The sequence below is a fragment of the Maylandia zebra genome, linkage group LG7, assembly GCF_041146795.1.
Source record: "Maylandia zebra isolate NMK-2024a linkage group LG7, Mzebra_GT3a, whole genome shotgun sequence".
Classification (NCBI taxonomy): Eukaryota; Metazoa; Chordata; class Actinopteri; order Cichliformes; family Cichlidae; genus Maylandia; species Maylandia zebra.
Genome location: NC_135173.1, coordinates 68,386,379 through 68,495,250, shown reverse-complemented (window position 1 = coordinate 68,495,250; position 108,872 = coordinate 68,386,379). Strand labels below are relative to the sequence as shown.

At 46.4% G+C, this 108,872-nt stretch overlaps 10 protein-coding genes and 1 long non-coding RNA gene across 22 annotated transcripts in view; 4 read left to right on the top strand and 7 right to left on the bottom strand.

Moving 5' to 3' along the window:
- Nucleotides 1-1,008, top strand: part of actr6 (actin related protein 6) — a 5,976-nt gene extending 4,968 nt beyond the window's left edge. The window contains exons 10-11 of the mRNA XM_004571471.5: nt 71-209; nt 346-1,008. Of these exons, the coding sequence (XP_004571528.3) occupies nt 71-209; nt 346-475 (269 nt within the window). The 3' untranslated portion in view covers nt 476-1,008. The remainder of the gene's footprint in view (nt 1-70; nt 210-345) is intronic.
- Nucleotides 1,009-1,250: 242 nt separating this feature from the next.
- Nucleotides 1,251-13,940, top strand: fcsk (fucose kinase). Its single transcript, XM_004571472.4, has 23 exons — nt 1,251-1,652; nt 4,891-5,042; nt 5,308-5,358; nt 5,426-5,551; nt 5,668-5,740; nt 5,898-5,995; nt 6,079-6,159; nt 6,409-6,528; nt 7,348-7,519; nt 7,594-7,700; nt 8,470-8,571; nt 8,739-8,912; nt 9,010-9,083; nt 9,857-10,212; nt 10,352-10,586; nt 10,667-10,833; nt 10,909-11,136; nt 11,212-11,355; nt 11,426-11,545; nt 11,616-11,803; nt 12,610-12,709; nt 12,808-13,031; nt 13,691-13,940. Exons 1-23 carry the CDS (start codon nt 1,568-1,570, stop codon nt 13,763-13,765), a joined length of 3,252 nt encoding a protein of 1,083 aa, XP_004571529.3. The 5' UTR covers nt 1,251-1,567; the 3' UTR covers nt 13,766-13,940.
- Nucleotides 13,941-13,988: 48 nt separating this feature from the next.
- Nucleotides 13,989-16,563, bottom strand: pclaf (PCNA clamp associated factor). Its single transcript, XM_004571473.5, has 4 exons — nt 16,405-16,563; nt 15,441-15,521; nt 15,177-15,357; nt 13,989-14,178 (listed from the first exon to the last, which is right to left on the bottom strand). Exons 1-4 carry the CDS (start codon nt 16,448-16,450, stop codon nt 14,139-14,141), a joined length of 348 nt encoding a protein of 115 aa, XP_004571530.2. The 5' UTR covers nt 16,451-16,563; the 3' UTR covers nt 13,989-14,138.
- Nucleotides 16,564-19,576: 3,013 nt separating this feature from the next.
- nedd1 (NEDD1 gamma-tubulin ring complex targeting factor) lies at nt 19,577-25,351 on the top strand. 3 transcript variants are annotated; one of them, XM_012924763.3, is made up of 16 exons: nt 19,577-19,699; nt 20,455-20,598; nt 20,964-21,058; nt 21,358-21,474; nt 21,545-21,685; nt 22,021-22,250; nt 22,602-22,803; nt 22,905-23,028; nt 23,192-23,305; nt 23,617-23,667; nt 23,748-23,837; nt 23,928-24,094; nt 24,170-24,368; nt 24,578-24,678; nt 24,813-24,879; nt 24,961-25,351. In XM_012924763.3, the coding sequence occupies exons 2-16, from the start codon at nt 20,463-20,465 to the stop codon at nt 24,963-24,965; spliced, it is 1,839 nt and encodes a 612-aa protein (XP_012780217.2). In that variant the 5' UTR covers nt 19,577-19,699; nt 20,455-20,462; the 3' UTR covers nt 24,966-25,351. The 3 variants fall into 3 exon arrangements, with proteins under 3 accessions (XP_012780217.2, XP_004571531.2, XP_014266181.2); XM_004571474.4 differs by having other exon boundaries at nt 23,195-23,305; nt 24,537-24,678; nt 24,961-25,350; XM_014410695.3 differs by having other exon boundaries at nt 24,537-24,678; nt 24,961-25,350.
- Nucleotides 25,352-25,550: 199 nt separating this feature from the next.
- On the top strand, nt 25,551-30,182 carry lyrm5b (LYR motif containing 5b). 3 transcript variants are annotated; one of them, XM_004571475.5, is made up of 3 exons: nt 25,551-25,736; nt 26,858-26,923; nt 29,870-30,182. In XM_004571475.5, the coding sequence occupies exons 2-3, from the start codon at nt 26,879-26,881 to the stop codon at nt 30,074-30,076; spliced, it is 252 nt and encodes an 83-aa protein (XP_004571532.1). In that variant the 5' UTR covers nt 25,551-25,736; nt 26,858-26,878; the 3' UTR covers nt 30,077-30,182. The 3 variants fall into 3 exon arrangements, with proteins under 3 accessions (XP_004571532.1, XP_012780220.1, XP_012780221.1); XM_012924766.4 differs by having other exon boundaries at nt 25,551-25,907; XM_012924767.5 differs by lacking the exon at nt 25,551-25,736 and adding an exon at nt 26,241-26,491.
- Nucleotides 28,819-36,805, bottom strand: LOC105941436 (uncharacterized). The gene is made up of 14 exons (XM_024803132.2): nt 36,186-36,805; nt 35,412-35,493; nt 35,189-35,300; nt 33,878-33,994; nt 33,003-33,119; nt 32,489-32,587; nt 31,957-32,082; nt 31,728-31,825; nt 31,562-31,651; nt 31,393-31,441; nt 31,062-31,126; nt 30,628-30,749; nt 30,438-30,537; nt 28,819-30,364 (listed from the first exon to the last, which is right to left on the bottom strand). Exons 3-14 carry the CDS (start codon nt 35,262-35,264, stop codon nt 30,287-30,289), a joined length of 1,137 nt encoding a protein of 378 aa, XP_024658900.2. The 5' UTR covers nt 35,265-35,300; nt 35,412-35,493; nt 36,186-36,805; the 3' UTR covers nt 28,819-30,286.
- Nucleotides 36,806-37,197: 392 nt separating this feature from the next.
- Nucleotides 37,198-42,081, bottom strand: si:ch211-59o9.10 (uncharacterized). Its single transcript, XM_014410693.4, has 11 exons — nt 41,921-42,081; nt 41,625-41,828; nt 40,184-40,241; nt 39,723-40,098; nt 39,243-39,337; nt 39,079-39,165; nt 38,930-39,005; nt 38,630-38,721; nt 37,701-37,822; nt 37,511-37,610; nt 37,198-37,419 (listed from the first exon to the last, which is right to left on the bottom strand). Exons 2-11 carry the CDS (start codon nt 41,756-41,758, stop codon nt 37,342-37,344), a joined length of 1,218 nt encoding a protein of 405 aa, XP_014266179.1. The 5' UTR covers nt 41,759-41,828; nt 41,921-42,081; the 3' UTR covers nt 37,198-37,341.
- Nucleotides 42,082-43,081: 1,000 nt separating this feature from the next.
- On the bottom strand, nt 43,082-46,874 carry sycp3 (synaptonemal complex protein 3). 3 transcript variants are annotated; one of them, XM_004571477.3, is made up of 9 exons: nt 46,759-46,874; nt 46,394-46,537; nt 46,233-46,311; nt 45,942-45,976; nt 45,612-45,729; nt 44,402-44,501; nt 44,177-44,275; nt 43,787-43,891; nt 43,082-43,354 (listed from the first exon to the last, which is right to left on the bottom strand). In XM_004571477.3, exons 2-9 carry the CDS (start codon nt 46,518-46,520, stop codon nt 43,301-43,303), a joined length of 717 nt encoding a protein of 238 aa, XP_004571534.2. In that variant the 5' UTR covers nt 46,521-46,537; nt 46,759-46,874; the 3' UTR covers nt 43,082-43,300. The 3 variants fall into 3 exon arrangements, with proteins under 3 accessions (XP_004571534.2, XP_004571535.2, XP_014266180.2); XM_004571478.3 differs by having other exon boundaries at nt 46,394-46,567; nt 46,759-46,869; XM_014410694.3 differs by having other exon boundaries at nt 46,394-46,534; nt 46,759-46,864.
- Nucleotides 46,875-47,646: 772 nt separating this feature from the next.
- Nucleotides 47,647-67,366, bottom strand: gramd2ab (GRAM domain containing 2Ab). Of its 2 annotated transcripts, none has more exons than XM_004571480.4 (12): nt 66,888-67,366; nt 60,009-60,121; nt 52,885-52,942; nt 51,507-51,579; nt 51,008-51,111; nt 50,716-50,814; nt 49,927-49,998; nt 49,794-49,853; nt 49,588-49,723; nt 49,418-49,511; nt 49,179-49,280; nt 47,647-49,004 (listed from the first exon to the last, which is right to left on the bottom strand). In XM_004571480.4, exons 2-12 carry the CDS (start codon nt 60,110-60,112, stop codon nt 48,956-48,958), a joined length of 951 nt encoding a protein of 316 aa, XP_004571537.1. In that variant the 5' UTR covers nt 60,113-60,121; nt 66,888-67,366; the 3' UTR covers nt 47,647-48,955. The 2 variants fall into 2 exon arrangements, with proteins under 2 accessions (XP_004571537.1, XP_004571536.1); XM_004571479.4 differs by having other exon boundaries at nt 66,882-67,364.
- Nucleotides 67,367-68,235: 869 nt separating this feature from the next.
- Nucleotides 68,236-69,860, bottom strand: LOC143419594 (uncharacterized). The gene is made up of 3 exons (XR_013099614.1): nt 69,151-69,860; nt 68,523-68,566; nt 68,236-68,409 (listed from the first exon to the last, which is right to left on the bottom strand). It is a non-coding gene; the product is annotated as an uncharacterized LOC143419594 (long non-coding RNA).
- A 1,256-nt stretch (nt 69,861-71,116) lies between these two features.
- znf609a (zinc finger protein 609a) lies at nt 71,117-102,641 on the bottom strand. 5 transcript variants are annotated; one of them, XM_024803068.2, is made up of 10 exons: nt 102,256-102,641; nt 90,753-90,885; nt 86,685-87,515; nt 81,469-81,697; nt 76,871-76,958; nt 74,296-76,450; nt 73,821-74,193; nt 72,430-72,744; nt 72,124-72,202; nt 71,117-71,788 (listed from the first exon to the last, which is right to left on the bottom strand). In XM_024803068.2, the coding sequence occupies exons 3-9, from the start codon at nt 87,393-87,395 to the stop codon at nt 72,129-72,131; spliced, it is 3,945 nt and encodes a 1,314-aa protein (XP_024658836.1). In that variant the 5' UTR covers nt 87,396-87,515; nt 90,753-90,885; nt 102,256-102,641; the 3' UTR covers nt 71,117-71,788; nt 72,124-72,128. The 5 variants fall into 5 exon arrangements, with proteins under 5 accessions (XP_024658836.1, XP_024658833.1, XP_024658835.1 ...); XM_024803065.2 differs by having other exon boundaries at nt 72,133-72,202; XM_024803067.2 differs by lacking the exon at nt 90,753-90,885 and having other exon boundaries at nt 72,133-72,202.
- Nucleotides 102,642-108,872: the final 6,231 nt, after the last annotated feature.

The window sequence follows — 108,872 nt, the reverse complement described above, 5'->3', positions numbered from 1 at the left end:
GACGGCCTGCGGGTGGCGCTGTGAGGAACAGCAGCTCAGCGTTTTGGTAAACGTGTGAATCTGTCCTCAGAGATGCAGCCGCACTTCTACCGGAACGTCGTGCTGACCGGAGGGAACACGCTGTTTCCCGGCTTCAGAGAGCGGCTGGAGGCGGAGCTGCGGGCGCTGGTCCCCGCCCACCTGCCCGTGTCTGTCGTGTTTCCTGCAAAGTAAGTGCTCCTCATCCTCACAGCCTCAAAATCTTCACCAAGTGGCGTTAGAGATGAGTAAACGTGGTTGGTTAGCTGACCTGCGGATGCTGCTGTCCGATGACGGAGACTTTAACGCTGTGTTTGTGTCTCGCAGTCCCGTCTGTTACGCCTGGGAGGGCGGGAAGCTGCTGGCTCATAACCCCGACTATGACGAGATGGTGGTGATGCGGGAGGACTACGAGGAGAACGGGCACTGCATCTGCGAGGAGAAGTTCGACATTTAGGAGTTCAAACTGAGCAGAAACATCGATAGTGATGATTTGACTTATTCCACTTTCACACGTGTCCTGCTACCACGGCAACAGTGTGTGTAAAGTGTGGAGTCTGGGTGGGGCAGGTTTACAGGTGGGTGGAGACTGAGGGTCCCCAAACCTGCAGGTCTGGATGCTCCTTGGACGGCGTGCTCGGGGCATTCAAACCACTGCTGCTGTTTCTGACGTTTATCCCCGAGAACCTGCAGCAGCCGCCTGCCTCCACCTCTGCTGGCTCAGTGGAGACGGAGGTGTGCCCGCCGCCGGGAGATCAAAGGCCCAGGGTCGAAGTCATGGCTCATAAATGTGATGTTTCAGCTCTTTATTTAAAATAAAAGGGAGTGAGCAGTCCCAGATAATCGCTGAATGAATAAACTGTAAGTGGTCAGAAGACTGTTTTTGTTTGTTTTTACAGTATTTTTAATGTTTGTGTTCTTTGTATGTAAATCTTAATTTGCATTTATTAAATACAATAATAAAAAAACTCCAGTGTTCATTTTTGAGTGGTTTTTTTGATATCTTTTGATATCTTGAATTGTTTAGAGGGTTTGGATTGAAACGGGTGCTTGGTTTTTACTCTGGGGTGTCCCGCGGTTTAAAGTGTTTCCTTTACTCCAAGTTTTACTTTTTTTTTTCTTTGAAATATTATACACTAGTGGGGTTTTTGTTTTTTTCTTTCAACTTCTATTGCCTGTATCCTTAAAAGTAACCGCCGCACCGGGAGGTTCCAGTGTTGAAACCAAGCGCTACAGGTTGCTGCCTACGGAAGCCCGGGCGGTCAAACAGCGCAGAATTGCAGATGGCGGTCACAGAGAGGAAACGGGTGTTTTAGTGAGACCAACTCCTCAGACGGGTTGGACCGGATACTCTCGCAGGGCTGACCTGTGCCTGTACCATAAAAGCCACTTCAGACGTTTCAGCCTGAAGGTTTCAGCCTCAGGTGATCCTTCACGGACACCTGTTTAACCGGAACAGGTCTGGCTAGCCCCGCCCCTCCGGCGGCAGTGAGCCGTGCAGTAGCTGCTGTGGTAGCCTGGGTTAGCCCAGGTTAGCTGTGACCGTGTGATGATGTCGGAGAGCTGCGGGTTCCGATGGACCGTGGTGGTGCTGACGTGCCAGCATAAAGACAGCGTTTACGCGTTCCAGAGAGGTGAGGCGCATGCGCGCAGTACATGCTCTTTGAGCTTGAGTTACACCGAGCGGCCTGAGGGGGCGCTGGTGGACACTGATGAGGCCAGTTTATTAGGACTAATTTTAGAGATGTTGCACAAATGGAAGAAAGCAGTCTTACATATTTGTTTAATATGTGCATTGAAGGACATGTCCTGGTCAAAAAAGACTCCAAGGTTCCTCACAGCGTTACTGGAGGCCAAGGTAATGCCATCCAGAGTAAGAATATGCTTAGAGGACTCTCCATTTACATGAACAAACTGGAGTCTATTAGATAGATATGATACAAACCACTGCAGTGCAGTACCTGTAATACCTACAGCATGTTCTAATCGCTCTAATAGGATATTATGATCAACAGTATCGAATGCTGCACTGAGGTCTAGCAGGACAAGCACAGAGATGAGTCCACTGTCAGAGGCCATAAGAAGATCATTTGTAACCTTCACTAAAGCTGTTTCTGTGCTGTGATGAGCTCTGAAACCTGACTGAAACTCTTCAAATAAACCTCTGCAGATGATCTGTTAGCTGTTTGACAACTACTCTTTCAAGGATGTTTGATATAAAGGAAGGTTGGAGATTGGCCTATAATTAGCTAAGACTGCTGGGTCTAGAGATGCTTTTTGAGTAAAGGTTTAACTACAGCCAGCTTGAAGGCCTGTGGTACATAGCCGATCATTAGAGATAGGTTGATCATATTTAAGATCGAAGAATTAATTAATGGCAGGATTTCTTTGAGCAGTTTTGTAGGAATGGGGTCTAAAAGACAGGTTGATGGTTTGGAGGAAGTAATTATTGAAGTTAACTCAGAAAGATCAATTGGAGAAAAAGAGTCTAACTTAACATCAATGGTACTAAGAGTAGCTGTAGATAATATTACATCTGTGGGATGATTACTGGTAATTTTTTCTCTAATGATAAAAATTTTATTTGTGAAGAAGTTCATGAAGTCATTACTAGTTAAGGTTAAAGGGATGGTTGGCTCAACAGAGCTCTGACTGTTTGTCAGCCTGGCTACAGTGCTGAAGAGAAACCTGGGGTTGTTCTTATTTTCTTCAATCAGTGATGAATAGTAAGATGTTCTGGCTTTGCGGAGGGCTTTCTTATAAAGCAGCAAACTATTTCTCCAGGCTAAATGATGATCCTCTAAATTTGTGACACGCCATTTCCTCTCCAGATTACGAGTCATCTGCTTTAGGCTACGTGTTTGAGAATTATACCACGGAGTCAGGTACTTCTGATTAGAGACCTTAGTTTTCACAGGAGCTACAGTATCCAGAGTCGTACGTAGGTAGGAGGTGAAATTATTAACAAGATAATCGACCTCTGTTGGAGCAGCGTTCAGATAGCTGCTCTGCTCTATGTTGGTACAGGGCATTGGAGATGATAACAGTGGGTGGATTATATTCTTAAACTTAGTTACAGCGCTTTCAGAAAGACATCTACTGTGATAAAGTCTACTCTCCACCGCTGTGTAATCAATTATTGTAAATGTAAATGTTATCAGGAAATGATCAGACAGGAGAGGGTTTTCAGGAAACACTGTTAAATGTTCAGTTTCTATGCCATATGTTAAAACAAGATCTAGAGTGTGATTAAAGTGGTGGGTTGGTTCTTTTACATTTTGAGAGAAACCAATTGAGTCTAATAACAGATTAAATGCCATGTTGAGGCTGTCATTTTTAGCATCTACATGGATGTTAAAATCACCCACAATAATTATTTTATCTGAGCTCAGAACTAAATTAGATATAAAGTCTGAGAAATCAGACAGAAACTCTGTGTAAGGCCCAGGTGGACGATAGATGATAACAAGTAAGACTGGTTTCTGAGTTTTCAGCTGGGGTGGACAATGTTAAGCATCAGGCTTTCAAATGAACTAAAAGTCTGTCTTGGTCTTTCATTAATTAATAGGCTGGTGTGAGAAATTGCTGCCACACCTCCCCCTTGGCCTGTGCTTCGAGGTTTCTGATAGTTAGAATGACTCGGGGGTGTTGATTCATTTAAACTAACATAATCATCCTGCTGCAACCAGGTTTCTGTAAGGCAGAGTAAATCGATTTGTTGATCAATTATTAAGTCATGTACTAACAGAGACTTGGAGGAGAGAGACCTAATATTTAATAATCCACATTTCACTGTTTTACTCTTTGGTTCAGATGTGGATACTGTATTGTTCTTTCTTTGTGATTGTTTATGTTTAAGTTGTTTGTTGCTGGTTTTTAGTTTGTTTTTGTCTGTTTGGGAGCTGACACAGTCTCTATGGAGATGGGTTTTTGGGGGGGTAGCAGGAGGAGAGAAGCTGCAGAGAGGCGTGTAAGACTGCAACTCTGCTTCCTGGTCCCAACTCTGGATAGTCATATTTTGGGGGGTTTAATAAATTTGTCCATATTTCTAGAAATGAGAGCTGCTCCATCCAAAGTGGGATGGATGCCGTCTCTCCTAACAAGACCAGGTTTCCTCCAGAAGGTTTGCCAATTATCTATGAAGCCCACATCGTTTCTGGGACACCACTCAGACAGCCAGCGATTTAAGGAGAACATGCGGCTAAACATGTCACTCCTGGTCTGATTGGGGAGGGGACCAGAGAAAACTACAGAGTCTGACATTGTTTTGGCAAAGTTGCACACCGATTCAATATTGATTTTAGTGACCTCCGATTGGTGTAACCAGGTGTCATTACTGCCGACGTGAATTATGATCTTACTGAATTTACGTTTACCCTTAGCCAGCAGTTTTAAATTTCCTTCAATCCGAATCAAAATCAGAAATACTTTATCCCGAAGGAAATGTCGCCTGCTCTGGCCCCTGTTAGTCAGTGCTGGTGGACACTGATAGTGTCTTGGGTGCCTTGAAAAGCGCTATATAAATCCATTATTATTATTATTATTATTATTATGTCGCTGATCATTTATTGCCATACATAAAATGTCATTTTTTGCCTGTTGCCAAATATCCTAAAATTAGCTTGGTCATAGTTCAACGATAGTGTATTGATCTCAGTCAGCTGATCTAAACCTTTGCTGTTGCGTCCGAGCTGTGTTGGATAAATCTGAGCTGCAGTAGAGCCACTGAGGTGCAGCTGTTTGCTCTAAAATCATGCAACACCCACTCAGTTTATAGACTCCTTCTAAAGAGGTTTCTTTTGGAAATGTTCCTGCTTGCAGTGAGAGTTTGGCGTTGTTATGATCTCACTTCTACTTTTGTGTGTCCATCAGAGCTGGAGCTGAGGCAGCAGCGGGGTGTCCTCTCTGCGGGTGCGTTGGTTTTGACCGTCAGGGACCGCCAGGAGCCGCTGGGCAGCGGCGGGGCAACGCTGAACGCTCTGCTGGTGGCCGCGGAGCACCTGAGCAGCAGAGCCGGGCACACAGTGAGTCCTCAGCCGCTCTCCTTCACCTGATCCTTAGTGACCATGACCCTGCAAAAACCAGAGAACCCAAAGATGTGCCCGTTGTTTTGATCTAGAAAGCACATGATCTCCTCGGATTGTTTCTCTCTGCGTGATTCTCGGTTTAGAATAATCCTCCTTCGTCTTAGCTGTGTCTCAGTCTGAAACATGCTGCTTTAGCTCCTCCCACTGCAACAGGAGACAAACTGTCACACGTCCTTTATGCGATCACCTGTTTTTCTCTCAGGTGGTGACTGCCGACGTCCTGGATGACGCTTACATCCTCATCCTCCACACGGTGAGTCACACAGCAGCGCCTCTCTGATGTTTTTGTGCCGCGGCTGATTTTTCCGATCGGTCCTCAGGGTCGGGACTTTCCCTGGAGCTCCTGCAGCCGAGCGTTCTGCTGGCTTCCCGAAGAGAAGCCCAATCAGAAGGTCCAGGCTCCAGTCTGCTGTCTGGATCTGCTGCTGGACCGCCTCAGCAACCAGGTGAGCTTCCACACCGTCCCCAGAAAGACCCTTTAAACGTGGGATGCTGCAGGGTTGAGTGTCGGGGCCACTTCAGTTTGCCTTGAATCGCTGAACACTGTTGTGTTTTCGTTCAGATCTGTCCCGGTTCTCCTCCCGGTGTTTGGGTCTGCAGCACCGACATGATCCTCGCCGTCCCTCCTGACTTTGGTAAGTGTGCCACACACAGTACTCTCAGTGCACACATACAGTACTACTGCATGCTGGTAGAGCACAGTGAGAGGGTCGAAGCCCCGGTGATCCTGGAAACGTCATGAATTTAATCGAACCATCCCCCTCCTCCTCGTCACGCTTTCGTGTTGGTCAGGTTTGTCCTGGGACGGATTCTCAGGTGTTCGGGTTTTGGCGTTACCTGGTGACGTCACCTATGCAGCCAATCATGGGGTCTACCTGTCCGACTCACAGGTGCTCACTTAGTTCATTCACACCTTTTTTCCATGTGCTCTCCTCTTTTCTCTTTTGAATATTTAAATGTTGTTTTCCGTCAGGGACGAGTCAGAGACATCATCTATCGAGGCACCAAAGAGCAGATCCAGCGCGCTGCAATGCCTGATGGGAAAGTGCCACTGGTGCGTCTTCTAGCTCAAATCAAACACACCTTTTAATTCTCCAGGAGAAGCCATTTAGGCTCAAACTGAAACACATCACAAAGTCACTGACAGATTCTCCACGGCCGAATACTTTAAGACTGATCATTTTATACTTTTAATCATTTTAATATAATTGTGATTTTTTTTTTAATGTCATTTTGAGCCTTTGTGTTTAATAATCACTCTGCACATGTTGGTTTATGCTCATGGTGAGGTGTGTGTCTGCAGGTGTCGGGTCCGGTCTTCTTCAGCAGGTCCGTGTCCGAGAAGTTACTGCAGACTCACGTCACGCCGCCTCTGGACGGCTGCACTTACCTGGGGCTGGACTCTGGAGCTCCGCCCCTCCAGGTACGTGTATTTGTCATCCAGGGAAGTTAGTCTGGAAGAGAACTAAGACTTGGAGATGTCATGATGAAGGATGAGAGTTTCAAGTGGAAAAAAAAGATAAATACGAGAAAGTTGCTGAAGTTGTGTAATGGAAAGAAAAAATGTTTTTTGGATTAAAATAAATTAAATATATGAAATTAAACACCAAATATATGATACATGAAACTATGAAAGTCCATAACCCGAGCATTGATCTACAAAAAATAGATCAAAATATTATATATGATATTATATGTGTGTAAAAATGAAGTGAAATGATTTGTAATTAAAAATAAAAAGTCAAAACAATCCTTTCACTAAATCGAGAAATATGAGTTTTAACAAAACAACTAAAGTTTGAGTTACGATGCTGATTTTATAAAGTGTGTGACTGTGAGTCCCGCCCACAGGACTAACATGACCTCTGACCTGTACTCGTTTACCCGAGATCATAATCCCGGTTTGAAACATCGACACTGAGCGGCGTGAATCACCGTGGAGACGATGTTGGGCTTTTTGTAACGACTTTTGTTTGTCGGGCGAGTCGCAGTCATCGTCATGGCTACTAGACATCTAACCGTAGAAAGTTCAGATCCATCACGCGTGACGATGAGGCCCTCACACGACGAGATGTGCTGCGTTCAAGGCGCTACAGAGTTACCTGCTCCGACAGATGGCCGGCTGTAATTTAACGTCCTGTCGTCCATATTTAAAAGCAGCAGCACGAGCTGGAGCGATAAAGATTCCCAAGTTGTTTCCTGGTGGATGCTGATGTGACTCCTCGCTGTGGTTCCTCCTCAGGTGTCTCTCTTCCTGGACGTGTTAAAGTGTCTCTGCTCGGATCTGACTCGGGATCAGTTTGTGAGCGAGGAGCGAGCCGGCTGCAGTTCAGCGGTCGGGCCGCAGGGGGCGGTGGTGAGGAGCGGCAGGGCAGAGCTGTGGAGGATCCTGAGAGGAGCTCCGCTGAGTCTGGGTCAGTTTCTCCACCTCCTCCGTTCGCTCTTTCTTTATGCCGCCGTTGCCTGCTGACATGTCCTCGTTTCACAGTGTACGTCCCCGGCGGTCGCTACGACTACCTGACTCTGTCTGGGAAGGCGCACGTCGACCGACTGAGCCGCGATTGGACGGGGAGAAACACTCTCTCGCATATCCAGGTGATTGTTCCTGCCTCCATCCTTTATGTACAGTTTATGAATAATTGTGTAATTGGTGCTTGTTTTTGTGGGCATGTGAGAAACTAAGCGCTTCCCTGACTCCAGCTTCCCCATGTTGTCAAAATGAAATAAATACATCAGAAAATGACAAGTGAATTCATTCAAACTGGAAATACATGTTAAACACATTAAAATATTTTTATATGTTAATTCCTTAAATGTGTCGTTAATTAATTAAACTACATTACGAAGTTTTGTAAAAACATGTAGTTGTTTTACAGTTTGATGAATTATGTCACGTTCTCTGTCCTGCACTGTGTCTCGAGCGTCTTTCAAAGCTTTTCTTTTAATGTTTTTATTTAAAGGGACAGTACATATGCACCTGTGACTTAATTTGAAATGCATTCTGGGATACCCGGTGTCCAAGGACTTCCCAGCAGAGGCTCTGCCACTCCATCAGGATATTATCTAGGATCTCTCTGAACTGCAAAATAATAATAAGTTTTCAAAATAAAACGACTTCATATTTTGAATTGTTTATTCTCTCGACCCTCCATACGTGATGTGGGATGATTTCTGACTGAAGGACGACAGCTTACTTCCACAGATTTGATCATCAGCGGAAAATTCACGGAGGGTTCATTTAGTGAGACAAATGTCACGCAAGCTCAGCGATGACTGCAGTTCATGTTGTGTCCACCAGAGGTCAGGCCTCCATTATTGATCAATCAACAAGCGTTTAACTCTGCTCCACTTCCTGTTTCATCAGAACGAGGACGTGTTGAGCGAAGGAGGTCGGGTGATCAATAGCGTTTTGGAGGGAGCCGTTTCCGTGGCTGCAGGAGCAGTGGTGCAACACTGCCACCTACAGGTGGGGAGGAGTTTCAGACCCAGACTGTATTCTGACTGCACGCTCCTGAGAGCAGAGTCTAGTATTTCCACACTGCATGTTTCTCCAGACATGATGTTAGATCAGAAGCAGGAAGTCAGTGTTTTTATGGAGACAACGTGTCAACATTTCCACCGTCTGACCGTCAGGGTCCTCTGGACGTCCCAACAGGCTGTCTGCTGTCAGGTCTCGAGCTGTCGACCTCACCAAGTCTCCGGCTCCTGCCTCTCAGCAGTGACATCATCATCCAGGGACATCGGATTGAGCTGGGGGAGCTGCAGCTGTACGTCTACACGGTGATGGGAGCGCACGACGACCTGGAGGTAAAACACAGGAGATCTTTATATTCTCCTGGGCCGCCGCCTCCTCAGGGCATATGTGGCGTTCCAGTGTTATCTGATGTCTCCTCCTCTTCCTCAGATCTCCTCTGACGACAGCAACGCTTCCTTCCTCAACCAGACGTGGAACAACTTCTACAGCAGGACGGGAACACAGTAAGACTCAGCACCTCTCACCCACAGCCGGTCCCTTAAACGGCTGCCCCCCCCCCCCCGAGCCGTTCTTTATCTTAAAATGTGGGGGCGATCGTGGCTCAAGAGTTGGGAATTCGTCTTTTAATCGGAAGGTTGCCGGTTCGAACCCCGGCTTGGACAGTCTCGGCCGTTGTGTCCTTGGGCAAGACACTTCCCCCCGCTGCCTACTGGTGGCGCCAGTGTCCGGCAGCCTCGCCTCTGTCAGTTACAATGTAGCTGCCATCACCATCATTTACATTTTATGTAAATGAAACTGAATTTAAGTGAAATAAAAAGTTCTCCTGAATATGAAGAACTTCACAATAAAAGCCTCATTAAAAAATTCATAATTTATGCCTGTTCAACGCTGGAAATTAATTGGAAATACATACAGGAAATGCTGAGATTTATAAAAAAAAAAAAAAAAGAATTAAAAAATACAAAAATATGATTGATTAGTCTAATCAAGAAAGAACTACAACTGTGGAGGTAAAAGAATTCCCACCTGACCAGATGTGCTTCATCTTTCCCTCCTCCTCCTCCCAACACTCACGTCGTGTCCTCGGCTGCACAGCTTCAGGTTTTAGTTCAGAAACAGTTAAACTTCCATCTGTTTGATGTAGTTTGAGCTGAGACTTCTGGATGGAAAACTTTTGTTTTTATGTCAGTATGTTAGTCATATTAATGACATCGTTGACCTCCTGACCTCCACAAATGTCACATGTGTGTGGTTGTGTCTCTGTGCGTGTCCTCAGGTCGGAGGAGCTGTGGGTTCGAGGAGAACGGCGCTCCCTCCTGGAAGCTCGCCTCTTCCCAGTCCTCCACCCCAGAGGAGGTGCTGTGGGTCTAGAGGGAGGCGTGGCCTGGCTGCTGGGGGGGGGCGGCTGCCTGGGAGGGTGGAGGGAGGCGTGGAGGCTTTCTTTGAAGGAGGTGCTGTTGCTCACCCACCAGGAGACGGAGCTACAGCGAAGGGAGGAGCTGCTGTTCCTGGTGGGAAGGCGGCGTGTGGCCGACGCCCTGAGGAGGCGCTCGGACGTCTGCCTGCTGCCTTGCGTCAGGGCCGCTGTGCTGGGAGGCCAGCAGGGGGCGCTGCTGGAAGCTCTGGACAGCAGTGAGTGTCCGCTCCTCTATGATGGGCCCATAGAAACAGCCAGTTTTGGCTCCTCCTTCTGTGTATCAAATAAGTTTTCTGATTGGCCAGTTTCAGGAAACTTGCTGAGGTTCCTTTGGTAATTCTAGTTTGTTTTCAGTCGCTGCAGGGAGCAATGAGCAGGGGGTGGAGCTCGGAGCAGATCTGGGCGTGGCTGCCCGCTGTCTCTCCTGCATCGCGGACGTGTTGGTGTGCATGGCCAGCGGGCGGGGAGGTCTGAGGAGCGGGCCAGCGGCTAATGAAGCCTGGAGCTCCGCCTACGCCATGTTGGAGGAGGGTGACCTGAGGGGCGGAGTCCACGCACTCACCGTGCAGCGGCAGCACTGGCTCAGCAGGTGGGCGCTGCACTGTTTGTGTCACATGGTCTGGCTGATATAGCGATGGTAAACGCCTTGGGTGTTGCTGCCTCCTACAGGCCTGATCTGCTGGTGCGGGCGGCGCGGCACTACGAAGGCGCCGGACAGGTGCTGTTACGGAAGGCTGTGATGTCATCTCAAAGATTCATCTCCATTGGACAGGGCAAAGTCCAGCCCCTTGGACAGTGGCAGGAAGTGGAGTGTCCAGCTAGGCTGGATTTAGCAGGTCATTGGATAAAGGTTCATGGTGCATTCAGGGGCAGTTGGTCCTTTAGACGCTGACCCTGTGTCTGTGTTTCAGGCGGCTGGAGTGACACTCCACCAATCGCATTCGAGCACGGGGGCTCCGTCACAAACGTTGCGGTGAAGGTCGACGGGAAGCGTCCTATTGGTGCTAGAGCACGTCGCATCTCTGAGCCCCGCCTCCTGCTGGTCAGCTACACTGGAGGGCGGAGCAGTGGGATTTCCACGGAGACGGCGTGCGACAGCCTGGATGACCTGAAGGATTACAGTCAGCCTCACGCTCCCGGTACATCGTTTACCGGCTAAACTGGGACAACAGGAAGGAAGTGGGAAGCTGACTGTGTGTGTCTGTGTGTTACAGGAGCGCTGCTGAAGGCGGTGTGTGTCTGTAGTGGGCTGGTGTCCCTGACCTCCCAGCATCCTCTGGGGCATCAGCTGATGGAGCGGTGGGGAGGAGGGGTGGAGCTCCACAGCTGGTCGGAGCTGCCGACGGGATCGGGATTGGGTGAGAAACAGGAAACAGAGCTTGTAGGTGATGGAGGAGTTCAGCACTTTGATTGGTCCTCTTTCTGCAGGTACCAGCAGCATCCTGGCGGGGGCGCTGTTGGCCGCGGTGTACAGGTGTACCAGGCGAACCTATGACACGGACTCCCTGATCCACGCCGTTTTGTACCTGGAGCAGATTCTTACCACAGGTTTGTCACGCCCTTCATCACTAAACACCTTCTCCTGCTCCTTCTCATCTTCCTCCTCCTCCTCCTGCAGGTGGAGGCTGGCAGGATCAGGTGGGGGGTCTGGTAGGCGGAGTAAAGGTGGGTCGATCCAGAGCATCCCTCCCCCTGCAGGTGCAGGTGGAGCGTCTCAGTCTTCCTGAGGAGTTCTCGCTTGCTCTGGAGCAGCACCTCCTGCTGGTCTACACCGGGAAGACCCGGCTGGCCCGAAATCTGCTGCAGGTGGGTACTTTCAGGATCAACCAATGAGACGCTCTCTGTGTACGAGCACGCTCCTTAATTCTGCTGCTTAAAAAACACTGGCAGCACCACGACGTGCGGCTCCTCAGGAGTTTTAAAGACAGGTTAGGAGCACTCCTCCCCCTCCTCACCCACTGACGGGGGAGAGAGGGGGAAGGAGCCTGCTTCCTGAAGTCCAGCCGTAGGATGGTTAAGCTCACATCTGTCCTCCACCCTCCTGTAATCATCCTGCTGCATGTACCTGGAGGCTGGAAATCACCTGTGCTGCTCAGACTGCGGTCCACCTGTCGGGTTGTCTGGCTGCACGTCTTTGTTCCCAGGACTGATCAGACATCACAATAATGACGATGATGATGATGATGGTGGTGGTGGCATCCTCCACACTGATACAGGGCTGGTAGACGAACTGCAGCAGCTTCAGATGGCGGGTTGAGGTTTCCTGTCTCCAGAATCTCTGAAGGCGGAGCCATCAGGGGCAGCAGCTTGGCCTGGCCGGAGTCTGCACATCTCTCTCCTGAGGGGGATGGAGCTGCAGGCGAGGGTGGAGGTGGAGCTGTTGGAGTGGGCTCTCCTTTCTTTCCTGTCTGCTCCACTCTCAGCTCCTCTTTCATCTTAAAAAGTTAAAAACAAAAGTCGATTCATGAAGTCAAAGAGGAGAAAAGTGAAACTCGTCAAGGTAAAAACAAGCAGAGCGAATGTGACAAGACTCCGAGTAACAGAGAGCCGTCAGGGTTGGAATAAAGCTGCTGAGATGAAGCTGGTGATGATGATGTGTGTCCTGCATGCAGGATGTGGTCCGCAGCTGGTACAGCCGCCTGCCGTCGATGGTGCAGAACGCCCAGCAGCTGGTGTGTAATTCAGAGGAGTGCGCTCGGGCCTGCGTGGACGGTGAGACACTTCAGTGGGACATTTCCTACATTTCCCAGAATGCAGTGTGCCCAACGTCAGTGTGTTTCAGAAAGGCTAAATGACCACTTCCCCTACAGGTTCTCTGTCCAGGCTGGGGGAGTGTCTGGACCGCTCATGGCAGCAGAAGAAGCTGATGGCCCCGGGCTGCGAGCCAGCGTCAGTGCGCGCTATGATGGAGGCCCTGAGGCCGCTGGTCCTGGGCCAGAGTCTGGCCGGGGCCGGTGGCGGCGGCTTCCTTTATTTGCTGACTCGAGAGCCCCGACAGCGGGAGGCGGTGCTGCAGGTCCTCAACAACATGCCGGTAAGAATTGGTCAGGGTCAGAGGTCAAATTTATTCTATTCTATGAATAGAACAAACATAAATACAAGACCTGAGTCGGTGATACGCTGTACGTTCATGTAATACCACTTTGAACCACAGGGCGGAGCAGCGAGTCCAACGTGTCTACGTTTGATGTCGTTCAGCTTTAATAAACCCACACATTCACAGGTTCTCTTTACAGGAGACAGTACAGTTTGTTCAGCAAAGCTTTTACAACAGCAGTTGACCTTTGACCTTTAGTCAGGAAAGATGACTTCACAACCCACTGGGGCCTCAAATAAACCCTGTCATTAGTTTTAAAGCTTAACTCAGGTTTAAAATCTTTAGTTCAAAACATGTCAGAGCTGCTCCTGTAAAACAAAGTTTATAATGAGCTCAGTGTGGACTGATCTAGACAGTTTATTTTCTACTCTTGACTCTGGATGATGTCACAGAGAGGCGTCTGATCAGAAGAAGCAAGCTTTAAAAAAAAAAAAAAAAAGCCTAAGGTGGGAGGAGCTAAATTGTCTTGTTTTCTACGGGGCTGGCGTGTGATACAGGGGGATTATTCTGAACTGTGGATCATGCTAAGCTGCTCTGGCGGAGCAGAGTAATTCCTGACCATCTGTCCTGTGTTGATGGTTTCTGGTGTGTTTCAGGGTCTGGGAGACTTCAGTGTCCACTCTGTGGAGCTGGACATGGACGGACTCACAGTCCTTGCACCGTTAACCTGAGAACGCTCATCGTTCCTCGGCTTCAATCATGAACAGTGATGAAGAGGAGACAAAGAAGAGCTGTGTTCAAAGTTTGTGTTCTGGTTTTGTAGGAATCTGATTTTATTAATCAAACTGATTAATCAGGAGCATTGATCTGTATCTTGGCAGAATAAATAAAAGCTCAGTTTTGGACTGTTTGAGTCCGTGTCCTCATCCAAAGACGGCCATATTTGTTCTTCAGTTTGTTTTCAGTCAAGTTTTATTAGTAAAAAAGACAAAATCCAGATGATCTCAAACAGACATTCTGTAGGTAAAAAACATTGAACTATACAACGTGAATTGAGCAGAATTTATATACAGATGTACATCAGCAGTCGGACTGATCCAGGCTTCAGTCGTCGTCCTCATCCTCAGCGGGCAGCGGCCGGGCTCTGCGGACAAAAACCAAACTGATCAACATCAGCGTCAAACTTCCCACAGGGCGCTGGAACACAAACGCCACGTCCTGAATAAGTAAAATCTGTCATTCAGTCGAGCGGCGTCAGCGGCGAGTTTGAGGCCTCTCCTCAGATTTTAGCATCATCCATGCAGCAATCAGTTACTCACCCATGTTTGAACCAAACAGCTTTCTCACTTTTGATCGATTTAAAACTATTTAATATCAGTTTTTAACTTTTAATGACTTTCAAGACCTACAAGGAGCTGCAGATCAGTCCAGACAGGTGAGTCTGAAGCTATAAAAGCAACGATTTGAGAAAAAGAAATAATCAGATTATCGTCAGCTGCTGTATTTGAGGTGTTTTTGGGACAAAAATCAGCTGAGAAGCATGGCTACAGTGTTCCTAATAAACTGGACATTGAGTTTCCTGGTACCACTTGATGCCGTTTGCTTTAATTCAATGACCATGAGGGAATATAATTTTTAAAACAAACCTGCAGAGTTAAAATGCTTTCATTTTTCAAAATAAAAGCACTCCATCTCTGCGTTTTTACATTTGATCGCTGCAGACTCTGCTGAAGGTTTCCGGTGAACCCTCAGAAACCGGCCTCTGATGGGTGACTGAACAGAGAGGTTCCTGATCCATAAGTGACCATATAAAGTTTCATGCCGATCCAAACTCTGGATCACGCTCTTTGGGTACGGTAAAGCATCAGCTCCCGTTGACACCGGCCTCCGTTTCATACAGCATTCATTCAAATGTTGCATCTCACGCAGCACACAGCTGGTGTTTTAGCGAATCAAACTAGCCTGGCCCACGTATCACAGCAGCAGGTACAGCTCCACACTGAAATAATCTGAGGTGAAACTAATGGCTCATCACACAGCAGCAAACCTCGGCTGAGCTTCAGCTCTCATTTTGTGTGTGTTTTAAAAGGAGTTTGGGACACAAGTTCCCTGAAGAGGTTTCAAATAAAGCACAACACATACTTCCTGTTGGCTTTTGACATCCCGCTGCCTCCGGCCTCTTCATCATCCTCCACCTCCTGGGGCCGCCTGTTCTCCTTCTCCATCTTCCTGGGGGGACCGCCAAAAAAGTCCCCGATGCCCTTCTGCCAGGTCGGGGTGGGACGAGGACACACGGGGTTCCCACCAGTGTATTTGTTCTTTGCTGCAAGTTACAACAATTACAGCAGCCTCAGTACGTGAAGTGTGTGTGTGTGTGTGTGTGTGTGTGGTGAAACTAGGACTGACCAGGTGTGGGGGACTGGCTGCTGGAGGCAGCGTTGGATGAACTGGCACCCAGAGACTTCCGGGGGGCAGAAGCTGCAACAGCTGCAAATGAAATGCATGAAACCAGCTGATTATGAAGGATCCAGTAAGAAACCAGTAGAAGTTCACCGAGGACCAAAGCTGAGCCAAATGAACGTAAAGAGAGTAAAGTCTCATTTGCAGAATGTTAAATCAAAGTTCAAAGAAAGCTTGTTAAAAACCTAAAATAGCTGCAGAGTGAATGAGAGCAGTTCACTGCCATTTAAACTGGGTCTTTAAGGAAGCAGAGCAGGTCTAAATTTTAATTCTTATCCGTTGGGTGTTGGAAGAAATGCAAGCCAAATTCACCAGAAGGTCCCAGAACTTAATAAACATGCATGCATTATGGACGGTAACACGCGTGGCATCTATGGTAAAGAGAGACGCCTTAATTATTTAATATGCGAATGGACTTTTGTGAGGCGTGCGCACAAAGACGCACCGCGGCGCTCAAAACTGGCGCCAGTTTGCAGTAAACGTCGTACAAACTTTGGGAAAGGGTCATTAAAGATGACACCTCGTGAGATGAATGAGAACATTAAGCTAGAACCTTTGACTCCGATGATAAAAAGACAATTAAATGTTTTAATTTAAATATCTTCGCCTCTCCCGGAGAACCCGAGAGGGCAGCAGACCAGCCTCCGTGTTGGCGGGAGGCTGATTTTAGGAAGCCGTGCGGTGGATTTACACACAAACTTCATCTGACAGTCTTCTTTCAATTATTTTAGTGTAAAAAATAAATATAATACGTTAACTACTCTTCTTCGAGACTACATTTGTATGATTTTACCAGCTTTGGCTCAGCGCCGCCTGCCAGCCAGACTACCTTACAAAACAGACGTGTTCTTGTACAAACAAGCTTTAAAGACCTAAATTCTGATTGAATGCCTTTAACTTGTTGCCGTACCTTTTCTGTATGATCCGGGCACACTATCGGCTTTTGTCCTCACCATGTTGGCAGCGGGTTTTACAGTAAGCCGACACTCCTACCTGAAATCCGCGGACCGCAGTGAACCGAGCACCGTCCCGCCTCGGTTTAAAACCAACAGGCGGATGGGGCGGGAGACTTCTTCTTCTCTTGCTTCTATAGTGGTAGACTCCACGAATAGCTGGAATACAAGTTTGCCCCTCATAGGTGAATGTGTGTAACTGCAGCTCCCACCATTTTATTCTTCCACTGTATGGATGATTGTTTAAGCCACTGGCAGAAAAATAACGAAACAGAACATTTTCTTGGTAATCAGAAGTTTGAGTTATCAGGCTATTATCACAAAACTTCAAATTATGTATCTTCAAATTGCACCTTACTAACTCAAACTTCTGAGGAACTAGCGTTAACAACTTGACATTTTGAATGAAGTGAAAACTTGAACCTGAAATTTTATGAATGGCAATTTTTTTTAGTGGCGGAAACTTTGACATCAACATTGTTAAGACGAGTAGTAAATACTGCAATAAAAAATACTGTCGAAATTTCTGAAATACACTATAGTATGTTTAGTTTTTGTTCTGCTGTATTTATTTAATTTTCACTTCAATTAGTTGTTTTTTGGTCATATTGTATTTTTTATATAAATGAATGTTTTTTATAGGTTGTGTTTACACAATAAATTATAATGATTTTAGTAAATAAATTACAATGAAATACGTTAAAGATTTCATGATAGTAATACAATTATGGGGTATAATACTGCCGAAACGTCTTGAATACACTATTGTTTTTTCTTTGCTGAATTTGAAATATTTTGCATATGAAGCCAGTTTATCAAATTACATTTGTCGTTTGTTTTACTTTAATAATTTATTTTAGTATATAATTTTTTACTAATATTTTATCTTCATTTTTACTGTATTCCATTCAAATTTTTCTGTTTTTTCTGCTTTTTTTTTAAAATTCAATTTAAAATTTCTATATATCTTTAAAAAAAAAAAAGTCAAGCTCCTTTTTGTGTATTTTTTTTTTTTACATTTTCTATGGTTTGATCATATTGAATTTTATTTGAGCAATTTTTTTATTGGCCTTTTTTAAACAATAAATTATACAATATATACAATAAAAATACAATAAACTATAAGGGTATCAGTAATTAAGATAATTCCAAAACACTTTAAGAATTTCATACTAATACTATAATTATGCGGTAGAAACTTATATTTACTAGTGATGTGTCGTTGGCGAACGAAACGGCTCTTAGAGCCCGATCTTTGAAGTGAACGACGTGAGCCGTGGGTTTTTTTTCATTATCTCACCCTCTCTCTCGCACTTTTTCCCGCTTCACTCCGCACGCGAGCCTTGTGCTTGCGCTGAGGGGAGGGGTGGTAGTTACACTCGCAGTAGCACAGGAACAGAGCGGGAGGGAGGGAGAGAGAAAGAGAGGCAGGGACAACAACATTAGAAAGGTATAGTAATCATCCACAACTATTTTCAGTTGCAGATGATAAAGGATTCAGAAAGTTTATTCATGCAGGTCCATATGACAGAGAATATGCATGTTCTTTTAGTTTTCATATTTTAATTTATGTTTAATTGTGTTGTGGTTTGCAGTGTTTTGTGTTGTTCCACTTTAAATTTGTTTAAAAGGAAAAAGCTGAAATTTAAATAGTTAAAAGTTTAAAATGTAAATAGTTGTTTTTTGTATTATATGATTTATTTATTACATTTTATGTGGAGTGAATAAATAAAAATATATTTACGGTGGCCCCTACAGACACAACACGTATAAACTCCAAAACACATTTCTAGCGTTAACTGAACTTCCAAAACAGAGCTACCTAGATCACTTAAATTACACAATTGAAAGCATATGTGTATTGTTTGTGTATTTATACACAAGCACTCATATATATTCATATAAATTTTAAAAAAAAGTACATTTACCTGTTACTACCACACACCAAATCAGGTCGTTGGTACTTGCTGGCTTGTGTAGCCACTAAGTAACAAAAGCTCAACACTGCCACTAGCATCCTGGAGCACTTGTGTTGTGTTTTGTACGTGTTTTGGAGTTTGTACATGCTTCCGGGTTTGTATGTGCTATGGAGTTTTTACGTGTTTTGGAGTTTTTACGTTTATATATATTTATATATAAACATATATAAATAAAACAACATTTTTTTACATTAGTAATTCCTTTTGTGCATATATTCATATTGTTGTTAATAATAAATTAATTAAAGCAACAAAACAACCTGAAGATCCCATCCCAACAACAGACTGTTCTCTCTGCTGAGGTCAGGAAAGCGATTCCGCTCCCTGAAGACCAACACAGAGAGACTGAGGAGGAGCTTCTTCCCGCAGGCGATACGGTCTCTCAATCACACCACCACACAGTACTGACCCACACATACAGTTCTTACACACACACTGGACTTTCTGGACTTTGGTTTTGCACAACACTGGTCACTATATTCTTCATTTCCGGTTAATACTTGTACAGCTGCTGTTATTGTGTATATATTTATTTATATTTCTTCATACATTCTTATATAGTTCTATATTGTGTATTTTGTTGTACAGTTATTTTATTTTCAACTTTAATTTATATATTTTATCTTATTCTTCCCAGTTAAATTTACCCTTCATTCTAATTTGTGTTGTACAGTTATTTCATTTTTAACCTTAATTTATATTTTATTCCTTCCTAGTTAAATTTACCCTTTTTAATTTTTCATATTTATTTCCTATCTTATTCATAGCCTTTTCCTTTTTTGTTTTCTTTAGGTCACGAGCAGTTGTCCAAGCATTTCACTACATATCGTACTGTGTATGACTGTGTACGTGACAAATAAAAATTTGAATTTGATTTGAATTTGAGATCCGGTTGGGAGCCGAAAGAGCCGGCTCTTTTTAGTGAGTCGAGCCGGAAGAGTCGGTTCTCTAAAAGAGCCGGAAATCCCATCACTAATATTTACTAAACTTGTTTTTGTTTTATTTTTCTTCATAAAGCCACGTTTTTATATTCCTATTTTCTTCATATAAAATATAACAAAAATTAAATATTTTATTCTGTGTTTTTCTTTAATTGTTGCCTTGATACTGTATATTTAGTACATTTCGATTAGACTTTAACACAAACACAGGAAGTACGAGCCCGTTTCCACCGTTTGTCCCTCCTGGTGTTCCGTAGTGGCGGTTCATTGGCTGCGGGCGCCTCCAAAACAAACTCAGTTTCGACTTTTCGGTGATTAAAAACTCTTTCTGGGTAAGTATAGTTAATCTTAAGGACTCTGAGGGTCAGGCGAAAACATTCCCGGCAGTTTCCGCTCGCCTCGCGACTATTTGTTAACTTTAAAGCCGTCAAGCTGTTAGTCGGTTAGCATGAGCTACCTGTAGCTGCAGGTTCAAGTTAACGGAGCAAAGTCGATAAAATTTCTGTTTGATGGACCAAAAACAGCCTGCGAGCCGTTAAAAGTCCTCACAGGCGTCAGACTCAGCTTTACGTGTCCGTCTGCCTGCAGTTAACTGTGTAGAAAAACTACAACAGAGACCAAAAAACTACGAACATCCGATAGAAGGTTCCACAGAAATACTTCAGCACTGTGTACTTTTACTGCCTGATACTTGGAGTTACTGCACCAGCTTTTCAACTCTACCTTCCTATAAGACTTTTTAAAACCAGGTTTCAGAGCGCTGAACAGTAAAGGAAATAAACACAATCGAAAATAAATTAAATAGAATCTAGTTTTGAATTCAGTGGGAAAAGTAGACATGCACATTTTTGGCTTTGTCGGTTTCTAAAAGCCAAAAAGTAAAATGTAAATCCGATCCATCTTCCTGTGTTTATATCGCAGGTTTTTCCTTTCCCTTCTATAGTCATGTAGTTCTGATCATTGTTTAATGGAAAACTTTACAATTATGTTGTTTGTGCAAGTTTGACAAAACCAATGATGAGCTGTAAAACTAACAGTGACGGCCTGCGACGATACAACTCTCTGTGCATGTGTTTATTTTCTCCAGCTGTTACCATGGAGGAGGTGACACGGCTGGTGTCGACCGGAGACTGCGTGAAGATCTGGGATGCGGTTTCCATGGCGCCAGTGGAGCAGTTTAACCCACACAGCACAAGCCACCCTGTTGCTCAGGCCTGCTGGAGCTCCAACAGTATCCTGCTGTCACTAAGTCACCACAGCCGGGATATGAAAGATGGAAATCTGCTGTCTTTGTCATGTCCAGCAGGGGGCGACTCCTCTGTCTGATTGTATACACATCTTTGGTCACCCTGAGCTCAGTAAGCACTTCCTGATGAGTTTATGATCTCAGTTGGCGGTTTAATTTCAAGGGGCAGCCAATCACAATAAAATGTCTTAAAGGGGGAGGAGCTAAAGCAGCTTCTTTCAGACAGGTCATGAACAATATGAGACAAAGAAAGCTTATTTTAAACTATGAATCATGCAGAGCTGCCCTGTCAGAGTGAGCAGCATAAATCACCTTTAGATCTGTGAATCAGCCTTGACCAGTTCTCTCAGACCAGTACCTGGTCAGCGCCAGCAGCAGTGGGGACAAGCTGGTCGTTTCCAGCCTCAAGTCGACTCCTGTGCCGGTGGTGGAGCTGGCCGACGGGGTGAGTCTCAGCTCTTTAAAGACTGCAGAGGGGTAAAAGAAGAATAAAGCCTAAGACGTTATTGTTTGTCTCTGGGTCCAAATTCTCCTTCAGTTCCCAAAACACTGAGCTTTAGAAATATGATACCAGCTGTTCTCCCAGGTGTTTTAGTGAAGTTTAGGTTTCAGGGAAAAGAGGGAAACTAAAAATTTTAGTTACGCTGTGTAGTTTTAGAAAGCCGAGTCAGTCTGGTAAGTATCTCACTGAGAGCTCTTCGGCCTCTGTGAAGTGTAACGGTGCTGGTTTGTACCCGTGTTCAGAAAAAGCAGACCCGGGTGTGTCTCAGCTCCTCGTCTCAGTTTCTGGTCAGCGGAGGTCTCGATCACTGCGTGCACATCTGGGACCTGAAGACCAAGAGACTGCACCGCTCCCTCAAGGTAGGACCTCACGCCACCTCCGGGTTCCTTTACCTCTGAGCGGGATAAACATGGCCTCCTTTTCTCTCAGGACCATAAGGAGGAGGTGACTTGCGTGTCCTTTAATGCCAACGACAGCTATGTCGCCTCCGGCTCCACCAGCGGCGACCTAGTCCTCCATAGTCTGACCACCAACCTATCCAGCAGGCCGTTCGGCCACGGCAGCAACCAGGTCAGACCTCCACTTTCATATCGTTTTTCTTTTAAAGATTTTCTTTGAAGCTGCTCATGTGCAGCCGCTCAGGTGAGCTGTGAGTTGGTGATATGACTGTAGTGAGGGAGCAGCCAAAAGGTGGAGGTGTGCTTTCAGTTTATTTACCTCACCTCATCACGTTATATAAAGTCTTTAATAAAAGAAGAACTCTGCAGGCTCAGAGTTAACCGGAGAGTGGAGGAGGAGCTCCGTTTTTATGCTTCACTCTGTTCAGTCTGTGTATGTAAAGACTGTAACTAAAAGACAGCAGAGGAATGTTTGGTATTACTGCTTGATAATCTGTTGATCTCCAGCCCATCCACGACCTGAGGTTGTCCACGGTGAAGCGCTCCCTGCTGGGCAGCGTGTCTGACAGCGGAACGGTGGTGCTGTGGGACTCCAACACCCAGAAGGAGCTGCACGTGTTTGACGGCGCCCACAAGGCCCCAGGCTCCGGCCTGGCCTTCTCGCCCACCAGCGACCTGCTGGTCGTCAGCGTCGGCCTGGACAAGAAGATCGTCTGCTACGACACCGCCAGCAAGATGTGAGTCCGATCGCTCTGTTCTGCACGTCCCTGCTCGGTCACAAGGCTGTCACGCCCTCTGTGGAGCTCCTGTTCCATAGAGGGCGCTCTCGAGCTCATTGAGAATGAGCCGGGCTCTGAGGAGGTGTAGTTTTTCACCTGTCTTCCTTTCAGGAGACTGCAGAAGACTTCTAGACTTTAAAATGAGTCTCATCGTGTTTTATCCTATGTTAATATAAAACTTTCTGTCCAGCAGTCCAGAACCAAAGCAAAGCATCAATAAGAAGGCAGCATGAGCTGAAGCCCACTCTTTGTCTGTGGATAAAATCTGTTCCACTTTGTGTTTAACGGCGTGTTCGTCTGCATCTCCAGCGTCCTGAGGTCCATCCGCGTGGACAGTCCTCTGACAGCTGTGGACTTCACTCTGGACGGTACTGGGCTGGTGGTCGGGTCCACTCACGGGAAGATCTACCAGTACGACCTGAGAAACTCCAGTTCCCCCACCAGGATCACAGTGGCCCATAAAACCTCAGTGACCTGCCTGCGCTTCCAGAGCAACGCCAGCAAACACAAAGTACTATCCTCGGGACTCTCAGACGGAAGATGGGAATAATATCAATTTTTCCTTCAGTGTGTCCAAACCTGCAGGGTTATTTTCTCTCTTTCTTGTCTCAGTCCAGTAAAATTGGCTCCTCAAAAACTTCCAGCTCTAAGAGATCCTCCACCAAGCTCCCCAGCAGCCAACCAGATCCCACCGCCAGCACAGGCCCTGCCCCCAACAGACAGGTGACAAACACAGGTGGGTTTCACGCTGTAGGTCACTGTGAACGCGAGTGTGCGCGTTTTGTTTTTCCCACACAGATAAATAAGGCAACTGTGAGCTTGAAGCTCCTGTGGCAGTGTGGCCAATCACGGTTGTCCTGTCTGATGATGATAAAGCCATAATTACAGCACGTGTTCAGCAGGAGGCGCTGCTGTGGACGGGATGTGTCGGGAAGCTGAAGGCCAGCAGGGGGCGGAGCAGTTCAGTAGCGTGGGACGAAACAGTCTGGACATCTTCTCTCCCGCTCGCGAAGGTCAGAGGCAGCCTGTGATTGGCTGAAATCTGATGCTGCATTCACTAACGTTGCCTTGTTTTTGTAAATCGCAGCGTTCTCTGTAGTCAAAGGAGCTTTCAAAGAAAAGCGTCTGGACTTCTTTAAGCTGCTTGAAGACGTTTCAGCTCTCATCTGAGAAACGTCTTCAAGTAACTTAAAGAAGTCCAGACGCTTTTCTTTGCAAGCTCCTTTGACTGCGATGACCTGGATGACTGAGAACCTTCACAGCCGTTCTCTGTTATCACCTCTAACTGAATCCATTTCAGTCGTGCTTCTCCTTCTTCTTCCAGACCCGCTCACCCACGGGACCACCGCGAACACCCCATTTGGACGAGGACAGGGTACGAGAGGTGGTCACCAGATGCATTTGAAGCGACGCTGCCGTCGGACCAATCCTGACGCTGTGTTTCTTTTTCCTTAGTTACCACTTCGGAGGTGATGTCTAGAGATGGGGAGGGTCAGCAGCTAACAGGCCGGGCCAGCCTGGACATCTTCTCTCCAGTCAGAGAAGGTCAGAGTTCAAGTTCAACGCCCATTTAAAATGCCTAAAGGTCCAGGTGAGGTCACCTGGAGGTTAAAGAATGTCTGCACTGTGCTTCAGACTCTCACGCAGGTCCCAGCTCTCACAGGAAGACGCCACTGGGAACGCCGCTCGCAGCCTCGGCGGGGAGGTGCTACAGCCCGCTGTCAGTCTTCCAGACCCCTCCGGCTATCAAAGAGGAGGAGCCAAACACCGCTGTAGCTGGAGAACTGTGTGATGCCAGAAAGGTGATGACCTTTAACCTTTAACCTCTACACCTGTGACAACGCAGGTCCACCTAACTGAACTTTGATCTGTCTCAGTCTGACAAAGTCAGCTGTTCCAGTCTGGAGACACAGAGTCAGTCCACGCCCCCTATGTCACAGTCAGCCAATCACAGTCAGCTGGCCCCGCCCTTCTTCACGCCAGAGCCCAGCCTCCGGAGAGCCAATGGCATTCAGGCTCACCTGAGCTACGACTCACCTGTCCACGGAGCTCCACCCACCACATCTGCAGCAGCAGGTAGAGTCGGGCAGCAGCAGTTCTGAGGGTTCAATTCCCACTAAGGTCCGATATCACCGTGGTTAGTTCACTGTTTGTGGGACTCTGTAGGAATAGGCTTGTGAATTGGACGCTGAGTTCAGGGTCAGCTGCTTGTGTGGGAGATTCCGATGTTTCCTCTGCCTTCAGGTCCGGCTCTGTCGGCTGCCGTTTCCTCGTCTCTTTCTCAGAACATCGCCGACGTGGTTGGACAGGCCGGAGCTGCTCCCCTCACCTCCCTGCAGATCCACTTCATCCAGAACATGATCCACGAAACTCTGGAGGAGTTCAGGTCAGTCTGACCTCTGACCTCTCTTCAGAGAAAAATCAGCTAGCCTTTTTGTGGGGACTATTTTCAGAGGCGGGTTGATTTGGTGTTTTTGAGCTTTTATGGCAGCGGGACATGAACAAGCTTCTCCTCCTCAGGAACGCCTGTCACAAAGACATCATCAACCTCCAGGTGGAGATGATCCGACAGTTTTACATCCAGTTGGTACGACAGATTCGTCCGAGCTTTCCTCTGATGGTCAGATGTGACTTTCTGGTTTTTTATGATTCTGTGTTTGTGTTTCAGACTGAGATCCACAGTCTGATAGAGAAATACTCCGTCAACGAGTCTCTGGTGGAGGAGATCGAGAGGCTGAGGGAGGAGAACCGCCGGCTCAGGGCCAACTACTGACCGTCTGGAGCCTCGTTCTGGCTGCCTCCTCCCATCCTGACGTCAGATGGTCCAACATGAACGTGTGTGTGTGTGTGTGTGTGTGTGTGTGTGTGTGTGTGTGTGTGTGAACACTTATGTACCCTGTTTTGTTGTAATTTAATGAATTTTGATGTCAAAGCCTGGAAGAGTTTGAAAGGCGGTCGGTTCACATGTGCCTGCATCATGTTTTAGTAAGAAGCTTTTGTCTGAAGAAGAATAAAAAGAAAAAGTTTACAGCCAATAAAAAAATTACGTGTGTGTTTTCATGTACATCAACCCGAATCTTTCTAAAACCTTTGGTGTGTTTATCACAGTTTTAATGATCAGTAAGTAACACGGTGTGAGGCAGTATTTACGGTGATATGCGGTCGTAGTTTGTAGTGAAATGTGTGTTTGTTCTTTGGCTTTTCGCGGGCCGGCGGTTTGAGCGTGTCGGGGTGGGGTTACTCTCTGCGCGCTCACACTCTTTGGTTGTTTACCTGCTAGCCTGTGAGCGCGCAGCACGCTCACTAAGTTCAGACTTTTAGGTTTTCGTGCTCCGCGGCGATGAACCCGGAGCTCAGCGGGTTGTTTTAGACCAACAGCAGCGGGGGAAACAGATTCACCGCGGGAACTTTAACCCTGCGTGACCTTTGACCCGCTCAGGCTCGGTTAGTTTATTGTCGGGTTTTTCTCTTTCAGCCGCTCAGAGCAAAGTTGGCTTCCTGCTAGCGCTGCTCACCTGACGTGAATCACCTGAAGGTGACGTTTCATTTGATCCACTTCACGCAGGAATTCAAACCCTGCAGCAAAACTGAGACCAACGAGCCTCAAACGTTCCTGTAAGTGTTTATAGTATTTATGACGTCACGAGCTGAGCGTTAAACGTGTTTTCAGTCTAATCTAACGCGCACCTGGCAGACAGGTGTGCGTTACATGTACTGCGATACTGCGTGTACTTTCTAACGTTATAGACCTGCAGGCAGAGACACGCGGAAACACAGTGTTACCTGCAGCAGGTGCCGGCGGTCACGCCCACTACAGATCACGTGCTGGTGTGCCAATTTTTTGCACACCTGGATGAGCCGCTGTGGGTTATGTGCTAACCGCGAAGTGAACCGGGTCGCTCTCCACCAGACTCCATTCACAAAAGCTGGATTTTTACGTCACAGAAGGGCGGAGCTTTGCGTCTGCAGCGGCCTCGACTGGTCCGTTAGTTTGTGTTACGGAGCGACTCTGATGTTTTAGTGAGTTAGTTCGGATCACAAGAAAACACTGAAACAGTAAAGTCACGCAAAGTTGAATAGAAACTTCTTTTTTCTGTCAGGTGAAAATCTGCGTTTTTGTGAGTGGACTCTGGTGTAAGATCGGTTTCTTTGTTGGCCTCCCAAAAGCCATAAACGTCATGGGAACAATAGGTTAGCAGGTACATTCAAGATGTACTTTATTGTTATTATTAACATTTAATTATTAAACAGCTTTATTGTTGTTTATTTTTAAAGTGTTGCTGTTACACTGGCGCCTGTAGTGCTTCGGCTGTCACAGATAAATGACAGTCGGCCATCCGATCCGGAGCCGATGGCTTCAGATCTGACTGCGTCATTCAGCCTTAACGCTGTTTGTGATTCCTGTGAAGCGACTGATCTGGTTCGATGGTTCTCTTGTTGATTCGTCAGCAGAGCTGCAGTTTTCTTTGTGTTGCACATGGAATTGAATCCTCAGCAGTTACTGAGCGTGAGCAGCAGGTTAAACCTCTTTAATCTGAACTTTGCGTTTATTCTGCCTTTCTCAGCTCGGACTGTCCTCCAGGAAGATGGCCAACCCACTCAGGTCTGAAGTGTTTCGACTGTACAAGAACGTGAGTGTTGGGGAAATTCATTTTTAAAGAACTCGATGACCAAAGTTCCCTCTAATGTTCCACGTGTCTGAGCGAACACACAAACTCCCTGAGCGTCCCGTGGACCACTGTGAGCAGCAGCAGACGTGTGCACTGTGGTCACGCCAGCATCCAAGTTACATGTTTACTAAAGTAATCAAATTACAGCATTTACATTTATGTTAGACGACTTTTAACTGCTTTAGCCCACTGACAATGAAAACTTAAAACAATCTTGTTCATGTGCAGCATGTTAACACTATTGGAAGCAAAAATAACCTGAACTCCAATTTTGAAAACAACTTTATTTTTATTATTTTTTGCTCTGACTGTATTGTGAGTCTGTGGTCTGGGAGAGAGTCTGTAACTCTGTCTGCAAAATACAGTAAATAATGACCAGTGTTGGGTAATTAATTATTTAGTTACTTCTTCAAAAAAGTAACTGAGTTATGGAAACAAAGTTTTGCAGCTGTTTACCTAAAAATGCAGCCAAGGTGTTTTTAAACAAACATTTCAAACTATTTACAGAACAATCAGCTGTTCTGCATCAAATCTGATGCCACACAAATTATTTGTGCCGCTCCAAAAAATAATTTCTGTCCACTATGAGATGAAGGAGAACATCAGCCTGATACCTGCAGGCCTGACAGCAGCAGATGTGTCACTGCTGTAACACCTGTAACACTCAGCAGGCGCCTCATTGTCCTGACACACAACAACACTACTGACTACACTACACACTAACTACACACTAACTACACGCTAACTACACACTAACTACACTCTAACTACACACTAACTACACAAGATTTGTGCTAAACGTCTCAAATCTCTCACATCTCAAACACGCCGTCACTCCTAAAACTTCCCCCTCCCTAAACAATTAAAGGCCATGTTGCCATATCATTCTTTGATTGGTCCACATGGTACATTTTTCCACCAATAGGAAAGGCTGGGAGTTTTGTTTTTGTTCACAGGCTTTCGAGCGTTTTCCTTATAAAACGCAGTTTTTACCGTTTCTTCCTGCAGTAAATATAAACAACGACAGTATTCAGGAAGAAAAACAAACACTGCAGATATTTTATCATAACTCTGGTTTTACGTGGCCGATCAACACAATTTAAAAACTGGTATAAAGTCCACACTTTGTCCGTCAGTTGTTCCGTCTGTCCTGCTCACATCTCCAATGGTTGTACACGTTGTCATTAACGTGGCTTCACTCCACATCAGCCGCTTTGCTAAAACACCGCACATAAGGACGCGGTCAGAGCCTGTCAGCCACGTTGATCAGCTGCGTATATACGAATGTGAATCGCATCATTGGCTGGACTGTGGGATAAGGTGGCATCGTTCTGATCACATACGGGAGCAGCCAGTCACTGACTCACACTGCAGAACAGGATTGTTAAAGTTTAATTTTAATTTCAGTGCAGGTTAGATTTTTTTTGTGCGCAACGCAGATTTTCTGTGCCAGCAGTGGGCAGCTTAGAGGGAACATTGTCGGTGACACGTTGTCCTCCAGCGATTCTAGATTTTCTGTTTTCACAGCTGTAAACGTCAGAATCGGGAGTTTGGATGATGAGACTTCAGGCGGCGTCAGCAAAGACTCCATGATGATGTTGTTAACATTTATTGACAGTTAATTTACTTTTAAGATGATCCGTCGGTGCCACTGTGAGCCGTCGGAGGTGCGTAATGATGAGATGACCTCAAACAGATCTGAAGGCACAAAGCTGCCTCTCAAATCTCCCATCATGTAAAGCGGTGCTGAGCCCCACCAAAATGTTCAAGCTTCATGTTTATCTGTGAAGATGTCAGCAGTGTTTACAGAGGGCGCTGCAGCAAGTGTCGCCCCCTGCTGGGCATTAAAAGAATGCAACTGCGTGCACAACCTGTAGTGTCTGCACCAAAGCACTGAGGTCTTTATTCATCTGTCAGAATGACGCTGAAGTGGTGTTCTGATATATTTAAAGCTTATTTATCGGATCAGGCTGAGATTATCTGCTCAGAAACACTCTGACGACACTTCATCATGTTTAGGGTGAAAAAGTGGACGTTTCAGTGGCAGAGCCGTCGTTACGCCGCGAACAACATCAGCAGAGAAAACCAACAATCAAACTCACAGCCCACCATCACAATATTTTAATAACATTAAAGCCCAAAACCCAGAAATCTAACACGCCTCCCTCTGTAGCCCCGCCCCTTTAACGGGTTCTGAGTGAAACCAGCTGCACACGTGACATAAGATGTGCTGTGGCCTGAGATGGTCACCACATTTTTCTTTGGTGAAACTAACTCAGTGAGTTTAGACAAACAGGCAGCAGGCGGCGCTTTCTTATTTCATAAATGCAAAAAATAAGATGCCCGCACTCGTGATCCCTCATGGTGAAGGTTTAAAGACTTCCTGTGTCCACCTCACGCAGGAGCTCCGCCCTCCTGAGTGAATTAGAAAGTAAGGTGAGACACTGTAACAATCAGTGTTTTTAAAGATTTTATGCATGAGGAAGCGTGTAGGATGGAGATCAGCGGCGCCTTTATGACCGCAGAGCTATCTGCAGATAAACCTTTGACCCTCTTTAGGAAAACACTTTCTGTTATCAGCTTTAGACTAAGATAAGGTCTCTGCAGGGAGCGCCGCTGAAGGAATTACAAAGCAAGACTATGTGACAAGATTTCAGATTCACCTTTTGTAAAGTGAATCACTAAAAGCGCTCGTGGATCCTCGGAGCGTTCCCGCTGCTCGTCCTGATAAAACACATTGGCCTCTGGAGGTGTGTCAGTCTAAGATCATCGTCCAGAGTGATTTTAAGACCTGTGCTGATTTTGAGATCATGTGATCATCATGTGCCGTCATACATCGGCCACCTTTTTGCCCTTTAGTAAAAATAAAGACATATTTTTGCTAACACATCCTCTTCCTCCTTGCAGCTCCTCTACCTCGGCAGGGAGTACCCCAAAGGTGGTGACTACTTCCGCGACCGTCTGAGAGCGGCGTTTGCCAGGAACAAGGCGGTGGAGGACCCCGAGCAAATAAAGGCCCTGATTGCTCGTGGCGAGTACGTGGCCCGGGAGCTGGAGGCGCTTTACTACCTGAGGAAGTACAGAGCGATGAAGAAGCGCTACTACGAGGACTAAACGGCGACCGAACGGTGACGACACGAACAGCTCTGAGGTTTACGGATCCAATCCTGAGGTCACATGACCACCGAGTGAAGCCTTTAAATTAAAGTATTCAAAACAAAAACAAGCGTGAGTCCTCCTTCCTTCCTTCCTTCCTTCCTTCCTTCCTTCCTTCCTTCCTTCCTTCCTGTCTGTCTGTTCCCATAGGAAACAGTAGAAGCAATGTCAGAGGTCAGAGGTCGGGGGGGCGATGGCGTCTTTGTCGGCCAGGTTGACTCTGCAGATGGGACAGGTGGGGTTATCCTGGGGGGGAGGAGACAGAGTCAGGTGGCGTTCCAAGTTTATGTCATCTCCGTATAACCAAGCACGGCGTTACCTTCAGCCACTGGTCGATACAGTGAACGTGGTAGTCATGGAAACACGGCAGAATCCTCAGCTTCTCGCCGTCGCTGTAGTCGCAGACACAGATCTGACACCTGCCAGCCAATCAGCACAGAGACGTGTTAGCGTGCAGGTTTGGGGTTTGTTTGTTTTCAGCGTTACAAATGGCGAGCTCGGAGACTCACTGCGTGTTCCCGCCGCTGCCGCCGCATCCCTGGAACACCTTGGTGGGAAACCTCTGGATGTCCGTCGCGCTCAGCTGATTGGTCCTCACGGCGCCCTGACGCTCCTCAAGCTCCAGCAGAGACTGAAAGACGAGCAAAGGCGTCAACACTCTGACATCTGGGCCCTGATTGGTCCACGTTGAATACCTGCAGCGTCTAACTGTAAGAGCTTAACTGTAACACGAAGGAGGAACGTAAAGAAGAGATCACAAACCAAGTCTGAGATGAAACATTAAAGAAGAAGAAGAAAGATCCAAATTCAAAACAACTTTTTGGAAAAAAAGCTCCAAAGACAAATTCTGACGGGATTTTTGTCCCTGAGTGAACAAAGTCTGCAGAATGATCGAAACTCCTCCCCCTCCTCGAGACCCCTCCCCCTCCTCCAGACTCCTCACCTCGTAGTCGTTTCCTTCAGCGTCATCAGATGTGGCGTCCCTACTCCTGCCGTGACCAATCAGAACTGTGGAACGATCAGCAGAAGCAGACCGATTAAAGCTCTACAACAGTGTCATGCTGTTGTTTGATTGGTCAGGTTTCTACGCTGTCGTTTGATTGGTCGGTCAGGTTTGAGCAGCTTGTGTTTGTTCAGTTTTTATAGAGAGAAAAAAAATCTTTACTTTAACAGGAGCGAGTAGAAAAACTACAAATACTCCAAAGACCTGATTGGACTGAAGTACTGCATGTATTTATACCACATCTCTGTAGTACTTGGTTTCTGGTGCTTACCTTCTCCGGGAGCCACCTGAATCATCCAGCGGCGCTCTGTGGGACGACCCTGCAGAGAGAAGGTCACGGCTCGGTCAGCGAATCAAAGCAAAACGTCGCACGTTTCCTGAACGCAGAACCACTTTTGATAATATGAAAACCACGATCAGACTGTGATTGGCTGCCTCACCCTGTGGAGGCGATGAAGAAGACGCTGGTGGAGGTGGTGATAATGGAGGTGGTGACGGTGTCTGTTGTGCTCCACTCGGTCCAGCCGAGCCTGGAGGAACAAACAGAAACGTGAACACCTGTCCGCTCTGCCTCAGGTGAGGCGTTTGGTGCAAGTCTGCCTCCACCTGCAGGTGTTGGTGCAGCGCCTCGTGATCCTCCACCTGCTGTAAACCAGTGGCTCCCTCCTCTTCGTCGCTGACGGTGAGCTGCTCCACCACCGCGGCTGCAGAACAAAGCATCAGAAGAACGCTGAAGGTTCAGCAGGAGGCTGGAACCACCACCAGCTAATCATGTTTCAATAATACCGACGTTCCCCATCGTTCTCAAGGTCCGCCCCCCAACACTGACACGTACCGAGCACCGAGTCGTCCTCCGCCTGCAGCCTTCGGGCCAGAGCCTCGTCTTCCTCCACCTGCTGTGAAGGAACCGCATCCTCTTCCTCTTCCTCCTCCTCGCTGCTGGAGATCTGCTCCTCCACAGCTGCAGGAGAAACCACTCGTCACAGACTCCATCATCATATAGTAATAATAATAGTTCGGACTGTGGGAGAACCGGAGAACAGAACCAGAACCTTCTCACTGTGAGCACACCCTGCTGACCACCACACCACCGTGCCACAACATCACAGTAGTGATGAAGATGATGATGAATGAAGGATATAGATTTAAAAAGGCAAAACATTTAAAAAAATAAATACAAAATAAAACAAAATCATTCTTCCACAGTGGGAATCCCGCCCTGTATGCAAAGCGTGGAAGTGGGAACAGCGACGTTTGCTCATCGAGCAGCTGCGAGTGAACGGCGAACAGCGATTACCGAGCAGCGCCTGAGAGCAGCGCCCGTTTCACTCACCGACTCACCACAGCCTAACGCAACGCTGACGTACCGATGTCTGAGCCGGCCTCCACCTGCAGCTCCTCGTCATCCTCCGCCTGCTGGAAACAAATGGCGTCCTCCTCGCTGATGGCGAGCTGCTCCACCGCAGCTGCAGAAGAAACGAAGGATCAGACAAGCCTCCACTGAGGGTGCAGCTGCTGAGGCAACAGCCCCCGTGCTGCGTTCAAAGACACCACGCTGACAAAATGTGACAGCAGGAGTGACATGCATGTTAACTGTTCTAATAATAACTAATGTGGAGGGTGGGCGTGTTCCTGCAGCCGTTTGAGTCATCAGCAACATGTATGAATGTTGGAAATTGGAAATTTTGGAGAAGCTGAAAGATAAAAGTGGAGCTTAGGAAGCATCGGGAACTTTAACGTTCCTGATGCTGAGAGAAGAGTAACTCCAGGATCGGTTCCGCTTTTTTTTGTCGCCAACAACCGTCAGAGACGCTGAAACTAAAGCAGCAGTGAAAGAAGGGTTCCAATATTCATATGTGTGTGTGTAACGCCAACACGTACCCATGTCCGAGTCGTCCTCCACCTGCAGCCGTCGGGCCAGCGCCTCGTCTTCCCTCAGCTGCTGCGAACGAGCTGCAGCCTCCTCCTCCTCGCTGATGGAGATCTGCTCCACCACAGCTGCAGGAGAAACCACTCGTCACAGAACCCATCCAGGCCAAAGAAGCTAGACCCAGAGACGCGTGCACCATCGAGTGATATTTAAAATGCAATAAACTAAAAATAAAGAACCAATTAAAAATTATCTTTAATAAAATGCAAATCGACTCGTGACCACAGCCAATCACAGTCATTCCCTACAGGACAGCATGGACAGGGCCGTGTGAAGGAGGGGGGCTGAGGGGGCTGCAGTCTCCCCACTGCAAAAGGCAGACAAGCAGCGCCCCTGTGTGAGCTTCTCTGATTTATTCTTACTGCTGATTGGTTCCTGAAGGCGAGCCTTCAGAGAAGATGGAGCATGGTCGCCCGTCACCTCCGTCAGTTGTTTGTTTTTTTAAGTACAGGCTGAATTGGGAGGTACTGGCGGTCCTGTTTTTTGTTTTGTTCCTAGTCTAGATTATCAGGACCAGTTTAGGGGTGGAGCCTAGTTGGTCATGGTCGTCCTCCATCTGTTTTAGCCGGAGCGCTTGTCTCATCAGGAGCACGTCGCCAAATACAAAAAATGAACAAAGGTGTGAAAAGTCTTAGTTCGGTGTTTCATTTGACACGTGTGGCAGGAAGTTGTAATATATAAGTATAACTGCTCACGCCGAGCATCACAGTCACATGACGTTCATAGCAGTTACAGAAGTTATTTAGCATTAGCATTTTCTTTGGTTCACTTACAAAAGCAGCAGACCGACAGCAGGTCTGCCCCCCCCGATAAGACCGACACATACCGATGTCCGAGTCATCCTCTGCCTGCAGCCGGCGGGCCAGCAGCTTATCTTCCTCCATCTGCTGTAAACGAACCGCAGCCTGCTGCTCCTCAGTGATGGAGATCTGCTCCACCCCAGCTGCAGGAGAAGAGATGGAAAGATTTAAGAGTTCATCAGTTATTGAGTAGGAGTTTAAAACCCTGAAATATTCAAAGGGTAACTCGATGGGACTGAATGATCTCCTCATACCGACGTCATGCCCGTCTAAGCTGGCAAATTCTATAGAATTACATAAAGTCCCCACCCCCACGACCAGAGAGGGGCAGTAACGCGTTACAAGAAACGCGATACTGTAACCCGATTACTTTTTTCAAGTAACGAGTAAAGTAAGGGATTACTATTGCAAAAACAGTAATTAGATTACCGTTACTTTCCCGTAGGAACGCTGCGTTACTGCGTTACTAAAACCGTGATTTTTTGCGAGAATGTCTCATGACAGTGACGTAAGCGAGTGCGCCGTTAGTGACAACAGCTGTGTGCAGATCAACAATGGATCACATATCGAGTGCAGAGAGAGTATGAGCGTGCAGCGTTTAAAGCGTGGAAGTACTGACCTTACTTTGAGTTTGATTCCATAAAAAGTGACAAAAACATTAGTGTCCGCTGTGCGTGGGAAGAAAACTTCTTTTTACAGCGAAAAAAACCCCTAAACTTCCAACAAGCACCGAGTAGCTACGACGTGATGGGAAACTCACAGAGAAACTCGCGGATTCTTCCACTGACCGCGGCACACCTGCACCAGGGTAACCCTCCGCCTACCCCACTCCTGCTTTACAGGTGAAAATAGAGCAACAGGACCGCTGAGTCTTTGACTTTATTTATTTTCTGCTGTGTTTTACTTGCATCTATTTGAAAGACTGAGTGTAAACACAAAAACTATTTATTTTATGTGCTGGAATGTGCAGAAAATAGGTTTAAATGTTAAACTAATTTCTTCCAGTCAGAGAATGTTGCAGATAATTAAATTTTTGCTTGATGCATAAAGTTAAAAGATTAAAACTAATAAAACAAGTTTTAAAAAGAGACTTTTCCATTTGATTACATTTTGTATGATGGATTATGTAGAAAAAGTAGAATTGGGCTGAAAGATCTATCGCTTTATCACCTCTTCAGGTTGTAAATCGTGTTTTTAAAAAGTAACTAAGTAACTAATTACTTTTGAAAATAAGTAATCAGTAAAGTAACGGGATTACTTTTTTGGGGAAGTAATCAGTAATTAGTTACTGATTACTTTTTTCAAGTAACTTGACCAACACTGGCCATGACATTTACCAAATTCTGAGTCGGCTTCTAGCTGCAGGCGTCGGGCCAGCGCCTCGTCTTCCTCCACCTGCTGCGACCTCCTCATCGTCACTGATGATGATGATTAACTGCTCCAGTACAGCTGCAGGAGAAACGACTCATCAGAAAACCGTCACTGATTACAAATGCAGGTTTTTAACACCATGGATCTGTGCAAAGAGCCCAGTGATAAAAACAGCAGATTCTCCCTCACCTGGAAATCTGCACCAAAGAAGAAGAAGGATGAGGGGGGGGGGGGGCTCCTGATAATGAACACAACTACAGGCTTGAAGGTCCTAAAAGATATAACAGGAATTATAACAACATGTAATTTATGACCCAGTTACAACTACAATAATGCAGTTAATCAGCGAACCAATAAGAAAATTGAAAATAAAGTGTCGGAAATGTAACATCTGCCTCAGTAAAACTGAAATACTTGGATTCAGTACAATAACGTGCACTTCAGTGAAGAACTTGGGTAAATGTTCCTGGTGGTTGGTGATCAGGGAGGGTGCCACCCCATGCACTCCTGTCCCCGGACACGCCCCTGGACTGACGGTGTTTGGATGTTCCGGTGGCGCAGGGGTGTGTCTATCGGCACATCTGCCCCAAACCGAGCGTCTCTCAGAGACGTGTAACTGCAGGATGAAGCTCAGATCAGGAGGAAACACTGCGCCTAAGTGTCAGAGGGGATATTTCCGGGTGGTTTGGGGGAGTTTCCTGTAAAGTCTGACTCTGTGGGTCCGAATCCTTTCTCAGCCAGCCACACTTTCCTCTCTGATTTCTAGCGCTTTCACAAAAAGCTGAAGGGGGAAAGGATCCGGATGATCCGGCTGTCACGGCCGAGGAAGCGAAAGTAAAAGTTTGTGATTTAAGCTGATTCATGACGCAGCGGTGAAATCATGAGAATGAAAGCTGCTAGTTTAAACTATAGTTACTATAATAACCATAATACGAACAACAGAGGAGAGCACAGAGCACCTACCTTGACTGGAGGTCTGCATTTGATACTAGAGGCACACGCTGGGTGGAAGGGAAGCTCTCCAACCTTTATACATATACGTGACGTGTAACAAGCCCCGCCCACTCTTTAATTAGATCTGAGCGGCTCTGACGTTTAATGAGAGAATAGAGTTCATTTCACCAACACAATTAAAACTCGTTCATATTTCTGCTTCACCTGAACTCACCATCACTGATGTCCACTCACCTGCTGAGACTGTGGGAACTGACAGAAGTTAAAGGATACCCTATGTATCTGTGTTTGAGGTCGAGAATGGCCGAGGCTGGATTTGTTGCGTCTACTGTAACCGTAACAGTTGGATAATAAAGTTTCACATGGATTTTTTATTATCAGCTCCACACTGATCCACACTAACCCACCGAGAAGCCAAAGTCACAGAAAAACACAAATCCACAGCAGAAAAGGAGACAGCGGCTCGTTTCCTGTGAGGTCAAATTCATGTTTTTGGTCTGGTGGAGAGTAAAGGCGTCACGATTCACAACTTTGAGCCTCCTGATTCTTCCTGTTAAAAAGGAGTTTTTCGTTCCCACAGTCCCCAAAGTGGTCACAGGGGGTCATCTGATTGTTGGGGTGCATAATTTTAGGGTCTTTACCATAAAACATAAAGCACCATGAGGCACTGTGGTCATGATTTGGTGCCTTGTAAATAAAATAGAACTGAATTAAATATATGATCTAAATAACAGTTTGTATTATTTTGAACATTTAGAGGAACAGACACATCAACACAAAGCAGACTAAATAAAACAGTTTGATGCTGTTGCTGCAACAGGTCGCAGCTTTTCTGATTTTTGTTCAGAGGAGAAATTAAAATATTTTACAGAAAATATTAATATTTTACGAAAAGTCAAAATTATGTCAAACAAACTATCTAAGGCTTAAAAAAATAAAACAAACAACATTAAGACATAAGAAGATGAAATATTAAGAAGCACTGGTTGCTCGTCACTAAATAAATGAAAAAACTCGCTGCGAGGTTTTATTGTTTTATTCCTGTGGTCACATGAGCACCGACAAACCTTTAAATAAAAATATAAAAAACTGAAAAACAGAAGTCTGAGTCGTCCTTCAGGAGACACGAACCCGTCTGCTCCGATAGAAAACTGTAGAAACGAGGTCAGAGGTCAGAGGTCGGGGGGGCGACGGCGTTTCCGTCAGCCAGGTTGGCTCTGCAGATAGGACAGGTGGTGTTATCCTGAGGAGGAGGGGAGACACAGGTGAGGAGACGGCGTTTAAGGAGGGGCTCTAAAAACAGTGGAGCGCGAACGGCGCATCCCCCGGAGTACCTTCAGCCATCGGTCGATACACTGGACGTGGTAGTCATGGAAACAGGGCAGAATCCTCAGCTTCTCGCCGTCGCTGTAGTCGCAGAAACAGATCTGACACCTGCCGGCCAATCAGCACAGAGACGTGTTAGCGTGCAGGTTCGGGGTTCGTTTGTTTTCAGCGTTACAAACGGCGAGCTCAGAGACTCACTGCGTGTTCCCGCCGCCACTGCTGGATCCCTGAAACACCTTGGTGGGAAACCTTTGGATTTCCCGCCGACTCAGCTTCCTGGATACCACGGCGCCCTGACGCTCCTCGAACTCCAGCAGAGCCTGAAAGACGAGCAGAGGGGTCACGGGGTCACGCTTGTCTGACGGTGACTCGTATGTTCACACAGATTTATGACAGGAAAAACGTTTGTAATAATTTAACGTCCGTTTGAATATCGCGATCATCGGCTCCGGAACGCGCGATTCAGGACTGAGAGTATGAGAAGAAAATCGGGCTCCACGGCGCGTCTTTCCCCGACTTCCTCCCCCGCTCAGACAGCCTCCCTGAGCCTGGGTCTTTTTCCTTCCCACTGTGACCAAGCGCTTGTTCATAGGGGGTCACATGATTGTTGGGAGCCGTACAGCACGGAGCACCCTGAGGTGACTGTTGTGGTGACTGCGTGCTGTGTAAATAAAACTGAAGTAAAGCGGGTTCGAGTTAAAGCCAGAAATTTAGGCTTACGTGTCCTCCCCCTGCAAAGACGCCGTGCCGGAGCGATACTGCAACACTGATGTGACAGGAACAGTGTTTTTCTGGAATGGGAACTAAATCTCGTTGACCGGATCAAAGCTTTCTGCAGCTGAGCCACAAACAAGGCGCCAAGTTCAGCTGACTCTGGTCGACCAATCGCCTCTCAGGACTCCGTGTCCCATGTGTTCTTGCTAAACCGCCCCCAGGTGCTGAGGCTGCCGATGCTCAGCAGTGGTTATGATCGCCACACCTCTAACACCAACATGATTGATTTGTTTCTGCTGTCCCGGACTTCCAGGTAACCGGTGGGTGGAGCTGACCTAGATTAGGTCGCAGCACACTTCAGTTCAAACAAATGTGAGGCCTCCCTCCTCCATCAGTCCTCCGAGCCTCCTCACCTCGTAGTCGTTTCCCTGAAGGTCGTCTGAAAAGTCGGGTATGCCGTTCCTCCTCCTGCCCTGCCCACGTCTTCTACGCTGACCAATCAGGTCTGCGGAAACACATCAGCTGCATCAGAAGAAGCAAAATGACTGCAAACTGATTGAAACTCTAAACACAGCTGGAGAATCAGGAGGTCACAGATCACATGTTCAGTCTCCCTCCTACTGACCAATCAGGTGTGAGCAGGCTCTTGTTTACCAGCGAACGCTCGATTAATCGCTGCTCTAAACGCCAGTGACATCATCACCATGTCTTACCTTCTTCCAGCCCCACAAGAGGAGAGACGGCCGCGAGCACCTGAGACATCCAGCGAGGCTCCACGTAGGGATAAAACTGCAGAGAGAAGGTCACACCTGAGTCCACAAACCGAACCCTGTACCTGCACACGTCCTTCACTCTGTCTCACCCTGTGGTGACTCTCTTGATGAAGGTGATGGTGGTGATGATGCTGGTGCCTGCCATGAAGATCCGACTCCTCTCGGTCAAACTGAGCCTGAAGGATGAAAAGGAAACGTGAACACCTGTCCGCTCTGCCTCAGGTGAGGGGTTTTTGTCCGGGTCAGCTTCTACCTGCAGGCTGCGGGCCAGCGCCTCGTCTTCCTCCATCTGTAGTGAACGCACGGTGGCTTCCTCATCGTCGCTGATGATGATCTGCTCCACTGCAGCTGCAGGAGAAACGACAGAAACATCACTGAGTTTGTCTGACGACTCAGACTCGAGCTGATGAGTTTCCTCATAAACAGGTTTCTTCATCTGTTCCCAGAAACACCCGCCAACTTCCACCAGACTCCAGTGAAAAAACATCGATTTTTACCTCAAAACGTTAACTTTCTGTTCGCTTCCTGTGACGTCTGGATGTTAAACTGTGAATGTGAAGTTGCACAATAAGACCAAGTCAGCTGAGCAGCAGCAGGAGAACAGCTGCTGTCTTCTATGAGGCTAAATTCTGTTTTTTTTAATGGAGTCTGGTGGAGAGTAACGCCATCACTTCAGAGACGTTTCTGTAAAGCTCAGATTCAGGCAGGAAGTGTGACCGCCGAACGCTCGTACCTGCAGAGGTGCCGCCTTCATCACCGTTCAGCCACCTCCTCTCCTCTTCGGTGAGGAAGGACAGCGAGTTGGAGCTCGACGCCGCTGCTGGAGGTGGTGACGGTGACGCCAAAGTATTCGTCTCATTTGGTCTCGGCTGAAGGACTGATACCGGAGTGAGGTAGGAAGAGGACGAAAAGGAAGAAGACGAAGAGGACGATGAGGATGCAGTGGACCGCGGGGCTTCCAGCCAGCTGCCCAAAGCAAACGTCCTGAGAGAGGACGCGGGAACGAAGCCGGCGCTCTGTTTGGCCAGCCGCCGGCGTTTAGAACTATGTGAAAAAGCTCGCTTGCTGGGGGTGAGACAGTCTGGTTCTGGACAGCTGTCCACCGGCACCTGAGGGGAATGAAATGACTCTGTGAGTCTGCGATGAAGAGTTGGTTACAAAGGGATTCAGTAGGGCAGCGGCGCAGCGACTCACCGGGCTGAAATGCTCTTCTACGACGTGCCGACGCCTCCGCCGCTTGGCGAGCTGCGGGCTGGAGCAAAGAGACAGATTTCACCTCAGCACCAAAATAACACGCCCATCACACAAAGTAAATAAATACCGAAACCCTGGCGGTAAATATCTGTGTGTTCCTGTTTGCAGGAACAAAACGTTTTCAGACATCTTTGATCTGAGAACTTTTTACTGCAACCCTCATCCACCCAGCTGCACTCTTATCTAAAATCCCCACGCCGAAGGAAACCCCCGACCTCTGACCTCATTTCTACAGTCACAGGAACTATAGAGTACAGCCTTAATGATGTCGTCACGATGTGCGAATGTGTGAAGAAGGAAAAACTACGGTCACCTTTGGGCTGGAACGTCTCGAGGGTCACATGACCACTGTGAGGTCATCATCAGTGATAACTTAAGGAGAGCCTGTGGACACTGGGCTAAACTATAATCTATGAGTCAAAGTGTGTGACACATCGCTGCCCGTCCCGGTAGTCGTGCCCTCGCTCAGTTTCATCATTGGCCCATTTCGGGCTCGGGTCACAATTGGCCAGTTAAAGCCTGCCCTCTCCCACCACCGCCACATGAAGCGAGCGGAGTCGCCCTCTCCTTATGTTAGTCACGTCGTCTTTAATGAGAAAACCTCTACCAACTGTTGATAGTTTGAGGAAACAGAAAGTGTTTCCAAGAATAGATTTTCATTCCTACTGGAAAACCCCCGTAACTGCAAACAGTCCACTTTCTGTTTGAAAGTGAAACAGGCTGAAGTCCAGCGTTACACGAACAGGGTTTGTTCCACTGGGAGGCTTGTAAACAGCAGCTGACCTGTCAGCACAGGAGTTAAATACGGTCTCTGACTCCCACAGCTGCTGAGCAGTCAGCACACGTGCAGTTGGTTTCTAACAGAGCGATGGGATCAGCGTCCAGCTGGGCTGTGCTGCTTTATTACTGGGATCCAAACACAGCAGCAGATTTCAGCCTGCCCGGACTCTGGTGTGGAGAGAGCGGAGCAGCTGCTGCGGGGCAGGTGTGACTGTGTCCCTGCAGCAGAGGACTGTTTGGACCTGCTCGGTCTCCTCTGCTGTCTGTCATCGCTGCAGTTTGTTGTTGCCGTTTACGAGGAAAGTCCTGGTGGTGCTATTGGCCTGAAAGCGATCACATGCGAGGGACCAATAAACACTCGAGAGAGGGTCACAGAGGCCGGCTCACCGTGTGAGCAGAGGCCGAAGCTTCCTCACGGAGTCCATACATTTAAGGGTGCACCACAGACAGGAAGTGTGTGTACTCTCCAGAGTAAAGGTCACAAATACAGGGAAGCCCCAGACTCTCAGCAGAGCAGCTGTTACTGCAGCTTCCAGGAACTCGGACTACATGTACGTGTAATTTCCTGTATGTGTGCTAACGTGCCACGGGTGCAGGGTACCTGGGGGTTTCCGGGACGATGACGGGCAGCTCGGGGTACGGGACATCGTCCGAGTCGAGCAGGCAGCCTCGGTTCAGCACCCCCGGGCTGTCCGGCTCCGATGAACACGGGCTGTCCGCTAACTTGCCCTCCATGCTCTCCTCTTCTTCCCCCAGCAAAGACCTGGTACTCGAATCACCTGAGACTCAGACTCATGTCAGGCCGCTGAGTGGGAACAAAGCACAGGGAGGCGCGTTTAGCGAACACGGTGCGCAGATCGGAGAGTTAGCTCCGAGAGGCGCGAGCAAACAACTCACCGCCGTCCGGAACAAGCACGAACCCGGAGAACCGAAACTCACGGAGCCAAAAACCAAGGAATCAAACTTTCGCCTCTTTCTCGGGTCGTTAACGGTACTCCACCGCTTGGACCAAAACAGGAAGTTCTCTTCACAATAAGAGCGAAAACTTCCGGTGTCACCGGGAAAAGTACCCAAGAGTCCCCCCGGCGGCCCGGACGACTTTCAGTTTTAGATAAATTAAAAAAAAAGTTCAAACCTTTGGGTAACATTAAAATATTTTTGTTAATAAATCAAAGCTGTGGAGAGGAAAATATTTTGAGCTACATAAAAACTTTGAGTCTATTAAAGCAGCTTTGCATGATTCAGATTTGAGAAATGCTGCTTTGGCTGGAGTCTCGCGGATTAGCTGCACATACAGAAACAGGAAATAAGGAGAAGCAGAGTCAGTCAGTGATATCTTGGTCTTTGTTACTTGACTCCACTGACTCCCACGTACAGAAGCTCGTCATTAACAGCTTAATGTTTACCACAAACTCTGTTTTAGTTCTTGCTGATCTGTGAGAATCAGTGAAGCTGTGATCTGAACTTGACTGAGCACTCTCTTCCCAAGGGCAGGGGGAGACGAACAGGTGATGTTGGGGTGGGTGTGGTCTCGTACAATACACCTGGATTTCCTTTAGGGTCGGCTGGTGTGAATTTCACAGGGGGCTTCTCTCCTGGTCAGCAGATGATGAGGCCGGCGAGCGGAGGTAAAAGCGTGTGTTGAACCTCCCCACCCCATGTGAGATGTTCAAAAACTGTTTAAAACTCTCTCCTCTCTATGTGGTTAAAAAGCCAGAGTTTAATATATGAAAGAAAACCCAAACTTGTGAGTTGCTGAGGCAAAATGACAAAAACATTTAGAAATTAAACCATTTGAAAGGTAAAAATGAACAAATATTGAACAAAAAATTCAAATAAAAAACAAATAAAAGGAAAAAATGAACAAATTAAAATATTTTAAAAAGCTGAGTGCTGTTTTGCCCTCTCCTCCTGGGCAGTGATGAGCTCCAGCTTTCCTTCGTTTCGCCTCACAGTCAACACCAAATTCTTCACACACAGCTTCAGGACGCTGCCGAAAAGCTTTTTAACACAACAAACGAGTAATGAGGAGAATAAAAAGCAGACTAATCAAAGCTGTCGCTGTATCACCAACACGTTCTTTATTTTTATAACTTCAGGAGCAAAGAATGAAAGGATGAATGGAAACTGCAGCGTCATCACAGAGCTCAGCCTGGAGCCGCTCGTCCACAAACCCAGCAGTGAAATCAGAACTCGGGCGAGAACAGTTCATGTTTTAATGAAACCTGTGAGAACCGCAAGGAACGAGCAGAACTGAAGCCTCCGGAGGGCGGCGGCCTAGAAAAGCATCGACTGCAGGGACTTGCGGACTGTGGCCATCTCCTGCTGTTGCTGTGGAAACACACCGACATCACAGAGTCAGCACCCGTGTTTATCAGTGTTTTTAACGTTTTCAGGGAACAGCAAAGACAGGAGCTAAAAGTCTCTCTGCTGCTCTCTTTACAGACAAACGAGACGAGCTCATCACTTCATGTGAGGAGAGTCTGTGAGAAATGAAACATAAATAAATGACAGCAATAAAGCTCATGATAGAAACTCCATCGCCCATCAGATCAAAGTCTGGGTTCATATCAAACTGGCCCTTTGAACGTCTGCCGTTTCTGTCCTGAACATTCAGACAGTCGGCAGAAACCTGTGTGACCTCACTCTTCTTCTTCCTCACTCACAGATTCATACTGCGAGCTTTTATTTAGAAAAAAACTACTAATGAATAAACTTCCCTTTCCTGTTCTTATGTGATGTTTTGCTGCTGGCTGAACGCACCGTGTCCATGAGGATCTTCTTCTGCAGGGAGGCCATCTCCTTTTTCAGCTCTTGTTGCGCCCCCTGCAGGAAAGACTCGTGGCTCTTCTCCATGTCCTCCATGTTCTACAGAACAAACAAAAAACAGAAAAGCAGTTCAGGCAGATTTCCACAACCACAGCTTTAATACAAACTGAAACACATCCTCAGGTGATCAGTGACGTCTGCAGGGGTCACCCTTTTAATTCTGCTTATCGCGGCCCCTGTAGCTGTGCAGTGTGGACTTGTTTTTGACATATTGCACTTCAGAGAGAAACAGGCGTGGGTATTCCCGAGACCTCTGAGTAAAAACACAGAGTTGGTGTGCAGGCCGGGACAGAGCTGCATTGAGCTGCTTCTGACATGCTTCACCTTGACAAACTGCTCGTACAGCTCTCTGACGGTCTTCAGCTTCTGGTTCTGCACGACTCTGGCCTGCTGCAGGATCTTCTGCTGCTGCCGGAAGAGATTCTGCAGACAGAAAGGAAGAGTCTACATCGGCGATGGCCCTTCATCGCCATCACAGGTGAAGCACCTGAAGCCGTCGGTGTGCAGTACGTGAGGCTAAAACAGTTAAAGTGAACGGAGGGGACTGACGTTGAGCTTCTCCTCCTGCTCCTCGGCTCGCTGGGCTTCGGTCTCCCACTGCTGCAGCGCTGACGACACCTGCTGGGAATACTGCTGCGTCATCTTCTGCCTGCAAACACAGCAGAAATGATTTCCAATCATGTAGTTATCGAATAACTGACCTTTGTGACATCAGTTTGAAGACGAATTTCTGAAATTTTCAAACAGTGCTGTGTTTACACAGGCTCGGGATCAGCAGCTGAGCTGCAGTGTTCTGACTGAGCTGATGTTTATCCTGGCCGAGGCCAGAACGCTCTGCAGGACACCGTCTGTGACAGGTCACACCCGCCCGCTGCCTTTACAGAGCTGCCAACAGGCGCCTTTATTTAAAAGTGAAACGACCACCCACAGAGAAAGTGAGGCTAAAGCGTTCTTGTTTATGCTCTGTAGACGGCACTTCTTCACGGGACGAGCGCGCCGCCTCGCTTTCATAACACGAACGTTCTCTGAGAAACAAAAAAAGTTAAACAGAAAGTTATGCACAGAGAGCGAAGCAATGTCCCAGAACAAAAACCAGCTCCTGCATCTGCTGATATTAAAAGGCTGACCAGCCAACCTTTCACCGTACAGGTGCTTATTTGAAGCCTGTATAATTCTGTGAGCTCACCGTCAGCCATAAACTGGGGAAGTCAAGTCTTTTAATTGATCTATTCATTAATTAACTGCATAACTGTTACAATTTAACATGTTTTTTAATTATTCGTTTTCTTTTTCAAACTTAACTGTTTGAAAAAAAACCCTGTGTCACCTTCACTTATTTCTTGTTTTCAGTCTTTTACAGTGTTTTAAAATGGAACAGGTTTAAATATTATTTCTGGCTCTCACAGTCTTTACAAAACATAAGGAAATTAAAGACATTTTAAAATCCTAATTTTCTTTTCACCCTGGTCGCGTCAATGCTGCCGTGAAGTCGCTGAGAATCCAGAAATGACTATTTTTTAGGTAAATGTCTCCCTACATGCTCAGTTATGCATCTTTTGGTGACACTAAATGACAAAAACTCAGATTTGAAGGATATTTAAAGAGATTTAATTTCCCTGTCTTTCACTTTAAAGCGCTGAGTGATTCACAGGAAGTCGTGACATGATTCTGGAGCTCGTTTTAAAGGATGTGGTGACTGTTCTAAGACTGAATTTCAACCATTTCTCTGAGTGTTTGAAGTGGAGGGAGCAGGAATAACCTCTGGCTATGGTAGTTGTTCCACAGCTGCTCCAGCTTGTGTTGGCTTCCCTTCATGTAGTTCTTTGTCAGACACTCCAGACGTTTCTTCTTGGCCTGCATCACCTTGCTGATGTCAGCTGGGAGGACAAACAGATATGTGATACTGTGCTAATAAAACACGAGGAAACACCGCTGCTTTTCTGTAAACCATTTCATACTTTCTTCGGTCAAAATGCTGAAATATGTTGTGTTGTGTTACATTGACACATGAGCAGTCTAACAGGGACCGAAGATGACATTACGCCTAATGATTTTTCCAATAACAAATTAAATACAAACCGCTTCTTACCTCCAAACTTCTCCAACATGGACTGCACCTCATTGCTGGACATAAAACGAGGAAACATGCCAAGATTGATGGCGTTAAACACACATTAAATTCAATGAAATGAAGGTTTCATTATCAACTTTATCAAATTTGAACATTTTCATCTTAATAGTATAACAATAAGCTTCATATCTTCAGGTTTTGGACTGTTAGGCTCATCAAACATGACATTTAAAACATGATCTTGTTATATGGGGAAACTATAGGAGCTATTTTAAAAGACAAAACTATTAATGAAGAAATAATAAATACCCCATAGCACAGGGAACCGCCTCCTCCTCAAAGTCAGCCGGTCTCTTCTTTACCAGCTTGTCCACTATTGGAGTTTCATCTTAAATCATGAGAAAGTGGTTATATTTTACTTTGAACACCTTAAAATCAGCTCCTATAGCTATCTGGGTGACCCAGCTCACCTTCTCTGACTTCATCCTCAGAGCCACTCAGCTCCTTCTTCTCCGCCTCAGGAGTAAAATCAAAAGCCTTTTTATCTGCTCTCTCCTCCAGGAGTTTCTTTTTCATCTGTTTCCTGGCTGCTGCCATCCTCCTAGCTTTTACTGCTGCCAAATGTTACAAAACGAAAAAGAAAGCTGGCAAACCACCCAGTGCTAATGTTAGCTTAAATAATAAAATTAGCTTTTTAATAAGGTATTAAAGAATTAAAAAATGTTGCTAATAACACCTGTTTAGTTTCAAGCGAACTAGCGGACAAGGCTCAATTTTAACTAAATCCGAAAAGCAGTTCTAGTTTTAATTCTCCTTTATTTAGATAAAAACAAACCTGAATGAAAATAGTCTGCTAGCTTGCTGAATCCGCTAGATTCCCGCCACAACCTTAGCCCGAAGTATGCCGAGCTCCGCCGAATCTCCCCGAATTCCGCCAAGGCCAAGTATGGAAGGACATTAGTGTCAATATTAAAAAAAAAACGTAAATATGAATATTAACAAATATTTAATATTAGATCACAAATACAATTTGATAAATATGGTAAAAAAATCAAAGAAATATTCAATAAAAAATACAAAGTAAATAAGAAATCAATTATAATTAGGATATCAGGCAGACCACCCTGTTACCAAATGATTTCTAATAACAATAAATGTTTACTGAACTTACAAGGTTTCGATCTATTGCTTTAGTAACAAATTGAATTTTAACGTGAAAAGAATGGAGGGAGTTGCTCTAGTTTATATAAGTTCAGTTTTACCTGAAACTGGATGAGTATTCAGCATGAGTTTTTCATTTATTAAAAGTATTTTTTAAATTCCTGCAGTAGTTGTAGCAGGTTTGCACCAACCAGCAGAACATAGCTATTAAAATATCTCACAAAAAGAGACAAACCATATTTTTTGATGGGTTGTTTTTTAACAGAAAAAACACCTTTTTTAAAATTATTTTTGAATCTGAAATTATAGGTTGGCCAAACTATATTTACAAATCTGAGGCCATTACACCTCCCATACATCGCAGAGGTCAATAATCAGCCTTTTCAAGAATGTTCACCTCACAAATTATGATTTTTTTACAACGAAATAATAAAGTGGAATTATAGAATATGCCATGAACTAAACCGTTTCTTACCAATTTCCTGGAATTATTGAAAATGAGCAGCAACAGAACGAGCTGCACGAGCAATGATAATAATGTCATGAAATAATGCACAGCACATTTGAAAATATCAGCTTTAATAGTAAATTCAGCTTGTTTACATGATTTATTAAAAAGACGTCCACCTCTGGCGGCTGATCTTTGTGCACATTCATCATACATCATACAAAAAATCAGCCTGATCGAATACTATTAAACAAAGATGGATTCGGGTTCTCTGCATGATAAGAAAAACATTCAAATCTTGATGCTACAGCTCTAATGTAACACAGCAATCCAGGGTGATGTCATCATGGTGATGTCATCATGGTGATGTCATCATGGTGCAGTCGCTGTGTCTCAAAGGAGAAATCAGTCGCTGCAGTTCTGAATGCAAAGGTGAGCAGCGAGGTTCTCCAGCCGTCAGATACTGTTTGTGTGCATATTAGAAAATAATGAGGAACACCTTTTGTCATTAATGCTGCAGTGATGTGAGAGTTTATTAATCCTGAGCTTCTATGCTGAGTAACACTGAGGAGATGATTAATGGCAGGAAACCTTCCTAACACGTGTAACTACTCATCTGGTGTCACCTGACGGGTCGACTCAGGTGTTTGCGCGCCTCTGTAAGCTGTTCGTCCACCCCTGAGTTCTCCTTCTCCAGCTCGGGATCCCGACGTCTTCCCAGGTCACATGAGCTATGTGACGAGCCAACAGACTGTACATAAAAGACAGCAGATCCTGTGACGTCAACGCGGTCCCTCACACCTGCATTCTTTCTAATGACCAGCAGGGGGCAGTCGGCTTCAGGAAACACAAACATCAGTCACTGATTTCAGGTTTAATTTAACACAACGTTCAGAGTCAGGGGGCACGGGGAGGGGGGAGGGATTCAGGGGGGCGCATCTCTGCTTTAAAAACTCCAACATGGAGGCGGGAAACGTTACAGTAACTGTGTCCGTCTTTTATATACAGTTTATGGCTGAGTCCTGTGATGAGGGTCTGAGCTCGATCGTGATGCTTGGATCTGGGCTTTTCTCCAGCTTCTAGCAGCTGACGGCGAGGCGAGGCTGGATGTGTGGGCCAATCAGACGCCTCCTTGATGGTGACGTGATGGAAAACAGTCGAACACTTCTGTGCGGTATCCCACAACACATTTTCAGTTCTCGGGACCTTTGACTGACCAGGAATGCACACGCCGACATTTCTGTCCCAGAGGTCAAAGGTTAGTCTGCTGCGTGTGTTGACTACTGTAACATCTCTATGTTAACCGGGTGCTGGCAGGGGTCAGATGAAGCTCCTTCCTCCTCCTGAGAGCCTTCTCCTGCACCACCAACAGCTAACGCTATAAAAAGCAGCCTTTCTCCTCACACGCTGACAGGCTGCAGGATCAGGTTCCTGTCTTCTGATTGGCCAGCCAGCAGGGCACTTCTCCACACCTGGAAAAGCCGCATGCAAATTTCTGTGAATACGTGATGGATGTGCTCCACGATGCAGCCACAGAGCATCAAGCTGTGTTGATTTTATCTGATTTAAAAGGATCATTTAAAAACCTGAAGTCTTGGCTCTGTGAGGGGAAAAGTTTCTGAGAATACACCTGCACAGGTGCGTACCTCTCTCTCAGCGTCGGCTGGCTGCTCAGGAAGCTGAGCTGCTGCTCCAGACGACAAACCCTGAAGGCCAGATAGCAGGACGACAGGACCAGCAGGAAGACTCTGAGAGAGACAGACAGGTAAAAAACACCTGACACACCTGTGAAGAAGCGCAGTAAAGCCGGAGGTTCGTCCTCGCTCTGCATCCAATCGGCAGACGAAAGAACCGGCTGTGTATGCTGGTTTTGGATCTGACTCACAGCAGGATGAAGAGTCTGAGCAGCTGGTACTCTGTGTGGCCCAGTTCAGGTACCGGCTCTGTCAGCAGGATCTTCTCCGTCTCCAGGCTGCAGTCTACACGCACGAGACAGAGAACACGGGTAAACGCATCATTACCTTTGAATGTGGGCGGGCGGATGCACGGGGCTACCTGTGAGCGTGTGAGCACTGAAGGTGGTGGTGGTGGCGAGGCTGGGGGTGGAGTTTCCCAGCAAATCGGGGAGAGAGGAGGAGACGGCGGGAAGCGACGGTTTCCGTCTCCATTTCAGCACCTCTGGAAACTCGTCCTGACAGAGAGACGCAGGTTCAGAGACACACCTTTGTAAAAAGCAGAGAAGCTGCCGACGAGGCTGTTACCATGGACAGCGAGCTGGGCTCCTCCAGGTACTGCTTCAGACTCAGACTCTTCCCGTTCACCTGAGCACAGACAGAGGACGCCAGGTGAGCCAGAATCAAACATTCGTTACCAGGAAGCTGAATGTGGACCGACCTGCAGGTGGGTGCAGATCCTCCTGAGGACGTCGTAGACGCTGTCTCGGGACAGCAGGGACACAAACACGTACTGAGGACGGAGACAAAGACAGAAGGCGTTCAGAGTCAGTTCGCCCAATCGCAGCGAGGTCCAGACGGGACCGTAGCTTCGGCGCCGCCCTCTGAATCCTCCATTTAAACCAACTCCGGCAACAGGAGCCACTCACAGATTTAAAGCATCCACCCATCCCTCTGTCATCCACCAATCGAATCATCCACCCATCATTCATCCGTCCATCCTCTTCTGATCAGAGAAGCCCTCCTCCTCTTGTATCTGCGATCCCATTTTTAGGTAACTACTCGCAGCTCGTAACGGGTTTTCATTTTCAGCTGATCGGAACAACACGATCATGTTTAAAGTTTAAATCTCACAGAAACAGGCGAACTCTTAACCTCTTAAGCCCCAACGCTCCCGATACGGCGGCAAAAGGCAGGAGATCAGTTAGGCTCGGGGCTTAAGCGGTCAAAAGCCTTTAAATAGTTCATACTCCTGTGAGGCGAGACAGCGACACATTCCCGTCCATCAGCAGTGAGCGCGGACCCTCCAACAAACGCCTGCTCGGCGTGCGAGCGGTGGCAGAGGAGAGCGCGCTCTACAGGCGCTTCAACGAATCTCAGAGTCAGATCAGAAATGCCTGAATAATTCTGACTGACTGCGCAGAGCGGATGATGTCATCACTCTGCATCTGGTGCAGGCAAAGAGAAAGCTCATTAATCACATGATGCTTGGACAGGTCAGCGGGGATACCTTCTGTCCTGTATCCATGGTGATGGCGAGGCCGTTCGGCACCAGACCCGCAGTCTTGTGCTTCTTCACCAGCCGGACCGACACCACCGGGATGCACACCTGCCTCGGGAAACACAAACGCACAAAGTCAGAGCTTCTCAGGTGAGAGGCGCCTGAAGCTGAACCTGAGAAGGTCAGACGTCCAACCCTGGGCACCGGATCCACCTGCTCCATGACCCCGAACGGGATTTCTTTAAATTAATTCACTGAATTGATTCAAAGTGGCCATGTGACAGGTGATGTCATCGCTCACCTTGATGTCTTTGCCGAACAGGTTGGCGTAGAAACACAGCCAGTTCCTGGAGATGTAGAGTCGCCCCTGCAGCAGGATGTCTCTGAGCAGAGCGCAGGAATACGCTGCAGCGAGAGCGCATCGTGTTAGCGTAAACCGACTGAGATCGTTCGACAGACAGATGAGCAGATGTCAGGACACAGTTTAGATCAGACATCGGTTGGGAAGCAGAAACTGTTCTCGCGGCATTCTTTACTGAGGGATTTCTGGCTAGCTCGCTGGGTGGAGGTCACCCCGGGGCGTCTACTTTCATTTCTTCTGTTTCAGGCGTTTTTGGGTGAATTTGTTGCATTTGTTATAGACACATGCCATCGACACGGTCACAGACTTGGACTGGATAGCAGCGCCCTGAGAGATTTGCGAGCGGTGCCGTTGACAGGAACCGAATAATGATTTCAAAGTGTCGTGCTGACGGTTTCACATGTGAGCTAAAGCAGGCGGTGAGTGCTGCACTCGGTACCTTTCATCAGGACTTCTTCTTTAGGAACCGCCTGGAACAGTTTGTGGTACTGAGAGTTGTATTTGCTGACAGTCTGTGGACGCACAAAAACACACGATTACACGTTTGCATGGAGAGCGTTTACAACACCAGGTTCAAAAGGTTTCCCATCACGGCTGAAGGACGTGCAGCTCATTTCCTGTTTGTCTACAGCGGAGGAGACGCAGAGTTTGTGTTTTTATAGTTAACGATAAAAACACATTAACACGGTGCTTTTATAGTTCACTTATTTTATAGTTGGAAACATTTGCTTTATAGTGAAAAAACAAATCAGCCACAGATTCATATTTATAGTTTCATTTAATAAAACATCTTTATGGTTATATACTGGCACCTGATATTTACATATGAAAACAAACAGAAAACGTGGTTTCATTTGTGACATTAGTGGCTTATAACCAGCAGCCTGTTTAATAAAGGTTTATTTTTATTAGAGTGAATATTTATGAATAAATGTTCTTTATATTCAAACAAACATCATGCTGTCTGTTATTGACAGTATATTTGTTGTTGGATAGTTTATCTGTAATAAAAATCGGTTCATGTTATTTGTTTAATGGTACATTTATGTTCGTTTTATAGTGAAAACCGAGACGTTCCTGTCACTTCCTGTTATTAATAAGCCAAGCACTGAAATAAAAGGACATTTTTTATGGTTCATAGTGAAATAACAGGAAGTTATTTCACTGTATAATTTTAGTGGGAAAAACCCAGAAAGTTGTTTTATTTCATGGTGTATTATTTATGGAAATAATCCCAGAAGCTCAACCCCATCCCGTCTCTGGTGCGTGTTTTACTTTCAACAGGCTGGCGCTGATTCCTGAGGCGTGATCGGGAAACAGCTTTGAGTTTGTATCACCTGAAACAAAAGATCTGAGCGCTTCCTCCAGCTCAGCTGACTACAAACCGAGCGGCGTGTTTCTGGAGCATTGTTTGGGTTCCTCGCATGTAGGTCAGACGTTACATCATGTACACACCGCCCTGCCCCCGTACACCTGTACGGCTTTATTCTGCGAGACTTCCTGCCTTCCTCTTCCTGTCTGAGACAACAAAGACTGAAACAACAGTCAGCGGCAGCTCGACACCTAGGTCTCCATCGTCTTCTCTGATCCTGCCTCGTTGGTCCTAAAACATTAAACTAACAGATAAACCCAAAGAAATGTTTGGGATTAGAGCTGCTGCTGCTTCCTGATGGTCGCCTGAGCTTTTCTGTCCACTCACGTGGATCCTGCCCACAAAACACCCACACAAACACACCCCTGTCCCCATGGAGACTCCTGCTGCCCTGCTGTCATCTCTGGACCTCCTGCTGCTCTGTGCGAGGGCAGGTTTTACTTACCGATTCTCTGTAACACTTCTTCACGTCTTCGTAGGACAAGTCGTCGATCAGCTGCAGCCTGCGGGACACAGCAGCACCTTCGGTTAGACTCAAACACAAACTGCAGTTTCTGTACTGGGAGCGGCCCAGTGATACCAGAAGTTCTCCTTTTAGTCCCAGAGAACACAAACACACTGGATTAGAAGGAAATGCACACAACTACAATCGCTCCTGAGTGACTTCATCACTCTGTCTCATCGCTGTGGACGAGTTCTGGTCCACTCTTCTCCACAGGTTGTTTCACTTCATCGATGTTTGCAGCATTTATTCATGCACAGCTCTCTGAGCTCTGCGGCAGCTCTTTGGTATTCATGGTTCACTCGGCTCCTCCTCCCTCCACCACCGCCCCCAACCGCCTCCCTCAGTGAACACTGAACAGGCTCAGCTCTCGCGTCACCACGACGGTGTTCAGGGTTCGCACCGTGGCCCCAGTCAGATTAAACATATTCCATTAACCCTTACCTCATCATGTCTTAAATGTTCTTATCTTTCATTGAAAATGACTCCTACCATTGCTGGATTCATCACTTACAGCGGAGGGGGGGGGGCTGCAGATTTTAGACGCTGATTTAAGTCACATGAAGTTCTCCAGACGCCTGGCAATCAACTAATCTAAACTAAAACCTGCAGGAGCCGGCCCCTGAGGCCTGGAGTTCCCCTGCCTTACAGGATCAATTATCTGAGGGGAAACCATATTCAGCACTAATTTATTCCTTTATTTGTTAAACGGTCGTCACTCCCGTAGAAACACTTTGCAAAGCTGCTTCTCTCTCAGCTTATCATCACCAGTTTTTCTGCTTCACCTGTTTCCTTACACAGAGAAATGGGGGCGGGGCATTATGGAGATAATATTGCTCAGGACTGATGGTTACGAACGATACACAGAGTCACGCAAATATTAGTGAAGGAGGCCCGTTCAGAGGGTTTGGAAACGAGCTCGTAACTCTTGACGAGGAGAAACAGCTGCTTCCTTAAGATCACCGCTGACGTCGTTCCTGCAAACCTCCAGAGCTTCTGCTTCCACTGAGGTGCTCTCACCTGCTGATGATCAGTTAATCGAGTGCATTAACTAAGTTTCCACGTAGTGATTTTGTGCTATCTGGGATAATCTCTGTGCAGAAACCAGGAATCCTGGAAAACTACTGTACTGTGTCTGTGAGCATCTTCAGGGAGAGGCGTCTCTCATCCAAACAGACATGAATGGACAGTAAATTCAAAGCTCTCATGACACATCACAGCACGACGTGTCATCACGGTGCAACACACACGGAGGTTTAACCTCCCGGCCAAAGAGCGCGCCAGCGCTCGGCTCAAGAACTGCTCACAGTCTGGAAGCTGATTCATGCACAGAGTACAGTGGTGAGGTTTCCCTCCTGCAGCCTCCTGTTCTAACTGCAGGACGGTGCTTCACACACAGAATAATTATCTCCACACTGAGCCACTCACAGCTGACTGTGGCCTCCACCATCTACAGACACAGACAACACACCTGACCGGCCCCGTGCGACCCCCCGAGGCCTCGACAGCGCTGGATGGTGACGCTGGTCACGTTTTGCTCATTTGCATGTTTCCTTGAGCTGCAGCAGTGCAGCTTTTACTCATGCGAGCCCGGCTGAGGCTCGTGAGGAGCCATCGCCACGTTCTGTGCAGCTCCAGCTCCTCTGTCAGAAACAAGGCCTTTAACGCTATCTGTGAGGGGCAGCCAATCAGAACAAACTTGACTTAAAGGGGGAGGAGCGAAAACAGCTTGTTTCTGAGTTAAAGAAGGATTGACCCGAGCACCTGCAAACACTCTGGAGGTCACAGATGTTCGGCTGATCAGAAGCAGCAGAAGATGATGGAAGCGACACAGCTGACCCTCAGGTCACCTCACCGTTTCAAACCCACCGCGTCCCTCGTGTCTGACAGACGTCTGCAGATGCTCTAACGTCATTAATGATCCTCTTCAGTCATTTTATGCAAACAGGAGAGTTTCACTGTCAGCTGATTTTCATCCTCGATCCCAAACTAACTGAACAAACACGAGGTCTGCGGCTGATTTCAGAGAGAAATCGCAGACAAATCATTAAAAATCATCGTCACCACACCAACGACTGACTTCTGGGAAAACTACGAAAATTCACATAGTTTAAACATTTCTGATTCAAATTGATGGGAGGAAGTTTTTCTCCGACCCAGAGCCGAGCGTCTGTCTCTACCTGTCGCGTCTGTCGTCTCCCATGTTTTCATAAACTCCTGCTCGGCTGCTGACGGCGGCGTGAGGAAAGAAACGTCTGACCGGTCACGTGAAAAACATGAAGAGTGAGGAAACATCAGCGTGGAGAGCTGAGCCGAGGTGTTAATCCACCTTCTGACACACAGCTCAGGCTCTGCAGTTTGATCACACACACACCTCGTGCCAGGTTTCCTGCTCATGTAAATGCACTGTGGGCAGGAAGGGGTGAATCCATGTGAGGTTTATGCAAAGAGGAAAACAAATGAGGAGCTGAGGAGGAGGTCTGACCGCGAGCGATGCTGATGAGCGTTATTAACGACTCCCATCGGCCACTGCAGCTCCGAGGCCGACTGGCACGCTTCCCTCTCCCACTGAAAACACCATAAAAGAAGTAACTGTGCAAACTGTTGGAGCGTGCAGGGAAAGTGGGGCAGAGAAAGGAGGACGTGTTCACGCCGCACAACAGATTAGAAAATTGTTGTTCAGGTGCCAAGCCGGGTTTAGTCGACACACTTTTAGATTCCCTCAAAAATGAACCCCCCCACCCCCCACCTCATGATGCTTAATCGACGTAATCAACTTTAATTTGATGCAGTGTGAAAAAAAATGCACAGAAATCAATTATTTTTCAAGAAATATTAAATAGATTCAACATCTTCCTTCTACAGAACTACACAGATGGAAAAAGTACTACAGCTTACTAGGATATATTAGACTTAACAGTTACTATATACAGTAATGGACTTCTATACATTTTACATCAGATTAAAACTTTGGGTGTCAGATAATTATTTATTAAAAGCTCGACATTTTAAATGAGAATAAGAAAGAAAAGTATGTCTTTGTGCCCCTTTTCCCTGTTCATGCCCTATCGGCCCCCCTGGCTAAACTTTGCTAGATCCGCCCCTGCACAGTTACCAGCGTCAGCTGTAGAAAAAGATCCTTGAGTAGAAAGTAATAATAAATACATTCTAACAACAGCTGATCAAGCTTAAACGTGCTGCTGTTGTTCAGCCGCTGGTTTCCTCTTTCTGGTGCAAAGTGGGCCAAAAACAAACAAGAGAGACGATCAGCTGATCATTGATCAGTTTCATGATTGAAGTAGCAGCAGGAGAGGCAGTCGCTCCATATATCGGTTGATGAAATGCTGGTTTGGTAGCGAGGGTACAAATACTCAACCAGACCACAGGGCACGCCACAGCCGCTCGATCACGTGAGCACACTGCTGCGACGTGCTACGGTTATGAGCCGAGTTACGCCGTGTCGCAAGTTCTGTGAGGTGCTTTTTTGATATTTAATGGATCGGATTACATTTTTTATTTTTCTGGGGTGGCTGTAGCTCAGGTGGCAGAGCAGGTCAGCCACTAATCAGAAGGTCGGTGGTAGAGCAGGGCGATATGGCCAAAAATATTTATCACGATATATATTTGAAAATTTGCGATAACGATATAACCGACGATATAATTGATGCGAGACAAAATACAACTCCACAACATTACTAGCACAAAAAGAAAACCTTCCATTTATTTTCACTTAAACAAGAAGCTGGTTTTTATGTACATTAAAGCTTTATAAAAATGTAACAGTGCAAATGCAAATTCCTTGCTGAAAGTTTAACCAAAAGGCATTTCCAGTAGAAATGTGCTGACATATCCTGAGCATAACCATGTATAATATCCACTGAAGTTAAAAAGAGGTGCTTTGCAACATTAAACTGCAGTGTGCAGTACGCATTTTTCGGACCATAAGGTGCACGGGATTATAAGGCACATTAAGCGAAACAAAGCAGTCAGATAAATCAAACTTTATTAAACTCATTCTTCTTGCTTCCTCCACTTCTGTACCATTGTTTCATTAATGTTGAATTCTCTGGCAGCTGCTCTATTCCCATGTTGTTGCAGTATATTAATGACTAACCTCGTATTGTGGATGGATTATCTCAGTTGTTCTCCTGACTGAAGTTTGGTCCGTTTACAGTATCCTGCCATGCGATTGCATTTGTCTCTAACCATGAGGAACCTTCACGTTAACTTTTATAAGTGGAAAAGTGTTAGTGTTCGTCCTCCAGCTTCACTGTTTATGTTATGCTAACATAGCTGTGTCGCTAGCGATCACGTAGCACATCATTATATACCAGCTAGCCCAACTTCAGTAACCCTACAAACGTCACTGCTGTTTAGTTTCCTGTCTTCATTTATGTTGGAAGTGATAGCAGAGCTGTACGTTTGATTTTTTTTCAGAAATCTCTGTCAGAACATGCTATATCATGCTTAGGTAACTAGCGAAACTAGCGAGCTAACTTCCGCTAGCTTCCTGCTAACTTCTAACTCCGTTAAATGTAATAACTTTTGTTTTCATGGATGCCTGGAAGTTAAACTTTATAGTTACACCTGGTAAAGTAGCAATGCTGATCGTTTTATTAAAGATGAAAGAATTTAGACAGTTTTTAACTCTCAGTGATGCTGCAGTGTTGTTTGACCTGAAGTCAAATATACGGAGTTTGGGACCCAGATTACTCCCAGATTTAAGAGCATCTTAGTCCGACAAATACGACAATAACAACGGCCGCTTGCATGTTCTGCAAAAAATGTGCTTTGTTGTGTATCTGACGGACAAACACCAAACCAGTTCCACATCACTGAAGTTGCACCATTTTTACAAACCAACAATCGGCCATGTGCGTATGAAAACAAAGGCACTGCGCATGCGCGTTTTACTCCCATTCTATCGCGATATTTCATTTTCCTATCGTTGCCTAACATTATACCGGTATTACCGTGAACGGTATAATATGGCCCAGCCCTAGTCGGTGGTTCGATCCCAGGCTGCATCCTGGCTGCATGCCAAATGTCCTTGGGCAAGATACTAACCCCGTGTTTGCCTACTGGTGGTGGTCAGAGGGCCCGGTGGCGCCAGTGTCCGGCAGCCTCGCCTCTGTCAGTGCGCCCCAGGGCAGCTGTGGCTACAATGTAGCTGCCATCACCAGTGTGTGAATGTGTGTGTGAATGACTGAATGTAGTGTGAAGCGCTTTGGGGTCCTATGGACTAGAAAAGCGCTATACAAATGCAGGCCATTTACCATTTTTCTCCGATATCCGATCCAGTAATTTAGGTCAGTATCGGGCCAATACCGATACGTAATATCGGATCGGTCCATCTCTAGTAGGCGGTAGGGTAAAGTGTCTTGCCCAAGGACACAACGACCAGGACAGAGAGCAGGGGGATCGAACTGACAACCTTCCTGTTACAGATGAGCTTCCCAATCCCCTGAGCCACGGTCGTCCCCCGAGACGGCGCTGTTTCGCCTCTGTTGTCACATCTGGCCTCTTCTCTGCGTGGAGCTTTAACCTGCAGGTGTGGACGCCACGCCGACTTCTGGTCATCCCAGTTTTTGGCATATTGGTGAAACTCTCTCTCTCTAAGATGTTTTTTTTATACCTGATCATGTGACGGAGCTGCAAACTGTTCCTCCAGCTGTTTCTGTTTACTGGTGGTTCCGGTAACAACCACACCCTCTCTGACATCACAGACATCGTAGTGCAGAAAAAACTGACAAACTGAGTGTTCAAGCGGCCTGCAGGATTACTGCACAAACTGCAGGCTCATCGTTACGAACTCTGGTCATGTTTAACATGAAGAGCCACCTCAGGGCCGGAGATACAATCATCTTCATATTTATATCTATATCAGGGACGATCGTTAGTCTGAAAGCTTCAGTGAATCTTAGGCTGCGTCACACTGCAGGCAAAAGCGCATCAAATCCGACTTCTTTGACCCTCTGCGACTCATATCCGATCATGGTGTGACAGCGTGAACGGCACAAATCCGACCTGGGTCACTTTGGTATGTGGTGCTGAATCCGACACATATCTGATGTTTCAGAAAGCGACTGCTGCTTGATGGTCAGGTCGCATTAAATCCGTCTTTTACGTCACTGACACAAGACAGACGCCAAATATCAGCGTCCAACATCGCGAACGCTTCCTGTCCATCCAGTGAAACTGTTGGGAAGACAACGTTGGAGAAACGTGAACATTTTATTTGTTCTGTATAATCTGCAACTATCCTTTGAAGCAGCGCTCCTCTAAAACAGCAACAAGGATCATTATTAGGTTATTTACATTATTATGTCAATAACAAAATAACTTAAAGCAAAATAAATAAATAAAAGTCCAAAACAAGTCTTTATATTAAGGCCATCAGTCAAACATACTGTTGCTCTGGGTCTAAACTGAGCACGTTGTGTGTGACGTCTTCTTTTGCGCATGCGGGCTTTGAGCGTTCACACTAGAGCGCGTTTGCTGTCGCATTTTATTTGTAGTGTGAACGAGCAGACAAAAAAATGGGATTTGATCAAAACATCGGAATTGATCAAAAAATCGGAATTGAGCATCAAGACCTGCAGAGTGAACGTAGCCTTTGAGTGTTTCTGGGGTTTTCCTCCCGTTTGGCCTCTCAGGCTTTCTCTGCTGCCAGGAAACGTGAGCTGATTGCACGTGGTGCAAACACACACACGTACACACAGACACACACACAGACTGTGACTGCAGCTTGCTTCATACGTGACGGGAATAAGAGCGCAGCGAGAGACACTGAGGCTTCCTCTCACTGCCGACTGTCTCTCCTGCACGTCTCCTCAGCTTTAATCTGCTGCCAAACACACACACACACACACACACACACACACACACACACACACACACACACACACACACACACACACACACACACACACACTCTGTCAGGACTAATGAGGCTGTGGGCTCCTCCTTCTGTTTTGCTCACACTTTGAGTGTAAGCGAGCGTCCGGCCGTCCTCCTGTCCTCCACCAGCTGTCACACTGGCTCAGGAACAAGATGCAGTTTCTCACCTGAAGGGTAGGGGGCAGGGTCCATCCTCCTCCCTGGGGGGCTCCACCTCATGGGGGGGCAGGACACCTACATCATCACTGAGCTCCAGCTGCTCTGACATCATCGTCACCACCTGGAAAGTCAGGAGGAAAAACAGCATCAAGAGTTTTAATCATCAAACGAACCTGTGCATCATGTCTTATTTAGTCTTATTTTAGTTTTTAAAAGAAAACAAACACTTTTTATTATATTTATTTTTGTTGATAGTCTTTATCAAAACAACAAAACCTCTTTATTTATTAGAGGCTTTTATTTCATGACAAGTAATCAGAGAGCAGGAATTACTTTAGCAAGTGGCTTCATTAGTTCCCTCTGACAGTGTATATGTGAAGGGCTTTTATTGTGAAAGGTAAGAGGATCTCATTTTTATGATAGGAAAAACGCACTTTTCCTATCATGTTAGCACCTGTGAGGCAGATCACAGATGATACATCATCCAGGACTGTGTGTACATGAGGGTGCGCTCTGATTGGTCAGCTGAGCTGCAGAGGAAACTTTCGATCTGAAGGACCACACGTTACGCCTGTGCTGCCATGGCAACAGCACGATGGGGGAGGAAGATGGCTTCTCACATGCAGTGTGTGTGTGTGTGCGAGGTTGCAGCCTCACACCGACATCGTCGACGTGCAAAAATCAGATTGTGATGAAAAGAACTGCAGTGACTTCATTTCCCAGAGTGCCCCTCTGCCCTGGCATCCTTTCTGTTGCCGTGCGCCTCCTTCGGCGCGTTCGGCATGGCGTCTGCGGGCTCACTGCAGCTTGATGCAGAATGAAATCATATGTGTTCACTTTTATCCTTCAAACAAACACGAGCAGTTTCTAATGTTTCTAATGTTCAGAGTTTATTTTCTCTCAGAGGCAGAGAGAGGTGGGTGATGGGAGGACCGCGTCAATCAGACAGTGGATCGACGCGCTGCTCGAGTTATCAGCGGATTTCACATTAAACGCACTTCCTCTCAGCATCACATCAGCACAATCACTTCCTCGTTTTCAGAAAACGTCCAAAAACAGTTTTTTATGTTTACTGGTGTGACCGAGGAGGATGCTGGGACAGGAGGAGAGCCCTGTCAGGAGCTGCAGCACTGTGATGGATGAAATCTTTGCAACACAAAGATGAGGGTTTAACACTGTGGGGAGAAAAGCTTTTGAAACAGTTCTCAGATATGACACACGCACACATGTGAGTGAAGGTTTCCACCAACAGCCGTACCGCCACGGCCGCCGAAACGAAGGATATATTCAGAGAAAATGAAGATAAAAGCTCAGAGAAGCCATCATGCAGCTGATTCGACCCGTGCTAACATGCCCGTGACATCGAAGGAGGTGGGAACGCACTACAGTTGCCTCGGTAACAGGCGTGATGCTTACACTCTTTCACCTGCTTCGCCTGACAGCTGGTGCTGAACCCTCCTCCTCTTCCTCCTTTTCCTCCCCTCCCCAGGATGATGGAGTCAGACACCTCAGCTGGTGCAACAACCGGAAAAGTGCTACTCTCCTCTTTCTCCTCATTTCCTGTCACATGACTCCTGACGAGCTCCTGCAGGCCTGAACACGTTCATCACAGTTTTTTCTACTCTTGCATCTGTGTGATGTCATACAGAGAGGCTCCACCCATCTGAGGTTCAAACCTGCTGTTTACACGGACCAGCCAATCAGAAAAAAGTTGTCTTTGAAAGGGGGGCGGTATGAGATAAAGAAGGATTATTCTGAACTGTGACTGATGCAAAGCCGCTCCAGCAGAGTGTAAGAATAATGATCGTCATCATCATCACCTGTGTCAGTTCTTCGGAGCATGAAGAGCTCGATCACAGGAAGCAGTCTGAATGCCGACCGCTGGCCTTCAAACTGCCAGCCTGCACACAGAGCAGCTCTTTCTGTGTTTTCCTCATCGTGGTTCCTGATGAATTGCATCTATGCAAACGATAAGAAAATAAAACTCCTCGAAAGCCACATTCAAACTTCACCACCTGCCTCTCCAAGCATCAGGACGCCGTATCCTGCAGATCACTGAAGGCGGAGGGACCCGTTTGTCTTTAGACATATTTCTATTATTGCGATCCATAAAGCTTTGAAATCTCCAAAAAAGCCATCTGACAGTCTGAGTCAGCTGACTTTACTTCTGAGCCTATTGTTCATATTTTTAATCTGAGTATCCAGGATAATATCATCCCTAAAATCTGGAAAGCAGCCTCTGACCTCTCAGATCTGAACATCTGCCGTCTGAATCCAAACTTTGTGTGTGGACCTTAAGTATCAGGATCGATGAAGAGCTTGGGTCATCAGCATCTCTGATGGTAACAAAGGACAGTGGACGGCAAGCACACTGCTGTGTTTGTTGAGCTGCTGTTAGGAGGTAAAACTCAGATGTAGTAAAGATTCCTGAAGATGAAGGAGTCCCCCAGGGCTCCGCTGTAGACCCTGTTTTATTTTCCTTTTTTATGAATAATATAAGAAAGAATATGGCTACAGCTAGAAAGCTCCTTTATGCAGACAGCATACTTTACTCGGCGTGCTCACCTCTGCATCAGGTTGTCGAGGGGCTTCCTTTCAGCAGCTGCAGGCTCTTAATGCTAACAAAACCAAATTCAGGTTGTTTTCCAGGAATCACTCATAGATAATGTTGGTATTCACACCCTCGGAGCAGATTTTATGGAAAGAGTGTCGTTCTAAGAAGGTGTAGGTCTTCGGTTGGATGCTCAGATTTCTTCTGGTACTCAATGAAAAAGCTTTGATTGATTAAACATGGCTTGTTTTGACTCATCAGTTGAGAAAAACTTACACAGGAAACCTGTTAAAGTTTTCTTGGTTATGGTGACGTTATGTATACACAGAGCGCAGAGACCCTTAGAGGAATCTCATTTCTGCCACTTATTCTTTCAGTCGTGGCCCAGGTGGCGAAAGATCGATCGATGCAGTTTGCAAACATAAAACTGAGATACTTAAACTCCTTCACTCGAGGCAGATACTCTTCCTCTTTAAGCGAGCACATCGTGCTTCGGCCTCAGGCCTTCAGCACCCCTGCAGCTTCACGCGCTGAGGGTGAAGGGTTTTTACGCTCCTGAAAAGGACGCTTTTTAATTTGTTGGATGTGGTTTGGCTTGTTCCTTTAAGCCGCTGTTTTATCTAAACATTTGGACCCTAATTTGCATTTGGTCAACAGTTTGCAGGTTCTGTGTGAAGCTCTAAGCCCTGCACCCATGTGAACAACAGCTTGTCTTTCGAAAAACAAAGATTGGTAATCAGACGGTTTCATGCAGCGGTGGTGGTTAGGAGGAACAGGAAGAGCCGTGTCATCGAATGATGACTCTGAAACCTCACGCTGATGAGAGGACAGTTAAGTGTTACCGACAGAGCTTCCGGATTATCTATGGAAAGTGGTGTTTCGATAGCGTGCAAGACTTTGCATACAGCAAAGCTCGAGGTACAAAAAGGTACACGCCTGAAAGACGAAACCTGAAGGGAATACAAACAGCTGCTTATTCAGTCAGACGAGACCAAAGTGAAACAGTCTGGGTGAGAACGAGCACACCACGACGAACGCCTGTTGACCCATGCGGGTGGGGGTGTGTGGAGCTGGCTGTGAGTCGGAGCTCTTTCCAACACGCTCTAACAAACATGTGCTCGATGTAATTCTACTTGCCCAGCAAGACTTTAATGCACAACTTCTACTTTTATTAGAATCCCAAACATGTTTTACTTTAATAAAATAGTCTCTTGATTAGGGCTGGGCCATGTCATACCGCTCACGGTAACACCGGTATACCGTTGGGCAACGATAAGAAAATGAAACATGGCGATAGAATATGGGTAAAACGCACAGGCGCAGTGCTTTTGTTTTCATACGCACATGGCGGAAAAAGCGGATCGTTGAATGAAACGGAGGAACCAGAACTGGTTTGTAAAAATGCTGCAGCTTCAGTGGAACTGGTTCAGCTTTCGTCCGTCTGATACACAACAAAGCACTGTTTTTGGTAGCGCGTGCTAGCGGGCCGTCGTTATCACCGTTATTACCAAACCGATTTGATGTGGAATACAGCAGTGGCACAAAAGAGGTTTTATTCTCATTTCTCAACAAAAATGCAGCTGAGACATGAAGCTAATACAGAAGCAGTTTTTCTGCTGGCCACTCGAGTCACACGCTAATTCAAACTTTATTTACACAGCGCCAAATCACAACAACAGTCACCACAAGGCGCTCTATATTGTAAGGTAGACCGTACAATAATACATACAGAGTAGTATGTATTATTGTACATACAGAGTATGTACATTTCATGTACATCTGCACTTTTATTAACACACAGCGCAGATGTACAAGAAACAATTACTCAGAAATAAATTATCAGCATTTATTAAATAATCATGCTCCATAAATAAAAGAAAAAATGTTGTTTTGTGCATAACAAAGAGCTCACAACTGTGCAGTCAAAATGTAAACTAACAGACGCTGAGCACAACAACAAGCAGCTGCTCTGTTCTTAACTTCTACTGCGTGACCGACAGCCTGGAGTTTGAAATCCTCTTCGTAACCGCGTCTCTGAACAGGAGCCGTTTATGGTCCTTATACGCACACAGTACGGTGATATTACGCTGAAGCACAGTACGTATCACTCCGCGAGGCTCCAGACTACGGCAGCCGTAACGCGGTGCGGCTCCGTAGCAAAGTCGTACTCAAACATTTTTAGTCAGATTGCTGAGCGCCGTGTTCCACAGAGAAGCGGTTCGCGGTCAGTGAGCACAACCAGAACTCATACATAAGGCGCGCTGTCAACTTTTGAGAAAATGAAAGGATTTTAGGCCGTGCAGCACCTCTGGGCGTTAGCGTGGTTAGCTCGTTAACACGTTGACGCCGTCCAGCCCCACGCACGGGGCGATGCGCAGTAACTCGTTAACGGAGATTTGCCGTGTCCGTCTTGTCGCTGCCTGCAGGTGAAGCGATGGGGGAGGAGGGGGTGTTGTGGTCAGTGAAGGAGAGGCGGAGCAACGCAGCGTAGAGACAAAAGTGGACGAAAGAGAGGCAAACCTGCGGCTCCACAACTATAATTATAGCATAGACTATATCGATATAAAGGATATTGTCACATCTCTTATCTCGTATAAAAATATATTTTTTAAAAACTCGATATATCGCCCAGCCCTACTGCAGAGAAAAACCCAACAATCATGTGACCCACTGTGAGCAGCACTTTGGCGACAGTGGGAAGGAAAAACTCCCTTTTAACAGGAAGAAACCTCCAGCAGAACCAGGCTCAGGGAGGGGCGGGGCCATCTGCCGCGCCAGGAAGACGGGACAAATGCAATTTTGCAGTTGCCATCAGAGTCGCCCCCTGCTGGTGATTAAGAACAAACTGCAGGTTGAGACATTTAAACAGCTCTGGGCCTGATTTCGTCCTGCAGACCAACACTGACAGTGAGCTTCTGTCTCTGCAGCTGCATTAACTTTGTGCCTCGCTGTCATTAACATGCAGCACCTCCCCTGCAGGCCTCAGTGTGTGTGTCTGTGTGTGTGTGTGTCCAGCACCACAAACAAAACACCTCTTTGACTGAGCTGCAGAGCGAGGCCGCCTCACACAGCTACCCCACAGCCTCACAGCAACAAAAGGAGCTCCTCGTTTCTACTTTTAGTCATGTTGATAAAATCCTCATCACTCTGTGCAAAGCTTTTCATGAAGGTGGAAATTACACTTGTTGTTATCTGTATTGCTCACTGACGGTTTTCTTTGTGAGAAACGCAGCACGGGAACAACTCTGACTGTAAAACCTCAAAGTTGTGGAATAACCCCGGGGTCCAATCATATTACTGATAAGCTGATAATGAAGTGTAACCTGATTACTTCATCTTCTGCAAACCCAGCACAGCCGATCAGGCTGAAGATGGGAGCTTCTCGAATGAGCTCAAAATCAGTTTTTCCCTGAAAATCTGCGACTTTATCACTTTAAACTTTTACTCTGAAGATCATTCCTACATCATCACGTCCTCTCTCCAGCTTCCTTTTCCTTCTTTCCTCCCTCCCCTGTCTTCCATCCTTCCTGACTTTTTTCATTCCCTCTTTCCTTCATATCTTTAACATCCCAGCAGCTTTGTCTCTGTGTAGAAATCAACTCTTTAAATTTATCCTTATTTTCCAGATAAAAATGAAATTCACACATTTCTTTCAGCGCCCTTTAGGACGAGCCCGAGAGCACCCGTTAGCTCGCTTCTTTGGTTGGCGGATGTAGACAGAAAGAAAAAATAGTTCCTCTGTGAAACGGCCCGGGTTTGTTGGCTTAGTTTGGTGGATTTTTGTGTTGAGGCGTGAACGATCACATGTGGAAACAAAAGTCAGGTCAAAGTGCTTAAACGGAGGCTTCACAGACGGGTGATGTCATGTGGTTACTTCTACTTTTTTATACAGTCTGTTGATGCTTCCATCTTTTATATACAGTCTGTGGCCACATCCATCTTTTATATAAGGTGGTGTCTGTAACCTAGCTGCTGGTGTTTGGTGAGTTATTTATTTAAGTAGATTTTAGGTGGAGGAGGGTGGAGAGTTACCTCAGCCTGACGCGCTCACGTGCATCAAACCCACATTAATAAAGTTCAATCAGATGTCTCATTGATATCTGACATCATTTCAAGCTTTCATTCAGTCTGTATCCATAAAAGACGGTTTGTTACAGCAGTAATGTGATTACTAACGTGTGCACGTGCTATTAACGCGCACCTATGAAAACAAAGCTGCTGCATATAAAGCGGTTTATTACTGATGAAGGAAAATATTAAAATAAGATCTCAGTAGACTCAACAATAGAATCCCCGCAGAACGAGCGCGTGACTCCTAGCGCAGACTCACCTTTACCTGCGAGGCTTATGCTGTCTTCAATCACGTCCGCCGGAGTCCCGGTCGGTCCGGTGTCGGTCCCCGAGTCCGTCCTTCAGCACCGACACAGGGCGCTCCCCTCTCTCTGTGCACGAGCTGCGCAGTCACGCTGGCAGCATTCGACACAGCGTGTGCAGGAAGTGAGCGGAAGTGCCTTTCAAAGTAAAGAATGAATGAAAGTTGAGTGTTTAAACGGGTTTCACTCGTGAGGCACATTTAAAAACGTTTCTCTGTCGGTTTCTAATCCAACCCCACACAGATGTTCCTGATGTTTCTGCTGCGTCATCATCACCTGTTACCTGTCTGCGTCTCACCTGTCTGGATCACCGTTCGTCAGATCCACTGTCTCTGAAACACACCTGATGACATCATCACATCTTTGGCTGAAAATCATTTCTGTGTGTTGGAGGGGCTGATGCCCAGGTGTGTTTAGAGAGGTGCGGGGAGTGGGGCGGCATCTCCTCCTGATGTATGAGAGCCAACCCCGACTGATGTGATTGGATTAAACAACCACAGTCACATTTCCTTCCCTGAGTGCAGCTTTAACATGCCGGCACTTTTTTTAAATGATGAAGGTTTATAAGCTTTAAAGTGAATTCAAACTACCAGCAGGTTCTCAGCTCCGCAGGTCACGGCTGATTCCTTCAGCAGAAGGAATCTGAGTAAAGGAGGAGACCCAATCCCAGGTGAGTCCATCCCAACCATCACACCTCGACCCACATGATGACCCTCAGGACCTCCTCCAGGCTGGGACACCAGCTTTTAGGCTGAGAGGTCAAATCTTCATGAGCCTAACAAGTCGTCAAGGTGCCTTCACCTCAAACAGGAAGCGAAGAAACAGCCACTGTGACATCACTTCCAGGACACAGGTGTTTCATTGCACAGAAGTTAAAGCTGTGCTTTGGTGTCATGACTTAAAGGAGGCCTGTGAATTCATGAAGACTAAATTCTTGTTGTTCAACCTCCTGAAGACTTAATGCACCTGTGGGTCTCTTACACTCAGGTTTACCTGTCACAGGTGAGTCAGACAGCTCATGTTAACCTGAACCCTCCGCCAGGTGTTTAAAGTGGATGTTTTTTTATTTTTCCCTGAAACACAGTCAGGGATGGTTTCCTTAGAAACCACCATCATCCCAGCCTGCACGTGATGCGTTCAGTGGACATCTGTAAACGGCACGAACGAGAAACAAACTCCACATCATTGAAATGTTTCTGTTGAGCTATTTGACAACTCAACAGCGCCGCCGTGTGGCCAAGCGAGTGCACTGCATCAGAAATCAAACAAACTTCCAAACCACCAGATTTTTTAGCATTAAACAAAACTCTCTTTTTAATATTGGCTTTTATTTCTTCATATACAATCAAGCAGAAGCTTTTCAGTTATCCTCAGAGGCACTCGTGATGATGAGGAAACATGAACAGATGTGGAAATCCGTTCAGTGGATATCTGTGTGTCCTTAAGTGGCAGACCCAAAAACCCTCCACAGCTGATGAACAGGATCTGAGAGTCACAAGAAAAAAAAAGAATCAAACAAAGAGAAAAACAAAATGAAATAACCAACGTGAAAGCAAAATGACCCGAGTAAATAAGTGAAACTAAAAGTCTTTTTTTACCGTTCTTCAGATTGTGGTTGCCGAGAACGACGTGTGTGAGGCCTCTGAGGGAGTAATCAGCGAGAATTTAAAATGTAAACTATTTTAAACCTGATCTCTTGATTTCTCAGTCGTTACATGCAGGCTAATGTCAGCAGCAGTGTTGGCCAAGTTACTTGAAAAAAGTAATCAGTAACTAATTACTGATTACTTCCCCAAAAAAGTAATCCCGTTACTTTACTGATTACTTATTTTCAAAAGTAATTAATTACTTAGTTACTTAGTTACTTTTTAAAAACACGATTTACAACCTGAAGAGGTGATAAAGTGATAGATCTTTCAGCCCAATTCTACTTTTTCTGCATAATCCATCATACAAAATGTAATCAAATGGAAAAGTCACTTTTTAAAACTTGTTTTATTAGTTTTAATCTTTTAACTTTATGCATCAAGCAAAAAATTTTATTATCTGCAACATTCACTGACTGGAAGAAATTAGTTTAACATTTAAACCTATTTTCTGCACATTCCAGCTCATAAAATAAAATATTTTTTGTGTTTACACTCAGTCTTTCAAATAGATGCAAGTAAAACACAGTAGAAAATAAATAAAGTCAAAGACTCAGCGGTCCTTTTGCTCTATTTTCACCTGTAAAGCAGGAGTGGGGCAGGCGGAGGTTTACCCTGGTGCAGGTGTGCCGCGGTCAGTGGAAGAATCCGGGAGTTTCTCTGTGAGTTTCCCATTACGTCGTAGCTACTCGGTGCTTGTTGGAAGTTTAGGGGTTTTTTCGCTGTAAAAAGAAGTTTTCTTCCCACGCACAGCGGACACTAATGTTTTTGTCACTTTTTATGGAATCAAACTCAAAGTAAGGTCAGTACTTCCACGCTTTAAACGCTGCACGCTCACACTCTCTCTGCACTCGATATATGATCCACTGTTGATCTGCACACAGCTGTTGTCACCAACGTCGCACTCACTTACGTCACTGTCATGAGACATTCCCTCAAAAAAAATCACGTTTTAGTAACGCAGTAACGCAGCGTTCCTACGGGAAAGTAACGGTAATCTAATTACTGTTTTTGCAATAGTAATCCCTTACTTTACTCGTTACTTGAAAAAAGTAATCAGATTACAGTAACGCGTTACTGCCCATCTCTGGTCAGCAGTGCTGTATCTAACGGCTGTCAGAGGTTTGTTGTTACATATTCCAAAGGTCATTAATATTTGATGATGTTAAAGTTAATCATCTTTTATTATCCTTTAAAATAACACCTGCCTCGTCAATAACCTGTATTTATTCATCAGATCACTCTAAGTTTGAAAATGTTTTTGTATAAAGTCGATGAACAGGAAATCAAACTCACGAGTTGCACTAGTGAGCACAAAGTCTTCAGTGAGGAGAAAACCTCCACAGACATGTCGACCCTCGTTATCCTGCACTGACGCCATCGAGCTCTGCGCCGCTTGTTCTCCATGAAAGATTCCTGTTGCAAACTCTGATAAAAGAAGAAGTTAAAGTCAGTGTGGCGTTTACAGCATTAAGATAAATCAGGTATATTTGATGTCTCACTGATGTCTCGCAGACATGGTGGAAGACAAAGAAGCAGCTTGTGCAGACAGCGCATGGTGCCAGCAGGAACCTCAAACCGTCCTTTACTCTGTAGAAAGACTTTTATACAACACGCGTCTTAGTTTGAAGGCTGGACTATCTTCATCATCTCGACTTCCTGTCATGCTAACCGCAGGCTTGTTCTTAGCATTAATAATGTTGGAATCTTGTTGGTTATGATATGCACAGCTGTCACATCTAGTTTTGCGTTTTCCTGTTGGTACATTTGGACGTCGTTGGCTCTCATTCTGCAGTTTACAGACACCTGAAGTCTCCGGCACCGTCACAACCATTAGTGACCTCACGGTGTCTGCTGTGAGGACGGCTCTGGAGACCAGAGACAGCACAACACTTATACTGCAAAATGATTTTTACAAGTTGTTGAATGAAGTTAGTTTGACAGAAAGTTCTGAGTAAAGAAGAGATGTGTCTGAAATTCTCCAAGCCCCTCCCCTTTTCTTACAAGAGTGGTTAGCATCATGGAGAAAACAAAAACACGCTAACAGCAGAGATTTCATCAGCTGAGATTACAGCTGCAACTCTCAGGTGAAACTGTATCAACATCATCATACAGGTAAAATGATCCAACAGAAGACAAACTGAAGCCTTGCTGGGAAACAGCAGTGAAACATCAGACCGTGTCAGCAATGCAGCAAGGCCACGTCAGCGTGAGCAAAATACAGGATGAGATGGGGTCATCAATGAACCGCTGCTCAGGGTGAAACTGTGCTGCTGCTGGCAGAAGGAGAGGGGGGGTGGTGCGTTAGAAGGCATCGATGGATCCACATCCAAAAGCACATTTCTCCATTTGTTTTACGTTTTTAAACCAGGAAATATTTTATTCTACACAATGAAACCAGAGTCTGCAAGCTTTTTGTTTTGAAAGAAGAAGAACCCTTTGATCTGAGCGGATCCCTCCTGCCTCCCATCATCCCAGGACCCGAAGACGTTTCACAACATCAGCTTCTCTGTGGTGTTTTCAGGGAATAAATGAGGACACTGAGCTCGAGCGCTGCTCCACCAGCTACAGGTTTAATATCAGATCAACAACAGTAGAAAAACAGAGGCAGAGACTACCAGACAAAAAGAAGAGTAGGAAATCCAACATCATCCAACAGCTCTTTAAAATAATTCCTCTGTACAGTATTTACACACACACACACACACACACACACACACACACACACACACACACACACACACACACACACAGAGCATGTTTACAGCTACACACTGAGGAGGAGGAGCCTGTCACTCAGTCAGTACAAGGAAGCAGTCTGAATACTGCCCTCTGATTGGCCGGCCCTCCTTCATCCAGTGTTCTCTTTATTTCACGTGAAGCTGAGACGCATCCAGGTAACGGTGTGATGTCACCCGGAGCTGAGCCCGTCCTTCTGAAAGAGGTCAGAGGTCACCCAGTCGTCCCTGCAGGTACGTCACTGTGAGCTCTGCATCCCAGCAGCACCTGCTGGCCAACGGGACCGCCCAGAACCAGCAGAACCCAACGGGACCAGGATCCGGTCCGGCGAGGGTCGGAGCAGTTGGCTGGACGTCCAGGCAGAGATATCAAACACACACAGAACACCACTGAACTGATGTCACGGAAACAGAAACACTTCTTCACGTGATCCAGTCACATGACTCGGAGAGGCGCAGAGGCTGGCCAATCAGGTGTGCCTGTAGAAAGTGAGAGGAGATCACGGGTCAGAAGATTTTACCAGGGAATGGTTTGAAATTAAAACGAAGAAGAAGGTGATGATGATGAGGAGGCTGATGTCCTGTTCAGTAACTGTTTTTTTACACTGAGATTCACTGATCTGACCAGTAGGTGGAGCTGCTGCACTGAGACGCCTGAACCAGGGCAGGTACAGGTGTACAGGTGGAGAGGAGCGGCACAGAAGTCCCAGCATGTTCATGGATGTGATGAGCACCTGCGCAGCACTCACACATAACTGCTGTGTGTGTGTGTGTGTGTGTGTGTGTGTGTGTGTGTGTGTGTGTGTGTTTCTTACCGTTCTCACCTCCGTGCGGGCGGGTACATGGACTGGGCGGACGCTTGCTGACTGGCGACGATGGCGGAGGACGAGAGGCCTGAAACAAAGACAGGATGTCAGAACTGAAACAGACTCGCACACGCCTCTCATTAAAAGCAACTGCAGGCTCAGAGGGGTGAGGTGGGCGGGCTCAGAGGATCCCTTTCCAGCTATGAATCATGGGAGGTCAGCTTCACCATGGCTGTGTGGCTGGTCACTAAACTGAGCAGGTTGTCCTCCAACACCTGAGCTAAAGAGGATCTAAAGGCAGCAGGCGAGGCTCACCTGAGGGGTAAGACAGGTCGTACAGAGGGTATCCCAGGTGGTGATGGGACTGCATGATGCGCTGCGAGGGCGAGGAGCGTGGCCGGTCGCCCTCCCTTTCTCTCTCCCGCTCTCGGTCATGTGGCGTCTTGCTGTCCTGGATGGACGGCGACTTGCTTTTGTACTGGCTGGCGTGCAGCTGCAGCAGGTCCAGAGCTTTGGCCTCGCTGGACGGCTTCACAGACGGACTTGACCTGGAGGGCTTCTCGCCGTCCTCGCCCGCCCCCACCTTCCCGCCGTATGAGGAGGCGTAGTAACTGGCTGGCAGGTACGAGCCTGGAAGGACAAACATGAACAAACAACATGATGTTTATGTTTGAACATAAAGGTTCAAACATAGGTTCGGCATGATGACGTGGCGGCAGCAGCTCTAAAGGTCAGTACGCCATTTTTCAGTGGTGATTAGTGTGTAACTGTGTTCTCCAACAAACTCAGGATGAATCCACTAAAAATACTGGAGCGCCGTGTTACCCCCACCAGCTTTGAACACAATGGCTGAGATGGATCCAAACATCACATTTTATGTATGTGGCTAGAGACCGCCCACAAATGCATGACGCCAAAGGCAGAGGAGAAGAGAAATCGCAGGCGTTTAAATCCATGCCTGCATCTTCAGACTGCAGATATGAAACACGTGTTTTATCCTTCACCAAACACATGACAGGAAGGAACGAGACAACGCCACCTTAACAAAATCTCATCCTATTCCTTCTCACCTCAGTCTAAAGCGCCACAACCGTTTCCACAAGGCCACTTACAGTGTGAGGCAAGCAACAGTAACAGTGACTTTGATGCGTCTTTGTTGACCAGCATGTTTGTCCCACAGTGGCCACCGTAGCCAGGATTACACGTGCAGTGGCGAGATAGCTTAAAGATCTTTAAACCTGTCAGAGTTCGGTCGAGCTCTCAGCATCGACTCCTCTACCGTGCTTTCTTTCGGGGGCCAGTGAAAGTCTGATCATCCGGGGCCGTGCGTCGCATTCGTCTAATTTTATATTAATAACGTGAATGAAAATGAGCAGAAGTAGATTTGAAGCGTCGGCTGGTCTAAAACAGCCTGATCTCATTTGTTTACACAGAAATGTGGAAAAAAGTGAAAATTGGTGGATTTTAGAGGAAGTTGCATGTTGAAGTTCAGCTTCCTGAAGCCGTATCACCGTGAACAGTCGGCAGGTTTACCGGCGAGCCTAAACAGAAACCAAAACCAACAGCTGGCACTCGCTCGTCCCTCGGACGCCACAAAGAAACGTGGCTTTTAATTTAACTCCTCGCTGGTTTTCACTCTCCAGCCCTCGCCGCCCTCGCGCTCTCTTTGTGCTGCGCCTGCTTTATGTCGTGTTTGAGTTTCTCACCTGGGTAATTCTGCATCATGACCGAGGGCATGCCTCTGTACCCGGGGTGGCTCGGCTCGTAGCCCTGGCTGTAGGCGTACGGTCCGTGCATGTAGGGCACGTAGCCCTGATGCTGGGCCAGCGGCGAGGGGAATTGCATGTGAGGCGGGCGCGCCTCCTTCCCGCCCCCGCGGAGCTCCTCGGGGGGCAGCTGCGTCCTACCCTCCGCCACCTCCTTCGCCGCCTCGTCTTTCTGGAGGCTCTCCTTGGGCCGCGGCCTCTCTTCCTTCACCTTCCTGTCCCGCTCCTCCTTCCACCTGTCGTCCTCCTGAAGTTTGGGAGCCTCCGAGTATTTGCTGGGGTAGACGTAGGACCACAGACGTGAGTCGGGCTCCTGCAGAGAGGGAGAAACCTTCATCAGCATCAAACTAACCTCAATCAATCTTAAAACACAAGCGAGGTGGAACGTGCCGTGACAGAGGGAGGACACCTGTACCTGTCTGTACCACATGGCAGCTTCGACGCTCGCTGCTCGGCCCGGCTCTGCCCCTGACTTTGGCTCTTCTTTCCCGTGATGCCCTCCTTCACTCAGCTTGATCTTCAAACCCTCGGGCTGGGCGGCGGGCGCCTTGGAGTCCTCTCCCTTCGCCATGATGACCGACTTGGCCTGTTCCGAAGCCGTGGCGGGCTCTTTGGGCTTCGCTGGGTTCACGCCTCCCCTGGCGCCCAGATCCGTGAGGCTGGGCGCCCTTGACAGAGTGGGCGGTACCGATGCCTTCTGCTTCCACTCTTCTTTCACGGAAGCCTCGCGCTCTTTGCTCTCCGCCTTCTTGTCAGCGTGGCGCTGTCGCTGCTCCTCGAAGTGTTGACGGTAGGCAGGGTTGGAGGCCAAGAGGTGGGCGTGGTAGGCCTGCTCGTGGGAGTAGGAGTAGGGAGGGACGTAGTACTGGTTGTAATAGAGCGGCTGGGCGTACATGTTGGAGCGCTGCTGGATGACTGATGGCTGCGGAGGCCCTGGCTCCACCTTTCTCTCCTCCTGAGGCTCCTCCTTCAGTTTTCCCTCCTCTCCCACCTCAAGCTCCTCCTCTTTCTTCACTTTCACTTGTGCTATCTCACCATGAGGTGGTGCTGCAGGCGCTGGTCCCGGGCTGGGGTTGGCATAGGTGGGGGAGTAGTAGGCGTCGTAGCTGGGGTAGTACGGCGAATCTTTACTGGACGCCTGAGGGGGAAACAGCGCCTTCTTGGCGCTCTCACGAGGTCCCTGGTCAGGCTCTGGCTTGACCTTTACCCCCTCTGCCTTACCCTCGCCGTCCTCCCCAGCATCAGAGATGTCAGAGTAGGCGGGGCTACCGGTCTTGACCGATGCGTTGTCGGCTCCGTTCTGGGTCATGTGAAGCGTGGGCGCCAGGCCGGCCTCCATCCTGCTGGCCACGCCGATGGACGGGCTGGGTGCGTTGTCGGAGAAACTGTACACCTTGTCGGCTTCGGCTTTGATGCTGGCGAGCCGGCTCTGCTGAGCTTCTGAGGAGCCGTTGAGCAAAGCGTCTGACGCCTCAGAGTAGGGGCTCTTGCCCTCCTCTGGCCTCCCCGCCTTACCCATCGCCTTCGGGCTGTCCTCTTCCTTTCCGCCGTCCCTCTTCTTTTTGTCTTTCTTTTTCTTGTCCTTGGAATGGGCGGGGCTGGAGGCGGGGTCAGTGAGGGGCGCGGGTTTAGGCTGGACGTTTTTCAGCTGGGGGCTTTTGGGTACGGACTGTACCACTGAGCCAAGAGCGGGGGAGGATGCTTGGAGGGAGTATGGCGAGGGAACTCCGGGCGCGCCGGCGGGGCGAGTCAGCTTCAAGCCTTTCTGTCCCAGTTTCTCAGCTTTCCCCCCGGCCGTCATTTTCTTGACCTTCCTGTCGTCCATGCCGTCATTACTGGCCTCGTCAGTCAAACACGCCCCCTCCTCGCCACCGTCCGTCACCTCAGGCTCAGCCTCGCTCGTCTTCTTTTTAACCTTTGATGTCAGCTTGCCTGGTGAGGGCGAGGGGGCATCGAAGCCCCGACCCTTCGGTGTAGTGGAGCGAGCAGGCGAGATGGCGGCGCCGTTGCAGGAGGCGGGTTCGGGATGGAGGGCGGGGTCGTCCCCGTACTCGCTGTCACCGTCCTGGTCCAGTCGGACGTCCTGGTCGTTGTGGGCGCGGGCCTGGTGGTACTTCAGTCCGTTGATATGCTTGTACTTCTTGTTGCAGTTGGGGTGGGGGCAGTCGATGAGGACGGGGGAGGGGCAGGTCCGGTCCAGCTGTGGCGGCGGCAGTGAATCGGCTTTGCTTCCAGGCAGAGGCGTCCCGGCGCCGGTCGAGTTCGTTCTCATGCGCTTTGACGCTTTGGTGTCCTCTGAGCTGGAGGTGGGGTCCATATCTGAGGCGGGCTTTGTCTTCCTCTTAGCGGAGGACGGGCTGGCTTTGGCGTCTTCGCCGCAGCCAGCCGTCTGACTCCCACGCCGCCCTTTGCTGTTGGCCGTGGCGCCGCGCGTCTTACTGCTGCCGCTGCCTTTATTGTCCGACGAGTTGCTGTTGTCGTTCAACGGCGTGTTGCTGCTGGGACGCATCCTCTTACCTCGACCGCGGCCGCTCCGCATTTCCACGTCACTGGTGGGAGACTCGCAGAACCTAAAAACACAGAGGTGGACATCAGCGAGCCGAAAGACACACCTGACCTCACCTGTACCAAAGGTAACCAAAGGTGTCACGCAGCTGACTCAAACAAACCATCGTACAGCGCACAGAGCCGCAGCTGTCCATTATCAGTAATCGAGTATTGATTACTCCATCGAGTAATTGGATGAGACTTACGTTTGTCTTATTAATGAGCAATAATAAGTTGTTTTGTTTACCTGCATGAAACCTACAGCCTTTCCCTGTGTTTACGTCTGCAGGTATCGACCACGTGTCTCACTACAGGCTCATCTGTATGTTTGTCCCTGACACGTGTCTACGTGTTTACATGGTGGTGACTGAGCGTAGCAAGAACGAGCTTGTTTTATACTCGAGATCTCGGCCGAACGGCGTGAGCCTGAGTCGTTTCTGTACCTCGGCGGCGCCCAGTCGTGCCGCGTGCAGTCCAGCAGAGTTCCAACGTACGTCTTGTTCCTCCAGGTGACGTTCACAACCAGCATACCTGCAGAAAAACACACAGGCAAACCATGAACACGAGACATTTTTAGCTACTCGGCACGGAGGTTCTTTCAGCACTGTGTTTCGGCTCAGTTAAACTCAACTTGAGTTTTGAATTTCTTACAGCTTTACAAAATTAAAGAGAGCGCTGGGCCTTATATCAGCTTACATTAAAAGAAGCAAAGCGGAAACACTTTGCAAACATTATTATGGTGAATTATCAGAAACCACACATATTGTTTAAGCCCTCTTTCTGATCTCAGTTTTGAGCCGTCACATGAAATGTGTGAAAAGTTTCTGCACTTCTTTATAAAGAAGGTAGCCTCGGCTAGGGCGCGGATTACTTTGCCCACATCTGACGCCTCTGATCCTCCAGTTTGCTCGGCTGTCTTTCAACAGAGTCGGTTACTCTTGCTCAGCTACAGGAGGTGGTGGATCATCTAAAGCCTGTAGGCTCGCCCTACGATGCCATCCCTCCCCGTTTTCTGAAAGAAGTTTCTTCTACCACAGGTTCAACTATTTTAACCATTTTAAAAAGCAGCCTTACTTCAGGTGTGGTTCCAAAGAATTTCAAAGATGCAATTGTGCAACCACTTCTTAAGAAACCTGGGCTAGATACAAACGCTGTTGATATCTAATATCTAAGCTGCGCTTGGAAAAAGTAGCATGTAATTGATCCCGTTTTTGAATGCACAAAATGTTCAGATGATTTTCCAGTCTGGTTTTAAAGCAATGCATAGCACTGAATCAGCACTTTTAAGAATTTTAATGACATATTTTATCATGCGATTCTGGTGAAAGTGTCCTTCTTATCTTACTCGATTTAACTGCTGCATTTGACACTGTAGACCATGAAATTTCAATCTCGTGTTTGGAGCAGTGTGTCGGTGTAACAGGTTCTGAAATGGTTCAGGTCTTACTTAACAAACGGAGTCCTCCCGTGCTCCGCTGTCTCATGGAGTACCACAGGGTTCCGTTCTGGGCCCTATCCTGCTTTCGCTTTATTTACCTCCCTTGGGCTCAATTTTTAGGAGACACGGACTCTCGTTTCACTGTTCTGCAGATGACTGCCAGATTCATATTCCTCTTAAAAAGAAAGATGGGTCGTCTGTAAATCGCTTACGAACATGTCTGGAGGACGTCAAGTCGTGGTTGGCGCTAAACTTTCTTTGTTTTAATGATTCTAACACTGAAGTAATGGTGTTCAGACCTCCTCCGCTGCTGTTCCGTGTGTTGCTTTGCAAACCCCGAAATCCTGAACTTAAGCTTGAAAGCCAGATCGGGTCGGTTGTAAGGTCTAGTTTCTTTCATCTGAGGCAGCTGGCACTTTGAAACAGTAATCCGTGTCTTTGCAACCGCTCGGCTGGGTTACTGTGATTCTCTTCATTTTGGGGTGAGTCGATCTTCTGTTCTTCGACTGCAGCTAGCTCAGAATGCTGCTGCACGTCTTTTGACTGGCACTCGTAGATGTGAGCACATCACCCAGTTTTATATTCACTTCATTGGCTGCCCGTGCATTTTAGGATCATTTTAAGCTGCTTTTATTTGTTTTTAAATATCTGTCCAATGCTGCCCCTCTGTACCTCTCTGAGCTCTTCATCCACACATACCCTCCCGGCCCCTCAGGTGGGCAGACCAGCTCCTCCTGAGCGAGCCCAGGACTAATCGTGAGCTCAGAGGGGATCGGGCGTTTGCTGTGGCAGCACCAAAACTGTGGAATGAGTTGCCTTTACATGTTAGACAGGACCTTCCTTATCTGTTTTTAAATCACGTCTTAAAACATATTTATTTACCTTGGCTTTCAGCCAAACTTACAGGGGGATTTCCTGCACATTGCTTTCACTTTTTCACTCGGCGCCTGTCGCCGTCTTCTCTCGGCTGCTCTGGACTTTCCGTTTTACCATCCAAGCAGCTGATTGGCTCATTAGAAGCTGGGGCTGCGGACTTACTCTGGAGGCCTCTCTGCGGATGAATGCTGGTGATGTGTAACACCCTCAGGTGCTTTTATGAGCCAGTTCCTCGTCAGCTGATGCAGATTACGTTTTTAGCTAGCACTATCATAAATGTATATCATAAATTTGGATATCGGCCGACACTGATATGAATCTGATACAGTTTTCTTTAATCAATAAAACTGTTTTTTTTTATATATCTTGCTGCATTTTGTATAAGTTCATACTCAAGTTTAAATAAACAACACTAAAGCTATTCTGTTATACTGTATGTAAAAAATGCACTGCACCCAAAATATTTCATAGTTCAGCAAAACTGATCAATCTAGTAAACTTAAACCTGCACCATCCTCCCTATTCTGGTATTTTAAAGAGTACTTAGCAGAAATATTAGGCAACCAAACTAATAAGGTTGCAAACTCCCAGCAAAAAAAAAAAAAATAGGGAACCACCCCTCACGCTCCACCTCATGATGCTTAATCGACGTAATCAACCTTAATTTGATGCAGTGTGAGAAAAAAAATGCACAGAAATCAATTATTTTTCAAGAAATATTAAATAGATTCAACATCTTCCTTCAACAAAATTGCAGACTGCACAGATGGTTCCCAAAGGAAAAAGTACTATAGCTTACTAGGGTATATTAGACTTAACAGTTACTATATACAGTAATGGACTTTATACATTTTACATCAGATTAAAACTTTGGGTGTCAGATAATTATTTATTAAAAGCTCGACATTTTAAATGAGAATAAGAAAGAAAAGTATGTCTTTGTGCCCCCTTTTCCCTGTTCATGCCCTATCGGCCCCCCTGGCTAAACTTTGCTAGATCCGCCCCTGCACAGTTACCAGCCGTCAGCTGTAGAAAAAGATCCTCGAGTAGAAAGTAATATTAAATAAATTCTAACAACAGTTTAAGCTTAAACGTGCTGCTGCTGTTCAGCCGCTGGTTTCCTCTTTCTGGTGCAAAGTGGGCCAAAAACAAAGAAGAGAGACGATCAGCTGATCATTGATCAGTTTCATGATTGAAGCAGCAGCAAGAAGAGGCAGTCGCTCCATATATCGGTTGATGAAATGCTGGTTTGGTTGAGTATTTGTAGCCTCGCTACCAGACCACAGGGCACGCCACAGCCTCTCTATCACGTGACCACACTGTTGCGACGTGCTACGGTTATGAGCCGAGTTACGCCGTGTTGCAAGTTTTGTGAGGTGCTTTTTTGATATTTAATGGATCGTATTACATTTTTTATTTCTCTCCAATATCCGATCCAGTAATTTACGTCAGTATCGGGCCGATACCGATACGTAATATCGGATCGGTCCATCTCTAGTGCAGTTATTAAAAAAACAAACAAACAAAAAAACAAAACAAAAGACTTCACATTGAAGTACAAACATCATTTTTTGTTGGTTTGAAAAAGCCAAAAGTTTTCTGACCCCACAATTAGGATGAAGGGATAGGAGTTAAGCTCCTCCCCTCTGGGGTCTCCACTTTAACAAATGAGTCCTCAGAGTAACTCCCCACACTTACAGCTCCTTTCTTCGATGTGCTGACGTGACTGTATCAAAGCACGGAAGCTGCGAGTGCAGCAGGAAGCAGACGTCTAGATGCGACTTTCCTCCCCGGCTGGGACGCAGATGTCGAACGCTTTCATACCAGCGTCACGCTCGGCGGGTTTCTGAGGTCGAACCGCATCAGTGATTGGCTGACAGTGGAGCTAATTAAAGAGTGAGATTGAGTACTTCAGCAGAGCTTTCCACTAACAGGAGCACTTCTAATGAACAGCTTCCTGCCCGAGCCTATCACCTCCACACAGGTTTTCCTCCAGCTACACGCCACTCTGCATTCGGCGTCCACAGGACGTGCAGACACGCTCACAGGACGTCACTGAATAAAAACTGAGATGCACGACTGTTCAGCAGGGCCGTAATCCAGACAATAAACTGGACCTGATCTTTTCACAGAGCTCCACACTGGCTCAGCATCGGCAGCTCTGGACGCACATCACACCTGCTCAGAGGGGTGGAGTCATGAACGTTCAACCCAAGCTGATAAAACTGATGCATGTGTTTGTTACAGTATATCAGAAGGTGTTTTTTTCTCTGCAACAGCCAAAGGCAAAGAAAAAGTACTGACGGACCAATCATTTCATTTTTGTGGCTGAGTTATTGGTCCCACTGCAGCTGCATGAGGCTCAGCAGCAGTGAGAGGTCAGTGAAACATCAGAGCATTAATGAAGCACCTTTTCTCTAATCTAACGGGAGTTTTGTGGAGTGAAGGTGCAGAAAAGCTTTCTTTTTGGAATAATTTGGATTGACAGGAAGACAGCGCGGTGTCCGCTCGCCGTCGCAGCTCGTAAAGGTTTGCTGCAGAAACCGAGAGTCTCTCGCTTCTTGTTTGGTTCGTTGTTCGTGTGCACGGCTCTTCTTCAGCAGAATGGGAAACGATGTTCAGGCCGGGGTAGTGCGAGTGCCTCTGATGAGCGCTCATTTTGTTCTTCAAATAAACACACGTAAAATAAAACTACGCAGCCATCTACTGCGATAACGCTTTTCTCACCGTCCTCCGTCTCCTGCCACACGATGCCCTCCAGGTTCACGCTGGTTCCCGGCTCACAGGGTCCCAGGCACTCCGGCTCGGTCGCCAGCGCCGCGTCAACGGTGTTCACGGCGATCGAGCGTGTGCGGACCATGATCTGCTCGCAGGGAGACGAGATGTCGCCGCTGCTGGGGACGGAGCCGAGGAGGTGGAGAGGGGGAGGAGCTGGGGTGGAGACTGGAGACTCCATCTGGACGGAGGACAGAGAAGACAAGAGAGAAATCAAACACGTGAGTGCAACCACAGGAGAGCTGGAAGGAAATCCAACCTAATGTTTAGTTGGTGCCAAAACAAAGAGAACCACTTATCACGTTAAAGAAATAAAGATCATTTATTCCCCGTGACGGGAACAGCACCTTTGACCTTCTTCAATCCTTGGCTGCCCATCAAGGCGGCACTCAAACATCTACCGTCTCTCTCTGAGGTAAAACTGCAGCTTCTGTGAATGAAGTCTGGTGCAGAACATCTCCACTTCCTGTCTGACAGCAGGTTAAATGTCTATTTAAACTTCACGCCTTACTTCGTCTCTCTGCCAAAACACAGAGCCATCCCCATCTGAGAGGAAGCAGTTTTTAATTATGGTTTTAAAGTCCCACCTTGACCCACCTGGAACATACACGTTGGTTTTCAGGTAAATTTGACAGTGCTGAGAGCTGACGATGAGGGCGGTCCACACCGTCCTCTTCTTTAAGAATGAGAGCTGCTGCCTGGATGCAGGGAAAACCGCTGAGGAGCAGGAAAACCTCAGACTAGCTCTCAAAGACAGAATGACAGGGGGCGGGGTTACACCTCCACTATTGGCCACAGACCATCCTTGCTCCTCCTCATTCAGCCGGAGCAGTATTTATTACAAGCAACAGGCAGATCAGCCTCTCTCTGGATCTCAGACGGAGGCAGAGGGCTGACGAGGGACCCGACAGAACCTCGGGCCACTCCGCTGGCCGGTGGGTTGACAAAGCGCTAGCCTGAGGAGTGAAGACGAGGAGCGTTTGCTCAAAGGTTTCTCTGTTTTATTGTCACCTGACAGCATAAACCGCCTTGAGACGTCTGCTGTTGTGATCTGGAGCCATACAAATAAAACTGAGTTTAACAGGAATCAGGCTTTAGGGTCTGGACTAGTGCTGCGCCATATCATACCGCTCACGGTAACACCGGTGTAACGTTGGGCAACGATAAGAAAATGAAACATGGCGATAGAATATGGGTAAAAACGCGCATGTGCAGTGCCTTTGTTTTCATACGCACATGGCGGAAAAAGCACGGCGGCGACGCAGAACGAGAAGAGTGAAAGTGGATCGTTGAGTGAAACAGATGAACCAGAACTGGTTTGTAAAAATGCTGCAGCTTCACTGGAACTGGTTCAGCTTTCGTCCGTCAGATACACAACAAAGCACTATTTTTGGTAGCGCATGCTAGCGGGCCGTCGTTATTCATTCTACATGGTTGTGCTGAGGATGTCGGCCAGTTTCCACTGGAAATGCCTTTTGGTTAAACTGCCAGCAAGGAATTGCATTTGCACTGTTACATGTTTATATAATTTTAATGCACATAAAAAACAGCTGCTTGTTTAAGTGAAAATACACTGATGGAGTTTTTTTTGGGAGAAGGGAGCTGAAGGTTGACAGACTGATTGGTGCAGCGGCTGCAGTAATGCGGACGCTGCACCGGTCCGTCGTGGTGAAGAGGGAGCTGAGTGTAAAAGCGAAGCTCTCAGTTTATCGGTCGATCTACGTCCCTACCCTCACCTATGGCCACGAGCTGTGGGTAGTGACCAAAAGCTGGAGAGATTACAGGGAGTGCATAATTATTAGGCAACGTCCTTTCCTTTGGCAAAATGGGTCAAAAGAAGGACTTGACAGGCTCAGAAAAGTCAAAAATAGTGAGATATCTTGCAGAGGGATGCAGCAGTCTCAAAATTGCAAAGCTTCTGAAGCGTGATCATCGAACAATCAAGCGTTTCATTCAAAATAGTCAACAGGGTCGCAAGAAGCGTGTGGAAAACCCAAGGCGCAAAATAACTGCCCATGAACTGAGAAAAGTCAAGCGTGCAGCTGCCAAGATGCCACTTGCCACCAGTTTGGCCATATTTCAGAGCTGCAACATCACTGGAGTGCCCAAAAGCACAAGGTGTGCAATACTCAGAGACATGGCCAAGGTAAGAAAGGCTGAAAGACGACCACCACTGAACAAGACACACAAGCTGAAACGTCAAGACTGGGCCAAGAAATATCTCAAGACTGGTTTTTCTAAGGTTTTATGGACTGATGAAATGAGAGTGAGTCTTGATGGGCCAGATGGATGGGCCCGTGGCTGGATTGGTAAAGGGCAGAGAGCTCCAGTCCCACTCAGACGCCAGCAAGGTGGAGGTGGAGTACTGGTTTGGGCTGGTATCATCAAAGATGAGCTTGTGGGGCCTTTTCGGGTTGAGGATGGAGTCAAGCTCAACTCCCAGTCCTACTGCCAGTTTCTGGAAGACACCTTCTTCAAGCAGTGGTACAGGAAGAAGTCTGCATCCTTCAAGAAAAACATGATTGTCATGCAGGACAATGCTCCATCACACGCGTCCAAGTACTCCACAGCGTGGCTGCAAGAAAGGGTATAAAAGCAGAAAAACTAATGACATGGCCTCCTTGTTCACCTGATCTGAACCCCATTGAGAACCTGTGGTCCATCATCAAATGTGAGATTTACAAGGAGGGAAAACAGTACACCTCTCTGAACAGTGTCTGGGAGGCTGTGGTTGCTGCTGCACGCAATGTTGATGGTGAACAGATCAAAACACTGACAGAATCCATGGATGGCAGGCTTTTGAGTGTCCTTGCAAAGAAAGGTGGCTATATTGGTCGCTGATTTGTTTTGTTTTTGAATGTCAGAAATGTATATTTGTGAATGTGGAGATGTTATATTGGTTTCACTGGTAAAAATAAATAATTGAAATGGGTATATATTTGTTTTTTGTTAAGTTGCCTAATAATTATGCACAGTAATAGTCACCTGCACGCACAGATATCCCCCTAAAATAGCTAAAACTAAAAACAAACTAAAAACTACTTCCAAAAACATTCAGCTTTGATATTAATGAGTTTTTTGGGTTCATTGAGAACATGGTTGTTGTTCAATAATAACATTATTCCTCAAAAATACAACTTGCCTAATAATTCTGCACTCCCTGTATATCTCGCCTTGGTGTTCCTGCGGATAAGCTGGAGGAGGTGGCTGGGGAGAGGGAGGTGTGGGCTTCTCTGCTTAGGCTGCTGCCCCCGCGACCCGGCCCGGATAAAGTGGAAGAAGATGGATGAATGTTTGTGTTTTTTTGCACTAATAAAGTTGTGGAGTTGTAAAGTATTTTGTCTTGTGTCAATTATATCGTCAGTTATATCGTTATCACAAATTTTCAAATGTATATGGTAGAGCTGGGCGATAGAACGATAACGATATGTATCGCGATATAACTTTTACTCGATAGAGAAATTAAGCTATCGCGATAGACCTCGCCGCTCGTCCTCTAAAAAAAAAAAAAAAAAAAAAAAAAAAAAGGTCAGCCAATCCAAATTCAGTAGCGCAGAGCCGAACCAATCACAGCCGCAGCGTCACGTCGCGTGACTTGTTACATACAGCACAAGTGCCAAGCCGCACGTGTGTTTGTTTGGGAAGCAGCCAGCGGGTAATGGAGGAAATGAGTGTGCCGACTAGAAAAATCAACCGAGCGTGACCGAAGAGAAAACAGATGATGGTTCCAACGCCGGAGAGATTGTCGAACGGAAGAGCCATAGAAGTTCCGTAGGGTGAAGGTATTTCTGCTATTTCAAGTCTGACAAAAAACAGAGTAGCGTGCACTGTAAATGTGCCGAAAGCAAGTCTGGAAATACAATAAACTGGTGCATGCGTCACACTGTGCGCCACGTTATTGTTTCGGTGAAATGAATTTCTACAATACTGTTAATTCTACTCTCTGCAGTGTTTAAATGCTTACATATACACACAGTTACTGTCCCTCCACACATACAACTCGGTTCTGCTTCTATGCCCCAGCTTTGTTTACTTTTTCCCACCGAGGCTTCTAGACTTCTGATTGGCCAACATTTCTGCACGGTTAGGAATCTAGCGCCACCTGCTGCTTTGGCATGTTCATAGCAGCGTTTTCCTTCATTTCTGCCTTTATGTGTGGACGGGATTCTTTTTTAAAACGAAAACTGAAAATCTCCGTTTTCAAAAACACCCGTGTACGTGTGGACGTAGCCTCAGTCTCTGACTGGAAGCGCTAATTCGTCATTCGGCTTTTGTCAGACTAAAGTAACTGTTACAACTGTTTGAAAAGCTCAGCTATACAACAAGGAGAGATTGAGAATTTCCTTTTAGTTCTCAGTTTATTTGATATTGACAAAAGTTAGTCAGTTTTGTCTGTTCTTCTGTAAAACAAACTAAGATTTATTTTTAGAATTAATATTTTGTTTCTAAGTGGAATTGACAGTTTAGTCTGTTTCGTTTGTTCTGTTTTGAAACTTAAACAATCTAATCTTGAATTAACAGCTCACTCAGGACTTCAATCCACTGCAACTTTAACCTTTAATCGCAGTTTAATCTTGAATTAGCAGGCTCAGTTTACTCCCCACACTAACTCCAATAAATGGATGAATTTAAGGCTTTTTAAGGAACCACACAAACCCCAAAGCTGAAGCTTTCTGAAGTTATTCTTAAAAGAGTCGGTTTAACCTCTGACGAACAGTCCAGCTAGCTGTGAAGGAGAAGTGTGTTTACCTGAAATCAGCCCTGAAAAACACACCTGCCAGTGCAGTGAAATGATCAGCGGTAGAACAGAGAGGTCCAAAGACTCCTTTGTTAATGACGACACGGGTCTTAGTGCAGAAGCTTTAACAGTGGGATTATCTAAAAACAGAAACTGGGTTAGATTAGACCAAGTTTAATTTAGCTCAGGTTCACACGGAGCCACTTTTAGCTTGTCCACGGCCGACCGGGTCGGCAGTGACGAGCGCTTGGTTTGCTTTGGTTCTTTGTTCAGAGCTAAAAGCGAGCACATTTAGATCCTTTGACCACGAGGAGCACGCCGAAAACGACGCTCACATACATCATGTTCAGTGTGCAGCATGCGGGCTCCATCAACAACAAGGAGACACGATTATTTTCATTTGTTCAGGCATCAGCTTTATTCCTCTTACCTTTTCCCCACCCATCGCTTTCTTCAGATTTCGGCAGTCGCCCCCATCCACCTCTTCCTGCTCCGTCGTCACGACCTGGCCTATCCTGGCTGAGTCCAGCGGCGTGTTCCCGAGCTGCTCGGCCGTAGCGAGCTCGGGGGCCTGTTGGCCCTCAAAGGGTCCGCCTCGAGGTGCTCCTAACGGCAGCACCGAGGACTCTTTCTCAGCGTTCGCCGCTCCCGCCTCCATTTTCTCCTTCTTGCTTTTCCCAGACACCCCGTCCTTGTCCTTTTTCACCACAGGGAGGATGCGGGAGGGCTTACTCGACTTGTCCGTCCCCTTGCTCGGGGCAGAGTTGGCGTTCTGGGGCGGCAGGTCCCCGGGGACCCGGCCCTGAACCTCTTTTTTAGCTCCGTCTGAGTGCGGCGTCTTCACGCTCTCCTTAGAGTTTTTACTGCGCTTGGATTTGGATTTGCTCTCTTTGCCCGCCGTGGCGGACGCAGGGCTAACAAACTTTATATTGTCAGGTAAAGCTGCCACGGCGCTGGGAGGGGCCGCCATGCCCCCTCCCTCCTTGCTGCTCGACATCTCTAGCTTGTCCTTCTCTAAGTCGGCGTCCAGGTCAATGATCAGATTGCCAACACCGATATCCCACTCATCACCGCTGTCGTACGTGTCCACCGCGTTGGAGTCCACACCTTTCCCGCCTGCAGGGCCGCTGCTGAGGGACATCTTAGTAGGAGCGTCCCGGAGCGCCACAGGAGGGCTGCAGGAGGGCCACGCTCCTCCCAGCCGCAGGACGCCTCCTCAGGGCCGGACCCCACGCCTCCACCCGGCTCCCCGCATCGCCTCCTGCAGGAAGGACAGGTGAGACAAACCAGAAAAGAGCAGGTTAGATTAGTTTAGCCCCGCCTCCTGAGACAGAGTTCAGAAGTTATTTTTAACTTGATGACTATGATCGAAGGCCAGGAAGAGAACAACTTTACATTTTGAGTTGCTCATCCCAGTTTTACTGTTCAGGCGGGGGAACAAAGGCACATGTTAGGAAGAAATTCAGTCGTAAACCAAACCGTCAGATGTCAAGTCTGTCTGCGGTTTCACAGCGATTTACACCAGCACAAAAAGCCTGAACCCGTCTGCACGCTCGCTGGTTGGTGGGAATCACGAGGTTGTGAAACAAAGGCCCTGAGTGACAGCGAGGACAACGCCCCGGCTTAGCAAGATCACACAATAAGGAGGTGCACCCGATTCACAACGAGGGAAAAAAGGTGCAAGAATTAAGCTTAATGGTTTGATCACTTTCAGAATATCCATGGAAGAGATGTAGCTGAAAACATGAACTAAAACGAAATGTTTTATTCAGGATCGGAGTCTCAGGTTCATCTTTGGTCCACAGAGCATCTCAGCACCACTGCAGGCTGCGACTTCCTGCTTGCTGTCAGTTCTGTTACTTCACAAAGACGACTACTCGTCAGGATAACGGTGCGCTGAGGGAGAACATGCACACCTCCTGCTCTAAAGCCTCCTTCAGGCCACTGATCACAGGACAGGAGCTCGTTGACCCCTGACCTTCTGACAATGCAAAGCAGCGGGAGCAGATGTGGGGAGGAGGCGGTGCAATGTTAACATCCTAAAGCCCCACCAACTCCACCCTGAGGCTAATTAAGGCGTATGTCTGATCAGTCCATATGTGGAGAGGAGGCGGGCTGAAGCGCTCACTGAAATGTCTGTGACGTGAACGCCCACGATACCGTACCGCTGCTGATTTATTCAAGTCCCAGCGCCGTTTACGAAAACAGGAAGTCGTTCCCGCAGGAGGAAGGAGGGCGGCACACTGCAGACGACCCAGGAAAATAAGTCCAGCAGAGCGGACTGTTTCCCTGGTACTCCTGAAGCCTGTTGATTAATACTCATCCTGTCCAATTACACCATTGTTCAAGAAACAAACTGTACAAACAGCTTCACAGCTGTGGGTCTGCTCCGCCTTGTTTTTGCACCGCAGCCTGCGCACCGTCGCCCTGCGTGCAGCCTCTAAAGGTTAAAGATCGTTAAACAGCTTCTGCAGTGATCCTACAGGATGCTGCAGGGCGAGCAGTCTTTACAAAGGTTAATCTTATTATACAGTTATTGAGGAAAAATTTACAGCTGCAGGCAAAAAACTGTTAATGGGAACTCTTCTGTTTTTAAATCAGTGTGTTCCGAACTTACAGATCATTTAAATTAATAATTTAAAGAAAACCACATTTGAACATTCAAAACGTGCAGATGATTCTTGAGATGAAGCGTCCAATTATTAAAGCCCCTCCTCACCACCAGCCTCCACACAGACGCAAAGAGGTGAACTCCAGAGTGTTTAAGCAGCTTCTGCTTAAATCGTGCAGCATCATGAAGAGGAACGAGACGAGCTCCACCTTGCTTCTCTCAGGTGAGCTTCACCTGAGGATGCTCTGAGTTTAACTGCATGTCTCACCTGTTGCTCACAGGTGTTTTTACCTGCACACTAAATTGTCCAAATGCAGTTCGTTTCAGAGCCGCATGAGATTCAGTCCTGACTCTGTGACGCGTGTTTCATTATTCTTAATAATTATTTGTAAAAAGGCCCAACAGTAGATTTTCCATGAAGGCATTAAAATGTTATTTATTCTAATAATAATAATAATAATAATAATAATAATACCACCACATACTATGAACATCACAGTATCTCCTGATAAACACTGTGATAAAACCTTCCTTTTGCAGGCACAGTGACTGCTACCTGCATTCAGGAAATCTCGTCTTATTATCGCCACACCTGCCCCCACCTGCAAGAGCACAACAGAGAAACATCCACCCTTCAAAGCAGCGTTTCCACCCACCAAACACCAAAACAAACACGTCGTTGTGAAATTCATCCAGATTAAGGCCTGACTGGGATTTCCACAAGTTCACAAAGATCTGATTCAAAACTCATCCACGAGGATAAGAACCCAACAAAAACCAGAGTGATGGATGTGTCTGAGGTTTTTGTGGACGGCCGTACAGAACGGAGCTCACATTTAGTTCAAAATCTAACCGCAGCATTTAGAGAAACTCCTGGGATTCATACTTCTGTGACTCTACTGTACACACTGGTTAACCTTTAACCCGTCTGGCAGCAGTGCTACGAAGCACACTAACCGAGGAGACGAGGAGGCAGATGGACAGACAGGAGCTGTAGACATAATCCTGCTGCTAATGATTCAACTGCTCTGAGAAAACACACCAGCAACACCGAGCTGAGCCATCAGACGCTCCTCCATCCATGACTCAGTTCAAACCTTTACCAAGTGATTATTTTGCAAATGTCACATATTACTATAAAACAGAAACAGAGTGTCAGTTGGACAAACATTCAGCCATCGATTACCCCGTCACTTAACTGGAAGAGAAATGCTTTTGTCTTATTAATAAACAATAATAAACACCCAAAACCACGTTTTATCTGTCAGAACAACTACTAAACCTTTGGATGTATTTATGCACCATATTAAAAACATTTTCTTAAATGCAAAAATATATAAATAATGTCAAGTAGAGTCAAAGGTCAAATAAAATAAAACAAATATGCAGTCAAAACTACGGCATAAAAACGGACCTGTACCGTCTTCTTGGCAGGCTTTCTGACGTTAGCGAAGTTTTCATGCTGCTGTTACAGCAGCCGGGCACCCCACGCCCCCCTTTAGACTCACCCCTGTTTGCCTCTCTGTAAAATAGCAGCCTGCCGTCAGCCTTCATCAAGCTTAAACTTACAAGCTTTCACGTTTCCACAGTAAAGGTTTTAATGGTGATCACAGCCACCGCGCTGCTGTTTTCTTTCACTCAGCCTCAACGCAGCGTGACAGTACGTGGTGTGTAAACAGTCTCCGCCCCCACGTTAAACTGTGCCAGCGCCATCGTCCCTGCTGCTGTTGTGTTCTCAGTGTTTCATAAAAACGTTTCTACTGCAGGTCTGCTTTTAGCAGATGTGGGAGAAACGCTCGTTTTAATAAAACGGCTTAAACACAAAGAGAATTTTTTATAATCAAATAATTGGAATTACTCGATGAATCGTTGATGAATCACACTCACTTGGATTGCACAGGTCGCCTGATAGACGGGAACCATCTGCAGACAGACGGTCAGCGTGCGGACACGAGGCTCTGTCACCGAGCACAACTCAAGGCGACTCGGCTCGGCAGCTGGTTGTATCCCGGTTGTATTCCTGGAGAACAGGAAGAGTTAAATGTGACTTCCTGTGCATGTAGACAACAAGAGACATGTGATGTTCACTGATTCAGCAGTTAACTGCTGTAGTATCACAAACGTGGCCTCTTCCAATCGCTGACTGACGACAAAAAACCAAAACCACCGAGATAAACTTCTGTTATGGAATAAAACAGATGCTAACCATGTTTAGCTTTGAGGACGTAACTTGATGTTGGAAAAAAGTGATAAATCTCAACATATGTTAATGCAACATTCACCATTCTAACATTTTACATTATGTTAACAATGTCACATCGTGACTGAAGTACTGCGATAACATCGTGGGGATGTGGGATGACTCCCACCTCGACAAGTGGTTCAGCGAGTTTGTGTAAGGAGAGCAAATGAAAACACACTGCAGCAAACAGAAGCATGGCTCAAAAGCAGAATATAATGAAATATATTTTACACGTGATGACCTGTGGATAAATAAATATCTGACCTCTGGGGTTTGTCCTTGATGCTCACTGGGCTGTCATTCTCAGCTCATTGTTACTTAACTACCCTCTCATTTCTGACGTGTTCTCTCGTTTGTTTGAGTGTAAAACTGATTAATAAAGCTAGGAAAGCCCTGCTTTGGAGGCCTATCGGGGGTCCTGGCTGGGCGTGGGGCTCTCTGGAGGCCTGGGAATGGCGAGGAATCACCCAGGAGTAACTGAAAGACGTTTCTGGAGACAGAAAGGTTCCTGTCAGATCTACAGAGACCCTGAAACGGCTAAACTATCTGTTATCCTGCTACGGCTGATTGTTTTTTTTGTTTTCATCAGTAAAAACAATCAAACTACACATTAAAAAGCTGTGACGTTACCCACGCTGCACCTCCAAAGGCAGCAAACACCATTTTTCGCACAGACTCCTAATCTGCCTGTGCAAAAATGACTGAGTGGATTAGCTGCTGGCATTCATACCGCGGGGCTCCTCTCAGATCAGACTTTCTGCTCAACTGCCTCCAATGCCACACTTAATTAAAGGCGGCCAGGTGGCGAGACCTCCAGCAGCTGGAGAGAAAGAGGAGCCTGTTTCTGTGAAAATCCACCCTGAGAAGCTCTGGCTCCGGCACAGAGCTCCGCCAGCCGGGCTTTTCCCCAGCAGCAGGACAGAATCAAACCCGCCGTTCTGACGGAAACTTGGCCCGGGCGTCGCTCTCTACGCTACACGTCCCACACAGGCTGAATCCACGCCGCGGTGATTAACAGGCTGCCGGGCATCCTCTGTGAAGCACTGCGGGAGTAGGAAGACGAGGCTGGGAAAGCTAGCGTTGCCCCCACATCGGCCGGCATACTTTGCATCTATCTGTGATTTAAAGGTAAAACTAGGGCTGGGCGATATGGCCTAAAATCCATATCGTGATATAATTTGAAGCATAAGTGGTAACGATATATATCACGATATATTCTTTTCTTCTGTATAACGTATTTTCCACACTATAAGGCTTAAAATCCTCTAATTTTCTCAAAAATTGAAACTCTAACCGATTTGGGCAGAAATCTGTTAAAATGTTTTAGTACAGCTTTGGTAAGCTGCACTGCTTGATGGATTGTCAGAGCATTACGGCTGCCGTAGTGAGGAGCTTCGCGGAGTAATCTGGGTCCAAAACGCCGTCCTATTCAGGTCCCAAAGTCAAACGAATACTGAGAGTTAAAAACGGTCTAAATTCTTCCATCTTTAATAAAATGATCAGCGTTGCTGCTTTATCAGGTGTAACTATGAAGTTTAACATCCAGGCATCCATGAAAACAGAATTTATTACACTTAACGAGTTAGAAGTTAGCAGGAAGTTAGCAGAAGTTAGCTCGCTAGTTTTGCTAGTTACCTAAGCATGATGTAGCATGTTCTGACTGAGAGATTTCTGAAAACATTCAAACGTACAGCTCTGCTATCACTTCCAACATGAATGAAGACAGAAAACTAAACAGCAGATATATCTGACTGCTTTGTTTTGCTTAATGTGTCTTATATTCCCGTGCACCTTATGGTCCAAAAAATACGTATTTGACTTTTTTATTTGGCACACTGCAGTTTAATGTTGCAAAGCACCTCTTTTTAACTTCAGTGGATATTATACATGGTTATGCTCAGGATATGTCAGCCCATTTCTACTGGAAATGTTTTTTGGTTAAACTTTCAGCAAGGAATTTGCATTTGCACTGTTACATTTTTATAAAGCTTTAATGTACATAAAAACCAGCTTCTTGTTTAAGTGAAAATAAATGGAAGGTTTTTTCTTTTGTGCTAGTGAAGTTGTGGAGTTGTATGCTGTCTCGCATCAATTATATCGTCAGTTATATCGTTATCAAAAATGTTCAAATATATATCGTGACAAATATTTTTGGCCATATCGCCCTGCTCTAGTCTCCACTGAAGACATACTGAACAGAGGTGAGCATGGACATTCACACTCCAGGTGTAGGGATGGGTAGGTTCTGACATAAACGGTAGTAACCAGACCGAAAAGCAGCGCACATTTCGGTGCTTTATTTTGGTGCTTTTTTCCCCGAGATGTCACACACTTTGGATTCTAGCCAATCATTTTACATTTCCAAGCGTAGTAGGCGGGCCCAGGTACGTACGTTCTTTTAGAGCAGAGCTACAGATTAAAAATGCCCAAGGCGAAGCGGTCAAAGTCTGGCTGTACTTCACAGCAAAAGATGCAAACTCAGCAGCAACAAGTGCTTTAAGCTGATACTGTGCAAAGGCCGAGAAATGCGCCGTATGATAGCTTGCTGCGAGACCTCACACCGAGCACATCTACTGCGGGTGTGGTGCCTGTTATCGGACCCGGAGTTAGCAACATCCCCCAAGAACCCGAAGAGTAGAGTCCTGGCCCCTAGCCCTGCCAGTGTAGCAGAAATGATGAGGATGATGAAGCAGCAGCAGCCGTTCTTCTCTGCGTGAGTAGCTTAATGTTGTTCATGTGTAATTTACGTTGAGTAGGCTAACCACGTTATTACATTAATGCAGGTAAGGTGAACTAGCAAACATCATCATAGCTACATGCTGCTGTCCTCTTGTTTGATAGCGTGATACCATATATGCCCTATCCGATTGTTCAGTCTGACGTCACTAGCCGTGTCTGGGTCTAAACTCCGCTGCAGGTCCATATATCAAACGATCACTGTGGCATTACTGAGAGTTGAAAAACTGTCTAAAGTCTTTCATCTTTAATAAAATGATCAGCGTTCTGCTCTACCAGGTGTAACAATTGAGTTTAACATCCAGGCATCCATGAAAATGGAATTTATGACATTTAACGGAGTTAGAAGTTAGCAGGGAGTTAGCTCGCTAGCTTCTATCTAAATACAATATAGCATGTCCTGACTGCGGGGTTTTGGAAACAAATCCAAACGTACAGCTCTGTTATCACTTCCAACATAAATGAAGACAGAAAACTAAACAGCAGTGACGTTTGTAGGGTTACTGAAGTTGGGCTAGCTGGTATATAATGATGTGCTACGTGACCGCTAGCGACACAGCTATGTTAGCATAATATGAACAAGCTAACTTTTTTTCCACTGGATAAAAGTTACCGTGAGTGTTCTCGGTGGTCAGGAACAAATGTAATCGCATGGCAGGGTGCTGTAAAAGGACCAAACTTCAGCCAGGAGAACAACTGAGATAATCCATCCACAATACGAGGTTAGTCATTCATATACTGCTGCATGGGCTGGGCTGTAGTTACATCCTAAGGTTTTAAAAACTGAGCTTAAATAAATGATTAGTGGTAATAAAAGCCGAGGGAGGTCAACAGGGATCACTGACTGTTTTAGGAGCTTTTTGAGATCAAATAGAAGAAAATACAAAACATTAAACATGTTAACAACACAAAAGCCATATTAAACGCAGACTACTTTAGACCCGGAAGTAGGATTCGTCATGTCATCACTGAACAACCGGATAGCTGCAGAAAAGGCCATCATTGTTATCTTTTTACAAACAGCTAAACATGAGAGGTTTTAGGACAAAGTTTGTGTTTTCCATTGTTTAAGCATCGGTTCCAACCAAAGGAGGTATGTTGTATCAACAGAAAAGGCTAACTAGGTTACCATTTTTGCAGAAAAAAAAAAAAAAGAGACTGCTAAAAATAAAAACATAAGAGATTTTTGGACACAGTTGATGTTCTCCATTCTTTAAGCACCGGTTCGAGCACCGTTTAAGCACCGGCACCGTTTCAAAAGTACCGGTTTGGCACCGGTACCGGATAAAACCTAAACGATACCCATCCCTATCCAAGTGTCCTAACAAGACACTTTCACAAGCACACAAAAAGCTGAACAGTGTGCTTTATTGTGTGAACTCATTATTGTGCAAAGTAAAACTGACTTAGTGATCATTCATATGTGTTCAGACTGACGGGGATTCAGCTCATAAATCATGACCCGGTGCTCTGCCAACAGCTGCCTTTATAAGATAGTTACTGGTATCAGTAACTCTGCCTCTGCATTCACATGCTGTCGCATCAATGCTGCACCACACAGCACCAAGTTTGACCGTCCAGTAAGAGAAAACGACAAAATCTGTCACTGACGTAAAACATTTTTTAATTAAGGTTTCATTTATTCAAGCCAAGTTACATTTGGCTTATAAAAATAAAATAAATGCACGTTTTGACCCCAAAAACAAAGACAAGCCAACTCTGATCGGTACTGATATCAGCACCCATGAGGACATCGGTCACAACATATTCAACATTAATCCCGATACTCAGTTTAGTCCAGATATTTTCCACTTTACGAGCTTTAAATGTTCTTATAGAACCCTCCTTGCACAATTATTAATGATTACACGGCCATTAAAGCAGGATTCAGGTGTCATTTATCTACAAGTGCTTCAGCTGTTTATTATCCTCTCCTCTGCATTTAAGAAACAAAAATGTCTGGCAGCAGTGTTGCCAACTCCTCAGTAAGGAAAATCGCTATTGGCGGTTCTAAAAGTCGCCGCCAAATGACGTCATCGCCTAATTTGCATAATTGGTCATGCTAATGTAATTGTAACCTACACTGTTGGAGAGAGAAATAACATCGTGGAAGAGACAAAGTGAGTAAAAAACGTCCTAAATGCATTTAGAGTTTATTTAGAACTACAAATTAAATTTATTTTAGTAATTATTGTTTTTTTTTAATGTCACAATTCCAACCCTGCTTGTTTACCCAGGCTTGGACCGGCAAAAGTGACCCGAAATTGGCGCTCTGGTGGAGTTACTTGGTGTGTGTGTGTTTATAAGTAGTTTTAAACCTTGTGATCCACAAAACAGCATAACAGTAAAGGAAGAACTGACTCCGTTACAGTCAGTGCAGGAGCAGCGGCTTCGCTCATGCGCGATTCATTTGCAGTTTGGGCGCACAGGTGTGAACGTCTCCTGCAGCTGGGGGAGGACTGTCCTCCGCCTGTGAGCGCTTTGGCACGGGCGAGGTGCCCACGGCAGCACCGCTGCCTGTTGAGTGTATGAGCGATCCGCGTTTTCACGTCAAAAAGTCGTCATAAATAAGTCTCCAATAACACCAGAAAAAGTCGCCAGATTTGTCGCTAGTCGCTTTTTTAGAAAAAAAGTCGGTAAGGGGGTCTGAAAACTCGCTAAATATAGCAACAAAGTCGCTAAGTTGGCAACACTGTCTGGCAGTCTGAAGACGCTATAAACAGAAGAAAAACTCCCATGCAGCTAACAGCCGGTTCATGTGAAGACACGGTGCAAACACCCAACCGTGGCTGCAGTGGAGCAAAGGGATTTACAGCCAGTGAAAACAGGTCAGACACTGAGGTGCTTACAGCAGACACACAGTGCTGAGGACACTGATGATGACGATAACACAAAGTGCTCCTGTGAGGGACAGCTGGCAAAAACAATCCACCTTATACTGACAGATGAAGCCACAGACAGAGTTCACTCAAAATCCTGAAATTCAAACTGAGGAACAGAAGCTCTTAAACATCTTTGAGCAGCGTGACGACACCATGTGGTTAAAAACACCTCGAGGCCAAAGGTTCAACCTCAAGCTAAACAAAACATCCCCAACACGAGACCGTGAGGGTGAGTGCACCGGTACAGGTCAGAGGTCAGCCCACGCGGTTCCAGCCCTGTTGCTGTCCACGCCTCATTTCTACCGATTGACATTATGGGTCCTAATACAGCGGCGCCGTGGCGAGCCGCAGCAGCTCCTGCTGTTTTTACATTTTTCTTGTTCTTTCTAATAATTTCACGTGTCGTCGTTTCCATGCTTTACAGCAGTTTGTTCCAACTCTGGCCATTAATCATTTTTCACATTTCCCTTTCTGATGTTAATGAGTCATTTGCTGTGTTTCTCTCATAATTTCCTCTCATTTTGAACAGTTTCCAGTCCTTTTAGATTAGTCATTGATTATTGTTCCTTTCATAATTTTCCTTGTAGTTTCCAACAATTTTCCACCTGCTTTCCAGTTATTTACTCAGTGTCTGTGTTGTTTTCTGTGGACAGTTTGGAAGGCTGACTCTGTTTGGCTGTTTGTTGACATGCTGCACACGGACGACCACGTTTCATGCACCCAAACTGTCTCTAAGATTAGACTCAGGACGGGTTTGTGACTCCTCCTTACTTACTTTGAAGAATCAAACATCTCTGAACCACACGTGCAAACCTTCATCGGTTTAGTCACAGTTCAGGTGATGAGGGTGAAGTGAGCAGCAGCGCCTCCTGGGCCTGATGCGACAACCGCCAGAAAACAAACTAAACACAGAACGGTTCACCTGCAGAGCTCTGTCATGCAACTGTCAGAGCCAGAAGTGGAAACACCCGCATCCTGTTTAACCGTTAACGTGTTCAAACATTACAGCGAAAAGTGGCTTCAGTGAGAAAATACACTTCATACTCGACATGCTTCCTCCCTGAGAGACAGACCTTTACTGCAGGCGCCTCAGCTGCTGCCCGTTTCTGGGTCTTTCTGTCCACGGTGGCGTCTTCTGTTTGGATGCCGAGCCGGCCTGAAGTCCGCTGATCGACTCAGACATTTAACACTACTGCCCTTCTTTCTCTTGGGCTGCTCTTTGGTTGCTTTCTCAGCATGTTTTGGGTCCTTGTTTACTGTGAAGCATCAGCTTATCAGGTCTGAGAGTAGCAACAGAGCAGTAACTGCCCTGCTCGAGATAACCAATGAGGACAGGGGTTACTAGAATAGGTCTGCATGTTAAATACACACTGAAAAAACAATAAAACTCCCACTTTCATGCTGTGGTCTAAGGGTTTTTCTCCCTAGATAACTTTAGCCACACACGGCTTACAAATTTCTACCTGACGGCTTTGACTTACGTCAACGACTTACGTCAACGGTGATTTTGTATAAATCAGGACTTTGGCTGTGAACAAACACAGTGGGAAAAGCCACTCGCTGTGGGCCAGCTGTGCATCATCGCACACTGAAATCTCACTTTTAACCAGGAAAAACTTGCAAAACAACCGTTATTGTAGTACATATATACAATTTAATGCTTTAAATAAGATATTATTTAATTTGCCTCGACAATGAATTCAATGGGGGTTTCCAATAGGGCATAGGCATAGACATTTTTGCAGGATATTTATATGCATAGGGTGCTAGGGCTGGGTATCGTCACTCATTTCTAGAATCGATTCGATCCACGATTTGATTCAATTCGATTCGATTTAAATCTGGGAAATTTTTCCTCAGACAGTCAGAAATATTATAATTCAGATCAGTACATTTATATATTTTTGTATCTATAAAAAGGAAGCTGACACTTTCCAGACTTTATCAAAGATGTGAGCGTCACAGTGAGGCCTTTGTGTCAAAGCAGCTGAAGATAAAACACAGAAAAACATGAAGGAGATTTTCCTGTTCTGGGATTTTATAAAAGTATTCTGCAGTACATGAAAAACGAAAGAAAACCATTAATCAACACATGAACATTACCTCTGAAGTTACAGCGGTTTTATTAGAGACACAGCGTTTTGCATTTTGCTTAATTTTAAAAAGTTTACATTTGTTCAGAAGCCTGTTGAACGGCAGAAATTAGGTTTTCTTTTCAGAAGTGAGTAAAAGGGATAAAAACAGCCGCCGACAGCCTGTAAACAACGAGCGAATAATGAAGAAAACAGATTTTTAGACGGGAACTGTTCTTGAAGTACAGAGAGAGAGAGAGAGAGGGCATCTTTTTTAGACTTTGCATCGAGAAAAAGTTGGTTTGATTTTGAACTAATCAAATGTGTGGGACTAGTTTGCTAGTTGTCACTATTATCACTAGTCAGCACTGGCCATGCTAGTCATTTCAAAAAGCAAAACGAGACCTCGGATGCAAGCAGTGGAAATCAGCTTCCTCCAACGTGTTAGCATAGGGTGAGGAGTTTGGTTATTCTCAAGCAGCTGCTACTCCTCCATATTGATGGGAGCCAGTTGAGGCTCTCAACTCCGGGGTAAGGCATTCCAGCTGGGCATGAGGAAGCCCCAGGGTAAACCTAGTAATGGAAGATGCCTGCCTAACCACCTAACCACCATGGACTTCCACTGTGTGTGTTTTGTCCAGGTGTGCTTTCGCTGCACTGGCAGTGTGTCTGGGATCATTATCGTGCTGAAAATGAAGCAGCTGCTGATCAGATGTTCCCAGATGTTACTGCGGGGTGGATCAAACTCTGACGGTACTTTTCTACGGTCACAAACGACACCGGCTGAACAGCAGGCCGAACCACGACAGAGCCTCCACCGTGTTTCACACACGGCTGCAGGCTCACTGTCGGACCTCTCTCCTGACCACCTCCGTACATACGGACCATGATTTGTATCTTTCGCTCCATCAGACCCATTTTCAGTCCAGTTCTTGTGTAACTTTCGTACCTCAGCCTTGCCTCCTGCTTTACTTCTTTAAGAATGGCTTCCTGAGAGCCGTCCTGCTACTGAGACCATTTCTGATGAAGCTTCAGTGAGCAGTAGATGATCAGCTGAAGGTCCAGATGCACCTCTCAGGGCCTGCACCAGGTCTTTGCTGGATCTGCCCCTCTTTGGTTCAATCCTCGGCTCCTCCAGTCTGCATGTCAAGTATCCTTGGGCAAGATACTGACCCCAAGTTGTGTCTGATGCATCCATCGGAGTATGAATGTGTGTGTGTGTGTGTGTGTGTGTGTGTGTGTGTGTGTGTGTGTGTGTGTGTGTGTAGTTAGACAGCACTAAGTATAGAGAAAGTTCTTGTGAGAATGGGTGTGACTGGGAGAATGTGACATGTTGTATCGAGCGCTTTGAATAACTCCAGGAGAGTAGAAAAGTGCTCTACAAGAATCAGTCCATTTACGATTCCTAAGGAAACACCGCACACCACGCTGAGATGTGCAAAGTTTTCATAAATGCCATTATATGACAAACTGGTATCTTCGTCATAACAAAGAGCTTTAATTTGTAACTTAAAACATCTGAGTTATCTTTGCTCAGGCATCTTATTTACACACACACACACACACACACACACACACACACACACAAAACACTGATTCACCCTTCCAGCCCTTTTATGCTTGAATGATTCAGAGTAGAAACGCTCAAAAAAAAACAAAAACAAAACAATAACACAATAACAACAAAAAAGCACGACTCTGAAAATGGTCAGGTACAAGGACTGGATTTAAAAAGAGTGAAGTGAAAAAGCAGCTAATGTCCAAAGAAGAACTTTGCAAGACCTTCAGAAATCCCAGAGAACAATTTCTCAGTACGGACTGTGTTTTAAATTTTAAACCAAAGTCACCACGAGTTGAATAAATTCCAGATTCACACTTTTGGAAGTTGCTCCTTTCATGGACACGGACAGGAATCAGCACATGTTAAACTTGTGTTAAGGACACAAAAACAAAGGTGGCGAATTCACGCCTGTGAACACACATCAATAGATTAGAAGCCACGACCTCCTAATCTATTGATTTCCCCATCAGATTAACACACCTCCCATTAGTGTCAGTGTACTTACTACAAAGATAACGATGCAATGCCTGCTGTGCCCTTTTGTGTGTCTCCACACATGCAGGTGTTGCTTCAGAGCGAGATTAGAGCACTACAGTGAGTTCAGTCCAGCAGGTTAGCCCACATACAGTACATTTATAGGCCTGCAGTCACCGTCTAATGTTACACAGCCACAATAATGTGACATTTATCGTGCTGCAGCTGGAGGTTTAATTCACTCATGCCAACTACAACTTTTCTAGGAACTGTGCATCACAGTGACAAACAAAGCAGATCCAGGAAATCCATCTGAGGGGGTATTTACATCATGTGGCTAGCTTTCAAACATCGCCTTCGCTAGGACCTCCTGCACATTTGCATGTGTGTGTCTTTGGGGCAGCAAGTCGTACGGTTCTGGGTGTGTGAAGCTGGGTAAAAGAAGGATATGCGTGCTAGAACTAAACCCGGAGCCACCTGAGCTAACTGGTGCTAGCTCATGTTAGCTGGGTTTATCGGGAGCTCAGTTCGCTGCATGCTAGCACAAAGCTAACACCGCCCCACAGCGGCTTTAAAGCCCTGAAACTGTCACCAGCCACACTCTGGGGCATCAGGGCTTCACCTCCAGCACCGATTAACACGCAGGTACCGAGCACAGCTTAACTAGCTAATCCGAGGCCCACCGTGGCCCGCTGCAATGCTAGCGAGATCCATTATCGGACGCAGGCTACTTTCAGCCCAGCCAGGTAGAATTTAGCCTTCTCTGCTGAACTTTAAAACAATCATGACGGTCCGCAGCCCTCACAGCAGCCACTGAAGCTGGACCCAGCCACACCGACAGCACGCAGGACACACTCAGTGCGTGTAACGGGTAACCTGACGTCCTATTGGTCGCCTGGTGGACACAATTACCGATGCGGCGCTTTCAGCCTCCCCGCGATCCATTATCGGACAACCGTTGAACACCACCTCTCGTCGGGTGGTGTTTTCTCATTGACGGGGCAGCTTTTATTAAGCAGCAGGCTACAGTGTCTGACAGGACACCAGAGCTCTGATCTAAATCACTCATCAGGAGATAATGAAATACTGCAGAAGCTCAAAAACATCACAGCGATGCTTCAAAAGCTCTGTGCATCACAGGCAGCTCACCGCGAACAGTTTACCCCGTGACCGCGACGCAAACCGTTAAATATATCCGCAAATATGTCTGGCTTAATACGGAGGTTTTAATTTTTGCTGCTGGGTAAAGGCGAGGGTCAGGCGAGGACGTGTCCGATGATGGACGCATGCTTCCCGGTCTCTCCAGACAAAGACGGCAGTTAGCCTCCTGAGCTAACCCCCAGGATAGCTAGCAGGCTATCCCGCGTTTTAAAGAAGTGGATCCAAAACCCAGACAGGGTGCCCCTCCGAGGCCCCCACTTACCCCGATTGGAATCCCTGTCCGACCAATATTCATGTACACTCCATAGGTTGCGATAAATCCCGGTGAAACGATGAGGACAAGCTCCGAAAGCTGCTGGGCAAACAGGCGGACCAGTCAACGTGCTCCCAGCTCACTGGACCGCAGCCATCACACGGTCACATCCCGGAGAAAAGCGGAGAGCGGCTGCGAACGGCGACGTTTAACGGGCGCTTCTCCGCGCTGGCCGGGGGGACAGCTAGTTCCAGGCATTCCGTGAAGCACTGTGATATTCCCAGAGTTCCCACGTCGGCGATATTCCCACTAACAGAAGCACAGACAGCGGCAGACAGACAAACAGCACCGCGGGGCTAAATGGCTGTTGAGTACAATGCAGCCAAAGCCCGGACAGCTGGATCTGGACCTGGAGTCAGCGCATGCGCACACAACAGCCGTTTTAAGCTTTCATTCTTACACCTCAGGTTACAGTAAGCCATATTTTACTTCTTACACATTAATAATACTGTTATTAATATATTATCACACAGTAATTTTCTGAATCTGGGTTAAGTATCTTTTATAATTAAAACACACCTACACTAGCTCAGAGAGCAACTCCCACTGAAGGGCAGGGGCTACACTGAAACTTCATGAAACGTGTTTTATGATGTTCTTAACATGCTGCCATCAGCCTGCTTTGTGGAATTCTGCATGTTTTCATTGGTTATTTGTGCTGATGTCAACACCGGTAATATGTAAATCTGGTGTAGTATATGAATGTTTGTGTTATTGTGAAGCCACATAATGTTCTGAAATAATAATGTTGTAAAGCATTAAAACAAAAAGTTATTTTGTGTTTGGAGTTGATCCAGTGGAAACAAAAGTTTTTTCCCAATTCTTGTGAACCTGACCTTTGACCTATGACCATGACCATGACATAATAAAACAGTGTAGTGTGTTTTATTATCTTTACCTACATGATTGAAGGGAATTGGCTGAAATCTTTGGTAAAAATCTGAGTTCAAGATTTATTCATGCAGTGTGTGATTCTGAAAAACGTTATGGTGTTATTGTGATGACGTGGGGCATCTACCATTACACAAAACTTGAAAATGACCTCTAACTGTGGGTGCTAGAGTGCTAACCCACCCTGCAGTAACATCTGGAAACATCTGATGTGCAGCAGCTTCATTTTCAGTATGACAGTGATCCCAAACACACTGCCAGTGCAGTGAAAGCATACTTAGATAAATACCCAGTGGAACACCATGAGAGCCCAGACCTCAGCATCACTGAAGCAGTGTGGGATCATCCTGACAGAGAACAGAACACAAGGCAGAAGCATCCAAAGAAGAACTTTGAATGTCCTTGAAGAAGCCTGGAGAACTGTTCCTGAAGATCCTCACAGAAAAGGTGTTCATGCCAAATATTGACTTTTAAGCTCGTTAGAATTGTACAAAGATATTGCAGTTTCATGTTTGCACAGGTGTCATTAAACCACTCCACCCATTTCTCATTTTCCTACAAAATAAAAGGAAATGAAGAATGATTCAAGACTTTAAACACCGAAGGACCTTCTCATCCCATGATGCATCACAAATCCCAGTATCCACAGTGAACGACTTCCAACCTTCTTGAGTTGAATTCTTTACAGAGCATATTAAAGGTTTTAGTTATTCAATTCAATTTTATTTATATAGCGCCAAATCACAACAGCAGTCGCCTCAAGGTGCTTTATATTGTACAGTAGATTGTACAACAATAGATTCAGAGAAAACCCAACAATCATATGACCCCCTATATGAGCAGCACTTTGGCGACAGTGGGAAGGAAAAACTCCCTTTTAACAGGAAGAAACCTGCAGCAGAACCAGGCTCAGGGAGGGGCGGGGCCATCTGCTGCGATTGGTTGGGGTGAGAGAAGGAAGACAGGATAAAAGACATGCTGTGGAAGAGAGACAGAGGTTAATAACAGATATGATTCAATGCAGAGAGGCCTATTAATACATAGTGACTGAAGAAGAAACACCCAGTGCATCATGGGAATCCCCGGCAGCCTACATCTATTGCAGCATAACTAAGGGAGGATTCAGGGTCACCTGGTCCAGCCCTAACTATATGCTTTAGCAAAAAGGAAAGTTTGAAGCCTAATCTTGAAAGTAGAGATAGTGTCTGTCTCCTGAATCCAAACTGGAAGCTGGTTCCACAGAAGAGGGGCCTGAAAACTGAAGGCTCTCCCTCCCATTCTACTTTTAAATACTCTAGGAACAACAAGTAGGCCTGCAGAGCGAGAGCGAAGTGCTCTAATAGGGTGATATGGTACTACAAGGTCATTAAGATAAGATGGGGCCTGATTATTTAAGACCTTGTATGTGAGGAGCAGGATTTTGAATTCTGGATTTAACAGGAAGCCAAAACAGGAGAAATCTGCTCTCTTTCTAGTCCCTGTCAGGACTCTTGCTGCAGCATTTTGGATCAGTTGAAGGCTTTTCAGGGAGTTTTTAGGACTTCCTGATAATAATGAATCACAGTCGTCCAGCCTGGAAGTAATAAATGCATGAACTAGTTTTTCAGCGTCACTCTGAGACAGGATATTTCTAACTTTAGAGATGTTGCGCAAATGGAAGTAAGCAGTCTTACATATTTGTTTAAAGACATAAAGACCTGGATGGCCGCTAACTTTCTGCTTCTTAATTCAGATCAAACTGAGGTTATTGTACTCAGCCCTGAAAAGCTTAGAAATATGGTATCTAAGCAGATTCTTACTCTGGATGGCATTACCTTGGCCTCCAGTAACACTGTGAGGAACCTTGGAGTCATTTTTGACCAGGACATGTCCTTCAACGCACATATTAAGACATTCCTGCAGTTTAACTCATTGGTGTGTGTTATCTGGCTTCATGGACAGATAGAGCTGGGTGTCATCAGCATAGCAGTGTAAATGTATGCTATGTCTTCTAATGATGCTGCCTAAGGGAAGCATGTATAATGTAAACAGAATTGGTCCTAGCACTGAACCCTGTGGAACTCCATAATTAACCTCAGTGTGTGAAGAGGACTCTCCATTTACATGCACAAACTGGAGTCTATTAGATAGATATGATACAAACCACTGCAGTGCAGTACCTGTAATACCTACAGCATGTTCTAATTGCTCTAATAGGATATTATGGTCGACAGTATCGAACGCTGCACTGAGGTCTAGCAGGACAAGCACAGAGATGAGTCCATTGTCAGAGGCCATAAGAAGATCATTTGTAACCTTCACTAAAGCTGTTTCTGTGCTGTGCTGAGCTCTGAAACCTGACTGAAACTCTTCAGATAAGCCTCTGCAGATGTGCAGTTATGAACACTGCTATTCACCAGATCAACAGTAAAGCGGCTGCTTAGGTGGATTCTTCAGTTCAGCTGCACATTCTTTGTTTCATACTTCCAGAAGCTCCCTGTTGATCTGTGCTGGTTGATGGTTCAAACAACTACAGACATGTTTGAAATGACAGTGGACACCTTTTAGGAGAGCTGTTAGAAACCTGGCAGACCTGGAAGTGGCCATAACAAGGGAAAAAAAGGAAAACTGGAAAAACACACAAATACTTCAAACAAATACTTCAGTTGCTCCTGAACCACAAGGTAAACTTATTGGCGCTCAACAGTTATTTAGCATCAATTATTTAGTTGTTTTGATTATTCGTTTGCAGTTTTGTCGTTGATAACAGCGGCAAATTGTTCATATTTGAGTCCACAGATTCACCTCACCTGGCACGCATCAGACTAAATAAAGGGCGAGAAAAAAAAACTGCTTCTGCATCCTTCTGCCCCTCGGCGGGGTGTTTGGAGTGTGTGGGAAGACGTGATTGATGAGTTAATCACGTGCCACCTGAAATTAGACTGTGAATCAATCAGGATTATGTTTGCGTGGTGATTCGGAGTGACAGTCTGCCAGCGTGGCGAATTAGAAGTAGAGTGAACAGATAAAGCCCGTGGAGCTGATACGGAGCTCTGCGGGGGCTTCGTGAGGGAAACTCCAAACCAAATCCATCCATCGTGAAGGCTGAGTGAAAACAGGTGGCCGTAAGCTCCACTGTAAGAGGCACTTTCATAAAGTCGTCGATTTTCTTGTCAGACTTGTTGATAATAAACCTGCTGCTCCTCCTTACAAAGCTTCAGCTCATTAAAAAGGCCTCTTCCTACACAAGTGACGCTGCAGCAGAGTTAACTGCACTGTTATGTTCTCACAGATTTGAGAAGAGCATCAGCTACGGCGGCTGTGAAATAGATGACTGAGGTTCTGGTTTCATAGCAGCCGCACCAGCCAAGAAACACAATCCTCTTCAGAGGCAGAGCGCTGGCCGGTGCACACTTTCCCCCTTCAGCTTAACTGGAGCTGACGGCTCAATAAAAGGAGAGAGCTGTTTGTCTGCCGTCATTATTTCCGTGCTGTCTCTGGGCTGCAGTCCGCGGAGGGATCCACATTATCTCCTCAGAGTTTAAACTCCAGCTCTGCTCATGCTTTACATCCCGATCTGCTCGCGGCTGTGCAGCAGGTTTCTAAAGCTGACCGCTGAGAGAAACAGGTGAATGGAAGGGAAACTTATTAAAGCCCGGAGCTAAGAGGCCAGGAGGCATTTCTCTGACCAGCAGGGGTCGCTCCAAACACTCAGATGGGCTGCAGAAGTTAAAGGTGAACCAAACCGTGCACTGTGGAGAGTCCCAGGAAGTCTGGATCCAGTGAAGCCACAATTGCGCGCTTCCTGTTGTAAAGCAGCCAAAAGGACCTCCAGTCCTCTGTGTTTGCATCATCAAAGATGCAGAACTACCTGTGACTGAGCCCCTGGCCTGGATGTTCTTTACGGCTCTAAACGTCGGGAACAGTGCCGCTGGATTATCTAACCGGGGTGGTGGTTCCCCTCTTTAAGAAGAAGAACACAGGTCAGCCAGGCTGTCAGAGCTGTGGTCACTTGTGGTCAGCTCAGTATCAGAGAGACTTGAGTCTGTGTGGGAGCCAAAGGCGCTGCTATTCAGGGCTGCTGTTCGTCATCATGTCCTAATTTCTGAGGACAGAATTTCTCGGTGCAGGGTGAAAGGTGTCGGGCTTGGTGATCTCAGGGTCTGCTTTTTACAGATGATCTGGTCTTTCTGGCTTCATCAAGTGATGACCGCAAGCTTGGGTGGGTTGAAGACGTGTGTGCAGGGGTGAGGACAGTAACCACCATTTCTGAGGTCATGCTTGGTTCTGAGAGAGAAGGATGGGCAGCTCGTGTTGGGGATGAGCGGATGCCTGGAGTTTAAGTATCTCAGGTCCTATTCATGACTGAGGGGAAAGACGAGCAGGAGCTTGACAGAGGCATCGATGTGAGTCTGGAGGATGGAAGCAGCATAGACGGGTTTCTTCCAGAGGATTCAGCAGTCGTGGAGTCAGTGAGGACCCCAGTCATTCAGAGCACAGCTGCTGCTCTTTGTTACTGATTGGAGCTGACCAGGATGCCTGCTAGGTGAGGGGCTCTGGGCATGTCCTACCCGGACGACACTCCAGGGTGATTTCAGGACATGATGGAGAGGTTATGTATCTCAGCGCATCCCTGCTGCCCACACGACCCAGATCAGTGACTTAAAATGGACAGATGTTACATGATGTAGTTCCATATCCTCTAACCCAGGGGTCAGAAACCTTTAACACCCAGAGAGCCATTTGGACGCGATTTCCACGCAAAAAAAAAAACACTGGGAGCCGCAAATACTTTTTTACACCTAAAATGAAGATAACACTGTATATATTGTTTTTTACCTTTGTGCTTTGTGTGAATAACTAAGGTGTGCTGCTTATGAAATCCATGAAGTGCTACAGAGAAAATTACATTTTATTTTTGTAATTAACACATTTTGAACTCTTAAAGAAATATAACCAAAGCAAAGACACCCAGCTGAACTAAAATGATCCAGAAACAAAAACTGTTATATCGCCTTTGGGCTTTTGGAGCCTTGACCTGACTTTTAAAAAAAATAATTGAAAATGAAAAATAGATATTTGCAAAATTCTGCCTAAATATGTATTTTACCTGGTTAATGTGTGTGGCGGGGCGTAACTGAGCGGCACCCGCAACTAGTGATGGTAGATTTGATTCTTTTTACTGAATCGAGTGTTAATGAGTCACTCACCAAAGTGAATCGGTTTTTGAGTCATTTGATTCACTGAGTCAGTCGACCAGAGAGTGCAAAAAATGTACATTTTCACTCAAACTTAATTTGTTTCTCTTTTCATGTAAATCCTACTGCTAAGATGAATGATTCTAAAAGAAAACAACTATTTTACAGAGCAAAAAAGAGCAAAAACATTTCTAAAATTAAGCAATTTCCTATCAAAATTGCTTAATAAACATTTATTTTGTTTATTTTTATTTTATTAGTATTTTCCTTAAATGTGTCAAATATATATTTTCTCATCTAAATGTCCACTGAGCTGTGAGCCAGGGGGCGGTAATGCGCCTTAACATTGGTTGCCAACCAAGAAGAAGAAGAAGCTGTGAGCCAGGAGGGAGGGGGTGAGTAGCTCAAATGTGCTGTTAGCATGTTAGCAGAGCGATGCTACTGTGAACCGAAGAGCTATTTTCTTGATGTGAGCTTCTACTCAGGGTTTTTTCTTCC

Coding starts and splice junctions, on each gene's coding strand:
- fcsk (XM_004571472.4), top strand. CDS start 1,568: ATGATGTCGGAGAGCTGCGGGTTCCGATGGACCGTGGTGGTGCTGACG. Junction 5,359..5,425: donor ACATCCTCATCCTCCACACG/GTGAGTCACACA, acceptor ATCGGTCCTCAG/GGTCGGGACTTTCCCTGGAG. Junction 10,213..10,351: donor GCTGGAAGCTCTGGACAGCA/GTGAGTGTCCGC, acceptor GTTTGTTTTCAG/TCGCTGCAGGGAGCAATGAG.
- pclaf (XM_004571473.5), bottom strand. CDS start 16,450: ATGGTGAGGACAAAAGCCGATAGTGTGCCCGGATCATACAGAAAAG. Junction 15,358..15,440: donor CAGCCAGTCCCCCACACCTG/GTCAGTCCTAGT, acceptor TGTAACTTGCAG/CAAAGAACAAATACACTGGT. Junction 14,179..15,176: donor ATGTCAAAAGCCAACAGGAA/GTATGTGTTGTG, acceptor TTTTGTCCGCAG/AGCCCGGCCGCTGCCCGCTG.
- nedd1 (XM_014410695.3), top strand. CDS start 20,463: ATGGAGGAGGTGACACGGCTGGTGTCGACCGGAGACTGCGTGAAGATC. Junction 21,059..21,357: donor TGGTGGAGCTGGCCGACGGG/GTGAGTCTCAGC, acceptor ACCCGTGTTCAG/AAAAAGCAGACCCGGGTGTG. Junction 24,369..24,536: donor CACCACATCTGCAGCAGCAG/GTAGAGTCGGGC, acceptor CTCTGCCTTCAG/GTCCGGCTCTGTCGGCTGCC.
- lyrm5b (XM_004571475.5), top strand. CDS start 26,879: ATGGCCAACCCACTCAGGTCTGAAGTGTTTCGACTGTACAAGAAC. Junction 26,924..29,869: donor TGTTTCGACTGTACAAGAAC/GTGAGTGTTGGG, acceptor TCCTCCTTGCAG/CTCCTCTACCTCGGCAGGGA.
- LOC105941436 (XM_024803132.2), bottom strand. CDS start 35,264: ATGAGGAGGTCGCAGCAGGTGGAGGAAGACGAGGCGCTGGCCCGACGC. Junction 33,120..33,877: donor AGAGGATGACTCGGACATCG/GTATGTGTCGGT, acceptor TTTCTCCTGCAG/CTGTGGTGGAGCAGATCTCC. Junction 31,442..31,561: donor TTCTTCATCGCCTCCACAGG/GTGAGGCAGCCA, acceptor TTCTCTCTGCAG/GGTCGTCCCACAGAGCGCCG.
- si:ch211-59o9.10 (XM_014410693.4), bottom strand. CDS start 41,758: ATGGAGGGCAAGTTAGCGGACAGCCCGTGTTCATCGGAGCCGGACAGC. Junction 39,338..39,722: donor TGAAGGCGGCACCTCTGCAG/GTACGAGCGTTC, acceptor TTTCTCCTGCAG/CTGCAGTGGAGCAGATCATC. Junction 39,166..39,242: donor CGCTGGCCCGCAGCCTGCAG/GTAGAAGCTGAC, acceptor TTCATCCTTCAG/GCTCAGTTTGACCGAGAGGA.
- sycp3 (XM_004571477.3), bottom strand. CDS start 46,520: ATGGCAGCAGCCAGGAAACAGATGAAAAAGAAACTCCTGGAGGAGAGA. Junction 44,276..44,401: donor AGCAGGAGGAGAAGCTCAAC/GTCAGTCCCCTC, acceptor TTCTGTCTGCAG/AATCTCTTCCGGCAGCAGCA. Junction 43,892..44,176: donor TGTACGAGCAGTTTGTCAAG/GTGAAGCATGTC, acceptor TTTGTTCTGTAG/AACATGGAGGACATGGAGAA.
- gramd2ab (XM_004571480.4), bottom strand. CDS start 60,112: ATGATGTCAGAGCAGCTGGAGCTCAGTGATGATGTAGGTGTCCTGCCC. Junction 49,724..49,793: donor AGCCCAGCTCGCTGTCCATG/GTAACAGCCTCG, acceptor TCTCTCTGTCAG/GACGAGTTTCCAGAGGTGCT. Junction 49,005..49,178: donor CAGCCGACGCTGAGAGAGAG/GTACGCACCTGT, acceptor CGGCTTTTCCAG/GTGTGGAGAAGTGCCCTGCT.
- znf609a (XM_024803065.2), bottom strand. CDS start 87,395: ATGTCCCTCAGCAGCGGCCCTGCAGGCGGGAAAGGTGTGGACTCCAAC. Junction 76,451..76,870: donor CACGACTGGGCGCCGCCGAG/GTACAGAAACGA, acceptor CTGTGTTTTTAG/GTTCTGCGAGTCTCCCACCA. Junction 72,203..72,429: donor CGACCTGTCTTACCCCTCAG/GTGAGCCTCGCC, acceptor TCTTTGTTTCAG/GCCTCTCGTCCTCCGCCATC.